General features: G+C 44.9%; 4 protein-coding genes across 4 annotated transcripts in view; 3 read left to right on the top strand and 1 right to left on the bottom strand.

Annotated features, from left to right (window-relative positions):
- The first annotated feature begins 25,423 nt into the window (after nucleotides 1–25,423).
- Nucleotides 25,424–99,139, top strand: PROM1 (prominin 1). Its single transcript, XM_023765014.1, has 26 exons — nucleotides 25,424–25,834; nucleotides 41,362–41,417; nucleotides 47,228–47,433; nucleotides 53,795–53,915; nucleotides 56,764–56,827; nucleotides 57,617–57,706; nucleotides 61,965–62,182; nucleotides 63,935–64,009; nucleotides 65,382–65,445; nucleotides 68,614–68,773; nucleotides 71,459–71,611; nucleotides 72,625–72,748; nucleotides 74,192–74,295; nucleotides 76,286–76,370; nucleotides 78,150–78,293; nucleotides 78,973–79,044; nucleotides 80,451–80,543; nucleotides 81,977–82,030; nucleotides 83,669–83,749; nucleotides 84,137–84,205; nucleotides 88,488–88,580; nucleotides 90,581–90,696; nucleotides 91,210–91,233; nucleotides 96,949–97,004; nucleotides 97,919–98,007; nucleotides 98,828–99,139. Exons 1-26 carry the CDS (start codon nucleotides 25,612–25,614, stop codon nucleotides 99,137–99,139), a joined length of 2,946 nt encoding a protein of 981 aa, XP_023620782.1. The 5' UTR covers nucleotides 25,424–25,611.
- A 1,489-nt stretch (nucleotides 99,140–100,628) lies between these two features.
- On the top strand, nucleotides 100,629–103,481 carry FGFBP1 (fibroblast growth factor binding protein 1). Its single transcript, XM_023765015.1, has 2 exons — nucleotides 100,629–100,754; nucleotides 102,387–103,481. The coding sequence occupies exon 2, from the start codon at nucleotides 102,407–102,409 to the stop codon at nucleotides 103,136–103,138; it is 732 nt and encodes a 243-aa protein (XP_023620783.1). The 5' UTR covers nucleotides 100,629–100,754; nucleotides 102,387–102,406; the 3' UTR covers nucleotides 103,139–103,481.
- A 15,777-nt stretch (nucleotides 103,482–119,258) lies between these two features.
- Nucleotides 119,259–120,629, top strand: LOC102435164 (translational activator of cytochrome c oxidase 1-like). Its single transcript, XM_014466927.2, is given in 2 exon segments — nucleotides 119,259–119,568; nucleotides 119,571–120,629. Coding segments are annotated over 2 exon segments (891 nt in total). The 5' UTR covers nucleotides 119,259–119,405; the 3' UTR covers nucleotides 120,299–120,629.
- An 18,476-nt stretch (nucleotides 120,630–139,105) lies between these two features.
- CD38 (CD38 molecule) overlaps nucleotides 139,106–144,179 on the bottom strand; it is a 33,104-nt gene continuing 28,030 nt past the window's right edge. The window contains exons 5-8 of the mRNA XM_006101511.3: nucleotides 141,939–142,012; nucleotides 140,127–140,219; nucleotides 139,692–139,778; nucleotides 139,106–139,169 (exon numbers count right to left, since the gene is read on the bottom strand). Coding sequence (XP_006101573.1) covers nucleotides 139,106–139,169; nucleotides 139,692–139,778; nucleotides 140,127–140,219; nucleotides 141,939–142,012 — 318 coding nt within the window. The remainder of the gene's footprint in view (nucleotides 139,170–139,691; nucleotides 139,779–140,126; nucleotides 140,220–141,938; nucleotides 142,013–144,179) is intronic.

The following is a 144,179-nucleotide window of genomic DNA, read 5'->3' as shown; positions in this document are numbered from 1 at the left end:
CCTACAAACAGCGTTCCTTACCGTTCTTGTAACTCTATAGAGCGACACAGAGGGTCGTGTGTGAATCTCAGCTCTGCCACTAACCAGTGGGATGACTCTGGTCCTCTGCTTCCTGGAGCTTGGGTTTTCTTGGCTGTAAAAGGAGGAAATAAGAGAAGCCCCCCTCTCACCCCCACCCCCCTACCCCCGAGGCAGAGAGAGGCTGGATGGGTGGACAGATGAAGCCACCAGGCCCCTTGGAGGGGTCAGTCAACCCAGAGCCAAGTTGTTTGTAATGACACCAGAATGGGAAAGGGGGCAGCCACGGAGACCCAAGCATTCTCACTTAGACAAATTTGCTGTGGCCGACACATTTATTTTCCCAGGGTTAAGCTCCCTGGGCTTAAAGAGCCGGAACCTCCCAACAAGTCTTTTGCTGACTTTGTGTTTTTTGTTGTTGTTAACCCTCACCTGAGGCTGTTCTTTCCATTGATTTTTAGAGAGAGTGGAAGGGAGGGGGAGAGACAGAGCAAGAGAAACATCGATGTGAGAGAGACACATTGATTGGTTGCCTCCTGCAGGCACCCTAGACCTGAGGTGGGGGATGGAACCTGCAACCAAAGTATGTACCCTTGACTGGAATCGAACCAGCGACCCTTCAGTCCTTGGGCTGATGCGATAACCACTGAGCAACCGGCCAGGGCCTTTTGCTGCCTTTGGGATGTAAATAAGAAAATGTGCTCCTGGGCCTTTCTTCCTCCTGGCGGCAGGAATCAGGTGAGAGAAGGACAAGGAGGAACTCTGCCCACGTGTGGACCCGGGGGGTTAATTGGCATGGTTACTACCTAACCGCAGAAGGGCAGCGGGTGGTCATAATTACTGGTACACATGGAACCTTCCCCCTTACAGCTCCAGGATGCAGCCTGTTCCGGGTGTGGGGAAATCCCAGAGCCCCTGACCCCCCCCCCCCCCCACCCACTGCCCTGGGAGAGGCAGTTTGGTGCAGTGGGAACAGGCCTGGCAGCCAAAATCTCTTCCTCTTAGTGGAAATGAGGGACCCCGAGCCTCAGTTTCCTCACATGGGGCCTTGATTAGTTTGTGAGAGCTGCTCTAACAAAGTACCATGCACCAGGTGGCTTCGATGACAGAAATTTATTGTCTCAGTTCTGGAGGCTCAAAGTCCAAAACTGAGGTATGGTTAGGGTTGGTTTCTTCCCAGGACTGTGAGGGAAGGACCCACCCAAGGCCTCTCTCCTTGGCTTGTAGATGGCTGCTTCTCCCTGTGCCTTTTACATTATCTTCCTCTGTGTGTCTGTCTCTGTGTCCAATTGTCCCCTTTCTATAAGACACCGGTCATACTGGATTAGGGCCCACCTTAATGACCTCACCTTATCTAATTTCCTCTGTAAAGATCTATCTCCACATAAGGTACATTATTGGAGGTTAGGACTTCAATGTGAATTTTCGGGGAGGGGACACAATTCAATCTATAACAAGGTGGCTGTGATGGCAACAGGAGATCAGGGTGAGGAAATGTTCATGAACACATTCCCTTTATTCTCCTGGAAGGGAGAGGAGCCTTCCTCTTGGGGACATTTCTATTGTCCTCATCTTCATTGAGCAGTAGAAGCAACTTTTTAAAAAAATATATATATATGTTTTTCGCCCTGACCGGTTTGGCTGAGTGGATAGAGCGTTGGCCTGCAGACTGAAGGGTTCTGAGTTCAATTATGGTCAGGGGCATGTTCCTTGGTTGTGGGCACATCCCCAGTGGGGGGCGTGCAGGAGGCAGCTGATCGATGTTTCTCTCTCATTGATGTTTCTGACTCTCTGTCCCTCTCCCTGCCTCTCTGTAAAAAATCAATAAAATGTATTTAAAAAATATATATGTTTTTATTGATTTCAGAGAAGAAGGGATAGGGATAGAAACATTGATGAGAGAGAAACATTCATTGTCTGTCTCCTGCATGCCCCCTACTGGGATCGAGCCCATAACCCAGGCATGTGTCCTGACTGGGAATCGAACTGGCAACCTCCTGGTACATGAGATGATGCTCAACCAACTGAGCCACACCGGCCGGGCTAGAAGCCACACTTGTAGGACTCTTATTGAGTGGGTCCCCAGCATATTCCAGACAATTGCACCATACACTTGTGATGGACATGGGCCAAGAGCTAGCATAAAATGTCACAGTGGCTCAGTGAGTTCTTCCAGACCTGTTTTTTCTTCCTCAAGCTTTAGGCCTCTTCACTTGACAAGCTGCCTTGTGTGGTATCCAAACTCCCAGGCCCAGAGTCAGGCCAATCCACCTTCTAATGTCCCACCCCATCCTTCATCTATAACACTTTGCCAAAGCCTGCTAACCTTGGGAATCAAGAAAATCACATTCTTTGTGTCTGGGATGTAATATAATCTTGAATCATCTCTATCAGGTTTAGATACATTCTCTATCTGTCCTCTGCCATATAGCATGTCCTCTCCCAGTCTCTGTCTTCCTGGCTGTGCTTCTTTTGTGTCCCTTTTGAATTTGGCTGACTGCTCTGCACCATTTGCTTTAATATCTATTTTGTAAACAGGGTAAGAGTTCCTTAGCCCAAGGCATGATGTATAAAGGAGCTCTGTCCCCATCTTGAGACTAGTAGGTCTCCAGGACCTCCCCAGTGAGCCCACTGTGCCCCTTGAGCTAAAGACCAGCTTCTGCCCTGGCAGGGCTCAGTAGGAGGGCAGCATCCAGGACAGGAAGCAGCATTGCCAGGCTCCCAGCCCTGGTGCTGCCACTGGTGAGCAGGGATGAGCTTCAGGGCCAGGGATAGACCTAGTCCAGGTACAGCAGGTGGGGCCGTGAGGAACCCCCCACAGCAGGATCTGTGACCTCTGAAGGACATTGAGAGGACAGTGCTCTAACATGACTAAGTGGGGACTCCAATGACCAGGATGCTGGGCAGAGACTCCCACAAGAGTGGACATTCCCAATGTCAATCAGGCAGGAAGAGGAGGATAGGTGGATGCTGGGACAGGAAGTAGTTTGGAAGGCGGGCCCTAAACCGGTAAGGAGTTGCCACCTTCTTCTCTGTGGGCCCCTCTGTGGGACCTGGACCCCGGGTGTAGGAAGGAGGGTATCAGGTCTTATGGGGCAGTGGCCACTGCCCAGAAGGAAACTGAGCCAGGCAGAGGGCACTCTCGAGTGGCCTTGAAGGTTCTGAACGCAGCCACGTAGGTGGCAGTTGTAAGTTATTCTGTTTAAGAACACAGGCCCCCTCCCTCAGTCCAGCCCGGATTGAGGGAGGGGGCCTGTGTTCAGGGGTAGGCCAGGGAACATAAAGAACAGGTAGGGCCCTAGCCGGTTTCGCTCAGTGGATAGAGCGTCAGCCTGCAGACTGAAGGGTCCCGGGTTCAATTTCCGGTCAAGGGCACATGCCTGGGTTGCAGGCTCAATTCCCAGTAGTGGGCGTGCAGGAGGCAGCTGATCAATGATTCTCATCATTAATCTTTCTATCTCTCCCCTTTTCCCCCCTCTCTGAAATCAATAAAAATATATTTAAAAAACAAAAAAAGAACAAGTAAGGCTTGGTGAGCCAGAGGGGTGAGGGCACAGGGAGACCTGCCTCTATCCAGGAGAATGAATATTCTTTTTCCTGGAAACCCAGAGCCCTGCTCCCAGGGTGGAGAATTCTAGAAGATGACACAGTTGGATATAAATAGGCCTGGCTTTGTAAACCTGATTCAAAAATGCCAAAGGGTACATTAAAATAGTGTGTCTTTTCTCCGCAAGGATGAGAATAACTTAACGTCATCTTTTTGTCTGGGGAGTCTCTGAATGCCATAGACAGCTGCCTGCAATGAATCACAACCATTGGCCACAATGAGATGCTATAAATCAGTGATGCCCGATTAACATGTTTTTGGGAGGCCAGAAAGACAAGTGTGGCTTACATAGGATTTAAAAGGGCAAGAGAAGGATTTATAACAACAATAACAGCTGATTGCAAGTCTTTGTATGCCAACTGAATTTATTCTAGGAAATCTTAAAATTACCGAGTTCAGTAGCTTGTCAGCTGAAGCTGCTGTTTAAAATTTATATTTTTAAAGCCTCCATTGGAGCTAAGAATAGAAAAATAAGAGCATTGACCTGGGTTTGTATCTTGGGGAAAATTTAGCTCAGTTCCTGAAGAAAAATAACTTTACAACAGTTTAAATGAAATAAAAAACACAACTATCCATAAAAAGCATCTTCCCAAATAACACTGCTATTTAAGGGACTTACCAGAACGTGAAAATTGTTCGTTAAAGCATCTACATGAACTCCTTAAATGCATTCTTAAACTTTCACGTTTTATTCCAGAAAAGTTGGTTAGCAAAATGCATTACCTACAAACCTAAACAATGAAAAAACCTAACACACACACACACACACACACACACACACACACACAAATGGGTTGGCTAGAGATACCTTTATATATAATTACAGTGATTTTTTTTCCTTCAAAGAAAGTTTTCTTCTTTTAATGATAAAGTAGCAAATGCTTTTTTAAAAAAATATATATATCTGGAATTGCAGAAAATTTTAAAAAGAACAGAAAAGTAAAAGACTTTCGCCGCCTCGTTGCTCCCAGAGACAATCGTGGCTAACATGATGGGGTGTTTCCTTTGGTTTTGTTGTGCCTTTCTAAGCTTGCTTTCTATTGTTTCTGCGTTTGCTCTTAGTTTTCTGCCCCTGGTTTTGCTCTAAACAGTTCTCAGTGACCTGGCAAATGGAGGTCAAAGGAGGGCCAGGCGGCTGAGCTAGGTCCAAGCTGAGATCTGAGATCGCTGTGACCCTAGGTGAGTTATTTCTCATCTGCACGCCCAATGTTTACATAGGTAGGTTGTTGACACAGGTCAGTTCTGAGAATCTGGGGGAAAAAAGGCAACAAATCCTCTGTCCAAAATTGCACAGAGACCCCCACCTCTCTGCATACAAGTTCAGCATCCATGTCCCAACCCTTAACCTGCCTGGAACCTCAGGTTCAAGGCCCTGGAGTCAGGTGGTTTTATAGACTCTTGGCAGCTTACACCTCTTCCTGCTCAGGGAGGCTTTTGCCAGGCCCTGGGAGTTCTGAGGAAGAGGGAAGGAGGACAGAGCCTTCCCAGCACACCCCCTGCAACCTGCTTCCTTTGCGAATCTCACAGGCAGGCTGTAGGCAGAGGGAGGTCAGCAGGCTTTCTGCACGATCCTGTGTCCTTTCTGCTGGGGACACTCAGATAAAACAGCCTACAGCAAGCATGTCAAACTCGCGGCTGGCGGGCCGCATGCATGCTTGGCCTACAGCCATATGCCGCAGAATGACGTTTGGTCAGTGACAGACCACATATATGAGAATGGTCCCGTAAGATCATGAAGGAGCTGAGTTTCCTGTAAGAAATGGAAGGAGCTCTGGCCAGTGTAGCTCAGTTAGTTAGAGCATTGTCCCATGCACTGAAGGGTCGTGGGTTTGAGATTGATCCCCCTTCAGGCACGTATGGAAGGCAATCAATCAATGTTTCTCTCACATAGATGTCTCTCTCTCTCTCTCTCTCTCTCTCTCTCTTTCTCTCTCCCCTTCTCCCTCTCTTCTCCCTCCCCTTCCCTCTCCCTCTCCCATCCTCTCTCTAGAATCAATGAAAACCGTATCTGGGGTGAGAATTAAAAAAAGAGAGAGAGAAGGATGTGTGGTTCAGGAAGATTTTTTTCTCTGATGGGAACAATATCTGTGGGGCTTGGAGCTAGATCCCCTCTCACAGCATCTGTTTTGAGAGCACAGGTTACGTCCCAGTCAGTCAGCTGCTGGCCTGTTTCTGCACAGAGGAGCATGGCCCCAGCGCTCCACATTCAGAGGGTGTCAGAGCCCCCCCTCCTGCCCCCGATCCCGCTCAGGGTCCTCAGAGCACATGGCTGTAGGTTCTATTTGAGGGCCCAAGGTCCTGTGTAAGGACACAGGTCCACAGGGGTCACCTTACTGAGTATCAAGGGCCATGTTAGTGAAAGCTTTCTGCGGTCACGTGGAGCCAGTCTATCCCTGTAGTTGGGAATGTTCTCAGGTTGTAATGATGTAAAGCAGGGGTCCTCAAACTACGGCCCGCGGGCCACATGCGGCCCGCCAAAAACATTTATCTGGCCCGAGGGGTGTTTTTGCCGCCGCTGCCTGTCCTGCTTAGCAGCCGACTCATCCTGGGCCCGCAGTGTGCATGTGTGGAATGTCTGAGGGACAGTGAACTGGCCCCTGTTTAAAAAGTTTGAGGACCTCTGATGTAAAGCATAAATAAGTTTACTTCTTCCTCAATTCAATGCCAGGGCCCTCTGTGCTAGACAAGGCCAACAAAAACAAAAGCCAATCTCCAAAGTCAAAATACAGTCCTCATAGTTTCACACTCATTCCATGTTAAGCACCCTCTTTTGTTTTTTAATGAATTTCACAAAGCTCCTTAACCTGACACTGCTCAACATGCAGTAGCCAAAACCATGTTGCCATGACAAATCCTATGTCCTTTTACCTTTCCATCTTGATTTCTAATTCTACTGACCCCCAGGCCACCTTTCACTCCCGCCTGATAGTCACTGTGATGGCGATTCATGCCTCACTCAGCTGGTTTCTCCTGGGTTTTCCCAGTCAATCCAGCCCTCATCCCTGTTCATGAAGTAGCATTAATAGCTTCCATGCTCTAGTTCTGACGCTGTCCGAGGAAGCAGAGGGAGGCTTGTGGGACAGTGTTTGTAAAGTCACAATAGTGTCCAGTGTCTCCTACGCCTTCACACTCACTCACTGCTCACTCCCTGACTCACCCAGAGCACCATCCAGTCCTGCGAGCTCTGTTCATGGTAAGTGCCCTGCACAGGTGCACCGTTCTTATGTTTTCTAGCGCATTGTTACTGTAGCTTTTCTATGTGTAGATGAATACTTACCATTGGGTTACTGTTACCTACTGTATTCCGTGCAGTAGCCTGCCATAAAGTCCTGTGGCCTAGGAGCAACAGGCTCTACCATATGGCCTAGGTGTGCAGTAGGTTTGTGTAAGTTCACTCTGTGATGTTCACACAGTGACAAAATCGTCCAATGACACATTTCCCAGAGGGTATGCCTGTCATTAAGCAGCATGTGACTGTGTTTGTGTCAGGGTCAGGAGAAAAGAAGCCGTGGGTTAAGGCTTAAGGAAGGGCCTTGTTTTTCTGCTCCTAAAATATGGTCCTGATTCATTACATGGCCTGGCATCCATTCGGCACCACCTGGGCGTGAAGGCCACACCCAGGCCCTGTGACCACACAGGGTCCAGGGGCAGTAGGACAGTGACTAGATCCAAGGCTTGCTGACCTCCTCAGCCACAATGTATGGGGGCTGTGGCACACCCCGTCTCCTCGGGGGATACAGCCAATCCAGCTCCGTGGCAGCTCAGAACAGAAAGGCCAGATGGTTTCAGAGAGGAAGTGAGAGGTAGAGAGAGATGGAAACATCAATGATGAGAATCATTGATCAGCTGCCTCCTGCATGCCTCATACTGGGGATTGAGCCTGCAACCTGGGCATGTGCCCTTTATTGGAATCGAACCCAGTACCCTTCAGTCCACAGGCTGAAGCTCTATTCACTGAGCCAAACCAGCTAGGGCCCATCTTCTATTGAATGTGATGCATTGGCGTTTTATTGTTATGGGGAAATTTGGCTATGAGTGACATAAAACTTAAAACAGCAGTAGCTTAAACCTCATGGAGGTTTATTTGTCATTCGTGATCACAGTGGCAGGAGGAAGCCACAGGATGAGATGAAGAGGAGACACTTTGACACTTGACAAGTTCACTTTGAGGAAATTAACTCGTTAGTGGTTATATCCCTCTATCAGAGGGTGTCACCAAGGCGAAAGAGAGACTTCCACAGCTCTGAACCCCTCAGGGACCCACATGGAACAGAGGGAGATTGGGGAAAGGTGGAGAATGAAAAGCTGGGATGGAGACAGGAGAAAGCAGGTGGGGTAGAGATCCCGAGTGTAACACGGAGAAGCAGCCTCGGAGAAGAGGGTCGGAGGGAATATTCAGGAGCACTAATGGTGTCCATTCATAACATCCTCACAACTGTAAAGCAAGCGCTGTTATTCCCATTTTGTCGATGGCAAAACTGAAAGCCTGAGAGATCAGACAACGTGCCCAGACCAACGCTGTAGACGTGGGGTGTGCACGGAAGTCTGTTTGGCCACAAAGCCCACATTCTTCCTCCCATACCGGCTACACCAGCGGTTCTCAACCTGTGGGTCGCGACCCCTTTGGCGGTCGAACGACCCTTTCACAGGGGTCGCCTAAGACCATCCTGCATATCAGATATTTACATTACGATTCATAACAGTAGCAACATTACAGTTATGAAGTAGCAATGAAAATAATTTTATGGTTGGGTCAGAACATGAGGAACTGTATTTAAAGGGCCAGAAGGTTGAGAACCACTGGACTACACCTTCACCTGGAGCTGACCCTGCAGGGAACACATTTGTCATATTTTTTTAAAAAAGGCTTCTGGAACCACCACTGCAGAGCAATGCCTCCTGGATTCACGATTATTGCAAAGGCCTCTGAGACACCATGTGTGGTGTGGGCTGTTCCGAGGGGCATCCCGAGGGCTGGCGCAGAATCAGAGCTGACTCAGGAAGCAGGGAGGCGGGGAGCTTACCCTAAGCTCTCATGAGCCTCTTAATGACAGCCAGACATTAACAGTGAGTGACAGCACCGGGCCTTCGTGTGAGACTCAGCATGGACTGGCTCCCAGAGCTGCCCAACGGCATGGCAGTGTGTCTGTTAACAAGTAACTTAACAGTTGTTTCCTAGAGTAAAATATTAAGGTCCCTGTGAATCACAGACTTGCTCAGACACAGCTGACCTCAGGGGATTAAAACAAATCACAGCCTGTGAGGCGACAGGAAGACTCTTAGAGATCCCACTCTTTGGTCAGGAAACTGGGCCCAGAGGTATGAGCTGGCTCCCTAAGCCCATGTATCTGGTAGAAGGCAGAGTCAGTTCTAAAACATCCAGCTCTTGACCCCAGTTGGCACTTAGCATTGGTCCACAGGCCCAGAGCAAAAGAGATGTCCACTTACATTAACATGGGGACACGACCTCAGAAACACCACCTCTCACCTCCCTGGTCATTTCCTTTTCTCAGTTTGTAGTTCTCAGCACCACCGGGAGCGATCTGCTCAGTTGACTTGTTTTCAAGTTTTTCTGTTGATCTCCCAAACTAGCCGGTAAGCTTTGCCTTCCCGCCATGGTCCCTGCTGTGTGTGACCTGAACACTTGAGGTGACACCTGGCACAAGAAGAGGCACTCAATAAATATTTGTAGAAGAAAGGGTGGGAGAAAGAGAGAGAAGAAAGAAGGAAGAGGAAATTAGCACCTACTAGGTATCAAGACCTCTGTACATGATCACATTTCATTTTCTTTGTGTATTAATTTATACCTCACTTTCTTTCTAAAACCCCTGGAGGCAGCTATAGGCACAGTAAGGCCCATTTCCCATGAGGAAACAGGTCCAGAGAGACAAAGTGATGAGTCTAAAGTGACTCAGCCAACAAGTAGCAAAGCAGGATTTGAACACAGATGAGGGTGCTTATATCACACTAGAGGCCTGGTGCACAAAATTCGTGCATGGGTAGGGTCACTAGGCCTGGCCAGCGATCAGGGCCAATCAGGTTCCCCGCCTCCCGGCCTCCCTGCCTCCTCTTTCCCTCGCTCCCTCAGTGCCCCGCCGCTGCCACTGGTCACCCACCATGTTCCATGCCGCCCCCTGGTGGTCAGCGCATGTCATAGTGAGCGATCGAACCCCCGGTCTCCCAGTCAAACTCCTGAGGGGACAATTTGCATATTAGCCTTTTATTATATAGTATTATTCCCTCAGTGTGTATTGATTGAGTGCCTGCTCTGTGCCAGGGGTATTGTAATGAACAAAGCAGATAAAGACCCCGCCCTTGCAGAACTTACAGTTTGTGGGAATCTAAAATTTCAGTGACGTGTAATAGAGGAAGGGGCATAGAGCCCTTCTGAGGTTGCCATCTGGGGCTGAGCCGTGTACTGTCTCTGTGTCTGTCTCATTTCATCACATGGAGCAGGGAGCTGGGGTCTTGAGGATGATGGAGGAGGAGGCATGGAGCCTCTTCCCTGGCTGCCTCCACGAGAGGTTTCAGGGTTTGAGTCCTTTAGATCAGAGGGGATTATCTTCAATCATAAATGAAATATTTAGAGTGATGGTGGCCTTGATGAATGGTAACTGTTAGTCTTCTTATGAGACTAATAAAGATCAGCCTGGGTCTGTGAAACTCAGTTTCCTTTTCTGGAAAATGGGGTAACAGTATTCCCTCAGGAGGGTTCAATTTAATAAGAGAGTGTGTGGCAAGCACTCGGCTCATAGCTTGACAGATAGTAGACAGCCAAGGCATGACAGCAGCAAGCACCCTGCACTGCCCTGGGCACACTTCATCTTTCAGCACTCTCCTGCTGCTAGCACATTTATTTGTCTTCTTCTAAACTTACAGTTTCATTTTATTCCCCTGTTTTCTTCGGAGATTTATGGAAGCCCTCTTATGTGCCAGGTACTTTCTCATGAGGCCATGGGAAATAGAACTGCCAGTCCCTCGATTCTGTTTTCTGAATGCTTCTGTGCTCAAGCATAGCCAAGTGCTAGGCTCGACTCAGAGCAAGCCCCCAGCACAGGATGCCTGTGAATGTCCCACTGGAGGAACACAGGGAGGTGAGCTCCTTTCCTGAAATGACTCATTTTGCAATTCTTCCAGGAAAGCTGTCATTGGGGGTGACGTGGAATCAATGTGGGGACAGGTAGACAACATAAGAGGTCAGTTGGCTTAGATGCACCGGTGTGCTTCAGATCTTGACCACAGTCCTCAGCCTTTGCCAAAACTGACCCTAGGGACGCCTCTTTAATATATCTGATAACATACGCCCAAACTCAGTAATGTCTCCTGTGACTTAAAAGAAAAAAAAATCAAACTCTAGATTTTCAATATTTTCAAAATATTTTGAATATTTTCAATTTGGGAGGGGGTGCTGCTTACATCTGGTGGGTAGAAGTCGGGGATGCTATCGAACATCCTACAAGGCACCCCACAAAGAATTATCCAGTCCAAAACATCAAGAGTGCTAAGGCTAAAATTCCCTGGTCTGGAACAATTGTAATTTTCTTTCCTCCCATAATGAAAACCAGTTTGGAAATCTCCTTCGGATTTACCCAGATAATGGGAAGGAAGAGATTAGTCAGCCTCTCTGTTTTATTCACCTCCAAGCACAATTCACGCACAAATACTCCACCCGCCAACCCTTCCTCCATGATTCTCCCTCCCCATCCTTCCTGGGTGAGGTCGTTCCTCATAAATTGAGAATCACACCTTGTAAACATTTGAGTCTACATCCCAGCCACTATGCTTGATCATTATGACCCTTAACACTGTTAATTAAAAAGAACAAACTACTGTGTGTTCTCAGCAATCAAAGGCCATTGTGACCTAACTTTTGAATGATCTGCCTTTGTCCCTGGCAGTTCCTTAGAGCCTCTAGTCCCAGATTGTTCTGAGTGGGGAGGGGATTGGAAGAAAAGTTAACAGGAACCTTTGGGGTGAGGCTTACAGAATCTCAGTCCAGTGACAGGCAGGCTTAGAGGTAACTATGCATTTCCTACTTCTAGCACTTACTTGCATTTTAATTTAAAAAATAATGTTTAAAATTTGCTGTTGCCTTTCTAGAGATCATAAGCTCCACTAGGGCTTCTACATTATAATTTTCAATCACTGAAAACATGATTCCCATGCAAATATATAGTGAAAACATGTCAAAGATTTTACTCAATTCATTAGTTAATGAAGGAACCAGTAAGATGTTATGATTGGTTCAAATGATCCTTTGAAGAACAAACATTTATATAGGCACTCAGGAATTTTTAAAAAATTTCTGACATGATTTTTTTAAAATTGATTTCAGAGAAAGGAAGGGAGGAGAGAAAAACTCGATCAGCTGCCTCCTGTACACCCCCTACTTGGAACTGAGCCCAAAACTTGGGCATGTCCCCTGATCAGGAATCAAACCAGTGACCTCTTGGTCCATGGGATAATGCCCAACCAACTGAGCCACACTGGCCAGGCATGAAGTTTTGCTAATAGTTGCAAAACTTGTCACTATCCTATAGGGCAACAAAATTTTATGCTTGGGATCATCTTTGGCCCAGTGATAGAAATGAAATGATCACTACTAGAGAACATTCATTTTAAAAAACTTTTACATATAAAGTAACAGTTGAGAAAAGTTCGCAGAAAAGATAATATATTTTTTTAATATTAAAATCTTTATTGTTGAAGGTATTACATAAGTCCCCCCCTTTTCCCCATTGACCCCCTTCTAGCCTGCCTCCCTCCTCCTCACTTTCATCACACTGTTGTGTGTGTCCATGAGTTATGCATACAAGTTCTTTGGTTGATCTCTTCCCACCTACCAACCCACCCCTGCCTTACCTCTGAGATTTGACAGTCTATTCCATGCTTCTATGTCTCTGGATCTATTTTGTTCATCAGGTTATTTTGTTCATTAGATTCTATATATGAGTGAGACAGTGGCATACTTGTCTTTCTTTGACTGGCTTATTTCACTTAGCATAATATTCTCCTTCCATACTGTCTCAAAGGGTAAGAGATGCTTCTTTTTACTGCTGCATAGTATTCCATGGTGTAAATGTACCACAGCTTTTGTATCCACTCATCTACTGATGGGCACTTGGGCTGTTTCCAGATCAGAGTGATTGTAAATTGCACTGCTATGAACATAGGGGTGCATGTATTCTTTCTAATTGGTGTTTCGGGTTTCTTAGGATATATTCTTAGAAATGGGATCACTGGGTCAAATGGCATTTCCATATTTAATTTTTTGAGGAAAGAGGTAAAATCTTATTGCTTTTATATCTATAGGAAAAGATGTTCAATCTTGCTATAAGAGAAATGCAAATTAGATTTAGGCAATAGTATTTTTACTTCTCATATTGTCAAACATCAAAGAATTTGATGACATAATATGTGTATGAGGATGTAGGAAAGCAGGAATTCTAATATATTGCAGATAGAAGTATAAAGTAGAGGATCCCTTAAAATTATGACAATAGCTGTCAAAAATTACAAATGCACATGCTTTGTAGTTCTGCATTCTTTTTTTAAAATCATTTTTTTCTATTACAGTTTATATACAATATCATATTAGTTTCAGGTGTACACCCCAGTAATTAGACATCATATAACTTACTCAGTGATAGTCCCAATATATCTCATACCCATCTGACACCATACATGAGCTACAAAGCAATCTGCAGATGGCTGCTGCTTGTGCTGGGCATGGAGGTACCCAGGAGAGGCCAAGCTGTGAACCAAGGCTGGCTGCCACTAGTGCAAGGCCTAGGGCCACGTAGCAAGAGGTATGGGCCATGCTAAGTCCAGATGCTGCTTTTTTGAAAGGTCTTAGGAAAGTCTGAAGTATGAGCCAAGACAAGCTGTTTGTATGGAAAAGCCACTGAAATAGTTTGGATGGGCCCACAAGTTGAGTGGTATGGGGTCTCAGGGAATCAGCAGGGTGGGGCTAATAGTGTTAGCCAGGTTGATGGAGACTCAGATATGGTGCCTGCCTGCCAGCTCTGTGGAGGGAGGGCTTAGAAAAGGAACAATGCCCTATGCCAGTGCACTTCTGACCCCAGGCCAGATCTGGTTCGAAAGCCTCCCTTTTAGCCCTCATCCTGATGCTAGACAATTCAGTTCCTCCCCATATATCCCTGGTGCCCTTCAAACTGCTGCCCCAGCATTGTAAGGTCAGAGGATATGAGTCTGAGTAAGTCTGTGTGTAATCCTTTAAGAGGAATGCTTGGGACTCTTGCAGCTCTCCTTCTCCCTCAGCCTCAATTCCCACTGGCCTTTACAGGCAGCAGTTGTGGGGACTTTTCTTCCTGGCACTGGAACCAGTGCTGGGACTCTGAATCCTTAGGGGGAACCCCACAGCCAAGATATCCTTCCCAATTTGTGTCCACCATATGTGGCTATGGGCCCCGTTCTTCCAAGTCTCTGCACCTCCTACCAGTCTCCATGTGGCTTCTTTAAATCTGTATTTGTAGGACTTTCATTCAGCTAGATTTCAGATGGTTCTGAAGGATCGTTGTTCTGTAGTTTACTCGTAATTTTGCTCTGGTTGTGGGAGGATGAGGGTACCGCATTTACCTACTGCCATCTTGACTGGATGTCGCCCAATCCTGTTTTTCTAAAGGGTCATAAACTGCTATTTTTGTTGGTCATTTTTTTTAACATAGTTGTTTGTGGTAGGAATTGTCAGATCAACTAGAGTAATATACTTCTAACCTATTTTGTTTTAGTCTTAGTGACTCAGATAAAAATACCCAAAGTCCTTCATAAGAAACATCTTGTCAAAGACGTAGTTCGGATTGTTGAATGACTAAGTGTTGGGTAATCTGACAATAATTCATCTCAATCAACATCTCATTTCCAATGTCACAGAACCCTGATAACTTCGTTGAAACTCAATCTTCTTATCCCTGTGGTAGTGTAATTTTCCTTTACTATGGAAAATTACAAGTCTACTACCCAGCAGACTTGTCCGTGATGACAGAGACGTCCTCTATCTACACTGTCCTAATGGTAGCCTCCAGCCCCAGGTGGTCATTGAGCCGGGGCTCCTGGTCCAGTGAGGAAAGTGAAGGCCTGGGGGTTGTAACACTGGCAGTTAGCGATGGAACTGGAGTGAATCTCCTGCCTCTAGCTGGGATGCCATGGTGCCTCATGCTTAGATTTCATTTGGGCAGGAAAAATGAGGAGCAGTTTCAGAAAGGGAGACCTAATTTTTGCATCTAATGACTGCGTGTGTGTATGGACATAACATCATCCCCTTTTATCCTTGCATAGAACAGATGGCATAGAAATTCAGATGCACTAAAAATGCAGGACTGTAGGGTTAGGGCCCTAAGCCAAACTGGGACCGAACGAATCATGAGGCCCGGTCACTGCCTGCCCAAGACTGCTCAGACAAGATCTTCATATTGTGCCCTGTGTTTATTATTTGTTCATTCACCGATTGAACACCTATGATGGCCTAGGTAGGCTAGGTTTGGGGGTAATGAAAATGGATAAAAATGGCTGGAGCATACTGTCTACTGGGGAGCACAGGTCTCAAGGGTTTCACCTATCATTGGATGTCTCGTGTGTTAGGGCTCTGGAGGCCAGATCTGGGTTCAAAATTAGTGCTTCACTTACCAGCTCTGGGACTTTGGACAAACGACTGAGAGGATTTTACTAGTAGCCTTCTCTTTAAGATGGAGAGAGTGTGCTGCCGCTGTTGCTAAGATCACATAAAATAATGCACTTAAAGCACTTAGCACATTGCCTCCTTCATAGCGAACACCCACTAAGCCTTAGCGCTCACCACTACTACTACTGTTGTGGGTATGGTTATTATGAGCCTGGCTCATTCCTATTTTCTTCATTTTTCAGATGAGGAAACAGTGAGATAAAGCAGCCAAAGTCACAGTGGTGAAAAGGGTCAGGACCAAAATTTGAGGCAGGTCAGTCAGAGCTGGCTGCTCTCCGGAGGGAGAATTCACCTCTGGGCCCCACCCTGAGAGGCTGCTTCTGAGCAGAGGTGCTGGGGCCTCTGAGCAGGGATGCTGGGGCCTCTGAGCAGAGGTGCTGGGGCCTCTGACCAGCGGGGGCCTCAGAAGGGGACCACCTACCCTGCCATGCCTGTGGTGTAACTTTCAGAAGTTTCCTGAAGTAGTAGTAGTTGTCCTGGAAAGATGCACTTTCAGGATGAGTTTAAACTTTAAATCAAATTTGCCAGCACCTGGTGTGTGTGTGTGTGTGTGTGTGTGTGTGTGTGTGTGTGTTTAAATCCTCATTCAAGGATATTTTTTCCATGGAGTTTTAGAGAGAGTGGAAGGGAGGAAGGAAAGGAATGAGAGAGAGAGAGAGAGAGAGAGAGAGAGAGAGAGAGAGAGAGAGAGAGAGAGATGAAAGCGACACATGGATTGGTCCCCCCTCTCCCCCATCTCCCCTCCCTGGCTCCCTGGGCCAGACATCAGCCTGCCACCCTTCTATGCGCTGGCCAACTCTTTAACCACTTAGGCACACCGGCCAGGCACCAGAACTTGTTTTGGTGGATTCTGGAGAAAGTAAAAGTGCCCTAAGTTAATGTTCCTGACCATCATTCAGTGGTCTGTCTGTCCATCCATCTATCTATCCATGTTACAAACGTTAAACACCTACAGTGAACTAGCCACTTCTTGAAAGCGCTTTCCTTCATGCTTCTCATGTTTCCTCTTAGAATTCTCAATTCAAGATAGGGAGCGGGGAGTGAGAACCTCCTGGGGGAAGGTGCCCCAGGCGCAGCCAGGCAGCGGTGAAGGCTGTGGGGATGGCCGGCAGCTCACAGCCCAGAGAGAGGAGCATGAAGTGATTGATTAAGGCGCGGTGTGTTTCCCGGTCAGCGATGCCTGTATGCCCGCATGGGGGAATGAGGCTTTATGCCAGTGGTTCTCAACCTTGGCTGCATATTAGAATCACCTGGGAATTGTTTTAAAATCCTGATTTCTGGGCCTCATTCTCCGGAAATTCTGTTTCTTTGTTATGGGGTGGGATCACAACATTAGTATCAAAGAAACAGAATTTCCGGAGGATGAGGCCCAGAAATCAGGATTTTAAAACGATTCCCAGGTGATTCTAATATGCAGCCAAGGTTGAGAACCACTGCTTTATGCTGTTTTATGGCTCAGGCTGCTAGCACTGTGATTGGTACATACTAAGGGACCCAAGGATTTGGGTGTTGTTTTGTTTTGGTAAATCGTTTGTTAAAAGCCTGCGGCGGTGGAGGGAGTCCACCTGGCAGAGTTGGAGCCAGACAGAGGCGGAGTCTGGAGAAGGGCTGTGGCACCCGGAGCCCAGCCGAGGGCTCTGCGGGTGGAGGAGGCTGGGTGCTGAGCGCAGGGCGGGCGGGGGAGCGGGACTCCCGCCTCAGGAAACCCATGCAGTCCACGTGCCGGGGGCCTCGTGCCCGGCTGGTCCAATGGGAGCGCGTCCCGAACCCCGGGCTTAGTATCTTTAAACCCCCCGCAGGGTCCCCACCAGGCACCTGGCCGCACGCGCTGTCCCGCGGCAGGTGAGAACCTTTAAGGAAACTGGGACTTAAAGGCGGACTTACGGGAGCAGGGCTGGCGGCAACAGGTCCCCAGACCCCACCCCCTCCGCCGGCCTCGCTAGCGGCCCCCGGAGCAGACGTCTTCCTGTCCTGCTGCCTCCTCCCTAGCCTCTCCGGAAACCTCCTCGGTGGTCCCCACATAAATCATTCCTGAGCCGGCTGGAGAGCAGGGCTGCCGGGGGAGGGCAGCGGGGGCTGTGCTGGCCGAAGCGGGAGCCGGACCGGGACGGGGCGCACGGTGAGTGGCCAAGTCCTTACCCCGAGCCTGGGAACCGTCTGCGGACCCCGGGGGATGGGGTGGGTGGGTGCGCGCATCCCCTTCTAGAAAACTGGAGCGGGGAATGGGGAACTGAGCAGCTCTTTCTGCGCCCCTCACCTCCCAGCTCCCCAAGACCCCGCGCCCCGGCACCTAGGCAGGTGGTGGGAACCCCAAAGCGGCCGGGGAGCCAGAGGGGCTACAAGGCGGGCGCGGTGGTCCTGGCACCCCGCCAGGGCGTGGACCGCACAAACTTTACAGGCTGCCTGGCGGGTCTTCTTTCCATCCCCTGGAGGCCAGCCTGCAGCTGTGGTCCCTGGTCCGGGCGCGAGCCGGGCGGTGGGAGCGCCAACAGAACCAGAACCCGGACACCCAAGGCCACAGGGGGGGATCTCGGGGAGGGCAGCAGGTCCCCGGGAGGCTCCTCAGGGGGTTGGGCGCTGTTCTGGGGGCGAGGGGGTGCTGGGGGGGATGTCAGGGGGGCGCGCGGGGCACTGATCCTGCCTGCGAGTACGGGAAGGGTCACCTCTCTCTGGTCTGGTTTGCCCCCTGGAATGCGCTGTGCAAGCGACCATAGCAGGGGGAGCTCTGGGGTGCAGTGGGACCCGTCTCCGACTCCGCGGGGAGCTCACTAACCCGGGACTTGCAGCCTTCCCCTGCCCTCTGGGGCTGCTCCGCGCTCGGGGGGACCCGCAGCGGTTTCGGGATGAGAACTAGGTGCTGGGGCGCCCCGGGCGGTGCGGCGCGGGGCCAGGACATCAAAGGGACGCGTGGACAGAGGAAGCGCCCGATGAGAGGATGAGAGTCGGAGAGTCGGGCTGAGGTCAGTTTCTCCGAAAGCCCACGTCCAGAGGGGCGAGGGATCCGATGCCTGGGTAGGGGGTACACCGCTCCGGGCCCCGTTCTTCTTGGGGACCCCGATCCGTGCCAACCCAGGCTGCGGAGCCGCGCGCTCGGGGCAGCCAAGTTACTCAGGCAACCCCCACCCCCAGGAGGCAGCGGATTCCTGGAGTAGCTTCCCCAACCCGCCCTGCAGTCCAGTCTTTTGTGTCCTGCAGTCCATTATTTTGAGGCCCCGCGGGAGGTGGGAGCGGGGCGAAGGGGGCCGGCCAGGCGGCATGGGAGGGGAGCGCGGGGCCCCAGGCTTCCTGCAGCATCTGGTTGCGCCTGCAGCAACTGGTTGCGCCTGCAGCCCCAGCGCTGCTGACCATTCTCTGCCCTCCCTGCCCGGCTCCTATAAGGTTTTCCGGGCTCCTGTGGGCGGTGGGTGCCCTGGTGAGGATCAGGTGTGCGGTTGGGGTCCTTAAACCTACCCCCGCCCTGTGCTGCAACAGAGCCCGTGGAGACTCAAACAACTGTGGTCATGCGTTAGGTTGAACTATATGAAACTGCATTTTGGTGTGTGTGTGTGGCCAGAAAACGGGAATATGGGCAACTTAATATTTATTTTTCTTTTCTCACTTACTTGGGAATTTTCTCTTTCAATATTCTTGGAGCTGCCCTGCCTTGTTAGGTGAGAGTATTGGTGCTGGCAGGAGCAGTACAGACCTACCATCGACTGCCAGCTGTGTGCCAGGTGCTGAGCCTGTTGTGTCTTTAACCCTCGCACCATTCGCAATCTTATTTCACAGAGGAGCAAAGGGAACGGTGGAGAGGGTAAGCGACCGTCACAGAGCTCATAAGGCAGACTCCAGCCTCCAGCCCCACTGTCTCCCCAGCAGTGCCCTTTAGTTTTGTTCTGTTTCCTTAATGCGTCTCATAATTTTTTTACGAGCTTCCTTATGATTCCACCCTGGACTGTTTTGTGAGTCTTGGGCAATGACGCAAACAAGTGCATCAGAGGGCAGGTTAAATAATAAAACTGTAAACCAAGCACTGTTTTGTTAACCGTGTAAAATATGGCGGAGATAGGTTTTGCTCCCTTGGAATTTACTTTGTTACAAATGATAGAAGCCACTCAGCCAGCATGGCTCAGTGGTTGGGCATCGACCTATGAACCAGGAGGTCAGGGTTCAATTCCCGGTCAGAACACATGCCCAGGTTGCAGGCTCGATCCCTAGTGGGGGTGTGCAGGAGGCAGCCGATCAGTGATTCTCTCTCATTGTTGATGTTTCTATCTCTTTCTCCCTCTCTCTTCCTCTCTGATATCAATACAAATATATATATTTTTTAAAATGATAGGAGCCAACTCTGGATAATTGTATTGGGTGGCTCCGAGAAATGACAGGAAGAGCACCTGGTTGTTCTATGGCCGTGGCTCTCACCACGATGAGGCTCTGAAGGTGGCTGCTGAATGGGGTAGAAACAGTCTCTGCCTCCATGCGCTGCTCCATGTGTGCAAACCCAGGAGTAAGCATCTGATTGGCTGAGCCTGACTTACCCGGGTGCCAGTGCACAGTTTGGGGGCCTCAGCTGGCCTTGCAGTGAGAGACTGGCAAAGGTGGGCTCAGAAGTTGGGCAGCTCCCACCACACCCGTTCCTACCCCCAAAACCCAGATGGCAAACATCTATGCAGAGATCCTTTTAACAGACATCCCAGCAAAGGTTCCAGCAAAAGAAAAAATGAAGCTGGATGGTCACCATGTTTGCTTTCATTTCTTTTGTTTTGTTGTTGTTAATCCTCGCCTGAGGATGCTTTCCCATTGATTTTTAGGGAGAATGGAAGAGAGAGAAACATCTATGTGAGAGAAACATATCGATTGGTTGCCTCCTGCATGAGCCCTGACCAGATCCCAGGCCGGGGAGGAGCCTGCAACCAAGGTATGTGCCCTTGACTAGAATTGAACTTGGGACCCTTTGGTCCACAGGCTGACGCTCTATCCATTGAGCAAAACCAGTTAGGGCCATGTCTGCTTTTAAGCCAGGGTTTGTGGTAGTGCCCAACTCTGGATGCCAGGCTCATACTCATGGGAGGTGTTTGCTCGACATTCACATTCTTGGGCGCCTTCCCCAGTTTGCACTCAGTGCATTTGGAGTGAAAACCAGGAATCTACAGCCCATTTATTGGTCAGCCTAGTGCCTAGGCAAGGAGATGGCACCCCAGAGAGCAGTGTCCAAAGCCTATAAAGGTGAGGATCCCAGCAGGAAATATGGCCCCCAGGAGGGCAGACCAGTTCTCCCATTGGTAACGCCAGTGAGGACACCGTGGCTGCCTGTGCTGCAGGAAGTAGCCACAAGCAACCCAGCGCCTCCCTTCCAGAGGCCACAGGACTGCTCATAAGCAAGTGCTTGGCATGATTTCAAAATCGGTAAAATGATCATGTTGTGAGTCCATTTGATTTCAGCAGTCCTTATTGAGCACCTACTGTGTGCCTGACTCCATGCATGGGCACAGAGATAAGTAAGTCAGGCACCCCACACAGCAGCCGGTCAGTTCCATACACTATGGGCCGGGCGGTTGGGAGCTTTTGCCTTATTTCTGTTGTCCTGAGATTGCGTTTGGGACAGAGGCAGGAATGAGCCAGGCAGCTGTCAGAAACAGTGCTGGCTTTCAAACCTGAGATGTCTTAAGAATCATTCGCCAGGGGAGCTTGTTAAATATGCAGATCAGTGGCCCCGTCTCTAGAAATTAGTTCTGATCATCTGTGTTTTGAATAAACACCCCCTTTAAGCGGATGCAGCTGTTGGTCCATGAAGGTTTTCCTGGGTTTTCTGCGGGCAGTTCTGGGAGCTGCTCTCAGGCTACATGTGGTTTGATAGGCACGCACCCGGGGCCTCTTGACACAGCTGTGACACCCCGATTAAAACGGGGGTGGAAACGTTTCCTTTTGCACTTGGCTTTTATCAGTTGTCTAGTGTTTCAGGCGTAGTGAGATTTTAATTTTTTTTCTTTCAAATGTATTCTAAACTTTAAGAGGAACCTCCACTTTGGAGCAAGGAGTAAAGACACCCACCGACACTCCTATAGGGTGTCCCAAAATTCACGCAAGAAGTAATTTTGATAGAAAACACAGGTTTATAATTAAAAATTGTAAATTTTTTATTGATTCATAAAGTATACAGTATAGGGTTATGTATGGAATAGCACATCGGGTAAATGGCCTCCACTGCTTTGCTGGTACATACGCAAAGCCGTGGTCTTCATTGGTCTTCATTGTCCCTGCTCCTGGGCCATAATTGGTACTTGGTAATGCTTATCAAATTGAAGGGATTGAAATCAAAGGCAACAGATATTAGAATCTGATTCAATAAACCAAGTAAAATTAGGCTTTTATTTGTTGTTGTTAATGCTCACGCAAAATTCAAATCTTGAGTGAATTTTGGGACACCCTATACCTCCCCAGCAACGAGAAGCAGCATCTCCTTTGACACCTCCCTTTCTTGTGTTTCATGGAGGGAGCCTGCAAGTCTGCTTATTCCTGGCTCTCCCACCGGCCCCCTGCCACTTCTCTCCTGCTGTGTCTCTCCCTGGCGGAGGCTTGGTGGCATTACCAGGAAGCCAGCCTTTCTTAGCAGCTGATCCCTTAATCCTTCCAGCTGCTCCGCTCCCTGCCTGTCCTTTAGCAGAAAATAAGATTTGATTGTGGGTATGTGTGTGTGGTGTGTGTATTGTGTGGTATGTGTCCATATGTGTACATGTGTTAGTGTGTGGTGTGTGTATGCTATGTTAGTATGTGTAGGGTGTGTATATATAGGGTGTCAATGTGTGGTGCATATGTATGTGGTGTGTGTTAGTGTGTGTACATGTGTGGTGTGTGTATTGTGTGTGTCCATATCTGTATAGGGTAGGGCAAAAGTATGTTTACAGTTGTTTGTATGGAAAATAGTACAATAATCCTATATAATAAAAGGCTAATATGCAAATGAACAGAACAGCAGAACAACCGGTCGCTATGACGTGTACTGACCACCAGGGGAAAGACGCTCAACGCGGGAACTGCCCCCTGGTGGTCAATGTGCTCCCACAGCTAACCTCCTGCAGCCAGCCAACCTCCCTTGGCCCATGGTCCCTCAGCTGTGACCTTGCCTGATTGAGACTGGGAGAGATGGCCCCGATTGGCCAGGAGGGACCCCACCCATGCATGAATTCATGCACTGGGCCTCTAGTTAATAAATAATAATATAAGAATACTCTGTTTTATGTATTCACAACTGGAAACCTACTCTTGTCCACCCTGTATTTACGGGTGGTGGTGTGTTCTGTGTGTACAGGTAGTGTATCAGTGTGTGGTTTATGTGTACATGGTATGTGTATGTGCAGTGTGTGTGGTGTGTGTGCACACACCTGCCTGCCTGCTTAGAGTAGCCTTTTCATGTCTGAATAACTGCACACATCCCTTGTTTCATACTTTCTCCTGTCCTGTGCAACCTGGAGTTTCCCAGACGAAAGGACTTGCAAAGGCTGCCACTCTGTTTTCTTCTTCATTCTCTCTAGAAAGGGTTTGAGGGCCAAGCAGAGCCCTGGTTCCTGTTAGAAGCAGTGCAGGCTGGGACACTGCAGAGCCTGAGGACAAGGGTTTGCAATGGCTGTGCCTGGCAGGGAGATTGCCTTTGGGAAGCAGTTACCAGGTCCTGGTGTATCTGTGGTGAAATGGGGAGCAGATATGGAGCTTGGGGTTAACGAGGCTGGCACCAGAGCCACTGAGGATCTAGCAGCATTGAGTTGATAAAGGCAGAGTTTAGGGTCATTAAATCGGTGGCTCTTTGCAGAGTAATTGGAGGGGGACAGGACTTAGGCAATATCTAAGGGGATTCCTTAGGAATTCACATCTTCATTCAAATAGCTCACGAATTCCTACCTCCTCCTCTGACTTGGTGGAATGTAGGTAATGGGGCCACTGTTCCCTTGTACAGTGTGTCACTTCCTTGATGGGTGCTCTCATAGTGTGTGTTTCAAGAGCACCTGTGTGTGTCAACTGAAATGTTAAAGTCAGTGATGTGTGGGCAGGCTAAAGAGCCATCTCAGATGGTGGAAAAAGAAACATTGAATTTATTTAAAGAAAAGGAGGTGGGGGATGGGGGATATCTAAAGGGAAGGGCTACACAGAACTGAGCCAAAGGGTATTGGGTCCATGATGGCAGCAAAAACATACTTAGGACAGTGAAATAAGGCAGGGGAGCCTAGGCCAGCTGCTTTGGCTCACTGAGAAGCCAGAGAAAAGGGGGCCTTGGAGACAGGTTCAGGGCAAGGACAAGCTGCCGCTGCCTGTTGGTCCCCTGGTTGCAAGTCGTGTGGGGGGTCCCTTAGAGCAGTGGTTCTCAACCTTCTGGCCCTTTAAATACAGTTCCTCATGTTGTGGTGACCCCCAAGCATAACATTATTTTCGTTGCTACTTCATAACTGTCATGTTGCTACTGTTATGAATCGTAATGTAAATATCTGATATGCATGATGGTCTTAGGCGACCCCTGTGAAAGGGTCGTTCGACTGCCAGAGGGGTCGCGACCCACAGGTTGAGAACCGCTGCCTTAGAGGGAAGAAGAAGGAAGGGAATGGCGCTGGCGTGCTCTCCTAGGGGAGAGCGCACACTGGGTCCTTTGTCCTAAACATATTTATCTCTCTCTTGCAGGTAGAAATCTTAAGGGAGCTCTCAGGGGAGAGTCTTAATAGAATATTCATCAGCTTCCCAGGGTCACAGTCTCCACTGATTGGTCAGTGCCAGGGCAGGGGGTCATTAGTCAATGCAGCTGGTCCTGAGGCAGCCATGTGTCACTTGTCCTCACTTCTCTGGTTTTGCTGCTTTCCTGAGCCTGGAGCTGAAATATAACTGAGGCCTAGATGTTATCTTTAGGGAGGAGAAGGTCAGGGGGTCTGATATGCTAGGGGAGGATTGGTTACCCTGAGGACAAGGTTCTTGTTTTCCCAGTTTTGCCCCTTGGTAGGCTCTCTGCCCTGGTGAGTTTCTGTACCTGGCCCATCGTCCTTGCTCTGCTCCTGCCTATCTAACATCTTCTATATAAATAAAATCCGGGGTTCCTGACGCCATCCCAGTTCACCTGGTGGGTTCTGTTTTAGCTCACTAGCCTCATGCAATGATACAAGCAAGTCAGCTGTTCTGGCTTATTTATTTTATATCCAGCAGCACTTCCAGAGCCCCTACTGTGTGCCCTGCCTTGTGTTCAGTTCTGGGGATGGAAACACAAGGAGAACAGGGGCCACACTAAGCATTCTCAGTAGGCAATGGGTTGGTAGCAGCTTTTAGGATCCCTGTTTCTTTCTCCCTCTCCCAGGGGTGGGCAGGAGTCCCCTTCTGCCTTGCCTCTTATCACCTGGACCCCTAGTTGATCAGGTGGTGACTTGGGGGCAAAGATTTCCATCAAGACTACCTGGTGAGCCTTTGAGACAGATAAATTCCAATGTCACCCAGCCTTGAAGAGTTTGGCCCCTTGCCTTGAGACCCTGCTTTTTCAGTTTGGATTGTAGGTGGATAGAGGGAGGATGTTTGAACTGAGATCAGTGAGCAAATAAGCAGAATAAAAGGCAGAGTAAGATTTGTCTCCAGAGACCAGGAAATCAACACAGACTCTGAGAAAAAAGAAAGCATCCAGTCTGTTGCTGGGGCCGCAGCGTCTGGCTGGAGCCTGAGAGGGAGGGCTCTGTAGCGAGAACCTCGGAGTCTAGCCCCTTGGGCTCAGCTGTTCCCTCAGGCAAGTCACCAAGGAAATCCTCAGTCAGTTTCCTTATCTGTAAAATGGGCTAATGCCTTAAGCAAGATCCTACCTCTAAAGCAAGGACAACAGTGTCTGGAATGTAGTAAGTGCTCAATAAATGTTAGTTTCTAAAGCCATACAGCCTTCTCTACACTACCTGGTATGTGGCCCTTTGTGGAGGAGGGTCCTGCATGGAACTTTCAAGTCCCATGGCCCTGAGGCAGCCTCTGAGCCCCGCCCCCACACAGATTAGGCAGATGGGCTTGCTAAAGCCTCACAGCCTCCTCCTGGGCAGCTCCTGGTGCAGGCCCGCCGCCGCTGCCACCGCCGCGTTAGTGACCGATGCCTCTTCTCCCTCTTCCAGGGATGCTGCCTTGAGTGACTGACCCCACTGGAGATCGTGCATGCCATCCAGGCTAGTCCTCCCCTCCTTGCGCCTCTTCTACACAGAAACGCACACTCTTGGCTTATCCGTGCTCCTGGCTTACCCACGGCTCCCAGAACCTCTGAGGCGGGAGGCCCCCACTTCTACCTCATGCGTGGAGCACCTTGCTAGCCATGACCCTGACACTCGGCGTCCTGCTGCTGCTGGGGCTCTGCCAGAGAACCATTTCAGAGGAGCCCTCGTCCTCCCCAAACAGTCCCGATGATCTGAAGTTTCAGTTGCCCACGCCGACCTATGAGACCAAAGACTATTATTACACACCTAGGTCCATCGGCAATCTCTTTAAAATGGTGCACGTCTTCCTCTACGTGGTGCAGCCCAACTTTTTCCCAAAGGGTAAGTGACCACTGTGGGAAAGGTGGGATTGGTCTCCACACAGTGGGGTGTACACACTCAACATTGTTTATTAATGACAAGACGACCAATACAGACTATAGTCATTTTCTATTTCTTTTCTTTTTGGCTGGATCAATGAGTTATTCTCAAGTACATACCAAAGGTAAAAATTAGGGTAAAAATGCAAATTCTCTGTCATCAACTGAGAAGTTAATAATTTCCTCATGGCTTAAACATTTAACTCTTCTCTGCCCACCACAGAATGCAATTTTGGCCCTAGCCGATTCGGCTCAGTGGATAGAGCATAGGCCTGCAGACTGAAGGGTCCCAGGTTTGATTCAGGTCAAGGGCAGGTATCTTGGTTGCAAGCTCCTCCCTGGATCCGGCCCTAGTTGGGGTACATGCAGGAGGCAACGAATTGATGCGTTTCTCTCACATTTATGTTTCTCTCTGTCTTTCCCTCTCTCTTCCACTCTCTCTAAAATCCATGGAAAAATATCCTCGGGTGAGGATTAACAAAAAACAAAAAAAATGCAATTTTGATATTGCTTCAGGCAAGGAAAGGCCTGACCAAACCTTTGTACCTGACAAAGTGTGTGTCAGTTCTAAGAGTTTGTGAGGAAAGGAGGGATGGCGCTTGTTGGGACGCTCATGGTATATGGTGCTATTATTCTTTGTATATGTGACTGCTTGGCCTTCTTACGACTGTTTACCCTCCTCGGCTATCCTCAAAGTCTTCGGGGTTTGTGTTTTCATACAAGATTATGAAAATTAAAATAGTCTGTGGAAAGAATCTGTTACTAGGGTTTGGCAGTCTAAATTGTTATTGGCTTAATGTTAGATCTATCCTAAGCTTGTTCTTTAAACTACAAAGATGTGAACACTATCATGATTACTAAAATTATAAAATTTGTAGTAATCTTTATCATCTTCTTTAGCTAGTCATCTATTGTTTAAAAGAGATGAGAGAGAGGGAGCGAGGGAGAGAGAGATAGAGAGAGAGAATGCATTTAGTAAACTTCAGCACTTGTTTATATTATGGGCAGTTTTTAGATTTTCATTGTTATGCCCAGATTTCAGGATCCCCAAGAAGCCACACCAGGGAGCCAGCCGAGTCCCATGCAAAAGCATTAGAGTCTTTATTCGAGCTAGCTCGGGCTCCCCATCTACCACACTCGCCGACGCAGCGGCAAGAGGCAGAGAGCGAGACAGCTCTGTGGGGAAAGGGGTTTTATAGTAAGGGGAGGAGAGAGGCTTGTGGGCCCTGCCGATTGGCCAGGCGCAAGTCGGTGTCTTGTTACACAGGATGTGGTTGTATCTATGGCATGCACTTCCCTTGATTATCATTGGTTAGTTTAAAGAAATCCTAGGCGTGGCTAGCAGAGGCTTGGGCTTCCGGGAAGAAGCTCCTTGCTAAGGCAATAAAAAAGGAAAAAAGTTTATCATCAGGACTGCAGCTATGTCATTCCTGCCCTCATTAAAAAGGGATCTGCTGCCAGGGACTGGACTTCACGCTCTCTGGACTCTCTGCCCCCCCCCAACCTGGCTCCTTGCTGCATGCAGCCACTTCATTCCTCCTCCCCCTACCACACCTCTAGGCTCCCCCACTCCTTCAGGCTCAGGTGGAGAACCAGATTGCCCACAGAAGTTTCAGGCCAGCTTCCTGGAGAGTGGCTGGGCATTTTTTTTTCTCTGGCAGTACTAGTTCCCACTTCCAGTCCTTCCTGAGCCAGCCACCAGCCACGGGCCCACTGAGCGCCTGTGGCCAACGTCACAACTCCGGGGCCTGACACTGAGAACCACGGGCCCACTGAGTACCTGTGGCCAAAGTCACAACTCCACATGGCATCACAGAGGGAGGCGGTTCCCAGGAAAGGATGGCCCCGCCCCACAGCCCAATAGGTGTGTCTATGCCAATATCCACATAGAATCAGCATGTTATATTATATCCAACACCTGTGTGTTCTTAATTCAGACAAAGCCAGCACTGTCCGCTAGATCATGTGACTCCTACTGGCAACTGGCCCGGCCATGTAAGGTCACCGGGGAAAGAACTAATATCTATCACTCCACCTCCCCAGGTCACTCATTATGCTGGGCAGGCCATAGTTGTCATCTCTTTTTATCCCACCAATTGCAACAGCTAACAGCTATGAAGTGCTTACATTCAGGGATCTGAACACCTTAGCCCTCTGTGAGGGAAGTACTGTTATTCCCATTTTACAGAAGAGGAAGTTCAGGCCGAGAGGCAGCTAACCGGACCCGGTCCGCTTGCTGTTCACTGGCAGAGGCGGAGATTAGAGGCCAGGCTCACAGCTGCCACTTTTATTTTGCTGAGATTCAGGGAGGTGAAGGGACTGTTCCAAAGTCACACATGCTGCTGGCTAAGCGGCTGAGCCAGGTGTGACGGAGGGTCCTGTGATGCCCACACGGCTCGTCCCCCAGCTCCACTCCATGTTGCCTCCCTGGAGACCTGCCCTACGGACGGCATTTACATGTCCCCAGGGACATTCTCTAAAATGAGGGACAATCTCAAATGTTCCTGAGGGGACCAGAGACCCATTGGCCAGGGACATTTTCTTTGCTTGTCCCATGACAATGGCTCTGATCTGGGCCACGATTTCTGCCATCACAGACGCATCCAACTGAAAAGGACATTGGTCATCACCCATGCACGTGATCTTCTGCAATGCACACTTTTCATGTGCAAAAAATTACTCTTTTTTTCACAGTGACCCACGCCCAGTTTACGAGCACTATGATCAAATAAAAGGGAAATAAATTATCCCCAAGGGAAGCTGGGGAACGTAGGAGAGACAGCTAGTCCTGGAGACGAGTTTCTCAGTCTGCCACTAGCCTATGAGGGAAGGGTGGCGTTGTCTGGGAGGGGACAGCGGTGTCTGCAGACTGTGACGGGGACTCCTCTGATCCTCCTTCCACACCTTCCGCCTCACAGTACAGCTGCTTCAGCTAAACTAAAACACTGGTCCTATCAGCTCATTCCCATCAGCTTGTCTGCAAGGTCCTGCTGAAGTGTGCTCCTGGCTTTTCCTTCGGTCAACAGGGCGGCAGGTGTGCCCTTCTGGGAAATGTGGGCCTGTCCCACAAAAGACACCAGGAGAAAAGCGTCCTGTTTTCGTGATCTCCAGCAATGTCCTTTCAGGACTTCAAATACCTGCAGGAAATGAGAGATTAGTGCAAATGCAAATAAAGAGAGGCTACCCAGCAGCAGCTGGGTGAAGTCCACATGGTATTAAGTTTTGCTTGTCCTCTGGGGTTGAGTGGAGAGAAGTCCTAAAATCTGCACCTGGAGAAGTAGCTAGAAAGTAGCTGCACAGGGCAGTTCTGGGTCAGAACCATAAAGGATGGACAGAACCAGGAGAGATGGCTCCAGGCAGGCCTGGTGCGCACCCTCTGCTTGGCTGGGGCTAGATTCGGAAGTGAGCCTAACACCGGGCAGTGGGGAAGAGCTGCCTGGGTTTGAATCCTGGCTCTGATGTTGCTAGCTCTGTGACCTTGGGCAAGTTACTTAAACTCTTAGTTTTCTCTCTCTAAACTGGAAATAATAATAATAATAATAGTATTTCTTTGGTCATCATAATATTTAAATAAATATTTTTATGGAAAAATTACAACAGCATCTGATATATACAAAGTGCTATATTAGTGTTTGTTAAATAAAATATGAATGAATACAATAGATATTCATTTAAAAGCCTCTAAATCAGTGGTTCTCAACCTTCTGGCCCTTTAAATATAGTTCCTCATGTTATGACCCAAGCATAAAATTACTTTTGTTGCTACTTCATAACTGTAATGTTGCTACTGTTATGAATCGTAATGTAAATATCTGATATGCAGGATGGTCTTAGGCGACCCCTGTGAAAGGGTCGTTCGACTGCCAAAGGGGTCGTGACCCACAGGTTGAGAACCACTGCTCTAAATTAACCTCAGGTCTTGGTGATCACATGGATTAAAGAAGAAGTATTACTTTGACTGCAGGCTCCATGCTCAGTGGTTAAAGCACTGGTCTTGTATTTGACCCTCCCTGTATTGTCTTCCTAGGGCTGCCATAACAAATGATCACAAACTGGGTGATCACAAACAAATGATCACAGTTCCAAGGGCCAGAGTCCAGGGTCAAGTTTATTGGAAGGGCCATGCTCCCTCTGAGGGCTCCTGGGGAGAATCCTTCCTTGCTTCTCCCAGCCTCCGGTGGCTCCAGGAGTTTTGGTCTCTGCCTGTCTTCACAGGGCCATCGTCTGCGTCCCTGGCTCACATCTCCCCCTGCCTTTCTCTTATAGGGACAGCCGTCATTGGGTTTAGGGTGTTCCCTCCATCCAGAATGATTTCAAGATCCTTCACTTAATTACATCTGCAAAGACCCCTTTTCCAAATCAGGTCACAGTCCCAGGTTCCCAGGCTCAGGACTTCGACACATCATTTTGGGAGTCACGATTCAGCCCACAAAACCATTCATTCATTCATTCATTCATTCATTCATAACAGGCCTAATCCTTTCACAATCATTTGCAAACATGTTTTCAAATATATTGAAACTCTTCAGAAAAAGTGGGATAGTTTGCATATTCTATAAGTTGAGTCTTTCACTTAACATGATATTGTGGGCATCTCTCCAAGTTGGTTCCCATAAGGATGTTGACCAAAAACAAGCAGGTTTTTAGCAAGGACGCTAAGGCATTCTTTCACCAATCTTTTGATGTAGGGCCAAGGGCTTAAAATTATTTTTATTATGAGTTAATTGTTTGAAGTTTTATGATTAATGTTTCTGATACAAACAGCACCCACCCAAAATGCATCCTCTCTAATTTTGGCTTGTTTGTTTTGCTTTCTTTGAAATGCGCGGAACACTTGGAGCTCAGTGTTCTAGATGTGTAGTCTGTTGCTTTCTCCCCGGGCTTTTACAGTTTACCCACATGTAATCTCATCCAATTGACTGGCTTTTATTAAGTCTTAATAGACCATTTGATGTCGTTTTTAATGCTCATTCTTTTTATGTTCTTATTTCTTCAGTTTATGTAAGATTTAATTACTTATTATACATAAAGAGGCAGGAAGAAGCCTGGGAGCAAACCCAGAGTTATGGGTTGAATTGTTCCTCTTCCCTCCCTGAAATTCTCATATTGAAATCCTAACCCCCAGTACCTTTGAACGCGACCATATTTGGAGATAGAATTGTTGCAAATTCAATTAGTTAAGATGAGATCATATTGGCGTAGGGTGGGCCCCTAATCTGATATGACTAGTGTCCTCTTAAAAGAGGGAATTTGGAGACAGCACCCACAGAATGCCATGGCAACAGTGGAGTTATGCTGCCACAAGCCAAGGAACTAAGAGAAGTTAGGAGAGACCCAGAACTGTTCCCTCCCTGGGGCCTTCAGCAGGAGCATGGCTCTGTCAACATGTCGATCTTGGCCTTCGTGCCCCCAGAATTATGAGACAATACATTTCTGTTGGTTAAGCCTCTCCATTTGTGGTACTCAGTTAGGGCAGATCCAGCAAGCGAATCCATCCATTAAGTGTACAATGAACAGAAAACACATATAGACGGCCAAGGGCACATCCCATTAGGGACTGTGTGCAGCCATGTCTTGTAGGGAAGGAACTGATGGCCAGGTAACCTGATCAGCTGGAAAGTAGAGTATCTGCTGTACATTTATATACCTGAGTCACGTCATCCATTGATTGAACTGATGGATTCAACTGCGTATGCTGAAGAATAAAAGAAACGAGAAAGAAATAATACAAATGATTTTTTTCCACCTTTCTACAATTGTATCATGTAGCCTTCACCTTCATCAACACTCAAAAGAAAAGTGTCACTGTTTGCTGGACACTAGCGATTTCAGGGGTTTGCATGGACAATTCCTGGTTTTTGTTCACTGCAGTCCCTGTCTGATGTGAGGACCTAAGTTTGCTCAAGACGAGACTCCTTGTTCTGTTGCCTCTTGTCCTTCACTCTCCTCCTGGCAAACTGTTATTTCTGAAAACTTTGCTCATGTGACACATACTTTGGAAGCCTGGTCCCTCATCTCATTGTTTTGTCTGTACCATTTCAGTTTCATTTATATAGTTGACTTCTGCATGCTTCACACTGCCTTGCAATAGTTTGCAGTCTCAGCTTATAAACTTACTGGTGCCAGCCGTGCCTGGCACATCCGAGATCCTTCGTAGTTGCTGGCTTTAGTTGTAGTATTTTTGAATTTTTATAGAGATTAACTCTCCCACTCCACCAAATTTCTCCCTCTATTCACTCAACAAAGGTTGAGTATTCGCTGTGTGTACTTTCCTGAAATACAGGCCTCACGATGCTACCACTGAGCTACCAAAATAGTAACACCCTCAGGGCCATTAGCCTTTCCAGAGGGTGTTGCTCTGCTTTTACATTTTCTTCTAAAACTTCCCTCACTGCAGGTTTGCAATTACTTTTAATTTCCCTGTTGTCAGCTGTCAGAGCATCTCTGCTTTCTTCAAATCCCAATGCTTCGTGTTACACCCTTCACTTTACATCTGGGGAGTTGCCATGGGCGGCTCCATTTCTCCCGTAGAATTAAAAGTGTATGGATTTTGTGATAGCTATTTATGTTTCCAAGACTTGAGACTTTATTTCCAAGATTGTTGATTTTTTTTTTACTTTCATGGAAAAATTCAAGCTTATAATATTTTAGCCAACAAGATTCCTGGACTCCACAGTAATGAAGTATCTGTGAGGGGCTCAGGGGCAGGAACAGCTGTGAGGTGAGGACCGTCTGGTGGGCTCACAGGAAGGGGGACCAGGGCTCCTGGGGATGCCTCAACTGAGAAGGACTAAGTGTTGAATTAAATTCAAATCATCTCAATAGTTATAAAGATAACTACGTTTTAAAATTTTTTAAAATATGAAAGCAATACATGTACATAAAAGGCAAATCACATTGAAACATTGAAAGGTAATGATTGCTAACAAGGTTTTCATGTAGCCATTTGTTCACTCATTCATTCAGTGGATGTTTAGCGTGTGCTTTCCAAGTGCCAGGCTCTGTTCTAGGTTCTGGGGAATGAACATCCACAAATGTTTTATACACACACACACACACACACACACACACACACACACACACTTCCCCCCCAAAAGGAATAATTTGACATGCTCTTCTGCCCCTTGCTTTTAAAACCTAACATATATGATAGATTATTCTTGACATCCATTTTATTTCTCTTTAGTTTCACAAAATGCAGAGAAGTACAGAGAAAAAAATACATCAACCACCCATAGTGTATTTATTCTCCCAGAATGAACATGTAGTGAGTTGCTTTAAATAAAAGAAAGAAAACCTTAGTGGCGAAATTGGAATCCCCATTCCCACGTTCCTGCTCCGGTTTCTCTCCTGTCTTCCCTCCATCCCTCCTTCCCTGATCCACAGAAGCTCGGGTTCTCTCATGCACGTTTTCATGTACTCACTATATAAAGAGAGAGCACTGTTTTGTGTCTGTTTTTGTTTTGTTTTGTTTTGTTTTTTAACTCACTGTTATGTTTTTGGTTTCTACCCATATTGAAACCCAGAGTTTCTAACCCATTCATTTTAACTGCTCTCTGATGTTCCTTTGTCTGAGTAAGCCCCATTGTGTTTATCCCCATTCCCTAGCAATGGCATTTTAGCTCTTTTCCCTCATCTTGGTTACTGCTAAGCATTGCTCCATTGATAAAACAATGCACTTCACTGGTATATTGGTGGGTATTTGGGTTTCCAGTTTTTTTGTGTTTTTTTTCCCCCAAACATTATTACAATGACCACTCTTGAATGCATAGCTTTGCATAGTTGGGCAAGTTCAACCAATAGGAGGGACCCTAGAAAAGGAATTACTGTGGCAAGTGGTGTGTGCCTGCAGAGTTTTGATTGATTTACAAAATTGCTGTCTGATTTGTGCACCAATTTGCAGTCCCAGTATTAAAGCATGAAATACTTGTTTTCCCACACTTTTTCCCAATGCTGGTGATTAAGAATTTTAGTGTTGACATGTCACAGGAAAAAAAATGTCATGTTTTAATTTGTGTGTCTTTAATCACAAGTGAGTCACACCCTTCTTCCATTTGGATTTCTTTCTTTTTTTTAAAGAAACTTCCTGTTCTTGTCTTCGCTTATTTTTCAGTTGAATTATTGGTATTTTCCACTTGGATTTGTTAAAGTAGCTCACCAAATTTAAAACACTTATTCCTTGAGGAGGTGCCATGCTTGCATCACTCAGAACTTAAAAGTACAGAATGGTATGCAGTGTGACACTCCGTTCCCTTCCTGACTCTCAGACACCCAACCACGGTTTTTAGGTTTCCTGTGTGCATTCGTGGGTCTGTGTCTCTTCAGACATATTTTCTACAAGCAAATATGTGTATGTGGTCTTTTCTCCACAAATGACAATATGTTGTCTATTTTATTTGACGCGTGACTTTCTTTTTAAACATACACGTTGGTCCTTATTTTATATTAGTACATAAAGAACTTCCTCGAGCTTTTATTTTTTTGTTGCTGCATAGTAGTTCATTACTTGTTAACTAGCATTCACCATTTTTCTGTCACGAGCACTGTTATAAGGAACTTCAGTAATGTCACACATTTGCAAGTCTGTATGTAGGATAAATTCGTAAAAATAGCATTGCCGGGTCAGTTTATAATTTTGTGAATTTGCACTTTTAACAGCTCTTGCCTCGTTGCACTCCATAGGGACTGAACCAGTTTAGTCCTACAATAGCAATGCACAGATATCTGAGTGTTGCCCAGTGTTTTGTGAGGTGGGCATCATCTCTGTATTATCTACATGGAAACGGAGGCTCAGAGAGGCGAGCTCCCTTAGCCAGGGCCACACAGCTTGCGTGGGCAGAGCAGGGATTTGAATTCAGACCTGTCTGATTTCAGCATCATTCTCCTGTCATGTATACTCCTTACACTAGGCTATTGCACAACGCCTTGTAGTGGGACTGGACAGTGCACCTCGTGGGACATGCTTTGTAAATTCTTCTACTTCCTAGGAGTCCAGGAAGAGAATCAAGTGGAAAGATTGGAAGCTTTTGATAGAAAGGTTTAGTCCAGGTGTTGCTCAGTGACTCTTAGACCATTTCCAAGGTGCCTTTCCAGACATTGTACTGCTTGTTTTATAAATAAGTTTTCCCCACGGGAACAGGAATGAGTTCCAGGATTAAGGGCTGGCCTTTACCGGCTGCTAACGTGCTTTTTAACGAAAACTTATGTTCATTTTGTTCAATCTATCTTTAGTAGTTCTTCCCTTCTAACCTGAAAGTCTATTTCATTTTCTTTTGTAACTTTTAGAGTTAAACATTTGATTACATCTCCCTCAATTTTTTATCATTAAGAGTTTGGCTTATAATTTATTGGTGGACTTCTCTTCCCAGGGCTTTTGTGAATTTAAGTCCCAGAATGTAATAAGAAAGAATTTTTGATGACAGATAGTATTTATCTCAGAAATATCAGGTGATTTCTATTTTTTATTTTATTTTGTATTGGTCAAGTATACAGTATAATTAGACAATCATATACTTTACGAAGTGTTCCCCCCAATATTTCCAGTACCCATTTTTATCTTCATTTCCTAATAAATGCATTTAAGTGTATAAAATTTCTTTTGAGAACAGTTTGGCTGTATCCTGTAGATTTTGAAATGTGGTGTTTTCTAATAGTTTATACTTTCTATTTTGTTTTACCCAGTTGGACTACTGTCAACTGAGTAAATGTTACCTTTTGGAAAGGATTGAATGACAAAGATTAAGCGTGAGCTGTTATAGTTCGTTTGTTTAACACTTCCCAGTCTCCAGCTGCATGGTCCGAATGCATCCTCTGGCTCTCTCCTCAGCTGGGAGCAGCACACCTGGGGTGATTCCCAAGGAGCCCACCTCCCCAGCCCTCCCCCTTGCTTTCTGGAATTGCAAAATGTTCCCTCAGCTACTGTTTTAGAATGTTGTTGAAACAGTTGTTGGTTATGTCTCAGAGTTTCCTTTTGGTGAGAGCACGTGGAAAAACCCTTGTTTCTAGTCTTGACATTTTTCCTGGGCCATCGGCCTGAGCAGTTAATTCTAAATGGCTTCCGGAAAATTTTAGAACCCTGGCTTCCCCTCTAAGCAGCGGGCACAGAATGGCCCCTTGCTTCCTGTGTTCTTTTGCTGCAAAAGCCAACACTGTGGGGATGGAGCCAAGGGCCAGGTAGTCCCTGCATGGAGCACAGGAGTTCCGTCTTCTGTCCGTGGGCTTGCTTCTCTTTTTTCTTTCTTCTTATCCATGTTATCTTAATTTTATACATATCCCTGTTAGCGTAGGTAGAATAGGAATAAAATTTAAGCCCGGCTGGCATGTCTCAGTGGTTGAGCATTGACCTATGAACCAGGAGGTCACGGTTCCAACCTGGTCAGGGCACATGCCCGGGTTACGGGCTCGATCCCCACTGTGGAGTGTGCAGGAGGCAGCCGATGATTCTCTCTCATCATTGATGTTTCTATCTCTCTCTCCCTCTCCCTTCCTCTCTGAAATCAATAAAAATACATTAAAACATATAAACATCCTAAAAGCCAAATTTGTATTGGGTGGGATTGGAAAAAGAACGAATTTAGAATGAGAGGAGGGGGAGGGAGAGGACTCCCAGGGCAGCAGTCCAGGGGAAAGAAGTCTCCGCAGCCTTGCAAGGACAGGAGGGGCGCCTGGTTTACAGAGAGCAGCTGCAGACACAGGCTTCTGTTTAGTAACTCTGTGGGGAACAAGCCTCTTAGTCAACACTCGAGCCAGAAGGTGGTGAAACAACTGTTTACTGGTGTGTGGCATTTCTTTACCATCTGTGGCCTCCTGTGGGAATCTATAAGTTCCTGGATTATCATTTTAACATATTTTAAATGGATGGCATCACTGATTCAATAGGACATGTTTATTAATTGAGACGAAGGCTCTCTCCAAACCTGATCAGAAGTAAATCGCCTTGAATCCCGGGGAGGAGGAGGTTGTATGTGTTTTAATACCCTCTTGGCAACTGGCTGACCCAGAAACTCAGCCTAATGAGATTTGGACAGCAGGCTTCCAAGAAGGAGATCGATTGTGGTGTGCTGTGCTTAATGCGGCCAAGTCTAGGGTGGTGCAAAATGAATGGATGCCCAGGATGCCTGCGTTGCAGGGAATTGCATTTCTGTAAAGAGCCATTGCACATATAACTGGTGTGACAGAAATAAAGCTGAGTGGAAAGGAACATCTACTCTGAAATTGAAGTTAATAGCGACTTCAGAAATGAGTGTCTCCCAGTATTGCATTGCAATGACAGGGAGCAGACCAGTCTTCTTAAAGACCACTTTGCTCGCAGGTAAATCCAGATGTTCTACCGGGAGGTGTCTATCAAATCTGCCCACTTCTCTCGGTCAGTACTGTCCTTAGCTGAGGCTGCCCATCACCTGGACCATTGCAGTGGCCCCTTAACTTTCACAGACGATGCGGAGGGGTATACATAGTAGTCTCCTAACAACCATAACAGTGACACCAGCTGGCCTCCCTGCTCTTCCTGGAACATGTCACATGATGTCCTGCCTCAGACCCTTAGCATGAACCCTTCTGCATGGCTTTTCATGTCATTTGACTCCTTTGCTCAAGTGTCATCTCAGAGAGAGCGTCTCTGGCCACACTGTCTAATTCAGGACCCCTGTCCCCACTCCCTTACCTTACTTCATTTTTTCTTTGTAGCACATCTTGTGGCATTATAGTAAATATTTGTCTTGCTTATTGGACTCTAAACATCTTGAAAGGTGGGGCTGTACTTTCTTGTCCTCCTCAATACCATGTCTCCAGAGCCTGGGACAGTGCAATGCTCACTCACTATTGTTGTGTACATTGGTGGATACTCTTGGGTACACTCCATGTGCTCACTGCGCTGCAGTCACAAGGCCTTTTAGCTCCTAGAATCTCTCGATGCTCCTTCCTGACCCTGGTGCCTTTGCACGTGCTGTGCCTTCCTTCTTTATGGTCTGCATCCTCTCAGTGGGCGGCTGGCTCCTTCGTATCTTCGAGTCTCTGCATAGGTTTCCTCCTCAGATGGAACAGCCTCCTAGCCTGTTCTTCTCCAACTCAGTGTCCCCGATCTCACTCACAGCACCCCCTCATCTTCACTCTGTCAGCACCCACAGTCTCTGTTATAAACATCGCCTTGCCCTCCTTTCTCACTGATTTTCTTCTGGCAAAATCCCAAACCTCCTTGCCCCATTTTCTCATTTCTATCTCGGAGCAACTGAACGCGCCTAGAAAAGATTGCTGTGGTGCCCACGGACTCGCTTTAGACGTGTATCCACAGATCCAGGACGCTCACGCTCCTGGCAGTTCTGACCTGTTTCTCAATCAATCTCCATTTCCACTTCTTTAAAAAAAAGTATTTCATTCTTTAAAAAAAATTTTTTTTTATTGATTTCAGAGAGGAAGGGAGAGGGAGATAGAAACATCAATGATGAAGAGAGAATCACTGATTGGCTGCCTCCTGCACATCCCCTACTGGGGATTGAGCCTGCAACCCGGGCATCTGTCCAGATGGGAATGAAACTGTGACCTCCTGGTTCATAGGTCAATGCTCAATCACTGAGCCACACTGGCCGGGTTGTTTCAACTTCTTACTTGCATTCTTTCTCTTCTCAAACTTCTACCCTGAACCCTCCTCCACCAGCCAGTGACCTCATAGTTCACCACGGAATAGATGGAATCACATGGAAACGGACTCATTGCTCCCTATTTTTATTTCCAGTTTCTCTGTAGGGCTAGTCATGCATTTAGAATTCTTTTCCCTGGGTAGAGTTATTAATCAAAAGATATGATTCTTCAACAAATGACAAATGCTAGCAAGGATGTGGAGAAAAGGGAACCCTAGTACACTGCTGGTGGGAATGCAACCATTATGGAAAACAGTATGGAGTTTCCTCAAAAAATTAAAAATGGAAATAAATACTTATTTCCATTTTATAAGTAGTATGTGTTAATGCAAAGTGCACAGAAACAAGTAAAAAAGGGTGTGTTCTCCACCCAAAGGTAACCTATGTTTACATTTTGCTCTACTGCTTTTTAGATTTTTTTCCCAAGGCCAAGTTATTTTTGGTGTTTTTTATTTAGTTAAAATCACATTATGTTCTCAGATAGAATCTAAACATAAAGACATAGCCTATAAGAAAAATAGAAGATACTTACCACTGGTCTATGTATGTAGATTATTTAAGACTGACTATGCTTGAGGGTTTAATTATTTTTTAAATGATGATAAATGAGACTTAAAAAAAATAAAAGTATGCCAACTTTAAAATCAGACTGAATTGAGGACTTAGAGCTATAAGAAAATCAGATTTTGTCGGATGTTTAATGTACCACTGGAAAGGCTAGGGCATCCCTGTTCTGCGGGGAACAATGCCAGCCTTGGTGGAGCGCTGGTGAGATCTCTGTCCACCTGGCCAGGCTGTAGTTCCCAACGAGTTAATGAAACTCTAATCCAGGTGTTGCTGTGGGAGTATTTTGTAGATGTGGCTGACACCTCTAATTAGTCGACTTGAAGTGAAGGACATTGCTTTTTATACTGAGTGGGCATCATCCAATCAGCTGAAGGTCTTAAGAGAAAAAACTGAGATTTCCGGCAGAAGGGGAAATTCGGCCTCAAGACTGTAGCATCAACTCCTGCCTGAGTTTCCAGCCGGCCAGCCTGCCCTAAAGATTTCATCCCCACAGCTCCTTAAAATAAAGCTTTCTATATGTATCTCTAGCTCTAGCTTATCTGTAGCTCTATCCTTGTCTCCATCTCTGTCTCTTACTGGTTCTGTTTCTTTACAGAGCCCCGACTGACACAATGATCCCAATGGTTGGAGATTAGGATGGGGAGGAGTGTTTAGTTAGAGAAAAGCCTAGCCCTCTCCCCATTCCTATCACTGAAGAATCAAATAAGCCAGGTCCCCTTGTACCTTGAGGGAGGCTCTATGATCACCCAGTGCTTTCTCTGAAATACCCATGCTGTGTGTAGGTGGTGTGACTTTGTCAGCGATGACACCATTTTCATCAACCTTAAGCTTGTGTCTTGGAGATGGGGTGGTTGGCCCAAGTCGGCCTTTAAATAACTGAGGAGCTTTCTTTTACCATAGATGCCATTTTAACTCACCTCTATTCTCAAAAAAGGACCCAAGCTTCTCTTCAAATGATGGAGATGTGTATTGATTGTTATGCCTTAAGTTAAAATAAAATGTCTAAGGCAGTGGTTCTCAACCTTCTGGCCCTTTAAATACAGTTCCTCATGTTGTGACCCAACCATAAAATTATTTTTGTTGCTACTTCATAACTGTCATGTTGCTACTGTTATGAATCGTAATGTAAATATCTGATATGCAGGATGGTCTTAGGCGACCCCTGTGAAAGGGTCATTCGACCGCCAAAGGGGTTGTGACCCACAGGTTGAGAACCGCTGGTCTAAGGCATGTTTCCCTGCTTTTTCTTTTTCAATTAACTTCTCAGCTATCAGAGCTGATCACACGTACTGGGCTGATTCGATCAGATTTAAACAGTTTCATGCAATGAGTTGGCTCCTTAAACATTTTTTTTGATAAAAGGTAAACTAAGTCAAATTATCCAAATAACCAGAAATTTCCAAATTTGTTTGACTTAGTGAAATATATTAGTAATTTCCCATTGATTTTCAGAGAGAGTGGAGAGGAGGGGACAAGCGGGAGGGAGAGAAAGAGAGGAGAGACACATCAATTGATTGCCTCCTGCACTTGCCCCATTGGCAGGGGACAAGGATGGAACCTGCAACTTAGGTACATGCCCTTGACCGGGAATCAATCCTGCGACCCTTCGGTGTACAGGCCAGCACTCTAACCACTGAGTCACACCAGCCAGGGCCAGTTGTGCATAATTACTAGATTGGTGAATTAGAAGAAGTGGCTCTTAACCTATGTGAGAATTTAGCCCAAATTGAACGTGCATGGAAAAGTCCAGTTTTGCGTAACTGAAATTTCCGGGGTCCTATGCAGTGTTTGGAGATGAGATGGGAAGGATGTCTCATGTGATTTGGAACTCTTGTGTGAGGTTCATGACAAGAAGCCTTTCATTTGTAAAATATTATATATATGAAATTATTAGAAAAGGAATTGCACTTGTGGTTCCAAATAATGAAGAATCTGTGTAACATTTTATCAGTGACTTTTAATAAAGTATTTGTGGTTTGCTGATAAATATTAAGGTGTGTTGTGAGAAACTGAAAACTCTTAAAAATAGCAGCTCTCTACTCTGCCACTGGCAAAGTAGTAAGTCAACTGTATGTGCCCTTCAGTCTTTGCTATGGTTAAGAGCCTCATCAGCTCAATTATTTACCTGCACTAAGAAATAGGAATAACATTCTAAGAATACACTAATATAGAGAGGTACAATAATTTGTGGATATATATAGACTTTTATTCTATAAATATACATTTTATACTTTTATTGAAAAATTAATCTTGCTACTGTTCTGTCTCTTCCCCTCCGCCCCCCCAGATATTGTAAGAGAAATACTACAAAAGAAGTTTGAACTCTCAATGGATTATGGGAAGGTAATTTTTATTGATGTATTTGTTATTAAAATAAGTATGAAAAAATTTTGACTGACTTGAAAAGTAAATCTTTAAGCAACTGGTTATGTAATCTGAATTTAGAAACCCTTTTTGATGAACTTTTGTGGAATATTGGGGCACCTTATAAATCTCATTTGAACTACAGCAAAAATGACAAAAGGAGCGTTGAAAGAAACCTTCACCTTTCAAATTGTATGTTATTTAAAAACTAAAATTTCCGTAAAGACAGTAGTAGGCTACTTCCTTAGCTAACCGAGGAGAAGTTCCTTGAGCAATGTGGGGGTTGGGGTGCCAATCCCCATGTAGTCAAAATTCGGGTATAGCTTTTGACTCCCTAAATCCTTAATTACCAATAGCTGTTGAAGAGACTCAAAAAGAGCCTGGAGGTTTTGCTAGAAATAAATGACAAAGATGTATTCATGGGTCTTAGAGTCTGCAGACTGAACACAGCTAGCAAACCCCAGAAGTGTTCCAAAGGAGAGAGCCACGGTCAGAGTTACAGGAGAGTCACGTTCTTGAGACTAACCCTGTGTCCTTGGCCTCTGGGTTGGTCTGAGGTCATGATCTTCTCCGTGACACGGTGGTCTGGATGCTGGATGTCAAGGGGTCTGGATACGTGGACATTCTCGCCTTAGCCCTTCAGGGGGTAGCCAGAGATTTGATGTACAGTCTAACCTCCTTTCTTGAATGTCTCCCATCTCAAACAATTCGGTTCTCAACCAAGTTGTTCACAGGAAAAAAAGTCTTGGTTGTTGACCAAAATTTCAGTTTTCAACCTGACAACCCTTCCATGCTGATAGCTCAGCATGACAAAAAGCGTCTTTCCTACAAACAAAGAAAGAATGCTTTTGTTGCTGGTGGTTAGCACAATTTTAAAACATAAAGAGGCCATCAAGAGTGCGAATGTTGTTAAGGGTGTGAAAGTGCTCACAAAAGCAGCAATCACAAAAACAAAACAAACAAAAAAACCAGCAATCACAGGCGATTGAATAGATAGAAAAACTGTTGTTGATTTGGATAAAGGAAAAGCAGTTAACTGGTGATAGCATTTAGGAGGTAGCGAGCGATATGTGAAAAATTTCTTTAAGGTTAGTAGGGAGTGGTTACATAAATTTAAGAAAAGAAGTGTTTATTGATAAGTTAGACATGTACTGTATATAAGAAAGGTTGAAACAGAATCATTTGAGGGTCTGGAACAGATTAAGTCAATTTACATTATTTCTAATGGGAAAAAAATGATTCTGTTTTTGAACAAATCGCTTCTCAAACAGCCTTCTGGAAGAGATTAAGTTCAAGAAATGAGGTTCCACTGTATATCTAGACATTGATACTGGGCTTGAAAGTTCAAACGTTTAAGTTCCCAGGCTACTTACAGCAAAAAAATAGCATCACTTCCTCATACCTCAACCTACTTGATTTCACAGCTCGACTATATGTACCTTCACTCTATTCCCCATAGCCCACTGTTGGCTTTACCGATAACATAAGCAATTGAGTAACACATGTTCTGTATGTTATATGTATTGTGTACTGTGTTCTTACAATAAAGGAAGCTAGAAAAAGTGTTATTAAAAAGTCATAGGGAAGAAAAAATATATTACAATACTTTGCATATTTATTGAAAAAATCTGGGTATGAGCAGACCTGTTCTGTTCAAACCCATGTTGTTTTCAGGAGCAACTTATAGCGTGATGATGCACTGCCTATAGGAACATGCTCTCCTTTCCAAATGAGGAAAGCATCTTCTAGGTATCGCAGAAGGCGGTGCAAGAATGGGTAGAAAGCTGTGCAGAGAAAGCCCTTGACCGGATCATCATCTGAGGCTCGCTGGAGCTCGGGCATGACAGCAATGCTGGTGTGCATTGATTACTACTTCTTATTGTTACTGATTGAGCATTACACTGACAGGCTCTGGTCTGTGCTCCATGTGACCTAACCCACTTAACGTGCACAAACTGGTACATGCAAAGCACTTAGAACAGAGTGATGCAGAAAGCATGTTGCTCCTCACTGTTTCTCAGGTTGTCTTTGCAGTAACCGTGTAAAATAGGAAAATGCAGACACGCAGTGGCAGGGCTGAGCTGCAAACCATGGCATCGCTATGATGATACCCTCGTACATGCATGACAACCAGCATGGCAGGGAGAAGGTGGAAAGGCACCCCACTCCCCAGTGGGGTTTGCTGGTGCCCCATCAGACATGACAGACAGGCTGACGTCGGGGGAGGGAGGGAATGAAATACGAACAATCAGCTGCCTGGTGTAGCTCATAGGCTGTGCTGCCTGTCTGCAGCCCAACATGGGCGCCAACAGCCGGTTTCCTACTCACAGCCACTACCAGGGCCATTTTAAAGGTTCCTGCTCTTCCCCGAATTTCCTGACACCCTCTTCAGGGGAGGAGCCTGAAGTCAGTGTTTAACATGCCCTGTGGGGTGCCCGTGGTAGTGAGTTTGGGAGGAATCAAGCCTGGGGGGAGGGCCCCCACCCAGGAAGCCAGGCTGAGGTCATTCAGCATGCCCCATGTGACCCTGGAGGCAAAGGTATCTGAACTGCCCAGGCCAACATTTTGGATATCTCATTTACAAGTTAATACCATCACATTCTTCTCTCCCACCTGTGGAAATCTGCCATCTAAAACAATAGTTTCTATACTTGGATTTCTTGGACCAGACAGTTTCAAAAAGTAATCTGGGGAATGACCTAGAGCCACCTAATTTCATTTTGCCACATAAGGACATTTATTAAGTCAACCATAATAACTTTTGTTTCCTTTTATACACATTTCGCCTCTTCCATCCCCCCCCCCCAAAAAAAGATAGTCTTATAAAGTGAGTGAATTTTGCTTTATGGGAAACTCATTACATCTTTATTTTTTGACTTCCCTGAGGGTTGGTCCACCTTCATCGCTGACCAGTCCCTGTCTCTGGGCCACCGTTTAGAAATCATTGGTCTTAGGCAGTGGCTCCTAGTCCCTCAACTCATCATTTATCTGATTCTGAACAGGCAACTCTTGTATGCCAGGTCCCGGGCTGGGCACTGGGGAGAGGATGGCAAGTGTGGCTGTCACTGTTCTCCATGCCCCCGAGCGTACAGCCAGTCACCCCAAGAGGAGTGAGTGCTGTGAAAGGGCAAGTAAAGGACTCCGAGGCAGCATGAAGGAGGATGGGCAGCAATCCCAGTCTATCTCGACGAGGAGGAGCATACAACAAAGGATGTTGAGTTTTGGGGGGAAGCATAATGGGAATGATATTCTGGACAAGGAGGCAACATGAGGGAGTTAGAGTGAGGAAGGGGAGAGAGCAGGTGCTTTCTGGAGACTGCAGCGGTCGGGGCGAATGGGGCCGTGAAGCCAGGGGTAACCCTATTGGGCCACCTTAAGAAGTCTGACTTAAACACGGTGAGGCCCATGGGATGCTATTAGGCGAGGCAATGATACCACCGGGTTTTTATTTTAGAAAGGATACTTTGGGAGGTGGTGCCCTTGGCTCCGGGGCTCTAGGCAGCTGCCACTTCTCTATTTCACGAAGGCCACATGGGTAGCGTGTTAAGCAATTGCATCTTTCCTTCCCAGCCCCCTCTCCATACCTGATCAGTGTACCTATTCAAAACCTTCCCAGAAATCCAAACGTGATTCAAATGTAAGTTCCAGAACTTGATTCTACCAAAGCACTCTGCCTCCAACAAGCACTCAAGGTTTCTATGTCTGCCTTGTGTTGGTCTTTCTCTCACCCGACTTTTCTCTGCGGCTGACCTCTCACGCAACTTTTTCTGTTTTCTTGATGCACGCTGCCTCCGCCTCCCACAAACTCCACTGCTGTGGCCTCCACAGCCAGAAAGCGTGGTGTTGACTCTGCAGGTAAAGTCCTCGTCTGCTCGTCCCCATTGCTCTGTCTAAAGCCAGCGAGTTGGGTCAATGTATTGCTTTTTCCAGAACTTCCTCTCCTTCACTGTCATGTCCACCGTAATGGTCTTTAGATGATTGGTTTCACTTTGGTCTCTGTCATCGTCTTTAATCGTCCTTCGGTTGTAGTAGTTCAGGGGAGAAAAGTGACCCATCTTGGCAAATTCAGATCCCGATCTTCCCTTCAAGGCAGTTCACAAAGCGCCCCAGAGATCCTGGTGTTTCAGCACGTCATCGAGGCCCATGAAATGACATCTGTCCTTATGCTGTCCGACCTAATATTTAGTAACATAGGAAAGCTTGTGTATCAAAGATAAAATTTGTGTTTGGAGCTAAGGAGAGGATATTTAAAACATGTCAATTCACTTTCTCCCCTGGGTTTGGGTTCAGTGTTTCTTAAGACTCAGAAAGGATTATAAATTCCTTGAAAAATAGTAAGTAATTTAGAATATTTGCTGAGAAACTATAGCAAAATGTATAAATAAGAGTTTAGGGTTGGTTTCTCAATTGGCCAATGATGCAAATCCTCAAGGGAGCCAATGAAGACTCCCTGTCATGGGCCTTAGTTTAATTAGGACCAGGTACTTGAAGAATGTGGCAAAATTTTGCCACTTTTTTTTTCTTTTAGCATCCTAACCTCAATATCTAAATAGATAATATTCGAGTGCCATGTGCCCCTGACTTAATAAATACTCTTAAGCATTTGCCCCCAGAGTTAACCAATAGGAGTTGAGTATTTGCTGCATGCTGGGCAGTTGGCTAGTTGTTTTCCGGTTAAACCATTAACTGTGTGTCCCTCACACTGTGCTATGGGGTCAGAGCTACTGTAACGCTTTCCAGTTCAGGGAACCAGACGCCCCTGCCAGGATTGAAGGCCCGTCTTCTGACTCCAAGCTCAGCCTTCTCTCTAAAAACATCACGTTAGCTCCTGGGACCAACACTTATGTTTCATTCACTTGGCTCAGCTTGGCTCTAGAATCTGTTGCTAAGTGGCTAGCTGGCCCCTTCGTTGCAAACTGCCAACCTATAATTTTCTGCCATTCTTCAAAAATGTCTTGTTTTATGGAAAACGTAACTGCATATGAGTTGGAATGAGATGAAGTTTCGTGATGCAGTTGCACAAATTTTTATGTCTCCTAGCATAAAATCAGGAGCGATTATGGAAACATAGTTTGGTCACATGCTTGTATCTAGAATTTGTGCCAGTTGCTAAGCATCTAGGCATCTAGTAACTGTCTGAGACCCAGGCAGCCGTGCCCAGGTTCACTGGCTCTCAGTGCCACTTAGTAGGTGTCCACCCCGTGCCTGGTACTGTACTTGGCACGTTATTGCTACTCCTACGTTACCCGCCATGGTCACAATGACCATACAAAGTATGTTATTCCCAGTGTGTGGGTGGGGAAACTGAGTGGCCACATCTGGCTCAGAAAGTCTGATCCTGTTTTCTAAATTTCAGTGTATTCCAGATTCTTTTGTAACTGACCATGAACTTGACATTAATTGATTCAATCCAACTGCATTGAATCCTCGATGACTTCCACTGGTCCTATTTTTCTGGTTAAAAAACACCCTATATGTCTTCATTACGCAAGCACTTCTGCCAACATTGGTACACCACTTAAAAACAATATGTCTGGGGTTGAAATAAAACCGTTTACAACTTGACCCTGTATTTGGACGTTTTCTCAGGAGTTGAAAGAGGATAGAAACGGCTGACCTCGTGTTCGCGTCGCTCAAATCTCTGCTGCCTCTGTTTCAAGAGGAGTTTCAAAGTGGGAATATGTGCTCAGAGTGTCAAACAGGTTAAAGAAAATGAATCGTGTTCTCGGGGGGGCTGTTCCCCTTGTTCTGGGTTCCGGCACATGCTGATTCTTCTGTTTGACTTGCAGGTTGTCCAGTATGAGATCGGGATTATTTTCTGGGCCGTCCTGGGACTGCTCTTTGTCATCCTCATGCCGCTGGCAGGGCTCTGCTTCGGTCTGTGCCGCTGCTTCAACAGATGCGGCGGAGAAATGCACCAGCGACAGATGAGGGACGGGCCCTTCCGGAGGAAATACTACGCCCTCACCCTCCTGGTCCTCTGTGTGCTTATGAGGCAAGTAGAATCTCTGGCCGCAGCTGCCTGGGTTTTGGGTGGAGGAGGACTGTCTCGTGTTTTACCTGTTAAGCCCGTGAGTTAGTTTAAAATGAAACGACAACAACAAAACCCTCCAAAAACAGAAGAGAGAGAACAAAAATGTTTGTCCAGGATGGCTCAGAAAGATGTCACTGTGACCAGCAGCTAGCCTTGTCATCAAGCTGCCCTAACCTACGTGCTCAGCCAGCCCTTCCATGTTTCTTCACTTTGAAGACATTCTAGTGAACCTTAGACTGCAGGAAGCATTTACCTCCTAGAAAGATGGCTCCCCCTCACACACCCTGTTCTCTTAAAACAACATTTTTATTGATTTCAGAGAGGAAGAGTGGAGGAGAGAGAGAGAGAGAAACATCAATGATGAGAGAGAATCATGGGTTGGCTGCCTCCTGCCCTGCACGCTTCCTACTGGGAATTGAGCCCATAAACCAGGCACGTGCCCTGACTGGGAATCGAACTGTGACCTCCTGGTTCTTAGGTCCATGCTCAACCACTGAGCCATCTCCCTTCTCTTAAATAGCTATTGGGGACGGGCAGCCTGCAGGACGGCAGAGCAAGTATTTGCTAGTTGATTTGTATGTCCAAGGAGATCTTAAAGGATGGGCACGGTGCCTGAGTTTTGCAATTGGAGAATATTGGAGAATGGAATGAACTTTCTAACACTATAGTTTCTTGAATTTGCAATTAAGCCTCTCCCCTCTCTTGAAGTCTGGAGCACACGTCCCAATTTAGGATGTTTTTTCTGTGGCTTGTACTGCTGAAAGTTTTCAAACTGACTAGCAGATCTGAAGTATCCTGCTTTTATTTTAGGATGGTGACATTTTGTTAAGAGTTTAAATCAGATTCCTCAACTGAGGAATGTGCTCTATGACACTGGCCCCTGCCTTCCCTGGTTGTGATATTCTTCATCTTTCCACATTTCCTCATTCATTCGACCAGACTGCCAGCCACAGAAATGAAGTACAATCAAACATCTCGAACAATTCGGTTCTCGACCAAGTTGTTCACAGAAAAAATGTCTTGGTTGTCAACCAAAACCTCAGCTTTCAACCTGACAACCCCTTCATGTTTGTTTAAAAACAAAGGAGAGAATGCTTTTTTTTTGCTAATCCATGATTAGCACAATTTTAAAACATAAAGAGGCCATCAAGAGTGCTAATGTTGCTAAGGGTATGAAAGTGCTCACAAAACAATAATTCCAGGCAATTGAATAGGTAGAAAAACTGTTGTTGATTGAATAAAAGAACAGCCGTTAGCAGGTGATAGTGTGATAGTATTTTGGAGACAGTGATATATGAAAAATTCAGTTAAGGCTAGTAGGGGGTGGTTCAATCAATTTCAGAAAAGAAGTATATATTTATAGCTTAAACAGTACATTAGTCATGTACTGTATATAAGAAAGGTTAAAACAGAGAGTCATTTGGGGGTCTGGAAAGGATTAATTCAATTTACATTATTTCTAATGGGGGGAAGAAATGATTCAGAGTTCAAACAAATTGCTTCTTGAACAGCCTTCTGGGACGAATTAAGTTTGAGAAACGAGATTCCAAGGAGCCCCAATTACTTGAGGCTATGTGACATTTTTAAAACTTTTATCTCACAGCACACATTGAATTTATATATGAATTATAAATAGAAAAGTAGTATTTGAGATAGGTTTGTTTAATAAAGTACAGACTGGAAGTGTAAACTTCTTTACCTTGAATGATTAAATCTAGAAAAAGCTATTTTGATGTCTTCCGTTTGAAAACCCCTATTCGTTTGCAAGTCTCTTCAACACCATGAGTTGAATAATAGCTATGTGTTAACCATAAGTAATCAAAGTTATCCCAGAAGTGCGGAGACCAGGGGAACACACAGCTTTCTGCATTGTGATTAGGTAGGAAGGGAGGAAAGTATGTTCCAACAGCAGAAGATGAGATAAGAGGGAAGGCAGGTAAACAAAAGCAGGAGGCAGAAAAGGACAGAGAAGCAGCTGTTAGCCGCAGGCCTACATGGCCTCAGAGAGACGGGTATTGCTGATAATTGATCTTTATATGTGATTTTTTTAAAAATTCAGAAACCACTTGCCTTTTATGAAGTTCAATTCTATTTGTGTCTCTATAGGAAGTGTCACAATTAAAAATGGAGTTGGTGTGTAAATTAGTCTTGAGTGCTCTAATTTTTCATCCACCCTTTTTTTTTTTTATTAAAAAAAATTCGGTATTTTTTTCTTTTTTAATTGAGAAAGGGATAGGTGTCAAGGAGAAGGCACCCCTAGTAATATGGACTATATGTGGTGAGCTTCTCCCTGTGTGTGGGTTTTCACCAAGGCAGCTGTGCATCTACAATTCCACACACACTGACATGTGTTTACGTCAGTCTGTGTGACCACCAGCCAGAGATGGAATTTCCACCTCTCACTGCAAACTGTTGAAGCAGATGTGCCTCGCGGCGGACAAAGCCAAGTTTCCCCTTCTTTCTTTCCCTTGTACTTGTCGCCACTGCATTTTTCCGAATTTCAAGAAAGGTTATAGACAACCAAAAGGAGCACCGAGGCCTGTATTTCTCCAGCACATGTCTAGGTTTCTGAGTGTGATAAGTCAGCTCTTGCCAATTACCCTGGTGAAAATGGAATCCCAGTCACTTTTCAGGAAGATGGCCATTTTCCAAAGTTCATTTTTCATATTTACTTTTAAGTGTATATGTGACAAAATCGGTCTGTCCATTACAAAATACAGAAGATATAATGCTAATTTGCCATAAAAGTAATATGTTTATCTTCTGTTAAACATTTCAAGAGATTTTATTGTACTGCATAAAAAGTACATGTTTTGATAGCTTTTGTGTTTAGATAGAAGTTTCAAATTAGAGATTACAAATGGAAACCAGTTGTTTTTCCTGGTATTTAAAGTTTCTTGTTTCTTTGAATAGTTGCTAATATTTAAAATGGGAGATTTTTACATAAGAATGCAGATTTCCAGATTTGGGGGAAGATCTGGCAGTACTGGTCTGCCATCTTGGGGGCACTTGCTAGGGCCACAGAGCATCTGCCCCACCCCCACCTTCCACCTTTAGCTCCCATAGGTCTCTGCCACACTCCTTGCCTTCCTGCTTCCTGCCTGCCCAGGTAGGCATCTGAATTTTCCATGCTTAATTTACAAATAAAATTTACAATGTGGCATGGGTCTAAAAATCAGCTTTGACAGTTGCTGAATTCTATTCCAGAATTCTGTTTAGTACAGTTTTTAAAAAATGACCAATGCTTTCATTTTAATTGGACCCATAATTGATCAGCAGAAATGTGGGTCTTTTGAAATACTGCATGCTGCATTAAAATTCAGTGTCATATTGCAACTCATTTTACTGATTGATGATCTTGTAAGTAAAGGCGTTTATTCAATAAAGGATCAAAGACAGTTTCTGACTTGGACACTCCAGACCTATGGCTAATCTTCTAAATGGACCAAATGAAACAAAGTCTCTAAAAGCACCTTCACAGAGAACCCACCACAGGTCAGAGGCCCCCGGGTTATGCAAAATTGACAAAGAAGCAGTTTTCATCTCTTTTTAGAGAAATTAAGCACAGGTAAAAAGAAAGACAAAATAGAGTATGAAGTGAGAAACAGACCATCAGAATTTCAGGAGAGCCCTCTGGGAGTTCCAGGTTCCATGGGGGTGGGGAGCCAGTGAAAGCCAAGAGGACTTGGACTTGCTGCTGTTTCTCAAGTCCACTTTGACTTCCTCTATGGCACGATGGGTCTGGAGCATGATGAATGACAAATAATTCGGACATGCTGGGGAGAGACAGCAAGGGCCCCAGTCGGAAACCATGTCGTGGGCAGGTGTATGTAGGTGACGACCCTGACTTGTCATGGATGCTTGGAATTTGGCACGATAAATAAAGCTCCAAATACATTGTTATGACTCAACTTGTTTTCCCCTTCTGACCACGCTGCTCCAAAGTCATTATTTTGGGTCATTTGACTATTTGACATGAGTGCACCACTTAACTATTATTGCTATGGTATGAAGTAGGCCTCATAAATACCAATGCAGACTTGAGATTGACAGCAATGGATTATAAGGTGGTCATTCCAAATGGCACCAAAGATAGATAGATAGATAGATAGATAGATAGATAGATAGATAGATGGATTACCATCAGCACAAACCCACACTTAAAAATAAAATTCATAGACATCCAGTACCCCTCTCCCCATGGCTTGACAAGTACTTCTCTAGTTTTCAATTTTGTGATACCAACTGAAGCTCACAGAAGGAGAGTGGCTTTCTCTAGCTCACACAGTACGAGTTACGGGTAATAATAGTGGCAAAATCTTGTGTTTCTACTCTAGTGCACATTCCACTGGGACTCGGTAAACCTGAGAAATATTGTTGAATATTGTGCATTACAGACTTTTTTTTTTGGAATAGTTTGGGAAACTAACTAATGTGATACTGCTATGGGGAAATGTTTTAAGTGAGACCGATGATGAACGGATGCTCCTTGGAATGAATGATGACTATAAACTGGGTGAATGACTGTCTCCATGTTCCCAAGACTGAGAGGTCCCTGGGGACACGGAACTTTCAATGCAAACACAGTCACCTGGCCTCCCTACCTGTGAATATATGAATGCATAAAGCCGGAGACTTTGCTTTTGGTGCAGACTCAGGGTATTGATATTCTGCATCAGGATTTTCTCCCCAAAGTTTGTCCATTATTTGCAAAACTTTGTTCTATCAAGACTTTGTTCTATTCTTACCTTCTATTTTGAATGGTTACAAACTTAACAGTTTTTTTTAAAAAACTATATTTTATTGATACAGAGAGGAAGGGAGAGGGATAGAGAGTTAGAAACATCGATGAGGGAGAAACATCGATCAGCTGCCTCCTGCACACTCCCCACTGGGGATGTGCCTGCAACCAAGGTACATGCCCTTGACCGGAATCGAACCTGGGACCCTTGAGTCCGCATGCCGATGCTCTATCCACTGAGCCAAACTGGTTAGGGCAAACTTAACAGTTTTGTTACTGACTTCTGTAGGTAAATTGGTCTGTTGTTATATTATAAAACCCCAGCAACTGACCAGCAGAATGACCAGAATGACCAGAACAACTGCTGCCCCTAGCTCTGGCCATCCCCGCCTCCGATAGGTCCTCATCACGGAGGGCCGGCTGAACCCCACCAGTACACAAATTTATGTACCAGGCCTCTAGTGTTCATATAATTCTTTACTGCCACCTAGTGGCTACGTTTAGCAAAGCCTTGGTAATTAGCCATTTTTAAATGTGACATTTTCATATTCTAACTAAGGCTTTGCCATAAAAACAAACTGATTGGTCAAGTTAATTTAAGTCAGGAGATTGTTAGTAACTAGTCAACATTAAAAGCCCCCAGAATGATTAAATGTAGACCTTTTTTGGCTTGAAAAATGTGTTGTATTTTCAGGTAGAGGAGCCTTTCAGATACTGTTTTTGAAATTCTTTATTGAAGTATGTTTTCCACCATGAAAAGAATCCCTGGCATAAATACATATTCATGAGTTTCTATGAAGTGGACACATCAATTACATCATTATCTACCTCTCCCCAAATATAACCACGACTTTAAGCAGCATCACCCTGTATGGTTCTGTGCTTTACGTAAAATGGGATGGTACAGCATGTACATTATTGTTCACAGCTTTCATATAGCATTTTACGGCTAAAGTGACTCATGTTTCTTTTCAACCCAGACAATACAACAACTAACAGAGATAATTAGAGAAACCACACTGATAGAAAGCCCAAAGCAGTCTTATCATTTTGGTATTTTGCTTGATAGTCTTCTTTGGGGGAGCAGAGGTGTGTGTGTGTGAGAGTGTGTGAGTGTGTGAGTGTGTGTGTGTGTGTGTGTGTGTGTGTGTATGCGCGCTGCACCGGAGGGTGCGTACCTGCAATCACATCTGTATGGAATGTGACTATTGCACAAGCTACTGCCTTGTACCCTTTGTCAGTTACTGTTTCCCTCACAGTGTATCATGAACATTGTCCCATTTATTCGATTCACTATTTACCAGAACAGTGCATTTTACGTGGCTCTGTGTCTTCCCTGAGCAGACGGGGTCCTGCTCTGCGGCCCACGTGGTGGTGGTGGTGGTGGTGGGTGCATCATGGGATCATGGCGGGAGGCTGCAGCAGTGGAGGGGGGGGGGTTGGGTGGGGAGCAGGGTCCTGTCCCTCTGGGGCCCTGCTCAGGGCCCTGCCCCTCCTCGTCAGCGTGCTGCCTGCACCTGGCCATCCGCCGAGGGCGGGCACCCGGGAAACGCTCTTCCTTCTCCCGTGCTTTCCCCGCAGCATTGGTATCATCTATGGTTTCATGGCAAACCACTACCTCAGGACTCACATCAGAAAGGCCCGGACACTGGCCGAAAGCAATTTCAGAGACCTGAGGACTCTCCAGAATGTGACTGTACCGGTAAGAGCCGTCTGTGTATCCCGCCGTGCGTAGCGTTTGGGGCCTTGCGGAGTTCCTGTGTCTATTTGAAATCTCATTCAGACCTTCTGGAAACCCACGCATCAATGCAGACAGGTTTTAATGTTGTAGATGAAGAAATAAACGCCCAGCACGTGATGTCTAAAACAGTTCAAAAGCATGACTTCAAAATGGATGTCATTTTATTTTATTAAGGTAACATAAAATATAGTACACATCATAGAAGTGCTTAACCATTCTAAGGGTCTCATGACTTTTTTTTTTTTATAGAAAAATATCTTTGGGTACCGTTATCCTTCACTTTTTGGCAGTGTAGTTAACTCTCCACTGTTTCGCATGAAGGTACCTTTGTCATGAAACCTCTGTTCTTTATAAACATCCACTTGCTAATATCTATGTAGATTGGGGAGTGGACCCCCATGTGCACCTGCACACACACACACACACACACACACACACACACACACGTTGTCTTTGGGGACTGGGATCATCATGCCCAAAGGCACCTTTTTTCTATGTCCCAGTAACACATGGTTGACTTGCCTATTCAGAACATAGATTTACAAAATGTCTGAGCAGACATTAGCCCTCAAATACGTGGCTGAGCTCCGGGTCCCAGCTGGAGAGAAGCGAGCGCACATTGGATTTGGTCATGGGAGCCTGCAGAACCCACTGTGTCCTCACACGGCAGGTGTTCCTCACCGCTAGTGCAGCCTGAAAAGTACTCACGTTAAATACTGTATCAGTTTTTAAATATGTGGTTGGACCTAAAAGGCATTTTTAAATATGGAGATTAGAGAAGCTAATTTTATCCATCACTTGACAGCATTACACAGAGGCAAGTGTTTCATTTCCCCAATCTGTGAACAAAAACTCATAACATTTTCACCTGTCACTCTAAAGACTACAAAGTGAACCCTTTCCCCCCCTAAAATGTTGGCAAAATTAAATACGTAGCAGTCGTGGCTGGTGCACGTTGGGGTTGCTTTCAGAAACTTGGGAGGGTAGTGGATTGTTATGACTTTTAGGGAAGTGTGTCTACTTCAAAAAACATGAAGAGCTTTAAAGAAGGCTTTAAAAAACAGAGCAGAAAATGTGTAGTCATTTTGCAGAGGAAACATGCGTGGCCCCGAACAGTGAGGTATTTACCCTTGCTCTAGCATCTGGAGGAATGAAAAGTTAAAAACTGACACATTTGCCCTAACGGGTTTGGCTCAGTGGTTAGAGTGTCGGCCTGCAGACTGAAGGGTCCCAGGTTCGATTGCCGTCAAGGGCATGTACCTTGGTTGCGGACACATCCCCAGTAGGGGGTGTGCAGGAGGCAGCTGATCAATGTTTCTCTCTCACTGATGTTTCTAACTCTCTATCCCTCTCTCTTCCTCTCTGTAAAAAATCAATAAAATATATTTTTTAAAAAACTGACATATTTTCACCGAGGAGGTTGGCAGCAGTTACTTAACACAGCAGCATAGGGTGAGGATGTGGGTGAGGGTGTGGGGGGAGACCGCCAGGACACCAAGATAGAGCAAGCAGCGCTCACAGGCAGCTCAGGACCAGCCCTGGATACAGGGGCCCTGGTGTGGCAGGTGCCCGGTGGCCCCAGATTCTCTCCCGTCCCTCCCTTCCAGAGGCGGGACTGTTCACACCCGTCGAACCCGGGCTGCCTCTGAGACTTGCTGTGACCAAAAGAACTCAGCAGACAGACAGACGTGACCTTGTGCTAGTGTCAGGCTTACGCTTCCCGCAGCCCCAAGCCTCCAGCCCTGTTCTCTCACTGCCCGGACCACAGTGAAAACGCCCAGGCTGAACGCTGGAGAAATGAGAGGCCACGTGGAGGGAGTAGCCCCTGTGTCCCAGCCACAGAACCACTGCCCAGCATCCCGAGAACTAAGGAGTCATGTTTCTTTCTTTCTTTCCCTCTTTCTTTCTTTCTTTCTTTCTTTCTTTCTTTCTTTCTTTCTTTCTTTCTTTCTTTCTTTCTTTCTTTCTTCCTTCCTTCCTTCCTTCCTTCCTTCCTTCCTTCCTTCCTTCCTTTCTCTCTCTCTCTCTCTCTCTCTCTCTCTCTCTCTCTCTCTCTCTCTTTCTTCCTTTTTAATTTAATATATTTTATTGATTTTTTTACAGAGAAGAAGGGAGAGGGATAGAGAGTTAGAAACATCGATGAGAGAGAAACATTGATCAGCTGCCTCCTGCACACCTCCTACTGGGGATGTGCCCGCAACCAAGGTACATGCCCTTGACCAGAATCGAACCTGGGACCCTTCAGTCCTTAGGCCGATGCTCTATCCACTGAGCCAAACCGGTCAGGGCGGAATCATGTTTCTTACGCTAACACGCGTTGGAGTGTCGTTAACAAGTCTGGGTGTCAGAAAATGTAAACATCTCCAAGAGCCTACTTTCTTTTTAAAAATGTTCTGGTTTGAGGTAATTTTTAAAAGTATTTTTGTTCATTTCAGAGAGGAAAGGAGAGGGAGAGAGAGATAGAAACATCCAGATGAGAGAGAATCATTGATTGGCTGCCTCCTGCATGCCCCACACTGGGGATGGAGCCCGAAACCTGGGCATGTGCCCTAACCGGGAATTGAACCTGTGACCTCCTGGTTTATAGGTTGATGCTCAACCACTGAGCCATGCCGGCCAGATTCAGGATAATTTTTGTATGTTAGAGCTCTTTTTTTAATTGTGGTTTTGGACTTTAGATGAGAAAGTTTCATGTTATTTTATTTATTTTTACTGAATTTATTGGGGTGGCCTTGGTTCATAAAAGTATAGAGGTTTCAGGTGTACAATTCTATAACACATCATCTGTATTTTATTTATTTTATTTTAGCAAATTAACTACGTGCTAGACCAGTACACCACCACAAAGAAAAAGGCCGTCTCAGATCTGGACAGTAAGTGACATTTCCAGTTGCCTCGAGTTTTTCGTGTGGGCTTGTTTTGGCTGGAGGTTGCGACAGCCACCTCCCATAAAACACAGACGCAGGTGAACTATGCTGTTTCTACAACTTCTGTGCGAAAGGAGGGGAAAACGGAAAAGTCCTTCCCTAGAGTTAGTGCCAGTTTGCAGTGTGCTGCTCAGGATGGAAACCGAGCCTTTAGGGTGAGAAGGCTGTTATTTCATTATAGTCACAAGGGCCCATCCTCCATGCCCCAGGGGTGGGAGGAGTGGGTCTCTGTCAGGTTCCTTGTTGAAGATAGAAACAGGCCCCAGAGAAGCTGGGGGCTTGGGGGGGGAGGGGGAGCCCGCTCCTCCCTGCATGCCCACAGGCAGCTCCCACGCAAGGCTGCAGCGGTTCTCAGCCTGGGGCTGTGTGCTCCTGGCTACGTTTGGCAACATCCAGGGACATTTCTGGTTGTCCAACTGGGTGAGGGGGGTCGGCAGGGGTACTGGCCTCTGTTGGTAGAGACCAAGGATGCACTACGAATCCCACAATGCACAGAACAAACAGCTGGCAGCCTCCTCGGCAAAGAACTACGCAGCCCCTCATGGCAATGGTGCCAAGGTTGAGGGACCCTGGTTCTTGGCCGGAGGCTTCAGGCCTCAGGGCCATTCGGGGGCGGGGGACGACAAAAGGTGACTCTCCAGGCGCCACACCCTGCATGGCCGAGAGCAGGAGTGGGACATGGGCAGGAAGGACACGGGGCGCCCCTCACACTCCCTTATGCCTGTTTGCATTTAGATATTAAGACCTTGCTAGGAGGCGACATTCAGGAACACGTAAAACTTAAAACGTTCCCCGTTCTTGATGACGTCGAGGCCATGGCAGAAGGTGAGTGCTGTGACAGGCCGAAGTGACGGAGGGAATGTTCCCCCAAAGGCTCGGGCTTCCCAGGCTCCCTCTCCCTCTCCTGGGTTTCCCTCCGGTCACCCGGGGCGACCGCCACCACCTGTGCTGTTCCAAAAAACAGGGCATACTAGTGGCAGATTGGGCATAATAATAGTGTTTAATTTTTTCCTCCTTTTTTTTCTTTTAAATCTTTGTTGTTGAAAGTATTACGTATGTCCACCCCCCCCTTTTTTTTTCATTGACCTCTTCTCCATATAATGCTTTTTTAAAGCTTGTGTCATGGTCATCGTACTGATGGCCTACAGGCCACTTGAAACAATAGTGGCAGATGGACAGGGACAGGCGCCTGTTTCTGTTGGTGACGTTATTGGGATGCGGGTGAGCTCACTGGTTTGGGCAACATCAGTGGCTGCATTCTCTCCAGGATGGCGGAGGTGGTTACTGCAGGGGCCCGGCGCCCACGGAGCATGGAAGATTTACTGTCTAACCTTCCCAGAAAAGCTAGTTGGCCGCTGCTATTGAAGATGAGTAGCCCATGGAATTTTAGGTTTTGGGGTCTATTGATTACTCCTTTTTAAAAAAAAACAAACAGTTTTTATTGATTTTTAGAGCGAGAGGAAGGAAGAAAGATAGGGAGATAGAAACATCATCAATCTGCTGCCTCCCGCAGCCCCCACCCCCCTCCACCGGGAATCAAGCCCAAAACCCAGGCATGTGCCCCGACTGGGAATCGAACCATGAACTTCTGGTTCATAGGCCAATGTTTAACCACTGAGCTACACCAGACCGGCTTGATTACTCTCTTTCCTTTGCCCCCGAAAGAACAAGTTCTGTAAAGTGAAATTATACATAATATATTCAAAGTCACCACAGTTGACAGTGTAAGTGAACAGATATACTGATTTTAATAAACTGCAACTTACAAAACAACCTCCCAGACCCTTCCAGACGTTGAGAAACTGTCTGTGCTATGTGCCAGGTGCTCACAACTCTGTGGGTGGGTGCTGTCACCTGCCTTTTACCCGCTCAGTACAGTAAGGCCCAGAGACGGTTTATCTAGTTCAAGGTTAGGGTGCTGGGAAGAGGTGGAGCTGGGACTCAGACCCCAGTCTGGTTATAAAGCCTGCGTTGCCCGGACCAGCCCAGATGGTGTTTGGGTCCACTCGGAGTGTGAAGATGTAGGGTTGTTTCAAGCTGTCCCAGGCCAAACCTCACAGTGTCATGGGAGGAAGAGATAGGAATGTGGAGTCAAGAACTGGTGTGGCCATGGGAGGACACCAGGCGTCCCTGTGCCCCACGCCCTTTGTGAGTTGTGCATTTGGAATATTTATCTGTCAAGATCTCTTCCAGCTCCCAAACTCTGAATGGCTCCATCGGCGTGGTTCAGTGGTTGAGCATCAACCTATGAATCAGGAGGTCACAGTTTGATTCCTGGTAGAGTGACCATCAGCGATGATTCTCCAGGTGCCACACCCTGAGTGGCCGAGAGCAGGAGTGGGACAAGGGCAGGAAGGACACAGGATGGATACCCCTCCTTGATATATCTGAAATCAATAATATATATATATTTTATATATAATATATATAATATAATATATAATATATATAATATAATATATATATATTTTAAAGTGGATGAACAATGCCATGTGGTTGGCGGGGAACCTGACTTTTGCCCCATGGTTTGGCCAAGTTTTAATATTTGAATTGTAATTCTCTTTGGATCAAAGGCAATTAAAACACATTCATTTTCCTCTCCAGTGCCTCATGCATTGGTATTAAAGTATTAAAGTCCTATTATTGTGTAGCCGGGCCAAATAAGTGAACCTTTAGCCTCGGGTGTTGCCTGGGCTGTTTAAAATGTGCTTAATAAACTGCTTCAGCAATATTTTTTCTAAACATTCGCCACAGCCTTATGCGTTTAGTAGCCTCTGGAGAGAGCAGGAACAGGCAAAGTTATTTGAGCAAATCATTTTGAGCTGCCCATCGGGATCTGTAAAGGCAGTGTGCTGTGAGCTGGCAAAATGTTAATGAACTAAAGTGGAGAACCTGAAATCTCTTTCACTCACTTCAGATACATGATGTGGGTGATCTTGGCAGGCCTGGCATGACTCCCAGAGTTGTAACCCACTGGATGTTTTACAGACATAAAAATGCCTCGAAACCCTGGAAAAAAATATGTATATTTATGCCTCAGTCCTCAAAATGGTTCCTATAACCCAGAATGTCTATGGATGGTGCCCAACCGAACACGTGTTCTCTGGGCCACCAGTTTATGTTACCATCCATCACTTTTTGTTGTTGTCATTTGTTTCTTACCTTAAAATAACTCTTCTTGAAGTCAAAGTGCGCAGGTAAACCGTGAGGGTTAATTAACCACACAACGTGAAGACGAGGTGTATGTGTGTGTGTGTGTGTGTTGTGTGATGTGAATGTGTTTGGGTGTGCTTGTGTGCTTTCTGTTGTGTGTTTCTAGTGGCAGCCGTGTTCTTTGTTTCTTGTTTTGCTACGGTAGCTGTTTATTGAGCCTCTAATGTGAGCGGGTACCAGTTCCATCCTTTGCTGACAATTCTGGGAGGGAGGTGGAAGACACGAGACACCGAGGCCCAGAGATGAGAAACGGATAGTCTTAAATATTGTGATGACCTCAAATGTTGTTCCGCTACACCGGGAGCACCATTCAAGAGAGAAGATTGTGTGGAACAGACTTTAAGGTTTGCTGTGCAGATGAGGAGATGGGACCCAGGGTCATACAGTCCCACCCTGGAAGCCTCCCAGGTCTCATCAAAGCTGAGGTTCCAACATGGAGACATGGGCAATGCCATCTCCTAAGGGCAAACCTGCTAGGGCACAGCGTAGAACGACAGACTCTCCTAGGGACCAGGAGATGACCCAACCAGCTTCCTCCATTACAGACGAGGAAACAGAGACCCCAGAGGTGGGGGAGTTTGCCAGGGGTGCTGTTACATGGTAGGAGCAGAACTGGGATCAGATGAGACCTCAAACTACTTTTGATTCTACCACACGGAAGCTTTAAAGTGTGTGTGTGTGTGTGTGTGTGTATGTGTGTGTGTGTGTGTTTGTTGTTGTTGTTGTTATTTTAGCACTCACGCTCATGTGGTAGCCCAGGAAAGTTGGAAAAACACATTTTCAAGGGCATTCCCCCTTTCCTAGCAACCCCCGCATGCGGCTCCGCTATGTGTTTTGTGAGCCTGGAAGACCTACTCGCTCAGAAGAAGAGCATGCCCTCTATTTAAATTCCCCACCTTGTCCTGCTGGGGCCGTCAGTCACTGTGAAAAGAGTTGTAATCTGCTACTTCCCTGGTGATGAGTGCGGAGCTCTGCGCACCAGAGAAATCAGGGTTGCAAACAAGTATTAGGGATTTCCACGTCTAAGGATGTGTTCCAGGCTGCGGGGCCCCTAAAATAAGACAGACGGTCTCCCTGCCATCGAGGAGGTTCAGTCGGGTCCTTCTGATCCCCACATTTCCTGATGAGCGTGGTGGCGGTGTCAGCATTTGAGGAAACTGCCGGCAAAATGTTCAGGATTCATCTTCTAGTTACACGGCCTGTGCATAGGGAAGCTCGGGTCTGCACCCAGACCTGCCTGAATCCAAAACCATACTCTTCCCTGTTCCTCTGCACTTTCTTCCAGCTCTTTGACTAGCCACAGCGTAAGATGGGTGAAAACTGCTCAGGGGTGGAGATGCTAGCTGGTCTGGGCTGGCCTCTTTAAAAAAAAAAAAAATTTTATTGGTTTCAGAGATAGGAAGGGAGAGGGAAAGTTAGAAACATCAATGATGAGAGAGAATCATGGATCGGCTGCCTCCTGCACACCCCACACTGGGAATCGAGCCTGCAATCCAGGCATGTGCCCTGACCGGGAATCAAACCGTGACCTCCTGGTTCATAAGTCGATACTTAACCACTGAGCCACGTCGGCTGGGGCTGGGCTGGCCTCCTCAAGGCCTGGTGATTCTGGGGCAGCAACACCTTTTCCTGAGGTTGCCACGCCCTGTCCAGTGGTTACTGCCACATCCAGATGTCCCCATCGAGTTCCCCAAGCGGGAAGGCTGAGCTGGTCACAGGGGCTGGCGGAGGAGCCAGCAGTGGCAGGCTCCCGGGGGGTGGGAGGGGATGGGGGGGCATTCCCAGGAGCACTTAGGAGGTTTGTAGATGGGACGTACTGCCGCAGCAGCCTGTGGGTGCCTCTGCCCTGAAGTGAGCTATGTTCCCACAGAGATCAGAGACACCAAAGTACTCCTGGTGTCCGTGAACAAAAACTTATGGGAGTTAAAGAAATCACCCGAAGAGATCTACAGAGGCCTGCAGGATGTGAAAAGAGACCTGGAGCAGTCCCTCAAGGACCCCGTGTGCTCCGTACCCGCCCAGCGTGCCAGGTGCGACTCCATCAGAATGTCTCTGGACCAGCTGGACAACAACACCTACCTGGGCCAGGTGAGGGGGCGACCTCGTCGCATGCGAGGCAGGGTCTTTGGGCATCTGGGCAGGGCTCCACGTGGGTGCCTGCCCCCATGCACAGCGCCTGGGCTCTGTCCATATTCCTGGCACCTGATCACCACTGGAATGGCCGCAGTGAGGGAAGAAGTAGTAGGAAGCCCCCCCTTGAGCCCACAGCCAATAAGGAGGGAATATGCAAATTGACGTGACAAAGATGGCAACGGCCAGGCCGGGACATTGCTATGATGATGACACAGGCATTCCGCACCACCCCAGCCGCTCTGGGCCTCTGGGAAGTGTGGGAAGGCCGAAAGGCGACTCCGGGCCAGAGCGAAGGCGATGCCGGCAGCCAGGGGAAGGAAGGCCTATTCTTGCATGAATCTTCATGCATCGGGCCTCTAGGATATGCATAAAATGATAGGCATTTTGTTCTCTTCTCAGTTGTTTGCAGGAAAGTTGCAGGCATTATGCCCTTTTACCCTAAATATTTCCTGACCTTACATAGCAAGTAATACCATTATCAACGTGAGGACATATACCATTGACCTAATCCTATCATCTAACCTACAGTGTATATTCAGATTTTGCCAATTTTTCTCAAAATGCTTTTTTTTTCCATTTCAGTCTAAGGTCCACTCCAGGATCACATGTGGTCTTTGGTTTTCACATTTCTTTAGTTTCTTCAATCTGAGACAGTGTCTGAGTCTATCTTTTTCTTATGACATTGACATTTTAAAAAATATATATTTTTATTGATTTCAGAGAGGAAGGGAGAAGGAGAGAGAGAGATAGAAACATCAATGATCAGAGAGATTCACTGATCAGTTTCCTCCTGCACGCCCCCTACTGGGGATCAAGCCCACAACCCAGTCATGTGCCCTTGACTGGAAGTGAAGCTGGGATCCTTTAGTCCGCAGGCCGACGCTCTATCCACTGAGCCAAACCAGCTAGGACTACATTGACATTTTTTAAGACTACAGGCATTTATTATACAGAATGACCTTCAATTTATATTTGTCTGATGTTCCCTCATGATTAGATTTAAAGTATGCACATTTGTCAGGATATCACAAAAGTGATACTGTGTCTTCGGTATACCGTGTCGGGAGGTACAGGATATTTGTCTTGGTATTGGTAAGAGATAGGACACTTTAAATCTATGCATGATGTAAAATGAAAAATTTATTCCAGATCATGCACCAAGAGAACCACGGACTGTATTACTTTTAAATGTGTTTTTGAAAAGATTGTTTATTCAACTAGTAGCCCTGCGCATGAATCCGTGCACCAGTAGCTTGCCAGTAGCTCGCTGCTGCCTTCCAGTAGCTCCCCCCGACCCCTTCATAGCTTGCTGCCCTGTCCCCTCCTGTAGCTCTCCACTGCCCACTTGTGTCTCGCTGCCCCACCCTCCTGCTGATCCGTGAGTCGGTCATTCCACGGTCGGTCGTTACACTTCACGGCGTAATGACCATTTGCGTATTACATCTTTATTATATAGGATATTCAGTACCTAAAATCTGAGGTCACACCTATTCAGTCTATGTTCAATTTCTCTCCCTCCTGAGGCAGGAGACCTCCCCCATCTAAAATTAGTGCTTGATACAGGCCATTCTGTGCTAAATGTGTTTTCCCCACACAATACTCTGTTGTTCCCAAAAATATAGATCATACCCTATGGAACTTGGATATAAGATGACAAGTGATTTGGGGGTAACCACCTTGCCTTATGTTTTGCCTTACACATTTCAGCTCAGATTGTTGGATAACGAAATTAATAACGTCAATGGTGTTCTTCAGACAAATCTATCCAGCCTGGTCCAAATGGTATGTTATCTGGGAAACATACAGTAGCTTATTTTAACGAGCAGACTAATGCGTACGAAAACAGGTAACAGAAGAAAAGTAGTGAGATTTAGTTGGGATGTTGTTTTATGTCATCGATGCTGCTAGGCTGCAGTAGCCCCTGGGGTACCGTAAACCTCACCAAGTTTACATCTTGGATTGCACTGCCATAAAACAGCATCATAGGCCGGGCGGCTGTTCGAGGCAGACATTTATTTCTCCCAGTTCTGGTGGCGGGACTTCTGCCATCAGAACACCGGCATGTCCGGGATCCGGTGAGAGACCCGTCCAGGTGGCAGGCGGTCATTTCTCACTGGGTCCTTGTCATCCGGTCCTTTTCCTCACCTGGCAGAGAGCTCCCTGGGGCTCCTGTATAAGGGCCCCAACCCGATTCAAGGGGATCCACTCTCCTGACTTCATCACCCCCAGAGGCCCACCTCCTAATACCATCACTCTGGGGGAGGGATTTCAACATTTGCATTTTAGGGGGGACACAGACCTTGCGTTCAGAACAGGTTACAGTCGCTGCAGTGCTCCCAGGCAGGGGGCGACACGCGCCAGCTGACACACAGAAACACAAGTTAAGGCCCTTCCAGGGAAGAGGCTGGATAGTTCCTTGAGTGACTTGGGGAAAGAAGGACATTTTCCTGCCCCGGATTTAGCCTCCAAGCAACCTGGCTGGGCAAGGCTGTCTTCGTTTTTGTTTTGGCCTCACTACAATGTGTATTCTCCAGAAGCTGGGCTTTAAGGACATTGTTTTCTGTGAGCCTAGACCCCCAATTTCACGTTGTGATTGCATTGGAAAAGAAGAGGCTATTTTAGAAATTCGCAGAAATGGGTTATCTGTGAATCTGCATCTGCACACGGTGCGTTGTATGGATCCGGGTTTCCTAACCTCAGCATACGGATGTGTGGGGCTGGGAAATTCCTTGCAGTGGGGGCTGTTCCTATGCATTGCAAGGTATTTCTGAGCACCCTCACCCCGCCCTGCACAATGCCAGCAGCTCCTCTCAGCTGTGACCACCAAAATGTCTCTACACATTGCCACATGTCTCCTGGGGGGACAGCATTGTCCCCATTTGAGAGACACTGGTATGGTGTAGATACATGTAAACTTAACATGAGTTAAAAGTGGAAAGTTAAAAACTTTTAGCATAATCTTCGATGGGTACAGCTGAAAGCAAGTCCCCTCTACGGTGAATCTTATGAGACTTTTAATGGCCACATAATGATAATTTCCACCTTAAGGTAAATGTTACATTTGTATTTTGCTTTTCTGCTCTGTGCTAAATGAGTACCGGTTCCTGGTGTTCTACTTGCTATGCATATCAATTTATTTTGAACTGTTTTTTAGAGCTATCAATCCATTAATAATATACCCGAGAGAGTGCAAAAACAAACCACGGAAATACCACCAGGTGAGTCACAGACTGAAATAATTTTGTATCTCTCCTCATTAAGCATTGGTGGTTAGCACAAAGAAATCTACTAAGAATTCCATTGTTCTCTTTCCCTCTTAAAAAATGTTCTCTCACCCTAACCGGTTTGGCTCAGTGGATAGAGCATCAGCCTGCGGACTCAAGGGTCCCAGGTTCGATTCCAGTCAAGGGCATGTACCTTGGTTGTGGGCACATCCCCAGTAGGGGGTGTGCAAAAGGCAGCTGATCAATGTTTCTCTCTCATCGATGTTTCTAACTCTCTATCCCTCTCCCTTCCTCTCTGTAAAAAAATAAATGAAATATATTTTGAAAAAAATGTTCTCTCACTAAGACCTAGAAAACTAAAGGAATATCAGAGTTTTTTGATGGTACCAAATTCCCAATTGACATTGATTTAAAAAATAATAATCCTCGTATGAGCACTAATTGACATTGCCCCCTGCTGGCGGGAAGCTGCCTGGCTGAGAGCCACACTGCAGTGATGAGCCCTCAGGGTGAGCTATCAGAGCAACCAGAAGCCAAAGCTTGGAGTCACATTCTGATTGTTATCACTGGGGCAAAAGCTGTAGATTATTATATTTCCTAAAAGAACTTAAAATTGATATTTTTAAAAAGAATACTATGTATAAGGATTTATTTTGTCTTTGAAGATGTTTATTTGTCTTCTGATGCTGACGTAGTGGTATTTAGATTCTGAAGGTCGCTCACAGTTTGGAGAGACAGACTGAGGTTGAGTGAATTCTACTGGTTGCGAATGATTGAATCACGTTATATTGAGGTTAGGGTAGGCATAAACCTGGGTTGTCTGCTAAGAGGAGACATCTCTGAAGCTGTGTAAGACTATCTTCTCTTTTATTTTTATTTTTAAATATATTTTTATTGATTTTAGAGAGAGGAAGGGAGAGGAATAGAGAGATAGAAACATCAGTGATGAGAGAGAATCATTGATCAGCTGCCTCCTGCCGCCCCCTATTGGGGATCGAGCCCACAGCAGCCTGGGCATGAGCCCTGACCAGGAATCTAACCTTGACCTCCTGGCTCAAGGGTCATTGCTCAACCACTGAGCCACACTGGGCAGGCCAACTATCTTCTCTTTTAAACAAATCATTTTCTCAGTGCTTCTTTTTATCTGTTGACCAAGTAGTTTGAAATATTGTGTTAGAGGTACTTGATTTTTTTTTTCTAATACTATTCTTTCAACCCATTAAGACTTGTGGTTTAAAAAATTTTTTCCCCCCACTATATAGTGCTTTAGATGCCCTGTGGGTTTTCTTTTTTTTGTTCAGTCTAATATTTCACCTAAAAATACTCCGATGTTAAAGACAAAGTCACGCTTTGCTATGCCAGCATCCTAAGGCTGACCAATGCCGTACCTCTGATAGCCACGTACTTACTGATCTCTGTTTGCTTTCTCTGCCTCCCCTTCCTAGACCTCTCCTGCCAATCCGTGCAGCTTCCCCTGTAAGTCTGGCAAAGCGCGGTGTGTGGAGTGCGTGAGCGAGGCCCATTGCACGCACCATCGTCGCCTAAACACAAGCCAGAATTTTCCCAGGTCCAGGCGAGCGCCACTTCGTCAGCTGGAGTATTCACTGCTCATCCAAAACAAATAGAAACCCTCAGCTCCCCTGGTTTGACCATTTGGTCCTGTCCTGCGCACACCGTTTAAGCGCCTACTGTGTGCCAGGTTTCTGCTGGGCCCTGAGATGGGAAGTGACTAAGGCCTGGCCACTGCTGCCCCTTCGGCTGGGCATGTGTACAGGTGCTGTTCATCACACTCTGGTGACATGTTGAGGTCCGTGGGGTGGGGCGAGGCTGATTGGAGGCTTCCTGGAGGAAGCGACTTCTGAGGCCTGAAGGAGGTATTTGCTAAGAGAGGGCACCGGAGCTCGCCAGGCTGGGGAGCTGTGAGAGTGACAGGGCAGGACAGCTTGGGAGGCAGGCAGGGGCCCACTTCTTAGTTTAGGGAACCATCCATAGGAGAGGGGGAGTCCATAGATCTCATCTGTCAGACTCCCAGAAATCCCAGAGGTAAAAAGAGGCCCATGGAGTCACCTCGCCGAGGATCCTGGGGCTTTTCGCACGCAAGCTGTTTGCAGGAGGCATTGAGCCACATGCAGTGATATTGTGAGCAACACACTTTGAAAAAGGTTCCCACCACTTTTACCATGCTCCCATCTACCCAGAATTCACCAGGAGACCCAGATGGCCTCGAGAGAACTGTGCACCTTGTCTTGGCTGCTGCGGAGATCGCAGGATCAGGATTTTAAGTGCCTTGTCTGTCCTCAGTACACCTTGTGAGAATGCCAGGCCAGGGGACACCCTGCACCCCCCGTGGCCTTTATTCTCGACCGGTCATTACCGACACTTTCCAGAAAGCTAGATCTTAACCTCCTCTCTGAAAGATTAGGGTGGAGATGAACGAGGACTGTTTGACCACTGGGGATATTCTTGCTTTTTGCATGTAGCAAACACAGATGTGCTTTGACAAGGCTCAGTTTGCATGAGCCACACAAAAATTTAACACAAATACCACCTGGAGTCCCTTGTTCACAACCTCAGCCCCAGAGAATTGGTGTGTTTCTGATGCCGACACATAGTGGAAGGAATTGTTAGGTTATGAAGTTGTTTTCCGGAAGTCACTTAACAGAAGCTGTAGAGTTAGATAAGCTCCATTTCCAGTGCTTTCTGAAAAAGACATATGGGCAAGTATTTAACATCTATGAGCCCCAGGGTCACTGGTATTAAATGGGAATAAGCATACCTATCTCAATAAATGAGTTAATATTGATAAAAGTGCCTGGCCTGGGGTAGGTACGCAGTACATTTTAATTATCTGACCCTTAAAAAAAAATAAGTTAAACAATAAATAAATAAATAAAATGGGTAAAATAAAATAAGTAGGAAGAAAACTCTGGCTTGATTTCAGCACCATATCCTCAAAGTCCATGCCCCTAGCCTGCTGTTTTGTTAAGTAATTGCTTTTTGATGGTCTTGGCTACATTCCCGCTTGGTGCAGAACTTTTCATACTTCAAGTGCATACATAACATGGGAAAAAGTGAAAGTGGTTCAAGTTTTTTCCATTTTGGTGCCCAAACAAAGCTTCTGTTTCCTCTAGGAATGCATGACTGAGGTGTTTTTGTTTCCAGCTGTCAAAAGGACCTTGAATTACATTGGTTTAAATATCAAAATGATAGCACAAAAGGTTCCCATTCAGGAAAAGCTGTCAGTTTTCTTGGATTCCATCGATAACTTTGAAAGTAACATCTACCGGGAATTGCCTAGGGTGGAAAAATATGAGTCATACAGGTGAGTGCCTCCTTTAAGCTGGTAAACTAGGAGTGTGAAGCTTGCTATGCGGTAAATTTGACTTTATAACCAAGATAATCTTAGGAGAGCAAGTTGTACAAAGAGACCATAACCCAATGTATTCACCCTAGTTGATGCTCACTCGAAAAGTTGAATTGTTCACTTCATTGGGGCATACACTACAATGGAAATTATATGATATTTCAAGGACCCCCTTTGTCCCATACATAGTTATTACAATATTATTGACTATATTCCCTATCTGTAATTTATATCTCTGTGACTATTCTGTGGCTACCAATTTGTACTTCTTAATCCCTTCATTGGGGGGGCCACTCAGTAAAGTATATGATTGTCTAACCACTATGTTATACATCTGAAACTGATACAGAATGATATTGAATGTAAACTATAATTGAAAAAAATCACAGCCTTGCTCAGGTTTGCTCAGTGATTAGAGAGTCAGCCCTCAGACTGAAGGATCTTGGGTTTGATTCCCGGTCAAGGGCATATACCTTGGTTGCAGGCTCGATCCCTGGCCCTGATCAGGGAGTATGCAGGAGGCAACCAATCGATGTGTCTCTCTCACATCGATGTTTTTCTCTCTCTCTCTCCCCTTCCTCCCTCCCTTCTACTGTCTCTTAAAAAAAAAAATCAATGGAAAAGTATCCTTGGGTGAGGATTTTAAAAAAAAGAAAAAAATCACAGATCATAAAACCTTATAAGTAAATTTATTATGGAAATAAAAAATAAAATACAATTGAAACTACATGAAGAACATGAGCATAGTTTCTGCAGAGCTGACCTTCAAATTCAGGATGCATTCCATATTTTATTTAACTTGAAGACTTGAAGTTCTTGAGCCAAATTTTTAATAAGTTGCACTTTTGATGTCATTAGTGACTTCTAGAATCGTAGTGATAATTATCTGAGGCATGTACCAGGATTTTAAAACTTTAATTAAGGACAAGGGCAGTTGGGTAATATTCTTTCCATCGTTGGTTTATAAAATAAATATGGAGAGGTCAGTGCTTGCAGAAAGTGCATCCCTAAACCCAGTCAGTTCTTCCAAGAGCTCAGGTAAGCAGCCATTTGCCCATTAGAAAGTGCTACTGACGGGGTTTGGCCCTGGCAGGTGCAGGCAGAATATCAGACCAAGGGCCGGGGAGGGAAGGACTTGGCGACTTGAGGGATTCAGAGGATCAGGTGAGCCGTTGAGAAGCACTTTCCCCTCTGAAAGGCTCAGCCCCATGACCCACCCTTGGAAGTGTTCTCACTGCCCAAACCCAAGGACACTCCAGAGACATTCATTCCTATTTGGGTTATTTGTTATGCAAGAGCATAAGATAAACCATAACAATAATCACTAGCCATTAGGGAACGGTTACAGCAGGCCCACCAGCACCGCACGCATGACTTGCTGTATAATATGCACAAACGTCCCCTGGGTTGTGTTCTATTTATAGCCTCGCTTTGTAGAAAACGGAGGCTCAGGGGAATGAAGTGACTCACTTAAGGCAGCAACAACATTGTCGGAGGTGCATTTTCAACCCCATCTGACTGTCTCTTCATTATTGCCCTGTGATCCAGAGACGGTTTTCCTACCGTGGGGCGAGGCCACCCCAGTGGGTATCAGGGCAAATGTAAGACAGACCCTTTCTCAGTGAACTTACAGTCTCGTTAAAGTTTCACAAATGGAAAGAAGGGTACAGTTATCTGTCCACCTGTCAGCTCCCCCTGCCCAGAGACCATCAGGTCATTTTTAAAAGAAATTTAACTAAGCCAATGAGGCATGCATTAACAGTAAAGGCTTTCTGAGGCCACATTCCATGGCTTATTGAATTATGTGTCCCTAGGATCTGGAACAAATGCCATAGAAGGAATGCAGGTGGCTATTATTATAATTATCAAGATTGCTTTTAATTGGATGAAAGGCTTTTGTCTCACAAGTAAATTCTTTTTTTAGTGTTTTAAAGGTTGGGAAACATTTTTAGCCTCAGCTGCCGGAAAAGCTTCGTGTACACTCTAGGACTGCCAGGAAGACCTAATTGAGGATCCATTATCCTCAAATGTCACACAGGACCATTACAAAATTGGTATTTGCCTTCTGTAGGCATTTGATTTAGGATGCTCGTAAAATTCTAAAATGCACTTACTGTGAGGAGAATTTCTGGTTCTGTGGAGGAGACAATGCCCATCAAACATCTGTACAGTCACAAAATATTTTAGAGAAATACCTGGGAAAAGAGCTCAATATTTCTTTGTCTGTTGACTATAATCTTGATCTGTTTACACCTCCTCATTATTCTAATAAGTACATCCAGGGTTAGGAACCCTGAAAGAATGTAAAAGTCTTAAGGCTCATTGTTACTTGTAGCCCTGGAGAAGTTGAGCAAACCCTGCTTATGAGCTCCACAGAAGTGAAGCAAAGGAAGAAAATAATCCTATGACCATGGAGCGAGAACACTTCAAAACCAAGATAAAAATTAATGTTTCTTATTGGTTGGGTTGGAAGACTAGCGGTGGGAAGGCATCATTTCACATCACCTTCTGAGGAATTAACAAGGGCTTCTAATATTTCATTGCCAAGTATTATACTCAATTATTTCTGCCCCGTATGGCAGCTTTTGTGTTATGAGGATGTCACCTCTTTCATGTGTAATAGCACTGTGCTTGTTTCACCAGGTGGCTGAGTTGCTTGATTATCTGCTGTTTTCTGACTCTCATCATGATTTTTTATTACCTGGGCTTGTTGTGTGGCGTGTTTGGCTATAAACGGAATGCCACCCCAACCACACGAGGCTGCGTCTCAAACACCGGAGGCACCTTCCTCATGGTGTGAGTGTTTGCTCTTCCTTGCCAGTGGAGGGGTGGAAACTCGGAGGAGAGTAGGTGACATGGTGGTCCTCTGGGCTGAGCACTGCGTTCCATCGGTGTGTTGGTTGATTATACTTTTATCAATTTGGGAAATTTCATCAAGAGTAAAAAAGTCAAAGAAAATTCTAAATTAGTTGCACTTTGATAGATAAGCTTAAACATGCTGTTTATGGTGGGCTCCTTTTTAAAGCAGCTATTATGAAAATTATGTCCAAGTTTGCTTTCTTTATTCCCATTGTTTTTTTCTATATTCATATCCATTCATCCAACCATCTATTTAGCCATGCATCCATCCATTTATCCATCCATCCATTCATCAATCCATCCATCCATCCATCCATCCATCATCCGTATATTCACCAGATACTTGGTAAAGATTGACCTGTTATCAGATACTGATCTATATGGTCATCTAGCTTCTTCCCTTTGAAACTCCAGAAACTTCATGCTCTGCCAAGAGTATTCTTCTTCAGAGAGAAGTTGCATTGTGTTTCTCTTGAACGTAAAGCCCCTCCCTTCCCTGGCACTACATCCCTACCTGCCTCTCAAGCTGCCATTCACCACACTCTGTGCTCTGGATGCAGAGCCATGTTGGCCCCCTTCAGACTCCCAAGGGCACATTTCCTGCTTTGGAACCTCCCCACTCACAGTGTCCTCTGCAGAAAGTCTTGGTTCACTCAAGTAACTCAGATCCCATGTCTGAACCATGGTACTGGCTCCAAGTGGACCAGGAATAAGCCTTAAGGGTTCCCTAAGTACATATTGTGCCCAGGACTGAAAGACCTCTGTGCTGACCACTTTCTGTCTTCACTCCTGGGTAAGCTGACTCATTTGACCTGTAAACAGCTGAAGATGCAGGTTCCTCTTCTGCATTGAGTATAGAGTCAGTAATTACTGATGGGTAATATTGAATAATGAATAATTCCTTATAGAATTCTTAACTTTATTTCTTTTCTTTCTTTTTTTTTTTGCAGTGGGGTTGGAGTTAGTTTCTTCTTTTGTTGGATATCGATGCTCTTTGTGGTTCTTACTTTTGTCATTGGTGTAAACATGGAAAAATTGGTCTGTGAACCTTACCAAAACAGGAAGTTATTCCAGGTAAATGAGGTTTTTGTTACCATTAAGGCAGAGCTTGAGCCAAAACTTTGGGTTTCTTCAAGAGCAGTGCAAAAAGATGAGTAGTTTGGTTTTTATTCAAAAAGTCGAGATTTCTTCTATTTGATATTCCTTCTACCAGAGCAAAAAAAATATATGTTATTATTATTATTTTTTGTAAGTGAAATCATACCAGGAATTAAAGCATGTGTATCAATGGGGACATTAATATTTGGGGAGAAGAAAATTTTGCTCAGCAGTAGTTCGCAAATGTGGCTGGAAATATCAGAAGGTAAATCCCCGGGTGCCTCCAAACCCCAGGAAGTTTCTGACATTTTAAAGACTTTCCCAGATGACAGTTGCCCACACAGATGGTTTGAGACCATATATTTGAAGTGAAGGGGATGATAAATTATATGCCTCCTGGCAAGATAGTTTGTTCTTGGCAGAATATGACGAGGCAGTTGGAAGTGGGTCTCAAGACTCATTTTCCCCCTCGAAACCCAACTTCTACGTAGTCTAGGGGGGCATGTCACATTTAGCTTCATTTAAGTAGAAGGACGTTTGGGTTTTCATGTTTGCCCTTTAAGTTTGGCTCTCCGATGTTTTTCTCCAGATTCTGATTTTTTAAACATATTTATGTTTCCCTGTTTTACTGTATATATTTTCCAATTCAGGATCTGCCACAAAATCAGGTGAATGGCTATTGAACTAATCAGTTGTTGTCATGGTGTTTTAATGATTTGATTGGTTGAGAAAAGCTAAATTGAGAGCATAGATTTGTCATATTATCCTCACATGGACTCTTGATAAAAAAAATAGTAACAACACATCAAACTAAACTTTATTATCTTCCATGTTGTGTTAAATCGTTAAAAATAATTCTTAAAAAGTAGGGGATATTTCTAAACCATTTCCACTCCTCAAGCACATACACAGCCATGCATGAATTAGCCCATGTTAAATATATATGACGTGAAGTCAGAGAATGTGTGAGTGCTAATTCATTTTGTCTAGAGAGAAGTAGTGAGGAGCTGGGTCAACCGCTTTGTGGCTTTCTATTATCTACTCTTAATAAAATGGTCTGTTCTTGTCATTTCTAATGTGTTTGTTTTACTAAAAAGTAGTGTTCTCCAAAGTAATTTCAATAATTTCTGCTGATGCTACCCAGTGGTGGTTTGATTTATTCCAACCACACTATTGTTTTATAGTTTTAAATTGAACATCAATGAGGAGCATCATGACATGAAAATCCCTAAAATATACTTAACATAACATTGTTTTTATTATATGTGTATATGTTAGTGTAAAACTGCCTTTTTTTAAAGTTTTGTTTTATTACTTAAAGTATTACAAAGAGTATTACATATGTCTCCCTTTTTCCCCCCCTTGACCTTCCCCCAGAAAACTGCCTTTCTTTTTAAAAAGTTTTAAAATTTGTTCTAGATTATGGACACACCATATTTACTAAATGAGAATTGGAAATACTATCTCTCTGGCAAGATACTTAACAATATGGATGTTAATCTCACTATTGAACAAGTTTACAGGTATAAGGTTTTTTTTGCTGGTTCAAATGTTGTTTATTTTCAGAATGATAATTTTATTTTCCAAGTGTCTTTAACTTTAATGATCAGACTTGCCAGTTTCAGAATTAAACTGTTCTCTAGTCTTACCAAAGAAATAGTAGAAATAAGACCAAGAAGTTGATCCTTCCCTTGAGAACCTTCTAGACCTTGGAATGGTGGTGCTTTAAGGTCCTCCTGTGCAGGGATCACTAGGACACACTGGTGAAAGTGACTTTAAAATGCATAGCATGACCCTGGGAAAACTCTTGTTCAAGGACCACCCTGCCCCAAATAAATGCCACGTAACACAAAGTCAGTGGGTGGGTCCAAACCACAGACGTGCAGATGGTGATGCAGCTCAAGGGCCAGTCTGTGGGGCGGGAGCTGCCTGGGCTCCCGTCCTGGCTCTGCCACCAGGCCTCTGTGATCGTAGACGGTACACTTCCTCGCTGTGCAATAGGAATGACATTTCAGTGTCTCTCAGATCCTCTAGCAGAGTCAGCAGGTGAGTGAGTGGCACATGTGTTCACCATCCTTTCACTTTGCCCTCCTGGCAGACATTGCTAATCAACTGTGGTCTTCTACTCAGCCCAGAGACCTCTCAGGATCTTTCTCAACAGCAGGTTCTAGGCCTGTGGTCGGCAAACGGCGGCTCTTTGGCCCCTTGAGTGTGGCTCTTCCTAAGCCTTAGGCGTACCCTAATTAAGTTAATAACAATGTACCTACCTATATAGTTTAAGTTTAAAAAATTTGGCTCTCAAAAGAAATTTTAATCATTGTACTGTTGATATTTGGCTCTGTTGACCAATGAGTTTGCCGACCACTGTTCTAGGCAGACATTATCAATCCATTGGTGTTTCTGTGCATGATTAAACCATCCCTATGTGGAGAGGACAAGACCACATTCTTTGTGATTCTGGCTCCTGTAGAACTCTAGTCTTCCTTCTGTTAGGACATCAAGCTTTCTGTTCCAGCAGCACCAGCCTACTTGGGGCTCTCTACGGAGGGCTATCACACCTCCTAGGGATGCGGAGTGTTTCTTCTCCAGGCACCTCTCAGGGCTCGAGGGCTCTGGCTGCAGCACAGGGAGGACACACCCACAGGAAGTGGCTGTGTGGGTGACAGAAATATGCATCAGATGAGGCTCAGGGGAGGTGGTTTTCTCATTTTAAGGAAGTGCAGAGAGGTGAGGCCAAGTCAGGTTTCTAGCCAAAGGATCCTGACCTGTCGGTAGCCCCCTGGGTGTCTCCATCCTGCCATTAGAATATGCCTCCAACCAGGTGTTTAGTGAGTGAAGCTCGGCCCTGGGGATACAGAGAGAGATGGACTGGCAGAGGTTTGACAGAACCTTTTAATAAAGCCCAAGATATGCCTTGTAACACCTACTTATAGCAAGTGTTGTTTTGTTTTTTGTTAAATTTAATTTTTTAATATTTTATTGATTTCAGAGGAAGGGAGAAGGAGAGAGAGAGAAACATCAATGATGAGAGAGAATCATTGATAAGCTGCCTCCTGCGTGCCCCCCACTGGGGATTGAGCTCCCAACCCGGGCATGTGCCCTGACCGGGCATCAAACCCTGACCTCCTGGTTCATAGGTCAGCACTCAACCACCCAGCCACACAGGCTGGGCTAGGGTGTTTTTAAATGAGAATTTATTTCTTTCCGATGTATAAATGTGTTATTCCTCATAGACCTGGAAAGAACACAGAGGAGACAGACAGAAGAACATATTTACCGATCCTACTGAATCTGTTTCCAAATGGGACATTTTGTAAAGTGGGGAACGAAGTCAGGAATGGTGGGCACCACGGGGGTCCAGGCCACCGCTGGTGACAGCCTGCTGCGTGGACCCCCAGCGGCCACTTTGTTCACAGATTAAACAGACTGTTACCCCTTCTTTTCCTCGTTGGCAGTGGACGGGGGGGCCACAGCTGCCTCTCTGGTTCATGGTCGCTCTGCTTATCCCCACAGCGACTGCAAAGACAACAAAGGCATCTACACTGCCCTGCGGCTGGAGAATGTCTACAATGTCAGTAAGCATCTCACCATTGAGGAGGTACGCACTCGGAACCAGCCAGGACATCCCGTGGCTCTTTCCCCAATCCACTTGTCTTTGCTGCTTCAAAAGGGGGTGAAATTCATATAAAATCAACCATTTTGGAGTGGCACTCCGTATGTTCTAATTCCAAAACACTTGCATCCCTCCCCACCAGTTGGTGTCTCTCTTGAGGCATGAGTACCTCCAATTGATTGTCCCCTAACAGGGCCTCCAAGGGAAAGATTCTGTCTCCCTGAGGGTTGGTGTTCCGAGAGGAGCAAGCCCCACTTGCTTCGCAGGGAGATTGGCTCCATAAGTCTGGCCACCGTTTTCTGCCAGGTCCCTGGAGAGGGGCTAGGCACCAAGAGCTATGGGCTCTCCTGAGCTCGGCTGGCCCTGGGCCCAGGACAGTGTAGGAGCAGGGATGGAAGGGGACAGGATGAAATGTCCCCTTCTGACCAGCAGAGGGAGCAGGAGAGTTTCAGCTGCCCAGGCTCAGGGTGCTGTCTCTCAAGGCCATCCCCACTCCCCTACACCTCCAGGCCCTCTGGGTTTCTCAGCTGTGTCTCAACCAATAGGCCTGTGTCTCCCTCTCCCTCTCCCTCCCTTTCTCCCTTCTGCTCTCTCTAAATATCCTTGGGTGAGGATTAACAAAACAAATTAAAAAATTTAAAAAGGGGGTTACAGTATACACATTTTGTATTGATTATATTCCCTAAATGTACCTTGCCTATATACATAAATAAAAATGTAATTTTGTAACCAAGCCTAAATAAATGCCCTCCACACATTTCCCCATCATGCCTGCCATTGGACCTTCTCTCTGTGTGCCAGGATGAGTAGCGGTGGGTGCGGAGGGCCCAGCATCTTCGGGCACCACACACCGCCGGCACTACCGGCTGGCTCTTAGGACGACCCCAGGCCATCCTCCCTGCTCCCATAAATGCATGCTCCCCAACCACCTGCGTCCAGTGCCTGTGCCTTCTGTCCCGGATGCAGCCTGCCTGCCCCCTTTCAGCATCTCTTTCGTTAAGACTCACTCAGAAGCCACCTCCTCTGTTTCGCCCTCCCTGCCTCCTCTCCTAGAAGGTTCTCCCCCATCCCTGGTGTCCTGGTGAAGGTCCTGTGCCTTTATTATGATATTGCCTCTGCCTTTTGAGGTCCTTGAGACTAAAGATATGCTGTTATTTTGCTTTGCACCCCCACCTCCTCACATAGCGCTCTGCATAGGGCATAAGGAAGAGGAGGGAAGAGTTAAGAAGAAATGCCAGTCAAGTGCCTGTGTATTTTTTTTGTCCTGTGTAATTTTTTTTCTAAATATATTTTTATTGATATCACATCAATGATGAGAGAGAATCATTGATTGGCTGCCTCCTGCACACCCCCTACTGGGGATGGAGCCGAAACCGGGGCATGTGTCCTGACGGGGAATTGAACTCTGACCTCCTGGTCTATAGGTCAATGCTCAACCACTGAACCATGCTGGTCGGGCTCCTGTAATTAAAAAAGAAAGAAAAGAAACAGATTTTTTTGAGAGAGAGGAAGGGAGAAGGAGAGAAACAATGATCGACTGTCTCCTGCATGTCCCCCCCCCTCCCCCCAGTAGGGGATGGAGCCCGCAACCTGGGCATGTGCCAAGACTGGGAATCAAACCAGCAACCTTTCACCTTTCAGTGGTAAAGGGATGACGCCCAACCAACTGAGCCACACTGGCCAGGGCTCTCTGGTGTAATTTCATTGCTCCTCTGTGACTTTTTTGGAGAAAAATGGACTTACTTATGACTTCTTATTGCACAGCACATTGAATACATGAACAATGAATTTGCAAAGATTAACGTGAACCTTGATGACATTATCCTCAAAGATGAAGGAAAAAGAAACCTTCTGGATTTCAGTGACTCAGGAGTGGAGCAAATCGATTATTACACTTACTTGACTGAGGTATGTGTGACCCATGTGTCCACAAGTGGTCTTTGGGGGGAAATTAGAACACAAGTCTTTTTTAGTCTGTTTTGATTTACTTTTTTATTAAGATGAAATTCACATAATAGAAAAGCAACTATTTTTAAGTGAACAATCGCTAGTGTTCAGGATAATCGCACTGGGACACAAGGCCCCACCTCTGTCCAGCACGAGAACACCTCCATTGCCCAAAAACAGAGCCCTGTGTCCCTTCAGCAGCTGCCCCACATCCCCGCTCCTGGCCCTTGGTCGCCACCAACCTGTGCTCCATTTCTATGCATCTACCTGTCCTGGGTAATTTGATATGAGTGGGATCTTGCAGGATGTGACCTTTGTGTTTAATGGCCTTCACTGACCCCTTCATGTAGCCCACCATTTTTGAGTCTGCAGACCGATGCTCTATCCACTGAGCCAAACTGGTCAGGGCTAAGGCCACCATTTTTGAGGTTCATCTGCGTGACAGCACGTGCCAATCAGTACTTCTGTTCTCCATGTGGTCGCATAGTATGGTCGCATGGGTCTAAAGACGAATGCAGACACTATGCATGAGTGTCTGCCCGACTTTATGGACCATGCTCCTTCTGTTGCCTATTAGACGTTATTAAGATTTTAAAAAACCATAGTCATGACATGGTTCTTTTTAATCTCTTTTTTTCAGACAGGTAAATCGTTAACCAAAGTGAATCTCTTAACATATGCAAGTGGTTTAAAAGAACACGCCGACAAGTTGGTGAGTCCCGAAGGCCCAGTTAAATTCTGAAATCCCTGTCAATATCCAATGCCAACACGGCTGTTAGGGGAGCTACTGAGCGATTCCTCACACCACAAGGAACCCCTTCTTTAAAAAAATATTTTAATTTATTTCAGAGAGGAAGGGAGAGGGAGGAAAGAGGGAAACATCAACAATGAGAGAGAATCATTGATCAGCTGCCTCCTGCATGTCCCACACTAGGGATCAAGCCCAAAACCTGGGCATGAGCCCTGACCGGGAATCAAACTGTGACTTCCTGGTTCATAGGTCAACTCTCAACCACTGAGCCACACTAGCCTGGCAGATAATCCCTTCTTGACAAACACTTCTTCAAGTTTCCATCAGCAGCCACAGCTGCGTGGCCCAAAAATCTGTGAGCGTGGGAAGGCTCCCATGGTGGCAGCTCTTCCCGAAGCCAGTGCTTGGTGCTGGTGCCCATAATGGATTTATCACTGGCTCTGTTTCTCCTCAGCAATCCCTCCTTTGCCAAACCCATTTGCATACGTGTTCCATGAAGCGCAGGGGATGGTAACTAAGGGCACGGGAGGAGATTCCGAGTGGTCCTCCATATCACTAATAAGACATGGCTGAGGGGTCCAGCTGGCGTGGTTCAGTGGTTGAGTGTCGACCTATGAACCAGTAGGTCACGGTTCAATTCCCAGTCAGGGCACATGCCCGTGTTGCAGGCTCAATCCCCAGTGAGGAGTGTGCAGGAGGCAGCCAATCAATGATTCTCTCTCATCGTTGATGTTTCTATCTTTTTCTCCGTCTCCCTTCTTCCCTGAAGTCAATAAAAATACATGGAGAAAAAAAAAGAAGTGTCCCCATCCGAGCCTCCTTCATCAGCATCCCTTTCATTGGCTGCTCTGCTGGCTGGAGACAAAATGGTCCCTTTCAAGAAGCAGCGGAGCATGGGCTGGCAGCAGGGGGGTGGGGGGAGCACCAGGGGTCTGGAGGAAGACCCAGATGAAATACTGACTCAGCCACTTCCTAACTGTGGGACCCTGGGCAAGACATTCCCCATCTGTGCCCTAATTTCCTCCCCTGGAGACGGGGGCAGGAGGACCTTTACCCCTTCATACAGTAAACCCTACTGCGGTGTGAGTTCAAGAACACGGGCTCAGTCAAGCCTTGGTTTTCTCATTGCAAAACAGGGACATGGGTACTATAAAGTGACTTATAGCTCTGTTACAGGAGGTGGGAGAGTGGGAACACAGCCCAAGGCGCTCAGGATGGCTAATGAATGTGGCTTAAAACTCATAGCTCGTGAGGCCCCTCCCGGCAGCTCCCAGGCCCACAGATACCATGGCACAAGGGCTGGGCATTCAAGTGCTCTGCCATCTGGAAAAATGGGGTTGATCTGTGTTTATTTCTTCCCTCTGTAGCCCCCCGGAGTCTTAAAAGAGTCCCTGACAAGGAACATAATCAAGATCAAAGACATTCACAATATCAAGGCCCTGCCTTTGGAACTGCAACTGGTAACAGTCAGCCTCTGGCATCTCCCTGCAAGCTGACCACGGCCCATTCCACTGGTGGGCTTTCCTGTGGCCCAAGGACACGTGTGCATGTCACAAGGGTCAAATTCGATTGGCCTCAGGCCGAGAAGCTGAGCTATTTGGAGAAGCATATTAGCTCACTTGACCTCAACTTCAGAAGCTACTAGAACTAGCCTCTCTTTTTCTTCTAACTTTTTAATTCATTAGCGTATCCCCAAAATCCTCTTACTGTGCTCATCACAATTTTCTGCCATACTTGTTTATGCCCAGCACAAATTTGTTCATAGGTGTGTGTGTGTGTGTGTGTGTGTGTGTGTGTGTGTGTGTATTGACTTCAGAGAGGAAGGGAGAGGGAGAGATAGAAACATCAATGATGAGGAGAATCATTGATTGGCTGCTTCCTGCATGCCCCACACTGGGGACTGAACGCACAACCTAGGCATGTGCCCTGACCGGGAATCAAACCATGACCTCCTTGTTCATAGGTCAATACTTAACCACTGAGCAACACTGGCTGGGCCAAATTTGTTCACATTAAAAGCTGGGTTTTGCATGTCCCTTAAATGCCTTCCTTCAAGCAGACTCAGGGCTCCATGGTCTTTTCAGAGCTGGAGCAACCTGTCTACAAATAGGCAAGTTATTCTGTAGTCATGACCCACAGTGTAAACCAGAAGTTAGCTAACTCTGGCCCTGAAAACCACAGCCTGTGGGCCAAAGCTTGCCTGTTGTCCTCTTTTACAAAAAATTTTTTAAAAATATATTTTATTGAATTTTTACAGAGAAGAAGGGAGAGGGATAGAGAGCTAGAAACATCGATGAGAGAGATCGATCAGCTGCCTCTTGCACAGCCCCCAGTAGGGATGTGCCCGCAACCAAGGTACATGCCCTTGACCGGAATCGAACCTGGGACCCTTGAGTCCGCAGGCCGACGCTCTATCCACTGAGCCAAACCAGTTCGGCAACAAAAATTTTATTGGGACTCAGCTGTGCTCCCTTATTCACAGATGATCTGTGGCTGCTCTTGGCTGCAAGAGCAGAGTAGAGTGGTTGGGATAGGGCATGGCCCGCAAAGCCTCAACTCTTTACTATCTGGTCCGAAACTGATAATGTTTGCCAGTCCCTGTTCTAAACCATATACGTTAAACCACTCGTGTTGGGCAGCTTTACTTTAAGTAACAGACTTGTATGCTATGCGCTGCCCTTTGCAGTTCTAGAATATGCATCCTGGTTTTCCAGTTCCCCACATAGAGGTGTGTGCGGCACACGGTTACTGGAGACTGGTGTTTTTGTTTTGTTTTTCAGAATGACACCCATTTCAGAGTAAAGTTGGATTTGGGTGAGGGGGGTGCAAAAGGTGTGTGATCTTGCTGCTTCGTGTCATAAGCTGGAAACTATTGCCTCTGTTTATTTACTAGAAAGAACTACACCGTCAAATTCAGGAGCTTCAACAAAGAGGCAGTGGATTGAAGGCAAGGATGTGTTTTCTTTTTCAGTCATGGGTCTTATTATAAAGCGCATACAGACTTTCAGAGATGTTGCTTTTTCAGGTACTTTACATTTTTAAAAAGTCTCAATGACTCACTTATTTTAAATGCCAAACTGGGTTTTCCTACCATGATTTTTTGGTAAGTACTTCTATCAGTACAAACCTCATTTTGGCACAAGGTTAGGCCCATGGGAAAGCTGCACTTGGATGTGTAGGATGCAGACTTAGAAGATGCACCAGTCACTTTCACCAAGATAATGCTGCCTAACAAACAGCCTTCAGGTCTCAGTGCCTTCTGACCACAGACTTTCACTGTTGGGTGGACTGTAGGCTTCTCCATACATTGCCTTCCCTAGAGACCAGCCTGGAGGAGCAGTTTCTGTCTGAGTTGCCTCACGTCCTCTGAGTGCAGAACAGGAATTTAGAGGATGAATGGGAACACAGGTTGCCCTTTAAGCCATTTCTTAGAACCAGCACATGGCCACTTCCTCTACGTCCATTGGCCAAAGCATGCCCCACGAACATGCCTGTCATCACCAGGCAGCCGTGACCAACTAATACAGTTCACCACAGGGGCTCTCTGAGTTGGAAACATTTCCACAACGGAAACTGAGCTCCCGGGCTGTGTTGCATTCAGCTGTAGCCACCATGTCAATGGGCAGCTCAGGAATATTCCTCATTTAATGCAATGGGCTGCCCTGAAGGTTTTGAAGGTTAGCCCCAACACAGAAAACTTCATGTCCTTCTCTGGGCTTTCCTCGGAGCTCCACATGTTTACCTTCATCATAGGGATTCTTGCCATATTTGACTGGGTCTCACCTGCCCACCCCACTGCTCCAGTAAACTGTGAGCTCCTTAGGTGGCCCTTGGTCTTCTCTCTGGGCAGCACTGAGCCTGCCTCTTTGTTGACGTACCAAAGTCTGACTTAGTTCCTCTGAAGCCTATTAGGTTTACTCTGCTCTGGACCGTCCCTGTACCTTTAGTCACGGTTACCATTTCATAAGTGTGTGTCCCATGCCAAGGGAATCTGAGACAGACTGGTGACCTTATATAGATCCTGTGCCACCCCAACACACTTCAGAATTAAGGGTGACAACAGGCAGCTATGCACTGACCTGCAAGAGGGGCAGGTGGGGGCAGAAATCCACTCTTGACTCACTGTCTAGGGCTATGTGCCCTGAGGTCTCTGGGCACCTCTAATTTGCACCAAGCTGCCCTGTGGGTAGGCAGTGGCATTGTTCTTATTTGTGTGACAGTGCAAAGCATGTGGACTTTGGAGTGAAAGTTCAAATTCCAGGTCTTAGGCTTCCCGGCTTGTTCACTGGGCAGAGTCAGCCCCCTCGCCTATGAAGGGGCATAACAATACCTTCCTTTCGTCCTTGTGAGTATTCAGTGATGTGATTCAGATAAAGGACCTAGCCCAGTATCTGCCTCAAATGCTTGCTACATATCCATGTCCTTCCCCCTGAACCACAGAGCGTTGAGCTGGTTCTATGGTCCCCTTGCCTTACAAGCTGTGGTGGTGTGGGATTGAATTAACAGCACTCACATCAATACTCAAACTGTCCGATGAAACCCTTTTATCACTTGATACCATGTTGATTGTTTCTGTGTTTTCCAGGTGAAAGTGACCAATATTCTTGACGCTTTGGATTCTTCTCAGAAATTCATCACAAACGATCTTCCATCTATTATTATTGAAGTAAGACTCTTAAAAAAATAGTTTTTCTTTCTTTTCCTTTTTTTTCTTTTTTTGTTAATCCTCACCCAAGGATATTTTTCCATTGATTTTTTTAGAGAGAGTAGAAGGGATGGGGGGAGACACAGAGAGAGAAACATTGATGTGAGAGAGACACATCGATTGGTTGCCTCCCGCAAACACACCAATCAGAACTGGGGATCGAGCCTGTAACCCAGGTACATGCCCTTGACTGGCTAAGGACTGACACTCTCATCACTGAGCCAAACTGGCTGGGGCCAAAAAAGACATAAAAAAATCAGTATGCCAATAAGTAGATATGTGACCATAACTACCTGACTCAGTAGAGTATCATCCTAACAGTTTTCCTACTCTTTGATTTCTTTCTAGGAAAGTAAGGAGTATGCAGATATAATCGTTTCATATTTTCAATATTATCTGAACTGGGCCAAGGTCGCTGTAAGTAGCTTCTCTTTTATGACCATACTGAAGTCATGTGTTAGAACAGTCATTTTCTAGGTTAAAATCAGAAGGAAATAAAAATCAAATTCCTGCCCTAACCGGTTTGGCTCAGTGGACAGCTCGAGCATCAGCTTGTGGACTCAAGGGTCTCAGGTTCGATTCCAGTCAAGGGCATGTACCTTGGTTGTGGGCACATCCCCAGTAGGGGGTGTGCGGGAGGCAGCTGATCGATGTTTCTCTCTCATCGATGTTTCTAACTCTCTATCCCTCTCCCTTCCTCTCTGTAAAAAATCAATAAAATATATTTTTAAACAAATAAAATTCCCAGTAATTTGGTGGGAGATAAAGAAAAAGACCTTGAATGCAGGGACCACAACTGGAGGCTCCATGAGACACAGTACAAATGCCATCCACACTGGGTGGCTCCTTGGGCCAACCACCAGGTTGGAGAATATTGCCCTCCTTGTCTCCCCCGGCAGCTTCCTGGGCTCACCTTCCTCACAGGGATCCTTGCCACACTTGACTGTGTCTCCCGAGTGAACCATGAGCTCCCTAAGATAGAGTCCATTTGGAGCTTGGTTTGTACACACCATGGGCAGCACTGAGCCTAGGACATTGTTGGGTAGTCAGCTAGGTGTGGTTTAAACAACAGAGATTTATCATATCACAATTCTGGAGACCAGAAGTCCAAGATCAAGGTGTTGGTAGGGTTAGTTCCTTCTGATGCCCCTCTTCTTGGATTGTAGATAGCAGTCTTCTTTTTGTGTCTTGGTCTTTCCTCTGTGAGTGTCTGTCCAAATTTTCTCTTCTTTTGTAAGGGCACACATCATGTTGGATTAAGGTCCACCCTAATGATCTCATTTCAACTGACTTGTCTCTTCAAAGACAGTATCTCCAAATATAGTTTTGAGGTACTGGGGTTAGGACTTCAACATGTGAACTTTTGGGGAATGCAATTCACTCCATAATCGTTATATCTCCATGAATATATCAGAAAAGTTGAAGAGCAAAGTTTCCAGGGGTTTTAAGGTAGCACATTGCTCCCAGCACCCAACTTTTGTGGAATATAGTGTCTTGAAAAATGCCTTTTGTCATCTTGAGCTCTGGGCTGGCTTCCCTCGAGGATTATTCCACTGGGGGAAGGTGGTGCTTGTAGCTGACTAACTCGGGTGGGTGCTGCCAGCCAAATGGGCTTGAAGAAGTTGAGCAACTCGGGAAAATTTGGGCTACCCCTGAGCAGCCCTGGGCTTCTCAAATCCTATCCCTGACCCTTCACCATATGAGCCAAAACTGCCTGGCCATCTTCTTCTTTTCTGCCCCACCCCACATTCCAGTCACACTCCACTGCTTGATTCCCTGAAACTTCCACATTTCTTTTTGTAAAATATATTTTTATTGATTTCAGAGAGGAAGGGAGAGGGAGAGATAGAAACATCAATGATGAGGGAGAATCATTGATCAGCTGCCTTCTGCGTGTGCACCCCCCCCCCCCACTGGAGATTGAGCCTTGACTGGGAATTGAACCATGACATATCATTCATAAGTTGATTGATACTCAACAGCTAAGCCATGCTGGCCAGGCAAATGTTCACATTTCTCCATGCGATTCCTTCTGCATGTCATATCCTCCTTGCCAATCCCTGCCTCTGGTACCCACTCTCCTGCAGTTGCTGGGCCATGCACCTGGTCCTCCTTTAAGAGCCAGCTTCTTGATGTGTGTGCTGACACCTCCTCCCATGCCCCAGGTGTGAGGGCCTCGGGATCTTCTCAGTGCCAGCATCCAAGTGAGTGGTGGTGGAGGAGATGCATTATCGTTATCACCACCATCGCCACTGCACATCTCCTCCACTAGACCAAGGGACCACATTTGGGTCACATTCATACCTGTAATACAAAGCAAACACTCTGGAACCAAAGCGAGTCTAGACAGGAATGGCTGTGTTATACACGAGCCACACTGTGGGAATATTAAGTGGCCATTTGTACAAAATGATCAGAGCCACACCACGAGACTTGGAGAGAAAAGCAAGCTGCAGAAAAACATACAGAATATAAGCCGTTACCCCACTTTCTGTAAAACTAACAGAAGCCTATACAGAGAGTGTGTAATGTTGTTTGAACTTGGAGAGACATAAGGTTATTAACATGGGTTGCCTTGTAAGGTCTATAGGTGAACCAACCAAAGATGGAAGAGAAATAAGACACTCTCTATTCTCTATATTCCAATGTTTTTTGAGTGAATGAATGAATGTAGCTCTTTTAAGTCAATGGGATTGGAGCATCTGTCTGGGATTCACTGAACTTATTTACTTTCACCTCATTAATGAGTACATTGTTTTCTGTCTTCTAGAACAAGGTCAGCAGGTACTGCTGTTTTTGTAAATGAAACTTTATTGGCACTCAGCCACACCCATGTCTGGATATTGTCTGTGGTTGCCTTTGCCATGGCAGAGTCGGCAGTCTCACCTGCAAAGTCTAAACTATTTACTCTCTGGCTCTTTATAGGAAAAGTTTGCTGGCCCTGGTTCTGAAATGTGCACTTATTAGTTAACCAGCTTTCCATTTTCTTCCCACATCCTTTGTCAGATTCCAAAGGGGTCAGGTAAGAATTCAGACTGAGTACACTTTGCTGGACAGGTGTACTTTTTTTTTTTTTTTTAACAGGAGGAAAATCAGAGTTTCGTACATGTGCATGGGGAATTCACGTAGACATGATACAACCATGAAAAGTCCAACATTGGGTATGCTGGGCATTTTGGACAAAGGAGAAAAGGGAGAGAATGGGGTATTAGATTTCAGAAGTGGCGATTCACAGGTAGTTGAGGAAGATCGGAACCCGCGTGGCAGGACAATTCTTGCTGGCTGACTCAGAAACAACAGGCACAGGGGCTACCGAGCTGACAGGCACCTGCCTGAACCCTCCTGTTGACCATGATTCATTAGGCTAAGGCAACATCCTAAGACCTCCTTCCGGAAGCAGGCTTCTCAGTCTGACTCTCAGGAGAGGGGGTGCAGAGGGTCAAAGGTTCTTTCTTAGTCTTTTGTTTCTTAATAAACAGCTTAAAATCAGTATCTGAAAAAGCAGCTTCAGGATGGCAGACTTTTGATTCCTTCCATCACCACGCAAGTCCCCGAGCAAATTCCTAGGGGTGTGAGCTAGAGGCCCAGGTTAATCAAGGGCAGCTTACACACGCGAGCTGTTCATTTTCTGCTGGTGGCTCACTGGTCCATGTGGGAAGGAAGGCCTGCAGTCCTATTCCCTTTTCTTTTCTTTTATGTTTTTTGGGTTTTTTTGTTTTAATGCTTAAAGTATTACAAAGAGTATTACATATGTCTCCTTCCCCCCCGCCCCTTGACATTCCCCTGGCCTTCCCTACCCCGCAGTGTCTTATGTCCATTGGTTATGCTTATATGCATGCATACAAGTCCTTTGGTTGATCTGTTACCCACCCCTGCCGCCCCCCAACCCTCCCCAGCCTTCCCGCTGTAGTTTGACAGTCTGTTCAGTGCTGCTCTGCCTCTGTATCTATTTTTGTTCATCAGTTTATAATGGTCTTTATTATCCATAAATGAGTGAGATCATGTGGTATTTTTTTTTCATTGACTGGCTTATTTCACTTAGCATAATGCTCTCCAGTTCCATCCATGCTGTTGCAAATGGTAAGAATTCTTTTTTTTTTACAGCAGCATAGTATTCCATTGTGTAGATGTACAACAGTTTTCTAATCCATTCATCTGTTGATGGGCACTTAGGCTGTTTCCAGATCTTCACTATGATAAATTGTGGTGCTATGAACATAGGGATGCATATATCCTTTCTGATTAGTGTTTCTGGTTTCTTGGGATATATTCCTAGAAGTGGGATCACTGGGTCAAATGGGAGTTCCATTTTTAACTTCTTGAGGAAACTCCATACTGTCTTCCATAGTGGCTGCACCAGTCTGCATTCCCACCAGCAGTGCACGAGTGTTCCCTTTTCTCTGCATCCTCTCCCAGGTGTACTTTTTTATTCTCTCAGGGGTCCAGTAGGATGGGTCCTGTTGTTCCAAATGACAAGTGAGGAAACTGGAAACTGAGGCTCAGAGAGATTCAGTGCCTTGCTTTCAAACACATACTTTTATATGTCTTCAAACTCACCCATAGAAACCAGCTCTCAGCTCCGACTCTCAGCTCTGAATCTTAGCGGACAGAGGAAACAGGCCAGAGGAACACGGCATGCCTGGCTCTCATGCATTCGTGGCTCTGGCTCAGAGTCTGCCTGTGTTTCTTTCCCCCTCAGATCATGGAGGAGATCGCAGCCTGCAAACCTGTGGCCACTGCTTTCAATTCTGCTTTTGACGTCTTTCTGTGCAACTACATTACCAAACCCATGGTGAGAATTTCATCTTTCAAAATAAGGACAGGCGACAACCTCATTATCTTTGATTCTCCTCCCCCCAGGATTGTACTACACACTGTAACATAAAATAGTTTTCTGCTCAGGTGTGTTACATTTAGACCTAAAATCTAAAACGGAAATGAATATGTTCTTGTACCTAATTCACTAGAAAAGTCCAAGACTTAGCTGTGATTCTTTGTTCCTTACTAGAACGGTGTTCACAGAAGGTAGGAGACCCTCGTGAAGAAAACTATTTGTCCAGAATAGTTGGAAAGGAATAGTCATTGGTGGCTTTGGGTGGTTGTCGTTTAACCCAAGCTGCCTTTGCCTCACGGTGGACTGGGGAGGACTGCTCTAGAGTTGCCTACAGGACTAGCCTAAGGCACAGGATGAATACTTGAACCTCTCCTGGGACCTGGCAGGTTGTAGATTCACAAAGCAGGACACATGTAAGACCCTGTCTGGGCACACACAGCATCATCTGATGGTGCAGCTGATTCGGTTCTGATTGCTGAGCAAGCTTAAACAACGTTGGCTGTCAAAGTCAGTGGTGTGGCCGTGGCAGACTGAGGCTGACACCCTCCAGAAGGAAGAACCAGCGCTCAGCCCCAGCCGATGCTGCCATGCGGGAGGAAGGGCTCGGTGTTATGAGACATGACTTCAGACTTTTCAAGAAAAGACATGAATCCAAATTTCTCTATGAAATCTGACTTGGGGATATTGGCAACTGTTTAAAAAAATACTTTAACATTGCTTTTTAGACAAAACAGGATTGAATCCAGCTTACCAGCTACCTTAAATATTGGTTCAATTAAACATGGGCCATTTGTTGCCCTGATGGAGTAGCTCAGTTGGTTACTAGTAGAGCATCATCCTGATACACCAAGGTTGTGGGTTCAGTCCTAGGTCAGGGCACATGCAAGAACCAACCAATATGTAGGTGGATAGTCCTAGCCGGTTTGGCTCAGCGGACAGAGCATCGGCCTGCAAAACAAAGGGGATGTACCAGTCAAAGGCACGTACCCGGACCAGATTGGGGGTGTGTACAGGAGGCACCTAATTGATGTGTTTCTCTCATATCAATATTTCTCTTTGTCTTTCCATCTCTCTCCCACTCTCTCTAAGAATCAATGGAAAAATACCTTTGGGTAAGGATTTAAAAAATGAAAAAATGTAGGTGGATAGGTGGAACAACACATCAATGTTTCTCCGCCCCCCCCCCCCCCCATCCCTTCCTCTTTCTCTCTAGAGCAGCCGTGGGCAAACTACGGCCCGCGGGCAGGATCCGGCCCGTTTGAAATGAATAAAACTAAAAAAAAAAAAAAAAGACCGTACCCTTTTATGTAATGATGTTTACTTTGAATTTATATTAGTTCACACAAACACTCCATCCATGCTTTTGTTCCGGCCCTCCGGTCCAGTTTAAGAACCCATTGTGGCCCTCGAGTCAAAAAGTTTGCCCACCCCTGCTCTAGAGTCATAAAAGTTAAAAAAAATAAACATGGACTGTTTGTTGAGAACCTAGTACACACTAAGCATTGCTACGTCTTCTTCACACAGTATTGTCATAGGGTGAGGATGCTGCTGTCCACGGTTCAGAGGCGGGACAAAGCCCAGAGAGGTTCTAGTCACTGTAACATCAGAACTCACCAAGGGGACTGGAGCGCCTGCCTGTGGCTGTCCATGCTGCATCCTTGGCAGCACAGGGGGCTGGCTCACAGCTATTTTGCATGTCCTAGAAGCCAACCTGGCTCCCTCACTTACCCTCTCTGTTACTTTTTCTTTAAGCTTTTTAAAAAGGGTTAATGAATTATAATAATTTGTAGCGTGTTACCCGGTGGCTGGCTCCTATCAAGTTCGCCAGTGGTTTCAATGAATGAAATTAGAACTCATTTCTAAAAACTGCAAAATAGAATTCTTTTCCCCAAGTAACTGTTGTTTCCCATTTCCCATCTTCATGCATGTAATCCTCCCGGTTTTCTCCTTTTCCCTAGAATTTGTTTTGGTTTGGCATAGGAAAAGCTACCATACTGCTACTTCCGGCTATAATTATTGCTGTGAAGCTAGCCAAGTACTATCGGAGGATGGACTCGGAGGATGTCTACGAAGAGTAAGTAGGAGCAGGCGACTTGCCGAGGCTGAGGGTCACTTCCTCTGCTGCTGCCCACACAGAGATTGCTAAAGACGAGCTCTGATGAGATGAAACTTGTTTCTTTTTCTTTTCTTTTCTTTTTTAATTACTGGGTCATCTCTGTTCAGATATTTTCTTTGTACCAACTTTCTCGGGCTTGATTTAACTATTTTTCCCCTGCTTGCTTACTCTCCTCAGCTTCCTTAACCAGCCTTCTTATTTCTTGTTTGCAGTTCTGTCTCGGGGACTTGGCACTTGACATTGTAGCTGTTTTCACTAGTTTGCATTTCGACCCTGTGGTCTGCCCTTCACTCTGAGTTCTGCGACCTTGTACACTTCATTTTCACATCACTCATCTCCTTCTCAACCTGTATTTCTCCTGAACTGGTTCTGTCCACATCATATTAGACTAAAAACGTGGGGCGGGGAGTACAGCTGTTGAGCTATGATAGTAATTTAAAAGAAATAATTGTATTTTTTTGTATTTTATAGTGATGAAAATATACCCATGAAAAAGTAAGCCTTTTCTTTTTTTAAACCATGTTCTTAAGATGGGACTGGGTGGGGGGGGGTCTTTATTATTATACAATGGACTTTTTAAGCTAAATTAATAATGTCTTAAAATTACATAACAACAATAGATATGTCCAGATAAAAATAAATGCCGATGGCTCTTAAAAATGAGGACTGGCATATGGATGCTGAAGAAATACTTGCTGAATTAATGAAAAGTGTATGTTAAATGCAAATATATAAAACGGTTGCTTTAATATTTTGTTCTTAAAGGGAGCACATTTGCCTTTGTAGATTTAACAAGTGGTCACATGACTGTTTATATGTTGTCTCTGTAATCCATGATGTCACTACTTCGTCTTAGAGATAATGCGGTGTTTGGGGGATGTTTGTTTGTGTTGCAGTATGTACAGGTCAGCCTCTAACCCTCTATGAGCAAAGCTGGTGAACAGATCCAACTGCACGGTTCTCGGTCTGCAGCGTCTCCAAGTATTGGAAGAGAAACCGCCCTGTAGGAGTTTACAGATTCGGTGGTAGCGTCCGAAACATGCCCTCATGGGCCCACGGCACAAAGTGTGCCCCTGCTTTCCACCTTTCGAAGTGGGGCTTTCGCCATCTGAGTCTTCCCTAAGAGTTTAAATGTGTAACACATTCATTCATTTTCAGTTTAGCCTTTGGAACCAGACATGAATTTTGTCACATTTCATTGCACAGAAAGTTAGACTTTAGTTGGAAGAAGTTCACAAATAGCAGATATGAGTGTGAACAATAAAAGAATGGTTTCCAAAATATGACTCCAATCTTCTTATTGAAAAAAAAACTTCTTATTTCAATATCTTCTTCTTGAAAAAATAGTTACCATTTAAGGCACTGTATTATTTTTTTAGGGTGGCTATAACAAAGTATATAAACTGAGTGGCTTAAAGCAACAGGAATGCATTCTTTCTTGGTTATGGAGATCTGAAGTCTGAAATCAACATGCGATCAGAGTTGGTTTCCCCTAGAGGGCCCGAGGGAATCCATGCCAGTCTCTGAGAGTCTGATGATTGCAGGCAGCCCATGGCGTTCCTTGGCTTGTGGACTTAGCACTCTGATTTCTGCCTCTCCCTTCACATTTGTTTCTTATGAAAGCCCTGTGCCTTTCACCTGCCCCCTCATATAATCCTCACCACATCTCTATGAGGTCAGTCAGTATTCCTATTGATAAACCAAGTGCCTGAAGCTGACAGAGGCGAGTGATCCAACATCACACAGCCCTTAAGTGTCCAGGTAAGAAGAGGATCCAGGTCCTCCATCCCACGGCTCCTGGTTCCTAGCACATGGACAGCAGAGGCTAGGGTGGGTTTGGCACAGACCATTTCCTAACGTTTCAATCTAAAACCACCAGATACGTATCCAGTGTTTTCTGATGATGAAATGCAGTGTGAATCAGCACTGTTCAAAGTGTGGCCTGAGGGCACAAAGAAACTGGATCATGTGGGGAGCTCTAGAAATACTAATTCTCGGATTCCAACCCAGACACACTGAGGGTGAGGCCCAGGAATGTGTATTTCTTAAAATATATTTTTATTGATTTCAGAGAGGAAGAAAGAGGGAGAGAGAGAGAAACATCAATGATGAGAATCATTGATTGGCTGCCTCCTGCAACCCCCACACTGGGTATCGAGCCATAACCTGGGCATGTGCCTGGACCGGGAATAGAACCATGACCTCCTGGTTCATGGTCAATGCTCAACCACTGAGCCACGCTGGCTGGGCAGGAATGTGTATTTTAATAAGCTTTTCAGATGAGTCCAAAACACAGTATACTTGGCCAAGCTATATTGCAAATCACCATAAAGGACAGGTCTTGGTCTATAGCCCAGGAAATGCGACTATGCCCCATCACAAACAATGGATTGCTGCAAAGCAGCCTGTCTATTTAACCCAGGGGTCCTCAAACTTTTTAAACAGGGGGCCAGTTCACTATCCCTCAGACCGTTGGAGGGCTGGACTATAGTTTAAAAAAAAACTATGAACAAATTCCTATGCACACTACACATATCTTACTTTGAAGTAAAAAAACAAAATGGGAACAAATACAATATTTGTATTTGCATGTGGCCCGCGGGCCGTAGTTTGAGGACCCCTGATTTAACCTCTGCAGGAGGGAAGGCAGAAGGTAGAGCCAGTCCTGAGAGTATGTCCAGGGCTAACCACCAGCCCCAAAGCTGACCATCAGTTTGAAACGTCCGTCTCCACTCCTCTCCTCCCATGTAGGGGCTCCTACAGGCCCTCCTGCCTTTCCTGAACTGCTGCCAGCACCCCCCTAGGTCTGATAAGTGATTTTCACATATCTATTCTAAATGAGCATTTATTGCATTGCTGTCTCCCAGCTAGATCGCTAACACTTGTGTACAAAGCTCCTGTCTTGATTTCCTTTGGTTCCCCACCATGTGTTAGAGGAAAAATGGACTTCCGTTCAATATGACTCTCCCTTGAGAAGCAACGTGAGCTCCCTTAGCCTCATCACCTCTTGTAAATGGGGCGAGGATTGCCCTCACCTCATTGGATGGGTGTGATGATCAGCATGATGCCTGGCACTGACGGACTCAAAGTGGAGCCCATGTCACTCACCAAGGTAGGCTTTCAATAAATAGCAGATCAAGTTTCCTTGTGAGGCAGTGAACTCCTTGTCAGTAGGTCTTCAAGCAAAGGCTAGTCAGCCTACATGTGTGATGTCCAGAGGGGGAGTCTCCATTTGGTTCCAAGAGAAAAGGAAAGGGAATAGGTAGAGTAGGAGCATCTCTGTCTGCCACTTGGACAAGAATGGCACTGACAGAATCTGTCTGAGGTAACTATTTTTGGAACTCTGGTGTCTAGTAAAGGCTTGCAAATTCCAGGGGAAGGCTTGCATGGTAAATGATTAACTTTGCTCAATTTCAACCCTTAGCTCTGCAGCTCCTACCCATCCCTGACCCTAGTCCATGTGTTTCCAGAGTAGCTTGCACACAGACTTTGAGTGCCAGGATGGGTGGTGAGGACCCTGTCGCTCACCTATGAGAGATGTGTGTTTGAATCACTGATTGCTGCTTCCCATCACAGAGGTGCACACACTAAAGTGGGCAGCCGCTGTTGCAGCCCCTCTGAGAACCAGCTGCTATAATGCTCACACATCTGGCTATGTAGATAGTTCACAACACTGCCCAAACGGTCTATCCAGAGATCAGACCAGCAACATGATCTATCCCAGTCACACTTTCAAAGTCCTCTCTACCTCTTGCTGATGTCATCAGCTGAGAATGAGAGGGAACATGAAATGTCTGTTGAAAGGCATGTTCATCAGCCCTTTGCCAGGGATGGTGTGATGTCATATGGCTGTAATTGACCCTGACAGCCAGAAATATGGCAGAGCTCAGTCTCAAGTGCTACTTTGGTGGGGCCCAAATCTGTCACACCTGCTACCCAGGCAAATTTGTTACAAACTGTGGTCAGTTTATACACAGAGCTCAATAACACCTAGATGAGGCACATATTATCTCCTGTCCCCAAATAGTCCAACTCAGTCTGGGCTTCCCTTTTTGGTCATGTGACTTTTCCTTTACTGTCTCAGGAATCAATATTTGAGCCTCAGTCCTTAGTACCCCCAAGAATTGACTTGGGTGGCTGACCCCAGATCTGCTCAGGACTCAACACCCCTGTTTTTATATGAGTCAGAATCTGCTCCTAAGCTGCTGTCCCCTGCTCTCCCTTGGAGCCTATTAGCAGATATCATCAGTGTAGTCACCACCTGGAAAGAAGGCTCATGCCACTACTTTTGCCATCCACTGGTGGCAAATGGGAGAATTCAGGACAGTGTTTGCAGGTCCAGGTGATCTTCCAGGCAAACTGATCTTTGATATTTTGTGCCAAAGAGATTGAGAAAAAAGTATTAGCCATGCCCAAAACAGAAAACTACCAAAATGTGTAAACAATTTAGCTACAGTCACAAAGTCTAGCAAGACTGGGATTATAGAGGCAACAACTGAATTTTGTTGGTGATATTCCACCGTGGAAACAACCATTTGGCTTTAGGTGAAGCAGAAATAACTTTCCAGCCCTAGCTGGTTTGGCTCAGTGTATAGAGCATCAGCCTGCAGACTCAAGGGTCCCAGATTCGATTCTGGTCAAGGGCACATGCCCAGGTTGCAGGCTCGGTCCCCAGTGGGGGGTGTGCAGGAGGCAGCCAATCAATGATCCCCTTTCCTCGTTGATGTTTTTTATCTCTCTCTTCCCTCCCTTCCTCTCTGAAATCAATTATATATATATATATATATATATATATATATATATATATATATATGAAATAACTATATATATTTCATATATATATATGAAATAACTTTTCAGTGTGTTCAACCCCTAAGTTGGAGCTTTTTTGTTATAGCAACTGGCATCACCCAGCTAATACATTCCACTACTTTAGAGGCTATAGGACCTAGTCAATGACATACCCTGTCTGAGCTCATGTAGGCACTCAGTCAATATTTGTCAAATTAATTGAATTTATACTTGTAAACTGATTACATTGAACTATACCATCATCCCTAATACATATCCTCATCTTACATTCAATGACCTAAAGATTATTTGAATGTTGGGCCAATTTGGGCACTGGGCCAATTACTGACCTTTTCAACAACCATCCCACTCCCAGCAGGAAGGATTTAAGAAATTCCTGAGAGATGCACCTGGCTTTATTAGATGACCCCACCTTGAGCACTGTAGCCTTTCCTCCCCATAGTCATTACCTGTATATTGTCATGGTTGACATCCTTGTCTTTCTCCCTGTTGTCTGCCTTCTCTTTGAGGGCAAGGATCATGTCTCCTTGGCTGCATTCCAGTCCATTACAGAAAGACCCTGGGACATGCTCATTGCTTCATGAGTGCTCTTTAAATGAATAGAAGAATGAATGAATGACAGCAGAATGAAAGATTGCATGCAGAATAAATGAGTCTGGTTAGAGGCCACCCCAGTTCCTCTGGTAGTCTTCTCCTGCCTCCCTCACTTCCCCTAAACAGCCCACAACCTGTGCTAGTCCTTTCCTCTCTGGGCCTGGTGCCATTTTCCCTGGATTCCCTCCCAGGCCTTTGTAGAGCTTGTTTCTGGTGCCTTTCATGTACTCATCTTCACCTCTTCATATGACAGAAGTAGCAAGTCACAAGCTGACGTGAGTGGTGACTTGCAACATTTACAGAGAAAAAGAACCACTTTTCCAACTTTCTAGGGTGGCAGCCAGCACTCTTGATAAAGAATGTAAGTTAGAGACTGAAAATTCCAAAAGGACACTCTTCAATGTTTTCTTCTGCCCCAAATATGGAGGTGGTGAGCATGCACATGTGTGATTTATGTAAGTGCATGTTTGTGTGTGTGTGTATAGAGGGGCATAGCCATCTGTGTGCTTCAGAATTTTATCCAAAAGGAGCAGATATCTTTAAATCATGTCTAACTTGTTTCACAATGATTTCCTTTTTAAAAGAGATATGAAAAACCTAGAGATGATCAATGAACTTACCTTGTATGATTCCAACCATATGGCATTCTGGAAGAGGCACAACTATGGAGACAGGAAAAAGATCAGTGATTACCAGGGGTTAGAAAGAGGGGACAAGCACAGATGATTTTTAGGACAGTGAAAATACTCTCGATGACACTATGATGGTGAGTATATGTCATTGTACATTTGTGACTATCCACAGATTGAACAACACCAAGAGTGAACTCTTGGAAGAAGCATGGACTTTGTGTAATTGTGGTATGTCAGGAAGGCTCATCCCCTGCTACAACTGTACCACTCTGGTGGATAATGGAGACAGGGTGGAAAGCAGTGTCAATGAGCAAAAGGGGATGGGAGTGGGGTGTACTTTCTTTACTTTCTGCTCAATTGCGCTGGAAACCAAAAACCATTCTTTTTTTTTTAATATATATTTTATTGATTTTTCACAGAGAGGAAAGGAGAGAGATAGAGAATTAGAAACATCGATGAGAGAGAAACATCGATCAGCTGCCTCCTGCACATCTCCCACTGGGGATGTGCCCGCAACCCAGTACATGCCCTTGACCGGAATCGAACCTGGGACCCCTCAGTCCGCAGGCCGACGCTCTATCCACTGAGCCAAACCGGTTTTGGCCAAAAACCATTCTTAAATATAAAGTTTAGAAATGATTTTTAAAAAACATTAGATAAAAAGTAAGGAAGTTTAAACAAAATATGGACTCGAGTAATAATTATCAACAGAGAGGTTACCAACAGGGAATCCTGGGTGAGATGTGGGGCAGCGTAACTACTAGTATCTTGAAAATATTTTGTAAAACCAATAATATATATATATAATGAATGAGAGGATGAGAAAGGAGAGAGAGGGAGGGAGAGAGAAGATTTATCCAAGAATGATCCTTACTTTTTAAAAAAATATATTTTATTGATTTTTTCAGAGAGGAAGGGAGAGGGATAGAGAGTTAGAAACATTGATGAGAGAGAAACATCGATCAGCTGCCTCCTGTACACTCCCTACTGGGGATGTGCCCGCAACCAAGGTACATGCCCTTGACCGGAATCGAACCTGGGACCCTTGAGTCCACAGGCCGACGCTCTATCCACTGAGCCAAACCGGTTAGGGCCTTATATTAGAAGGCCTTAAATTTAATTCTTCTTGAATTGTGTGTCAGGCATGTTCTTGGGTGACCTAAGCCTCAGCTCCACATCTGTACCACAAGGATCCAGGCTGGACTTTCCTTCACGGATTCTTGTGAACAAAGTGAGGCGCCTTTATGTAATCCATTGTCCATGAGCCAGTGATGCCCTGGATCCTGGGAGTATAGGGAGGTTGTAGGAACCTGCTGTGAACAGTCATTCTGGGGCTCCAAACCCTGTCCAGTTTTCCCAGTGCCCTGTAGTAAAAGTATAAAATTTTCTCAGTGTACCTAGATGTGAAATAGTACGGGGAAAACACATTAGCACAATGCCAGTGCGTTGTAAGCACTTACTCGAGTGACCGTCTATTTCTCTCCATGAACATCCATAAAAACGTGGAGGCATGGGCAAGATCAGGGGCCAATGACACTGATAGAAAGAATGTTGACTGTTTATGAAGTCACTGTTTGAGCTGGATCTTGAAGGATGAGCCAATGTGAGCCTAACAAAGTAAGACTGGAAAAGCATTCCAAGTATGGGGAACAGAGAAGCAAAGGCAGGAAGTGGGCAAGTGAACTGAGTATTCAGAAAGTGGTGGATGAGTATCCTAGTGTGGCCAGATTGTTGTTGTTGTTTATTTGTTTGTTGTTGTTGTTGTTGTGTGTGTGTGTGTGTGTGTGTGTGTGTGTGTGTAAATGAGTTTGGAATGACAGGTTGAGTCAACAGGGAAAGGTCTACATAGCTTGGCCTAATACTGTGCCCGCCTTACTTGAAATAGAAAGATCAAGGCAGAAGTTGGGATGGGATCACAGGAAGGCTGAATGTCCACAGAAAGCCAGAGGGGGAAGTCCCATGTTCCCTGTCAAAGCTTAGAGAAACATTCTCAGAAAAGATCCTGGAGTCCACGTGTTTCCTTTAAATACGCTTTGTGTTCTGACCTATAGTCTTCTTCCAGAAAAAAAAAAAAAAGCTGGCTGCGTCCTGAGGATCAAGATGAATTCCTCATTATTTCAGAGGCCACCTTGATCTATATCTCCCTGTGGAACAAAGCTGCTTTAACTTGTCTACGTCCAAATGACGTAGGAGTGGGAGTGGGCAACGCTGACTTCAGTGACATGCAGGTGGGGGTGTCTTTGGCCTGTGGCCAAAGTGTGGCGCTGTTTCCTAAAACACCACACTGTGAGTGCCTATTTGGGGAGTATGTGTTCTATAAGATGGTGGTCGGAACCATGGGGATGGATCTCTTCATGAGCTGATTTTATAAAAGGCATAGAGCTTGGGGAAATGGCCACCTCCGATGGCATTTATGTAAAGACCCTTTGAACCTCTGAGTAAACCAGTCAACATCCACAGCTTGAGTGGAATCCAACCACAATTAGGACTTTTGGTGTCTTTATTGTGGGCCAGGCCAGCACTTTTAGAAAATTTCAATTAGATGGCAGCTCAATTCCATATACTCTCATCTGGATATTGGGGCATTTCTTAAAAGTTCAAGAACTCTCCATTTGTTTCAAAAAATGTATATACAAAAACAATTATGACTTCTGAAAATACCAACCCCAATGCCACATGTTCTCAGCCAACTGGAGCTGAGTGCTGACCTTACTACCAGGACCTACCCGGATTGTCACAGTCCCCCCTGCTCTTTAGTGTCTCAGCCCCAAAGGCAGATTGGTTGCATTTATTGCCATTTGTGTACTATTGTTCTTCTTATGGCTGAGTTAAGAAGAAGAGTACAACTTCTTGTGCCCAGATATGAAAAGGGAGGTGGCAAAATATAATGAGGTCCACATCTTCTTTGGCAAGTGAGTCTCCTTCTCTATGTTTAACATCAAAATGAAATATGTCTGTTTTTAAGGAATACAGCTGGAGTCCCCATTATGAACCAAATCATCCTCATTTACATTATGCCCATAAATAATTTAGTAGGAAAACCTAAGGGAGGTACTGTGATTGTCCTCAATCTATAGATGCACACACACAGGTTCAGAGAGGTTATGTGACAGCTGTGACAAGGGTTAGGTGAATGCTCTGTCATTCTGGTATGAGACTGCCTATCAAAGGTTGACCAGAATGAAGATCCCATGTGTGACCTGAAGGTGAATTTCTTCAGCAGAAATCCCCAGATCAGGAACTCACTCCCTACCAGCCATTCGGAGGCCCTGGATTCCTCTGCCCAATAGTCACTTCAGGTGCCTCAGTGAAAACAGAGACTCAGACACTGAGATGTGTTTCCCAGCTCATCCACTCATCAACCCAACATTTACTGAGAATGGCAGGTAGGAAAATATCAGACAATGGATGCAGGGAGTCCCAGATTTAACTCTGGGCTCCTCATCCTTCTGGCTGTGTGACCTTGGACAAAACCTGAATATCTCATGCTTCAGTTTTCCATCTGTAAAATGGGGTGAATCACCGCTTCCCATATCATAGAATGGATGTGATGAGAACGAACGGAGAGATTTCGGTAAAATGGACCTAGCACAGTGCTTGGCAGCTATGGTTATTTTTGTTGTTTATAACTTTCCCCAGAGATATTGCTGCATCAAAGAGTCCCTCAAAGAGGGTCTCTGCGAGGCTGAGCTGTCCTCCCAAACTGGCTGCTGGGGGAAGAGGAAGGGCTTGGAGGGCGCGGTCTAATGTCCTGTGTGTAACCCTCCGCCCACTTTACACCAACCACTTTCCCTGCAGGCGCTGGCTCCCTCCGAAGGGGCGTGGCTGGGAGGAATGTGAAGACAGCTGCACAGGTGTGTGCCCTGTGAACACCCTGTCTGCCTGGGCTCCTATAAAAAGGGCCTCCCCTGCCTTGCACTGCAGATGAGACTTGCTCTGGCACCGGGAATTGCACTGCATCTTCATACTCAGAACAAGGTAAGAGCCTGCCCTTTAAGAGTGTGCTTGCCTGCCCCACTTTCAGCTTTCCCCAAAACCTCAAGTTCCTGAGGTCTGGATCCTAGCAGGGGTCCCATTGCCATGAGGAATGAGTGGGTCTTCATCTGGTATACCTAGCCTCACGCCCCACCTTCCTTTGGGACCCCACATGCCTATGACTGCCTTCCCCTTTCTCAATCCTAATAGCAGGTCAAAATGCCTAGGCTGGAAATGAGACCAGGGCCATTTCCTAGGCCAGCCTTTTTTTTTTTTTAATAAAATTCAGTATTTTCTTTTAAAACGGAGCACCAATAATATGAATCATCTTGCCATTGTGAATTAAGCCAAACCAAATCCTGAATTGTTCATGATTGCTCTTTTATTTCTTGCCAATATTTTTGAAAGGCAGAGGAAGGTGAAGGTGAGAAGGGTGGTATAAAGGACCAGAGAGATAAGTTCTGGCTGCCTGTCCCAGCTTTGTCACTTGCCCTTCATGGGATCTTGAACAATTTATTTGCCGGTCTGAGACTTAACTGCCCCATCTGTTACCTGGAGAGATTTATTATTACCTGCCAAGGAGTACTCTTGTGTGGATCAACAAGGTGAGACTCAGACGCTGGTCAAGTGCACAGAAATGCTATTTTTCTTCTCCTTTTCAGTGTAGTTTTGTTGCCCACCTGACATAATCCATGTAGGTTGGCATAGCATTTAAGGTCATCCTATTCATTCAATGATTTGGGGTTTTTTGTGTGTTTTTTTTTAAATAATTGATTAAGGGCATTCTGTATGCCCAGGATTGTGCTAAGCAGTCTAAATACTCTGGTGGAAATTCACTCCTATCTACCTCGGTTCACTTTGCCCAGTCAAATTGAATGATCTCCCCTTCTTTATGCCTTTTCTTGGGTTCTTACTTCATCCCAATTGCCCCTCCTCACAAACCCACCCATCTCAGAGTGTACAAACCTCGTGCATGTTTAACCTTGGGTCAAACATCACTTTGCAGGTCATTTCCTGTGTCCTTTCTCATAGTGTGGTCATCTGATTCCATGTAGAACTGTGATATAGAAATCCAGCACATCGGAGCTGGAGGAGTGGGCAGTTATCTCATGCAACACCTTGATTTCCAGATAAAATAACTGAGACCCAGAGGGAGAGAGTGACTTGCCCAAGATCAAGCTGGGGACACAATTGGGACAGACTCCTGATCAATACTATTTAGAATCCCCAAAGAGTTGCCTCTAAGTTTTTAAGATGTGAAACTTTCTTATTTACCTTGGTATATTCAACATATAGTCCGGTGTGTGGCATACAGTAGGTGCTCCATAAATGCCTGTTGAATGAGTGAATAAAAGCATGAGTGAAAGAGCAAATGAAGGCATAAGTGAGTGAATGAATGGGGCTCAGAGAGTGGTGAAGGAAGAAATGAAGGGTAGGAAATTTTCACATTCAAGACTCCAGTCAAGCAGAAATATGAATAAACAGACTGCTTGTCTAGTAATTTCAGAAATCAGAAGGATTCTTGAACTTACTCCTAGGCAGGCAGGCAAGTACCAGGGTGGAGGGAGGGTCAGCTTACAGCCTGTAGTGCGAAAATGCTGCCCAGCATGGACTCACCTGCCTTTTGTCAAACAGGTTCCCACCAAACTAAAGACATGAGGATTCACAGCCTCACCTTGCTGTCCTTCCTCCTTCTGGCCGCTCAGGTGTTCTTGGTGGAGGGCAAAAAGGAAGTAAAGAAAAGAGGTGGCAGCAAAGCCACCACAGAAAAAACACAGACGCTGGGCAAGCCCTTGAATGAGCAGAGAAACCAGCCACCCAAGCACCTAACCAAAGGCAAGTTTGTCACCCAAGACCAGGCCGACTGCAGATGGGTGGTGACTGAGAAGGAGGAGGGCATTGTCCTGAAGGTCGATTGCACCCGACAGGATAACAAGTTTTCCTGTTCCTTTACGGGCAATCCAACTTCGTGCCTGGAGTCGACCAAAAAGGGTGCCTATTGGAAGCAAATCGGCCGGAGCCTGCGCACTCAGAAAGTCATCTGTGGGGACTCAAAGAGCATCCTGAAGACCAGGGTGTGCAGAAAGAAGTTCCCAGAATCCAATCTGAAGTTGGTGAACTCTACTCTAATTGGGAAGAAACCCAGCCAGGAGACAATGGAGCCCTCTCCCAGGGAGCAGAGCATGACCAATGAGGCCTCCCTCATGGAGCCTAACAAGGTCAAAGAGAACACCCTCGCTGGCCCAGCAGAGTCCTCCATCAATCCCGAGTGTCTGGAGGACCCAGACATGATGAACCAGAAGAAGGCAGCCCTGGAATACTGTGGGGAGTCCTGGAGCTCTTTCTGCAAATTCTTCTTCACCATGGTGCAGAGTGAACCATGTTAAGGAGGTCAGAAGAGAACAGAGCTCCATTAGGTGCATGTCCAAGCCTTCAGGATGCTGTAAAGCTCTCCAAGTTCCCTGTAAAACGAACATTTCTATGAGCGCGCAGGAATTAAACAGAATTTGTAATTTTTTGTTTTTGGAATTTGCTTTATATTCATTTCCTTAGGTGTGATTTTCAGAGGTTGTTGACTGCAATGTTTCCATGGCCCACAAAGCTGTGTGCATCTGAGCAGTAATGACCACTCTTTGAGCTGAATGAGCCAGAGGGATGATTTCAGTGTGATGCACTTTTGCTTAATTAACAAAATTAATAAAGCTCTGTGCATTTTTCAAAAATTTTCAACCATTGTTTGTGTCTCTGCATCTAGTTCCAACACACTCATAAGCAGGCCTCCACGTGTCAGTGCAAAAAATATCTAAGGAACAATTTCCTGTTCCCCATTCATCCCAAGTCATCCCATAAGGTGACCCACTCCAAACTCCTATCTTTACACTTTCATGCCTTGCTCTGTGGTGTTTGATGCTCACTGTACTGATTTCAAGTGGGACACCTTGGGGATGAGTGAGACACCTGTCAGGGTCTCACAGATAGTAGGCAGGATTTGAACGTAGGAGGTCTCCAAGCCAAGTCCACATGCTGGATAAACACCCTATACTGGCAAAGTCAGAGCTGCCCATTGCCAGCCACCTTATGCAGGACCCCTGATCTTGAGTAGCTCATTTCTAGCCTGAGGGAGAGAGATCTGCATAAGAACAGTGCCCTGTGATAAAGGCTCCATGGAAAGGATGGAAAGGAAAAAAGCAGAAGAGGAAGAAGCTGCTGGAAGAACTCAGCTTGAGCTTCACGGAGGGGATGATACTGGAGCTGGAATTTGGAGAGAGTATCTTTAGGGAGGAAACAGGGTAGAATGGAGGCACTGTAGACAGATAACAGCATGTATAAAGGCAAAGACAGGAGAAAATTATAGAGGCTGGGAGAGGCCACATGGCTGGAATGTAGTGGGGTTCAGGGATGACACTGCTGTCAATAATTTACATGTTAGTATGAAGAATCTTAAAGTGTTTTAATGCTATAGCTGGGAAGAGAGAATTAACTGTCCCCAATGCCTTGTCACAATTCCACAAAGAACAAAAAGTGAGGAGTCGGAGTTGGTAAGAGCACTGTTCTTTAGAGCCTCTTTGGGATTGGTGGCAGGGAGGAATGGCCAGTGGCGTGGAAGAATCTCATTTTACCAGGACCTACACTGAGCATTGTCAGCCTCAGAGTTGACAGCCTCAGATTCAGTTGATTATCATCATCAACTTCATCAACTCGACATTTATCTCTCATTTTCTATGTCCAGGCACCATACTAACCTTTCCCCATGGAGTATACATGTATTTATTCATTTAATCACTCAATTAACACACAGTTTATTAAGCACAGACTATCAGACTCTTGTAGGAGCTCAGGATACAGCGATCTACAAGAGATGAATGCTCTGCCCCCATGGGGCTACCAGTGGGGAAACGAATGGTAAGCTCACAAATACACAAGCATCAAAGAGGAAAATTAAAGAAAGAGGAGGGGGTAGAAGTGATGGAAGACAACCTGTCTTAGATGAGATGGTTAGGGGAGGCCTATCTATGGAGGTGACTTTTGAGTCTAGATCTAAATTAAGTGAGGCATTAAATCAGGTGACGCTTTTGGGTAAGGATGTTCTAAATAGTGGGGACAGTGGGTACACGTGTTCTGACATTAATTAATAAGCTGTGGGCTCCTACTGTGTGCCAGGCATGGTTCTAGAGGAAGGAAATAATAGCAAACGAAAAAGAAAATTATCCTTCTTTTTATGGTGTTTATATTCCAATAGCTGGGTCATGCATGACATGTTCAGAAATATCAAACATTACAGACTCACTCTAGGACACAACTGACCTATAAACCTTATCCCCACACCCAAAAGTATGGACCCAACATCACAGGCCCTCCTCATGGTCCTCCTGGCCACACAACAGGAGCATTTCCCTTAAAGTCTACACAGATTGTCAGCCCTTTGCCCCCTGCCCACTCATACATATTAATTCTACATAGTCTTGAAATAGGAAAACATTTCCAGAGGTCATTAAACAATAACACTGCTCTGGTCTGGATGATGTAAACATTGGAAAACAGACCAGACCAGACCAAAGGGAAAGCCCTCTTAAGGTCCCTTTTAGCCCATAAAGCTAATGGTTCTTCTAAATCACTCATGGCTCTGGCCAATGGCAGAACTGGGAGGAGCCTTGTTTCTAACATAGTGGGGTCGGCAGGATCTGGGTTAGAGGTTTCTCTCTGCTGCTTCTCAACCAAGATCCCTGGGTCAATTATTTAAATCTTCTGAGCTCCAATGAGCTCATCTTAACAATGGGGATAATGAAACCATCTTTAATCCTTTTCGATCCAACGTGGAGGCTGACTCGACAGACCAGGCGCTAGGAGCAGGTCCAATGTCGAGGCTGAGGTTGACACCGAAAACCGGTTCAATATTCAATCCCGTCAATTAATTTGGACCATACTGTTTGAATTCCAAAAATAAAATTGGACCACAAAGGGTTAAGGGTTGTTGTAAGACACATATTGGTCAATACATCTTGAGCACCTAGAGTCGCACCTAGTGTTCACATAGTAGGTTTTCAACACAAATGATGGTCTTAAGTCCAAAGTGTAAGCCTGGTTTTGGAGGGAGGCCAAAAAATTATGTAAACTTTAAAAGTGTGAGGTTTTTTTATTTAATACAAAAAGCAACAAGGAACAGCCATTATTGATCATCTATTATGTGCCGGAGGCTTTGCCCATTTTCTTATTTAATCTCCCAACAATTCTGTCTCATAGATATTATCATCCTCATTTTCTAGATAAGAAAACTGAAGCTCAGAGAAGCTGAGCAACTTGCCGGGGTCACAAAGCCTATAAGAGGCACAGCCTGTACCTGGGAAACCTAGGTCTACAGGTCTCCAAGCCCATTCTGCCTTCACAGCTCACAATCTTCTTCCCTTGATGAGAGAAGAGTGGCATGTGTGGTCTTCAGGCAGGAGCCAAGCCATTAAGTAAACAGGGTGCATCAGTCCCTTTTATGTTCTTTTTTAAAAATATATTTTTATTGATTTCAGAGAGGAGGTGAGAGGGAAGGAGAGATAGAAACATCAATGCTAAGAGAGAATCATTGATCGGCTGCCTTCTGCACACCCCCTACTCGGGATCGAACCCAAAACCCAGTTGATGAAGCTCCTTAGGGATTCTAGCCCGTAGGTCAATGCTTGGTTATTTATCTTCATTATTTAGCAATGTGGCCAAAAATGAATTGACAGCTGGGACTGGCAGATGTGGAGAAGAGAGCAACATAAATTAAGGTAGGATCATCCCACTGTTAGAAAATTAGATTGCTGTTAAGTGTTTCTTATTATAAACAATGCTGTTAGGAACCATCCTTAAAGATAAATCTTTTTAACATTAGGATTTTTTCCTTTAGGGAAAATTCCTAGAAAGCAGACTGCAAGGCCCAACCCTGTGCTTCTGAAAGAAGCTTTTTATTATTTTAAAACTCAAACATTCATAAGTAAAGAGATGAATGTCGTACATGTCTAAGTACCCTTCACTCAGTTTAAACGACTATCCACTCATGGCCAATCTCACTTCACCTAGAAAAGGTCCCAATTATCCTCTCCCCTGGATTGTTTTGAAACAAATCCCAGACACACATCATTTCATTCGTAAATATTTCAACCTGTACCTCTAAGACAGAGGGCAAGAGCATGCACGTTTTCAAAGCTCTTGGCGCATATTGCCAAACTGCCTGCCAAAAAAAAAAGTTACAAAACTTATATTCCTGCCAACAGTATAAGAATGTGGCCCTGTCTCCTCATTTTTATCAACCTCAGGTGTACCAGTTCTGGTGGTGGGGGTGGGAATTAAATACACAAAGTTCAATAGTGGTGATTGCAGATAGGGAACCAATTATAATGATATTGGAAAAGCTAAAAGGGCTCAGTGAGGCAGCCTCAAGCCAGGGGCTTCCTACTCGTAGCCCAGTGCTAGAGAGACAAAGGAAGCAGGTGTGTGACTGATCCCAGGGCCAGGGCATGCAGCTGGAGCCAGGACACTGGAGGGAGGAACCCTCTGGGGGAACAAGAACCAAAGAGGCTAGAAATGCCACCAGACACACAGAGAGAAAATGTCCTGGCTTCCTCTCTCCCACTGTTCCACTGGCTAATCCTAACCTGAAGCCAACGACCTAGAGTCTGGGAAATGAGTTTGCATCAGCACCCCCAGCGCCACCCCACAAACGCAATGGCAGTGCAGGAGAGATGGGGCATGCTCTGAGGGCCAGCAGCCACTGGAAGCACCCTGAGCATCACCATTTTGTTCAGCTTTGTTCATTGATATGAGCTATTTAGAGCCCCCAAATGTCCGCAAGTCATGAGCGAAGGCATGAGATTGACAAATATAAAGCGTCGACTACAGAGCAAGAAGAACGCGTTGTTGAAGAGAAAGTAAATTAGTGCAACCCATTTTGAGGGAAACTTGTCAACATTTCTCAGAATTTACAATCTCAAGCCCTTCAGCCTATTCATTCCCCTTGTAGAGATTTATGTACATATATTCGCACATAACAAAGATGTGTTATTATGGTATTATTTATAGCAGCAAAACATTGGAAACAACAGGCATATACATAAGGACTGGTTGAAACCATGAAGGGGTTAGTTAGAATTATTCTAAGAAATGCGGCTAAAGAAATGTGTTTAAAAAAAGTGTGCATACCATGCTTCCATATGTTTATACATTAATATATGTATAAAATATGTCTCAAATTGTATAAAATTGTTTTTCAAATCACTGGCAGTAGCTATTGCCTTTGGGGAGAGAAAACAGAAGATTGAATGAAATAGGAGAGAGACCTATGTACCCTTTGTACTTTTAATATTTGTTCTCTATGCTTTGTGTTAGGGTGAACCATATAAAATTGTCAACACGGTATCACTTTTGATCCATAAAACAGTAATTTCATATGTTCTCAAATTAACATTGCTTTTTTCTTAATTTATGTCTTATTGTTGACAATATTACAGATGTCCCACATCCCCACACTTATGTTCCTCTCCCCTTAGCCCCTGCCCCACCTAACATTTATCAATGAAAGAAGTAACTAATTTTTAAAAGACCAACCAGGGCTCTATTTCATTGGGACATGAATTTGGAGTTGGTATTTTCAGTAAAGTAAGAAGGTGACCCATGATGTGTTCTCCCCTGAGTGTCAGGGTGATTTCATGTCTTCTCAGAATTAAATGAGAAAAGCTCATGAACTTGAATCTAGCAGGAGAGTTGACAAGAATGGCTCCTTGATTCTCAAGACAATATTGACTTTTTAAGAGGCTTCAAATGAATACAAGTTGGGAGGCAGCTTGGAGCTATGCATGCTTCTCCATCAGCTCCAAATGCTGCCTGAGGCACAAGGCAAACCAAACTAGGAAACAAATTATCCCCTTGCCAAGGTTTGAGGAGCCATGTAGCTACCTGTTCCCAGAGCCTCAGTACAGATTTCCTCACTTTGAAAGAGAAAAAGCTGCTTACGCAATCCTGACAGCTTCTTTGAAAAATATCCCAAAGCCCTTCACATTCAGAGCCTGCCAAGGACTGGAGGTCCTTGGATAGATGACTGGGCTTATTTTTGGGAGCGTACATCTCTTCGCTTGACCCATGCCGCAATTCTATAAAGTACGGACGTCTGTGTTTCAGAGAAGGAAACTGAGGCAGGATCAGGGTTTAAACCCAAGCCTCGGGTGAACAATCATAATGTCCCTTCTTCAGAACGTGTTCTGAAGTAAATGAGATAATGCCTATGGAATTACCTGGTGACAATCCATGCAAGGTGCTGAGTCAGATGTACCTACAAGGATGATGGTGCTTCTCATACATACACAGAAAATAATGATGCAACAATGTGTGAGAAGAGAAGGGTTGACAAAATGATCGCTGAATGTCTCTCATGTCAGCTAAGCTGTGAGCTCCGTGATTATCTCTGAATCCCTAGCACAGTCCCTTGCAGGTACATATTTGGTTATTATTTAGAAATCATTCTCAACCTACTGTTGCCAATTGAGCTACTGAATCCCTCCAAAGTTGGTGTTCTTCCTCTGCAAACACACCATGTCCTAGGCTCCTGACAACTAGAGAAAATGCTAGGTACTGGATGCAATGCCAGGTCCATAGGGTTACTCAGGAAACCCAACCATTCTCACGGGTAACTTGCTATTTGCAGTTGAATGCATTCACCCAGTGTTCATGAATGGGACAGCCTTCTGAGCTCCCCTATTTATTCCCCACATGCCAAATTAGGTCCAGTGATGTATCCCAGAGCCACTCACTCAATAAAAGACAGAACCAGGGCTGGGCCAAGCTCAGGGAAGGATGCAAGAGGCATGAGGCTGGTCAATGCCCTCTATGTCTAATATATTTAGGGAGATAAGCACTCGGCCGGAGAAACAGTTAAAAATGGGTGGCTAATTAAATGTCAGTGGCTGGTGGAATTCCAAGGTTGAGGGAAAGAATGTGAGCAGGAATGCATGCAGGAGAAGGCTGGTGCAAAAGCTGGGCTTTGAGAGTGGTAAGAGGAGGAGATGGCGAGGAATTTATAATTAGCAGTGAGGTCAAGTGTGGTCAATCCAGGGGCAAAGAGGAGAGCCAATCTGTGGGAAAGAGACAAGGTGAGCTGACCTATGTCGAGTCCCTCTTGACAGCCTGCCAGGGCTCTCCACCCTTCCCATATGCATATGAGACAGGCTGCTGTTGCCATTTTATTGATGGGGAAGTTGGGGGTCATTGGTATATGGCAAAGCTGGCATTTGAGCCAGGTCCGACAACAAAGATTTTGTGTTTTTCACTCTGTCTATGTCTTCCTGGAGGAGCCAAATGGGTCTACCCTGGTGATGAGGTCTCCCACTGGAACTGGGGAGACCTTGGTTCTACCCATGAAGAGCAGGGTAACTTGAGCAAGTGATTTGGCCTCTCAGCCTCCTTCCTTCCTTCCTTGGTCATATGAAGTGGTGATGGGAATAGCCACTTCTACCATGCACCTCTTTCAGATCAGCCCAGGGGTTTTCCTTCAGGGATGGGCTGACAAAGTAGTATCATTGTCACTTTACTCACAAAAAAGAAGGAGCATGGCAAACCAGGCATAGCTTTTTAAAGTTCCACCCAGTGACACTCATTCCCATTTCCTTTGCAAATGCAAATCCAGTCTCTGCACCCAAGCTTAAGGGGGGCAGAAAAATGCCCTCTTACTGTGCATATGTGAGTGGGAGAAAACTGGAAAGAGTAATGACTACGACAGGTGACTAATAACTGTATCCTTGTGAATGTTCTGCAAAAGCTTTTCACTAACCTGAGCTCTTTTCATCCTTAGAACTCCATGTGACTTTGAACCTCAGGATGAAGAATGTAGTCATGATTCTAGGCAGTGGGGAGCCCTTTACGGTTTTCAAGGTTTCCAAGGAGGGAAGAATGGAGGAGTTAAAGTTTGATAAGTCAATGCAAGCTACCACCAAAGTGGTGCTGGATCAATGACTATGGTGATTGAATGCAGGGTACATTTGCAATGGGAGAACCTGAAAAGATGGGGAGCCATGGAAAAGATACTGGGATAGTCCAGGTACAGTCTGGACTTAGGATGGCAGTGATGGATAGATGAGGCAAATCTGCAGAGATGCCTTTATGCAATAAACATTAATCAAGTACCCTCTCTGCGCTAAGCACGGTGCAAGACACTAGACTAGAGGCACTGAGATAGATAGGAACCACCTGCCTGTGGAGGCTTCCAGTCCTCGCAGGTGAGATGGATATGAACAACTCCTCCCCTTGAAAAACAAGTAGAATTAACAAACTTTGAACTTGGGTGTGGCCACTGGACTTTCTTTGGCCAAAGAAGTGGAAATGAGCATGTCGTTGGGCAGCCTCTGTTCTCACCCCTGTGCCCACCTCAGAGTAAGACTCAATACTTAGCTGTATCTCCCAAAAAGTCAACCTGCAACATCCCATTCACGAGGGTCTACATTTTACTGAGGATGTCATGGAGAGGGAGAGTCATGGCATCGCATACCACCCGGCAAAATGCATTCCCAGTCCACATTCAAGGATAGTTCCCTTCATCTCCCCTTCCTTGGACCATAGTCTGCTCACATCTTTGTTCTATGGCTCCAACCTGTCCCTGTCCCCCCCTTCATATTTCTAAATCTCTCTCTTTTTGCAAAGCATCTTAGTTCTCTCTCTTACCTCTCAGAATTGTAGTCTGGCACACAGCATGGTTTTAGGCAGATGATCATCCCCCCCCCTTTTAGAAATCACCCTCTTTCCAAGAGGAAGCAGGTGGTGAAAATAATCATCCGTGTTTTCTGTCTCAGTCCTGCTGCCTTTCCTGCCACTCTTCACAGAGCAGATAATTGTGGCTTCAGCCAATCCGTTACCTAACCTTCTCCCAGAGGACAAAGCAGGTCATTCACTTTGTGCTCCTCACACTCCTAGTCAGACATCCTCCACCCCGCTTCCTATTGGCGCTGCCCTGCCATTTAGAGCAGAGACACGCTTGCCTGTTCTCCCACATGGGCCAGCCCAGCCTCCCCAAGGGAGCATGGCATCTCTAGTGAACTTGCCCGCCTTGGGGATTTGTAACTTTCTCTACTTCTACACACCAGGTGCCCATGCTTCTGTCAGACTTGGCTACATATCAGAGGCTCCCATGACCCCTTCCTTGGGTCTATTAATTTGCTAGCATATGTCACAGAATTCACGGAAACACTAACTTACATTTGCCAGTTTATTAAAGGATATAATAAGGGACACAGAGGAACAGCCAGTTAAGGAGATACAGTGGGGCCTTGACTTACGAGTTTAATTCGTTCCAAGACCGAGCTCGTTAAGGAGCTCGTTAACTCAAATTACTCTATCAACTCAATGCAAAAAATCAGCCGAGAGACAGCTGGTATCTCAAAAAACTCGTTAGTCCGGACACTCATAAGTCAAGGCCCCACTGTACATAAGGCAAGGTCTGGGAAAGTCCCTAGTGTAGGAGGTTCTATCCCCATGAAGTTGGGGTGTGTCACCCCCCCCCACCCCATGTGGATGTGATCCCCCACCTGGAAATTCTCCAGACCCATATTTTTGGGATTTCATGGAAGCTTCCACACATAGCTTGATTGATCATTAACTCCATTCTCAGTCCCACTTCCCCTTCTGGAGAATAGGGAGGGTTTGAAAATTCCAAGTTTCTAATCCCGTCTTGGTTTTTCTGGTGACCGGCCCCCATCCAGGAGTTCACCTCATTAGAAGAAAAGACACTCCTATAACCCAGGAAATTCCAAGGGATTTAGGAGCCCTGTGACAGGAACTGGGGTAAAAAACAATATTAGAGCAAAAAATGCTCTTAATGCTTCTTTCACTTAAAAATTTACAAAGCTTAGGAGCTCTGAGCCAGGAACTGAGGGCAGAGACCAATATATTTTTCCTATTATTTCACAGGATATAATCTATGAAATTTGAATCCATTTGAATAAATGAATTTGAAAATAGATTATACATATCCCTGCTTTATTTGATTGATTGATTGATTGATTTGAGAGAGAAAGACCATCGATTTGTTGTTCCACTTATTTGTGCATTCATTGGTTGATTCTTGTATGTGCCCTGACCAGGGATCAAACCCCCAACCTTGGCATATTGGGATGATATTTAACCAATTGAGCTACCCAGACAGGGTCCTTGCTTTCTTAAGTAAAAATTCAAAGGGGACATGTGGGCCATAAACTAGGCAACCGAAATAAGAGCATTTAGGCTTTTAGTGAAGGCATGAAGCATGTCCTCATCTGCCAGTAGGACATATGAGCTTTAGTGTCCAGATAGTACTTTGGTGATTTAAGGGACATTTGTTTTATGTCTTTTCAGCTTTCTGGAAACTTACGGAGGGTGGGATCACCTCCGGCACAGAGGGCCTGGTGAGGACTGGCGGGTCCTGGCTTATTCACTCGGGGGGGGTGGGGGGGTGGGCAGTAGTGGGGGTAAGTGGTGAAGAGTGATCCCCCAGCCCACCAAGGAAAACCCCCAAGGTGGTTTAGAGAAGGGTTTTATGGGCCCCATTCTCTCTGCCCCCAGAACAATCTAGAGGGGGTGGGCTGTGAGGACACTTCCTAAATTTCTGACTTGCTGATTTAGTGACAAGGAATTAAAGAGAAGTGGCTTTGGGTAGAATGATCCAAAGTGGAGGTGGAGGTGGAGGTGGAAGTGGAGGTGGAGTTGGAGGTGGAGGTGTGTGTGGGCTCCCTTGTCACTACCTACAATGAGGGAAATTGGTTTCGGGTCCCTCAGCAAATCTTGGGTAGATGAGAAGATGCGTAAGAAACTGGATCTTAAAAAGTTCTCATCATTAGAAAACAATTGTAATTGTGTGTGGTGATGGATGTTAACTAGACTTATTGTGATCATTTCACAATATATACAAGTGTGAAATCATGTTGTATACCTGAAATTAATATATGTCAATTATATTTCAATTTTTAAAATGCTTTATTGATGGAAACTTATAGTTCTCTAAAAATATGTATATATAGTATAGTGGTTCTGTCCCTTTAGAGGCAATGTGCTGTGGGTTGGAAGTTTGATGTTGCCACTTTCTGGCTTATAGTGGGTGGGCAGTTCTTAGCCTCTCTGGTCCTCCATTTCTCATCTATAAAATGGGAATACAAACAGCCCCTAATTCTTAAAGCTGTTGTGAAGATGGGATAGGGGGTACAGGGTCAGGAAACCTTTATCATTCCTCAGTCAGGAAATGGTTATTCTTTCTAAATTCCCTTTCCCTCTCCAGCCTGGGGCTGACTTAGTCACCCACTTGGCATCAGCCTGGGCTTGGTGGTTCACATGCTTGCCTAAAGCACCAGGGGAAAGGAAGACCAGTCCTTCCTGCCCTTCCCATCCCAGGCCCCTTTCCACCGCCAGCCTGATGTTGCCCCATTTGCTTCAGCCAATCAGCAAAGTTGCTGCCCTCACCAGGTCTCTGGTTCTCACCTGCTCCATGGAGCTCAGCCCACTGTGGGATGCAGGAGGACGATCTTCCCGCTGCCACCTCTACCCTCACCCATCATCAGCCTTCAGTGACTCTTAACCCCCATCTTTGCCTTCATCTCACCCATCTCATTCCTTTTGAAACCCCCTCCCCTTAAAAGGAGGTACCTTAATTCCTATGGGGGGAAAGGGAGGAGAAGGGAGTCACTAGGCAAGAAGGCATGTGTAACAAGGTTGGCCTTGAGCCCAGCTTTTTTTTTGTTCCCTAAGTCAAACTGGCTTTTTCTCCTTTTGGCAAAGATTGTCATAGGGAGGCAACTGCACAGAGAGGAAATGGAAACCTGGGGGAAATTGCTGGTTTGGTGTGGAAACGGTGGAGGAGTATGTCCGGGCAAGGGCCTTCAGGGTGACTGCCAGGCCACCCCACCAATTCCACCATTGGCTTCCTTGGAGCCAGGAGCTCCATCTGACCTTGAGCCACAGAGGCAGGGAGCAAAGCTCTTGGTGTAACCACTCTGCTTTTCTGCTTCTCGTACTCCATAACAGATTGGTTGACATCAACTGAGAGTCAAATAGAACATTCTAGTTTCCTTGACAGAGGGCAAAACAGAATGAGGGAAAATACCCATTTTGATGATAACTGTGGAGCCTATTTTCTTTTTATAGCAGCTCATTAGAAAATCCCATGATTTTTTTATTCATTCATTCATTCATTCATTCATTCAAGAAACATGTGTTGAGTTCATCTATGAGTTGGCTGAGGATTAAAAAAAAGATCAAGACTCAGGCTTTATCCTTTGTTTCTCATGGAGGTGACATTCTAGTGGGTGGGGATGGGGGAGATAGGCAATGAATAATAAATGTAAGAAAATAACAATTTAATTATATAGTAAAATAAGTACTATGAGATAAAGTAGAGCATGATAAGGGGGATTGAGAGTGCAGAGAAGGTGAAAGCAGATTGCAACAATAATAGGATTTTCAGGTTAGGTCATTGAAAAGATAGCAAGGGTATTGTTATTGGGTTATTGGTGGAAGTAGGCTATCCTTTTCCCCACTGAGTGCTGGGGGTGGAGGCCTTATGATATCTCAAGAAAAAGAATTTTCTGAGAGTCACATGGGGGAATGAGTGATTTTTGTTTGCCCGGAATTACATCCCTGAGTTTCCAAAGTCCCATTTTCCTTAATCCAGTCTTGGAAGTAGTGTAATTGGGGTCTCAAAAGAGCTAAAAGCAAAACCAGTGTCCAGAGTTTCCATTCCATGTTGTAGCTGGGTCCAGTTCAGCATCAGACTAGTTACAGTCCATTAGTCCATTGTGGCAGTGGGCCATGTGGGTGAATGCAGGAAGCAGGAGCGTGAGAGTCCTGCAAGCCAGGAATCAACCAAGAGCACAAAAGCCCAAAAGCCAAAAGAGCTAACTTCTTTGTTTAGGGGATTAAATATATCAAATCATCATGCACTTTGAGTGGCCATGCCCATTCTGGCCAATGACCTGTTCCCAGATGTGGCTGAAGCAAGCAAGTTCCCTAATTCCCCCCAACTTTACTGGTCATCTGTTTATTGCCGTCCCTGGTCCATTCCCAGGGATCTGTGGGGCTCCTTGGGGAGTGTAAAGCTGCAGCTTCCTGGCAAAGCTGTCCAAATGACATGCCTCGAGTATTTGGCCTTCCCTTTGCTTACAACAGAATCAGTATGAGCTTGCAGTTCTTAGGAAAGAGTTTTCTAGGAAGAGGAAATGGCCAGTGCAATGGTTCTGAAGCTCGAGTGTACCTGGAGCAGCTAGGAAGCTGGTAGGCTGGAGAGAAGAGAAGGTGTAAGTGAAGTGGGAAGAATGACAAGATATGAGATCTGAAGGAGGGGAGTGGTGGGTCATGTTCTATAGGGTCTAATAGGTCATTATAAGGACTGACCTTCATACTGGGTGGCATGGGGAGCCATTGGAGGAGTGATCTGATGGGACTTCCATTTTATCAGGATTGCTCTACCCCCATGCTGAGATCAGCATGCAGGGGGTCATGGTGAAAGTGGAGGACCAGGTAAGAGGCATGCATGGCAATGTAGCTGACAGATATGGCGACTAAGGACCTGCATGAGAGCAGTGAAAGTAGGAAGAAGGAGTTGGATTTTGGATCTCTTTTGTAGAGTCAATAGGATTTGGTGATGACCTGGATATGGGTCATGAACAAGAGGAGTCAAAGGTGATTTGAAGGTTAAACTGAAAGAATGGAGTTGCCATTATCTGAGACTAAAAAGGAATATTGGTGGTGGGGATTAGGGGTTCACTTTTGTTTCTCCACAATGATGCAAAAAGAGATAAGGCACAACCGCATTTGCCATGGGGGTTTCCCGGTGTCCCAGAGCCCTGTTCTATTATGCTCCAGCTTCCTTTCTAGCACCACTGCCTGATGAATTTCTACTTACCTTTAAAATCTTAGGTAAATGGCACCTTTCTGTGAATCCTATGATGACACCAAGTACATAGTGTCAGGCTTCCCTCCTGTGAACAATTTTAGCCCCTATGACCCATATCTCCCAATGTGACATTGATTATACACTGTAACTTGTGGTTCACTACTTCCTTGAGGCTTGCTAGCTATTGATCTAAAAAGGTCAAAGCTTGCCCTGACTGGTGAGCTCAGTTGGTTGGAGCGTGATCTGGCACACTGAAAGATTGTGGGTTTGGTTCCTGGTCAGGGTGAGTGTGGGAGGTAACCTATTGATGTTTCATTCTCACATCGATGTTTCTCTCTCTCTTTGGATTTCTCTAAAATTAGTAAAAAGCATGTCCTCAGGTGAGGATTTAAAAAAAGGTCAAGCCACAGGCTTTATCCTCTGTAGCTCACAGGCACCTACCTAATACACGGAGCTTGGCTCTGAATGGGACTTCATCAGAGCTTGATGATTGAGTTGCTTTTACACACTGTGGTGAATGACCATTGTCATACCAGATGGGATTCACAGATTTGGGATCATGGAGTCAGTACTTCTCTAGTTCAAAGGACTTGTCATCAGTTGAGAAACTTGGGTCCCACAGAGGGGAAGTAACTGGTTCAAGGTCTTTTAGGGCATTAGAGAGGCAGGACTAGGACATAGTGGCTCTGATTTTTAGACTGGTGATCATTCCCCCACTCTCAAAAACTGGGCCTTGGGCATCTCCTAAAACAGACTCCAAATGAGACTCTAATTGCTTAAGAGTGAATACAAAAGAAGGTGTTTTGAAACAGGCATTCTCACACTCTCTTACTGGTATTATCATTGCTACAGCAATTTGGCAATATTTAATCAAACTGGTCAGTGAACAAACCCTTTAACCCCAAAAATCTATTTCTAGATATTCACCTTATAATAGACTCAGATGTGTGGGAAACAGCATTTATCCAAGATTAGTCATTACATCAACATAATGAATGATTGCTGTTGTAGTGAAATTTGGAAGCAACCTGAAAGGGAAGCGACAAGGTATATCATAGTCATCCACTCAAGGTGTGCATTGTGAAAAGGAATGCAATCATGTTGTGTGCTGATGTGAAATCAAGTCCAAGGGAGAAAGGTAACAGTGTGTGTGCAAGATGGTCTCATTTGCATAAGAAAAAATGGACATGTCTACATAAATATGTTTGTATATGCATAATATGTCTCTGGAAGGATACATAAGAAAAGGATAGCAGCAATTGTATCTGAGGCAGACAACAGAGGAGGGAGGATTATCTATGTATACATAGATTAATTTTTTCTATTACTTTTTTAAAATATATTTTATTGATTTTTTACAGAGAGGAAGGGAGAGGGATAGAGAGTTAGAAACATCGATGAAAGAGAAACATCGATCAGCTGCCTCCTGCACACTCCCAACTGGGGATGTGCCCACAACCAAGGTACATGCCCCTGACTGGAATCGAACCTGGGACCCTTGAGTCCGCAGGCCGACGCTCTATCCACTGAGCCAAACCGGTTAGGGCGACTTTTTTAAGGTCCTTAGTCGCCATCATCTGTCAGCTGCATTGCCATCTTGCAGATGACCTGGGTGAATAAGTCTGCTATGCCCCAAGGGAGGAAATTTTTCAGGGACCACTTCCCTGAGGAAGCGCACCCATTCAGACTGTTACTGCCGCGTGTTCATTCTTGCTGGTGACTGTGGACAAATTGGGAAATGACTCCACCACCTAGGTGTCCATGAGAGGCCAGACCTCAGAAGGAGATCAAGAAAATGAGCTTCCACCTGTTATCCCTCAACTGTTTCCTGAAGGGCTGGGTTCCAAACTTGGGCAAGTAAGTTTTTCTATGAAGAAAGAGGACAGGATATTTGAAAATGTTCATAACAAAACTTGAGTGATGGAGAATATGAAGATAGAAAGTGGATCCTGAGTGATCTGCTCCAGCAAATGCTGTAGATGGATTGGTCCATGTGTGATGTGTTTTGCAGGGTCTTCTATTCATGTGCCACTCACCTGTTCATTTCTCCATTTATATATCATCAAGCATGCATCAAGTGTCTCCTCTTTTTAGGTCCTGATTTAAGGCACAAGAGGTCACAGAGAGAGAACTCCTCTTGGGGGAAGGGAATGCTGGGGTTGAAATTTCCCACTGAGCTCTGAGCAATTGGCTAACCTGGAGTAAGGAACACCCATTTTTGAATGAAGCAAAAAGAGAACTTTACAATTTTGCCTTCCCTGGCAAAGGAGAAAGGAAAGGAATTAGAAAGAGCTCCTCACCCTTATCCCCACAACTGTGAAATGCAAAGTTGAGAAGTTGAACTTTGCCTCAATCCTAGTAGCATCAAGCAGGTCACTTGACCCAAAGGCCATCCGTCTGTCAGAGCTAGGAAAATATTTACTCTTCCACTCAACTAATGTTTCTTGAACTCCTACCATGTATCAGGAGCTGATCTAGATGCTATGGGTACACAGTGGTGAAAACCTGCCTTCATGGAATTTATATTCTTTGTGAGGATGGAGATGAGAAATAAACAAATGAAAAAGCGTCTATAAGAATGTCAGGGACTCCCGCTGCTCGGGCGAGGCGCGGGGTCCGTGGAGTTCCAGCTGCTCCCGGCGGGCCTAAGCCCTTGAGTCACCGGTGGCAGGTGAAGGCGACCGCAGGCTCCTGACCTGCTTGTTCCAGCAGTGACCAGACTGGCTGATGACTTTGGCCGCTGCCCTTTCTCTGTTCTTGCTGACCTTGGCCCAGGGTCGGAGCCAATGGCGGCTTGGGCCACCGTCTATCTGAGCAGGACCGCTGCACCATGCTTGCGGGCTCTAGGCCCTGGAGCCCAGGCGGCTCTTCCGTGCGTCTCCTCAGGCTCTCAGCCCCATCCCCGGGGCTGTAGCCCCGCTCCGGGCCGGACGCTGCACCTCACCACCGCAGCCCTGCTGGGCACAACGAGTGGTCCTAAGTCCGACATATCAAGGGTCCCAAGGACACTGAAAGGAGTCGCATCTTCTCCAAGCTTACTTTGAGCATCCGCCTAGCGGTTAAAGAAGGAGGCCCCAACCCTGAGCTCAACAGCAACCTGGCCCACATCTTAGAGGTGTGTCGCAACAAGCACATGCCCAAGTCAACGATTGAGGCAGCACTGAAAACGGAGAAAACCAAGGACATTTATTTGTTGTATGAGGGTCGAGGCCCTGGTGGCTCTTCTCTGCTCATTGAGGCATTATCTAACAGTGGCCCCAAGTGCCATTCAGACATCAAACATATCCTGAACAAGAATGGGGGAATGATGGCTGAAGGAGCTCGCCACTCCTTTGACAAAAAGGGGGTGATTGTGATTGGAATGAAGGACAAAGAGAAGAAAGAAGTGAACCTAGAGCGTGCCCTGGAGCTGGCGATTGAAGCAGGAGCTGAGGATGTTAACGAAACTGAAGACAAAGAGGAACAAAACATTTTTAAATTTATTTGTGATGCCTCTTCACTGCATCAAGTGAGGAAGAAGATGGACTCCCTGGGCTTGTGTCCTGTGTCCTGTGCACAAGAATTCATCCCCAACACAAAGGTGCGGCTGGCTGACCCGGACCTGGAGCAGGCCGCCCACCTCATCCAGGCTCTTGGCAACCATGAGGACGTGATCCAGGTCTATGACAACATTGAGTAACCAGACTGTATGTGCCCTCCAGCTCCTTCCTAGGCAACTGGCAGCTTGTTCTGGAGCACAGGCTTCTACACTGTCCTCTAGACTGAAGTAGGTCTGCAGCCTAGCAGGTTCAAAGGCATAAGATCTACAGCTTTGTGGGCACAGGAACCCCCATACTTCTCTGGGGCCTCTTTGTCAGCTCCGCTGGTGTCTCAGAGCCCTCCTGGATGAGTCTCTCCATTCCCTCCTGGATGCAGAGTGGGGCTAGTTAGCTGGTCAGACTGTGATCTTAGGAAATTGGCCCTTCTGGGGATGGTAGGTTCTGTGAGGGCCCATATACTCTTAAATAAGAGTGATGGATCTGTGTTGCTACAAAAAAAAAAAAAAGAATGTCAGGGAGTGTCCTGACCAGTGTGGTACAGTGGTCAGGGCATGTGCCAGAGGCAAACAAACAATGAGTCTCTCTCACATCTCTCTCTCTCTCTCTCTCTCTCTCTCTCTCTCTCTCTCTCTCTCTCTCTCTCTCCTCCTCCTCCTTCCCTTCCTCTCACCTTTTTCCTCCCTCCCTCCCTTCCTATCTCTCTAAAGAATAACTAAAGAGCCCTAGATGGCTTGGCTCCATGGATAGAGCATTGGCCTGAGGACTGAAGGGTCCCGTGTTTGATGGTTTGCTTCTGGTCGGGGGCACATGCTCGGGTTGCAGAATTGATCCCCAATGGGGGGCATGTAGGAGGCAGCCAATCGATGATTCTCTCTTATTATTGTTGTTTCTGTCTCTCTCTCCCTCTGCCTTCTTCTCTGAAATCAATATATATAAATATAAATAACCAAAGAACTTATATACATATAGGCATAAACCATGGACACAGACAATAGTACGGTGAAGGCCTGGGGGTGTGGTGCAGAGTGGAGGGGGTCAATGGGATACTGTAATAGTTTCAACAATAAAGATACATTTTAAACAATCAATGGAAAAAATATCCTTGGGTGAGAATTAGCAAAAAATAAAAATAACATAATTTAAAAAAGGAAAAAAAAGAATTTCAGGCAGTGATAATTGCTACAAAGACAAATAGAGTGAAGTGAAGGGGCTAGAGAGCGTGGTAGTCAGAATGGCCTCCTGTGATGTTAACCTTTGAGCAGAGACCAGGGTGATGTGAGGGAACACACCTGTGCACCTCTGATAAAGGAGAGCTTGAGCAGAGTTTCTGATGCAATGTGGCTGGAGGGGGAGGTGGCAGAGAAAGGCTGTGATATAATAATAATAGTACTACTACTAATAATAATAATTCAGTATTTGTCCTTGGTTCCTGGCACAGAGCTTATACATTTCTTGAAATTTCCATAGTGATAGAGGTAGGAATCTTTGTTATTCATAAGAAGTCCCTTTGCTCCATAACTGAGTTCGTGTTAATGAAGTGACTCTTGGAGGGTCCCTGAATCATCAGGATGGGGGCTGTTTGATGGGGAATTGGAGGGTGAAATGCTGAATGCTCTATAAGGTAAATAATTTTCCTTATTTTCCCTAAAAACCTCTCAGTAAAATCTAATGCAGTGTCTTCTTATGAATGTAAAAATATGCTGAGTTGTGCTTCAAAGCTGCTCCAGAGCAAACACAAAATCTGCAGTCAGAGACAGCCAATGTATGGGTGAGAAATGCCATTTCATTCAGACAATTATTGGACATCTAGTAGACCCAGGCACTGGCCCACACCTCAGGAAAGAATAGATAGGGAAGATGGGTTCCATCCATTTCACAGCTCATACTAGTAGAGAGAGACATAGTGGGGGTCAGTGGTCTCCCACAGGAAAAAAACAAGTATTTTGCTTGTTTTTATTTATTTATTTCCTTTTAAAAAATAATTTTTAGTAAGAAAATCATTTTACAATAATAGCATGTTCTTAAAACAACTATAATGAAAGTTTTACTAACAGATCATTTTCTCTCGACCAATCCTGATTGTTTTAAGTTGGAGAAATCAACCTGACAGCTCTGTCTGGGTCATAGATTCAAGGTTTCATCTTCATGTTTTAGTCCAACATCACTGGTATTGGTTGGCAACTACTTCAGAGAAGTGTTTCTAAAGTCTGGCTGATAGGTCCATCCATCAATACTTTTTAGTCTGGAGCCAATCACTGTTTATTTATTATTCAATAAGAATCACGGTGCTATGACATTTAAAGATGAATCAGAGGACCCATTGACAGCCCACTGTTCCATAGGTGATTCTTGGATTATGAGAGCTCCCCTATTTAAGAAATCTGAAGGGAGACATTAAGTGATCAAACTTGTGTTAACAATGTTCTAGCCTGAAGACAGCTGTGAGGACATCAAGCTCTCTGCCCACCAGATCATTAGGGCAGGATTGAAACAACTTCTCACTGAACCCAGTAGTGACTCATCTGTTTTCATCCTTTTCCTGTGGCCACTGAGTAACTGCTGTGATTAAGAGAATTCATCTGTACATTGGCCTGGAGCATCGTTCAATATCCTTTCAACACTGGATGTTCTGAATGAAGAATGTGCTGCTGTGCTTTCCAGAACTAACCCTTTGCCAGATGAGCAAAAGCAGACATAGGACATTATTTTTTTTAAATTTTTTATTAAAGTATAGTTGGCATACAATACTATATTATTGTCAAGCATTATTGTTGTTGTTGGTAAAAATCCCTCTTAGATAAATACCACCCCCCTCTTGGCTAAACACCATAGTCAAATCTGTTTGCTCCCATTCCAAAAATCTCTTAAAATTTTCAATTCTCTTTAAAAACTTGAAGATAATAAGAAACACCACAGGGAGCATGGCAACAATGGACTGGAACAGAGTATGGCTGCCCCCACTTCGCCACAGTCCCCACAGCCTGTGTCAGTCATTCATGTTGCCCACCCCTGCAGGCATCTGAAGGTGTGACAATGGGTCTGCTGCTTCAAGTACTCACAGATACCTGGGTTTTATCCCCTTTGCACTGCCCTCACCCTACGAGGCCACGTCATTTAGCCCAAATGGACCATGATGCCTGTAAAGTGGAGGTAATGCATACTCGGCTTACCTGAAGGCAGGGGACTAGACCCTATAATACCCTGCAGTCCTTTTCCAATGTGAAGACCTCTTATTCTTGCCTCCTTTCCACTTTTCCTCATGCAACACTAGACTGGAGGCTTTGGAGGAATGGGTCTAAGGATCTAACGCTTCCTTCCTTACCTCTGGCTGCCCTGTTCATGTAGAATAATCTGGGGGAGCACTCTTAAATTCCTGGGATCTGACACAAGCCCAAGTTCATCTCAGGTGGTCTATACGTAAGGTCTTCCTTTCATCCACCAAGTACATTTAGATGTTTCGGATCCAGAGGAGAAAGCTTGTTAGAATGTAGGAAAGCCCCAATGGTGGAAGCCATGTTGAAATGGTTTAAATCGCTGTTGCTTATTGAATACATACACTGGAACAGCACCAAGATGGGCATTTTACATAGGTTTCCTTATTTAACCCATGCAAAAACTTGATGAGATAGAAAATTTCATTCCCACTTTGCAGATGAGGAAATTGGCTGTGAGTGGCCCAAAGTTAAATAACTAGGATTCAAGGCTTTTTGATGTCCATCTTTCTAAATAGTTTTGGCTATTGAACAATGTCAGTGCCCTATCTACTCCAAGAGAGGAAATCCCATAACCCAAGAATAAACTAAATTTCAAAAATCAAAGAGAAGTCCTATCTCATTACCTATGTCATAACCCTGTATCATAAATGGAAATATCAAGAGTATTAGTATCTACTTCACAGAATCATTTTTAGGATCAAAAGAGATATAGAATGCACTTTCAGTACTACCTGGGCTGTAGCAAGCTGAACTGTGAGCACTATGACATAGTGAAAAGTACAAGTACATTGGAGATGAGTAGACTAGGATTCAATACTTACTACTAAGAGTACAGCTGATAACAAGAACAATTGACTTCATTTATCCACTCAACCAAGGCTTACTGAGCACTTACTATGTGCCCTGCCCTGTTCCAGAAGTTGGAGTACATTAGAGAACTAAACAGACAAGAGTCACATCACAGCCTTTGAAGAGCTTGCATCCTACTGTGAGCAGGGTGACAATAAATATCATAAAAAATAAATAAATTATACTGTCCTGAAAAATACATAAAGAAAAATAAAGCATTGAATACTTAGGTGAGGGAGATGAGGACTTGAGTTGCACTCCTAGAAAGAGTTATCAGGGTAGGCCTCAGTGGGAAGGCGACATTTTGGGGAAAACTTAAAAATGGAAGAAACTTGATTGGGGGGAAAGGATTTCAGGTAGAGGGAAGAGCTGGTGTCAAGGCCCTGAGGCAGGGCCTTGTGTACTAAGGACTAGTACACAGCTCAGTGAAACTCGTGAAGGGACAAGCATGAAGAAGGAGGAAACAAGGTCCAAAAGAACATTGGTGCCTTGAGACCCTCAGCAAGGCTTTCAGCTTTTATTTGAGAGAGATAGGAGTTATTGGAGTGTTTTGAGCCAAGGAGTGTCCTGTTCTGATTTATATTTTAAAAGGACATCATTGGCTATTTTGTGGAAGATACAGTACTATAAAGTAACAAGAGCAAAAGGGGGAGACCAGGTAGGAGATTGTTGCCAGAATCCAAATAAGGAATGAGAGTGTCTTGGATCATGGGGACAATAGGTAAAATGACAATATATATGCAAATTTTATATATATATATATATATATATATATATATATATATATATATTACAACTGATTGTACTGCCTGATATAGGGTGTGGTATGTAAAGAGAAAGCCAAAGGTTTGAGCCTGTCCCACTGGAAGGAGAAAGTTGCCAACAACTGAGGTAAAACCTGAGAATTAAGTTTTAGGGGACGTGGATAAGGATCAGTCCATTTGGAATACATCAAATTTTGAAATAGTTCTTCAATAGCCAAGTGGAGATTTCAAGAGATAGCTGCATATTTGAGCCTAAAGTTCAGGAAAGAGGTTTGGAAAGGAGAACTAATTGTGTGAATCATCAGTATATGGATGGTATCCAACCATGAGATTAGAGGCAAACAGGGGAGCAGATGGAGTCCAAGGACTGAGACCTGGGCCTCCAATGTGAAGAAGTCTGGGTGAAAGATAGGAAGCAGCAAAGGAGACAGAGTGGGCAATAAGGCAGGACATAAACCAGAGGAATATGGTGTCCTGGAAGACAAGTGAAGAAGGTGTATAACTGAGAACGCAATGATCAACTGTGTCAAATGCAAGGAAGGTAAAGGATCAGTGGATTTAGCAACATGGGGGTTATTAGGTCTTTGGCAAGAGCTCTCTCTTGGTGGAGAAATGGACCAAAAGGCAGATGGGATGAGTTCAAGAGAGAATAGGAGAAAAGGAATGGGAATCATTAAGTTTAGTCAACTCTTCCATGGAATATTGTTGCAAAGGGGAGTTAGGAAGTGAGGTCACCAATGCAAGAGTCTAGAAAAGAATTTTTCTGTTTATATGTCAGTCTTTGATTAAATGGAAGAATTGACTGAATGTTTGGGTGCTGATAAGAATAATCTGGCAAAAAGCAAAACAAACAAAAAATGATGTTATAGGGAATAGAGGGTTATTGTTTTGTTTTTTTTTTTGGGGGGGGGGTGTCCCTGAATAGGCTAGAGCAGCGGTTCTCAACCTGTGGGTCGCGACCCCTTTGGCGGTCGAACGACCCTTTCACAGGGGTTGCCTAAGACCATCCTGCATATCAGATATTTACATTACAATTCATAACAGTAGCAACATTACAGTTATGAAGTAGCAACGAAAATAATTTTATGGTTGGGTCAGAACATGAGGAACTGTATTTAATGGGCCAGAAGGTTGAGAACCACTGGTCTAGAGGAATAGGTTCTGGTGCACAAGTGAGTGGTTTTCGATATCATCTGTGGTGATAGTTGGGAAAGAACTGTGTGGGTACAGATGCAGGTAGATGGAAAACCTCTCTGGATTTCATTTTCTTTATTTGTAACTGGGGCTTGTAATGCTCATCTCACCCAGATTTTGTAAAGGCTAAATGAGTTAAGTGGGCAAGTGCTTAGTTCCCGATAGCACTCAAAAATGACAATCTCTGACTGGTCTCCTGTTCCCTAGTTACAATTTTCAGGCTGGAAACCTCTCTATTGTAAGGTTGCATTTCTAATAGATAAAATTTGAGAAGCTAGTGAAGTTATGTTTATCCATAAATACTCATCAGATTTTTAAAAACATTTTATTCTTTTCTTGTTGTTGTTAGTCCTCACCCGAGAATATTTTTCCATTAATTTTTAGAGAGAGTGGAAGGGAGGGGGGTGAGACAGAGAGAAACATCTATGTGAAAGAGACACATCAATTGATTGCCTCTCACATGCACCCAAACTGGGGCCAGGGATGAAGCCTGTAACTGAGGCATGTGTCCTTGACTGGAGTTGAACCCCCGACCCTTCAGTCCTTGGGCCGATACTCTATCCACTGAGCCAAACTGGCTAGGGCAACATTTTATTCTTAATAATAAAATGCCTCAGGTACTGCATGAAATGCCTCCTATTAAAATATTACAGCAAAGGCAATAACAAAATTTGTCACAGTAATATATTTCACATCTTTGTCATCTGTTTGGATAAAACAATTTTAACCTAAAGATTTATTTAAATGTTCCACAGCCTTTATCATGGAATTGAGGTACAGGGGCCATTTCAGGCTGTGGGTCAGTATCCATGAGAAACCATCTCCTTCCTCACTTGATTTCAGAGCACAGATCAGCCAAATGGATGAGCCAAAGGTTTGAAGTTGGCCAAGTTGATTGGTTCACTCCACTGAAACTGAGGTAAAGATCAATTCCCTAGAAATCAGCCCTGGGCTCTAACCCTGAAGTTAACCTGTCCTATTGGACTTGACCATTGGGAAGACCTTTAATTCTCTGAGCTTCTGTTTACTAACCTATAAAACAAAGGTTTGGACTTGATGACATCACTTCAGCTTTCAGGGCCTGTGATTCTGAGAGTTTGAGATCATGAAAAGCTTCATGGACAGTAGAAAGAGATTGGTTGGGGCCACCATTATCCTATTGTAGAATTTGGGCAAATTGTTCAACTTTTTCTAGTCTCGGTTTCCTCATCTTTCAGCTGTGTTGTGAAAACTGAGTACAGTCCTGTAGGAGAACCACTTTATTAAGGGTACTCAGCAATTCCAAGCTCAGGGGCTGAAGCAGTGACCTCCATCTAGGAGAGGGCAGGGAGTATCAGGATCAACCTGTGGAGTGTATTCAAAATAGTCACGTCTCCCCCAGCCCTCAGCAGGTGGGCCAGTGTGGGCAATAGGTTTCTTCTTTTTTTTCAAACTGTTAGATCAGCAATGATTGCCTACAGCCCTGACTTGAGAAGAATGATAAGGACGTGCATGGACTTCATTAGAAAGTTAGGGGTTGATTAGCACTGTCCATGATGGATACAGGATTAGTGACAGGTAGCTGTGGCTGTTTGCAATCCCAGGTTTAAATGTGCACAAGCCTGTCAGAATTGTTTTTCAGTTCCATTTCTTTTTCTTTCATTATCCCTTTTCTCCTTGTTAAGTCCCTGTCCTCTCCTTAGATAGCTTTGAGTTTCTTTAATTTTAAACTTTAACCCAGAGAGAAGACAGGCTGGTAGAGAAGTGTGGCAAAGGCTGACTTCCCACTGTGGTTTCTGTGGCAGATTGCCCGCAAAGATGATCTCTAGGTTCCCTCTTCCCATCAGGACAGGAGTCGGTTTCCCCAACCCTGAAACCAGGGCTGGCCTTGTGACTTGGTATGACCCATAGAATGCAGCCAGTCCAATGCTCTGGGACTTCTGGGCCTGGACCTAAGAAGCCACATAGATTCTTCTTGCACTCAGAGGGGAATCCAGCCGACCACGGAAAGAGGTCCAGGTGTTCTGTGTGGACAGAAAAGACCACCTGGAGGAAAATCTAGATTTCAGACATTTGAGTGATTCCAGTCGACACCACAGGGAGAGTGAGGTCCACTCACCCTAACAGTCCTCAGACATTCAATCCGTTCCAGCTAAGGACCAGGCGAGGCCATCTTGAATCTTGCAGGCCCTGCTGAGACCACATGGCGCCAGTGAGAAGCTGTTCCAGTGGCCCCTGCTCAGATCCCCAGCCCACAGAATCGTGCCCAATAAAATACTTATTTTTCTAAAGCACTAAATTTGGGGAAGAAAAATACATACAAAAAACAGGGTTAGGATGAGTTAATTACCTTCCCCAAGCTCACAAAAAGAGTGAAGGGCAGAGGTGAGATTAGAATACAATCCCAGGTTCTCCCAAATTGATAATAAAATTCTTATTCCTTCTCTTCATACTCCATTCTAGTTGCATATAGAACTTGAATTTCTAGATTTTATTTACAGACATGTAGACTTCAAATCATAGTCATGTTTAGTTAGTACCACGCAATTCAGCACACAATTATATACCAACTCTTACTCTGCTCCCTAATTACTTGACCAGACATATTTCAACTGATAATTTCTCAGAAGTCAGTAAAAGGAAACATGCTTCCTGAAAGAAGTAGACAATATATTCATTAACTTTATTATAAGTGGGCCTTACTGTTCACAATAGATCCCATCTTTTAAAGTTTTGTGTAAACAACACTTGTGTAAGTCAAATCCTATCTGAGCCAAATAGAAGTCTCCACTGTAAGAAAATCAGCAGTGAACTTTTATAGAGCTTAAATCATTTTTAAGATTATGAATCACTTCAGAGTCATTTTCTATCCCGGAGGCTGATATTTTTATGTTATATTTTCTTAAAATTTGGCACAACTTTAAAAGATGAAATTCTGTGCAGGGCGTAGAATAGTTCTTGACCCAAATTAAGTGCTGGGGTGGAGGGGAAGGTAACCATTACATGCATGCTATGGGTTGAACTGTGTTCCCTTCATAATGTTGAAATCAGAATCCCCAATACTTAAGAATGTGACCTTATTTGGAAACAGGGTCTTTGCAGATGTTATCAAATTAAGATGTCATTAGTGTGAGCCCTAATCCAATGTGCCTGATGGCCTTATAAGAAGAGGAAAATGCCGTGTGATGACAGAGACAGTGTTTGGAGTGCTGAAGCCAAGGACCGCCGAGAATCACAGCCATGACCAGGAACGGGGAAAAGGCAAGGAAGGTTCTACGCAGTGTCAGAGGGAGCATGTCTCTGCTGACACCTTGATTTTGCACTTCCGGCCTCCAGAACTGTGAGAGAACAGATTTCTGTTGTTTTCAGCCTCCCAGTTTATTGTAATTTGTTATAGGGCTCTTAAAAAAATGAGCAGAAGGAAATATATTAAATGTAGTCCTTGTTTGGTGAAATTATGGATGTTATTTTTTTTGTGCGCTTCTCTGAAGTTTCCAAATTTCCTCTATAAACATGTCTTAAGGCTTAAGGGCCTGAGAAATAGCACCCAAGTTGAGAATATTCAAAGAATTAAGGCAGATGAAGAATAAAATATCATTCTTATAATTGGTAAACACCGGGTTGCTCAAAAATCAGATTTCATCCTTTCTTAAGGCTGAGTAGCATTCCTCAGTGAGACTTCTCCTTTTGCCCAAATCTGATTCTTTTGTCTCCCTCCCAAAGTAGTGATCTTATCTCAGAGCACCCCAATAAACTTTCTGCTCTCAAATCACCTTTCCAAAGTCCATTTCCTAAGGAACCTAACCTACAGCACACATATGCCTTAGGTTGGTTCAAAGCAAAACATCTACCAACTTGTTTTAAGTCATGAAAGTATTTCCAAGGGCACTGTTTTGAAACAGAAAACTCATCTTGGCTTGCAATTTTGAGGTATATGTTAGCTCAATAGTTACAAAACAGTGCACATGCTATGATTGCAATTAAAAACACATTTATAAGTACATACATTTCATAATAATGAAGACTTGAGGACATAGTCAATGAACTAATACTTTGCATGTAACGACTTGCTTTTAGGCATTAAGTTCAACGTTACATAAAAAATATGAAAATGGCAATTAACTGTAAGTGATGGAATTAGAAGTGGTTATATTTTCTTCTTCCTCTTATTAGCACATTTTCCAAATTTTATTTTATTAATTCTCATCCAAAAATATTTCTCCATTGATTTTTAGAGCGAGTAGAAGGTGGGAGGGAGAAGGAGAGACAGAGGGAGAGAGAAATATCAATGTGAGATAGACACATTGATTGGTTGCCTCCTGCATACTCCCCAACCAGTGCCAAGGATGGAGCCTGCAACCCAGGTATGTGACTTTGATGTGAATCAAACCCAGGACCTTTCATTTTGGGGGTTGACCCTCTATCTACTGAGCCAAACAGGCTAGGGCTGTTCTGTGATTCTATATAAAGTTATAAAAATTATTTTATCAATAAATAGATGTTTATTTCACCAAGTATTTCAAAAAACATTTGCTATAATATTTATATTACATGTAACCTCGAATTTTTCTCTCCACTCTGCAAAGTCCAAGGCATTCAAAAATAAGATATATCAGTTCAACAGAAGTTTAAAGAGCAAGTTGTGAATTTCAAGATTTGGGATATGCAGAGTTGTTATTTAATTCTTTTGTACTGGGCAAAAAAAGATAGCTTGAGTGTTTTATGAATCATTTTCATTTTGAAACTGAGAAAAGGGAACTCTGAGGTACTTCTCACTGACCTCAGATAGATTACACAACAAAAGGAACTTAAAGATTTCCCCAAATTGAGTCTGACAAAATCACCATACACATCAAGAAATGCAGAGCCTGGACTTGAGAGTTTGGGACCAAATCCTGAGGTTTTATTTACTCCAATCTAGAATCTGTCATCCAAAAATTATATCCATTACTTTTTCTTTGCCACCTGTTTATTTAGAATTCATTCTTAATTGACTATACTTGGTCTTCAGTCTGGAGAGAAAAAGTCAACATATTGTCACTCTCAGGCTAAAAGGACAAATTATAGGCCAAATATTTTACAATATCATTCCTTCCTCCAAAACATATTTGTTTGGCTTTTTACTATATTGGCTCAAATAAATGTATTTAACTACCTCTCTCTGGCAAACACTTCTAACTGAACTCAAACAAGGGTACTTGAAAGTTAATTAAAATGTGGACATTTTAATGTAAACTTCTCCAGTTGCTAATAACTTTCTGCCAAGCCAAGATAAAGTATGAGATGTAAAGATAAATTGATGCCTTCCAAATTATGAGTCTGGCCATTGTGGTTCCATGCCAAATCACATCCAGAGTGGCACTGTCTGACCTAATTGAACATGGTGTAACTAAGGAGATGGGTCATGAGAAGCCAAGAGTTAACCCCTTTCAATGGTGTTTTCAACTTTCTCTGATCTTGGAACAAACAAAATCACAGCAAAGACTTCCGGGAAAATAGTGAATGTTCATCACTTTCAAAGAAATCATAGAGTATTCATTAGAAAATTGCTTAAGTTGGGCCTCCCTTATTAGGGAAGGTGGAAATTATTACCATGAATTGCTGGAAGCTAATTGGGTATCGGATAGCATGTGGTGGGGAAGGGGAGGCACTGGGTACTTTGGTCTCTTGGATTGTGGTCAAAACCAAGGTCACCTTCCTTGATCCTAAATGGCTTTCTACATTGTTTTCTCTTTTATGGGGTTTCCTAGATTCCTCAGACTATCCTACAAGCTGTTGCTATACTAATCTCCCTAAAACAGTATTGCTTTCCACACATGGATGATTTATAGACTCTATGGTTTAAGGAAGAGAGAGAAAGAGAGAGAGAGAGAGAGAGAGAGAGAGAGAGAGAGAGATCAGAATACAGCCAAGAGATTGTGTATATACATCCTATTGGTCTGTTTCTCTGGTGAATCCTGACTAATATGACTAATACAATTGATATGATTCATGACAAATCTCTGACATTTAACAGGTGCTCAATATATATTAGCACCATTCTCTCTTCCCCAGAGGCCACTTCATTCTACAGGTAAGAAGGTGTTGGCCCAAGAGATGTCCCAGGACTTGTCCACTATCCCAATGAAACCTTGAAAAGTTCTGAGAAGATAAACCAGACAATTGCATTTGAGCATCACAATTTAAGAGATCATTTTGTTTTCTACAACTAGTCTTTAAAGGGACGTCAGAGTTCATCTGATCTAAAAATCACAAGGTATTGGCTTGAGGGCCACGTACTGATATGTCATAATGTCATGTTTTCTTAATTTATGACTTGAGAAAAGTCACATAAGTCTGTATTTCTGGCTTCTCTTGAGGAGTTGCAAGATCAGATGACCTCAAGCCTACACACCTGCCTGGCAACATTGGGTCACTGCCACCACAGACAGGACACAAGTCATCAGGCCACTTTCCTCTTTTGTGTCACCCATGAACTCCTGTAGACATCTGAGTCTGTGCTTCTCTGTGTCGCCCAGCTCCTTTAGTTTATAAAAGAAGGAAGAGATGCAGAGAGCCTAGTGTGCTTGCACAAGGTTGTGCAACTGGGATGGGCAGAGGAGGGTCTCAAACCAGGTTTCTTGCCTCCCAGGCAACTTAGAATATGCTCTATGCCAAATGGCACAAATACCTTAATTGATAAATTAAGTGATTCCAGTGGGTATTCTTCCCCCAATAAGCTTATTTATTTCAGAAGTCAGATCTTGTTCAGCATCACAAATGAATGAGAGTGCTTTAAGATGGGGCTAAAAGGCTTTAATATTAACTTGTCTTATTGTGATTATAAGCACAATTCTGGGGTCAGACAAAACCCAGCTCTGCCATGACCTTGGGCAAGCTTCTCATTGCTTTGATAACAAGTGTACATGTCGCACAGTGCACAGGCGAGGATTAAGTAAAATAGCTCATCATGTGAAGTGCTCAGAACAGTGTCTGGAATATGGCAAGCATTCAACAAAGGTTGTTGAATTATGATGTCAGAGGAATTAAAATAAATACAGCAAAATAGCTAATGATTTTTGCGCCTGCAAATATGTATGAGTTCATAGCGATCCCACCAACTCGAAGCCAACACCACGGTATTTTTCTCACTGTCTCCCATTTTGTATACGTGTTCTATGTACTCATTTGGTCTAACCTAGAAAACATGAAAAATGTTAATACTTACTGTTAATTAAAGTTCAAGATTTATTTGTGATGGTTTTCGCCCTTAATGTTGCACAGTGGGTATTATGTTCAAATAAGACTTGAATTAATTCCCTGTGTCTGGATGGTTGAGTTATCAATATGACATACGGTTGGGTTAATTTTCTGCTGTTTGTATTGATTTTAGGATCTGCTTTATTTCAATCTTTCTGAGTTAGTTTTGTTTTTTAATCTGTTATACTCAAGTTTCAAACAATAAGCACTATGTATTGTAATTAAGTAATGAAAATAACAGAGGGTCTGTCTTCTAAAACAGCAGTTCTCAACCTGTGGGTCGCGACCCCTTTGGGGGTCGAATGACCCTTTCACAGGGGACGCCTAAGACCATCGGAAAACACATATATAATTACATATTGTTTTTGTGATTAATCACTATGCTTTAATTATGTTCAATTTGTAACAATGAAAATACATCCTGCATATCAGATATTTACATTATGATTCATAATAGTAGCAAAGTTACAGTTATGAAGTAGCAACGAAAATAATTTTATGGTTGGGGGTCACCACAACATGAAGAACTGTATTAAAGGGTCGAGGCATTAGGAAGGTTGAGAACCACTGTTCTAAAAGCTCAGAGACGAAGAAGAAGGAGACCATTACTATAAACTGTGTCTTGGAGGTGGGGACCAGGAACTAACAAAGTTCCTGCCCTCTTACAGCTTGCATTCCAGTAAGGGAGACAGAAAATAAATAAGTGAATACTGAAATTCTGTGTTCCACTGCGCTAAGTGCAATGAGAGGTAGCTGAGTAGACTGAGGAGTGGGGTTTATACAGCCAGACTCCATCAACATTCACTCTGGAACATTGGTCAAGCAACACACTTTTCTGTCCCTCTTCTATGAAATGCAAATAAAAATAATGCCTATCTCATATGGATTTTTTCAAGAAGTAAGCAAGATATTTTTAAAATACTCAGGATCATATCTAGCACACAGGAAGTATCATGAAAGTTTTAAATTAATTAATAGGAGAAAATTAATGCAGAGAAGGGGCAGAAGGCTGTAAGAAGAATGGAGGGGTACAACATATATGGGGTGGTCAAGGAGGGATTCATAGAAGAGGAGTAGTGGAGGTGACTGACTCTTGCTTAGTATTTATTATTTTCTTGTTCCTCTTGTTAAATAAACAGAATTCATCAACTCCCATTTTAAACTAGAAACCTGGTTTCCTGTCCACAGAATACATTCTCAGCTCTACAGTGGGGTCTGAGTGTGCATGATTCATGCAATTTCCTGTTATTCTTAAAGACAGAGACACTGCCCCAATTTTCCTTCCCTTTGCTAAACAACAGCCTAGAGATGCTACACCGTCTGTATTGTCAAATCCACTCTGGGGATGAGAAGAATGGGCTACTGTACCTGTGTCAGTATCTGCCTCCCTCTGCTGGCAGTTCTTATATTTGTTTACACACTGGCTATTCTTTGCTAGGTAATATTCTGGTATTTTACTGACCTTGAATATTTGCTATAGGTTTCCTTTACATACTCAGTTTTTATAAGGGCATTTTAAGTAGAGCCAGGTTTATGAAATTCTATTTTTGCCCCAAATTACAAGATGATAATTGAAAAAACTCATGTCATTGTCATCATCATCACCACCACATCAATAATTCACCTTTGTCCCATGCTTGTCCTAACATTTTCCCCCTGCATTTTCTCATTGGATCTCAGATCCTCTCAGTGAGGTAAGTAAAATGTCATTCCCATTTTATGTAAAAGAAAACTGAGGCTCAGAAAGGTGATGTGACTTGCTCACTGTAGGACTCAGGTAGAATGTTTTGTCATGAATCCTATCTTTTTTGTCATTTAGGAATATGCTCCATGTGACTAAGAACCTTGGATAACATGAAAAACAAGCTACTAGAGACCACCGTCACACTTTATATCCTAGGTAATGTTTTTCTAACCTTCCCTAATAATAAGGACTATTTAATGCCTTCTCACCCCACACTAGTCCCTGCACTGAACACAGTAAGTACACCAGGCCATTTAGTACCCCAACATCTCTAGGATGTAGCTGTCATTACCAACCCCATTTTACACGTGTGTTCTCTGAGCACTAGACAGGAAATGACTTGCCTATAGTCCCTGAAAACTTCAGCATATGCCAGAGCTGCGATTTGAACCTAATTCTAGAGTACACAGCATTTTCTACCCCCACTTCCACACAGCTTCCTCTTTCTGCCTGGACATCTGGGCCTACCTCCACCACGACCTCTACAGAGCATGACTCGGCACTTCTCTCTCTTTCTTCCCTTCAAGCAGGGTGTTATACAATCTCCTTCCATAAGTAAGTCTTCAACTTTTAGAACTTCAAATCCAGGTGAACATGACCTTTGGAAGCTTGAATTGACCCATAGGACTTTGTTTTTAGTGCCTACACTGTGTTCTGGCATGGAAGTGTTATAGCTGCCAGGTTGGCAGGTATGTGGGTAGGTACTGTCTTCTCTTTACAGGTGAGGATTCTGAAGCTCACATAACTTCTGGATGGGAAAATTTCCCTTGACTAAGCATCAGAATATGCATGTCTCCTTAAATTTTATGCCCTCAAAGACTCTTAAAGCACCCAAGTCCCAAAGCTGCTGAATATAAAAGATATAGATAAACACACTTTACTTGGTTCTGAAGTTTCATATTCAAGTTCACATTTCTGATTCAAAACATACAGGTGTGTACACAATGTTGTGACATCTCATGAATTTAATGTCTTACGTGAGTTAAATTAAAAGGAAACATCATGTTAACTTACATTTCAAACACTTTATAATAATCTATGCAATTTCCACCTAATTCTACCAACCCTTTTTATTCCCATACACAATTTATTCAGATAAAATGTATTTCCATCACATGTTGTTAAAACTACACATTGACCTTTCTCTTCAATTCAAAGATCAGACTTTATCCAGGAAAACGACCAACTAATATTGGTGATTGAATGAATAATCGGTAAGTCATTTTATAGTGAGGCTGAAGAGGCCAGCAAAGCCAAGTCCAGAGGAGGAAGCTGAGATGCAGAGGCAAGAATAAAACAGGGTGTCATGGAAACACATGCCTGGGGTGAAGGATAAAGTAATGAAGAAAACAGGTCAAGTCTGGGTGACCGTGACTCAGGATGGGGAAGGGACGAAGAAGTCTTCTCTATGACCAGTCAGATTTGCCATCCACAAGCTCTGGCTTCATCTTGAGGTCTCAGGCTGCTACTGGAGTTGCATTATTGTTCAGCAAAGGGAAGGGAAAGGGGAAAATCAGGGTAGTGTCTCTGTCTTTAAAAATAACCAAGCAATTGTATGAATCATGCATACTCACATCCCATTGGCCAGTCCGTACTATAGAGCTGAGAATGTATTCTGTGGGCTGGAAACCAGGTTTCTAGTTTACAATGGGGAGTTGATGATTACTGTTTATTTAACAAGAAGAACAAGAAAATAATAAATACCAAGCAAGAACCAGTCATCTCCACCTCTCCTGTTTGTGAGGTCTTAAGCTTTGTGATGTGAAAGAGTGACATCGAGTGAGGAAAATCTTGACTCTTAAGCTACTGCCAACCACTCAGCACCCACCCTCTAAGGACTCCCAGGAGAGAGATTCCGCTTCTTCACTTGCCAAGAGAAGAGGTTGAGTTACTGCTCTGTAGCAATAACGTTCTATAATTCTTTCATGATTCTGTAATAAATTATTACATAAATGTCTATTAATTTAACAAGAAAGTATTTGACATGTTAATGGTCATGGATGACACTTAAAAAACAACACATTTTTATTTTTATTTTTTTAATATATTTTATTGATTTTTTACAGAGAGAAAGGGAGAGGGATAGAGAGCTAGAAACATTGATGAGAGAGAAATATCAATCCAGCTGCTTCCTGTACACTCCCCACTGGGGATGTGTCCGCAACCAAGGTACATGCCCCTGACCAGAATCGAACCCGGGACCCTTCAGTCTGCAGGCCGACGCTCTATCCACTGAGCCAAACCAGTCAGGGCAAAAACAACACATTTTTAAAGCAATCCAGTCTGACAGCACTGACCCAATGACTCCTCCCATGTTCTAGAAGCTGAAAGCAGGAAGGACACCCATGACCACTTCCTCCTGCCTCACTGGTCCAAGCAATCTGTGCTTGGAGAAGCTCTGAGTTCTATGGGCCAAAGTCATTAATGCTGAGCAATCAAGAGTGATCTGAGACTTAGTGGCTCCAAAGGGGCCTCTCTTCTTCCAGCAGTCAACTTGGATCTGATTATTCTGCCACTTCAGGGAAATTCTCTGGAAGGCAACTCTGTGGAGACTGAACTGATTATTAAGTAGTATTCACAAAGGGAGATTTGTTCTTGTATCGAAGACTTGGGTTAGCTACCCCATTCCTTCTCAGTCTCACCCTTCCCCACTGATCTTTCAGTGCACTGATTACACTGGAGTGAAGTGGTACTTCCGACACATTGTGTCTTCTGATTTCATTCTACTAAGGGATATGCACACCTTTACTGTCACCAGAGTGGTGGGCCCTGGTCATCAAGCAGGGCTTAGATCGGCAATGCCAGGGGAAGTTGTTGAACTCATGGTGGCTACAGAATGACAATTACAAACATTAAATCCTTAGATTTGGTGGCAAGGGGTGGGGTGAGGGGCATCACCTCTTAATACCATTGTCAATGTTAATCTTGAGATGGGAGCCAGCTCTTAGTTAAAGATTTCAGGAGGATACCTTATTCAGTCCTCACAGGTGGGCAAGTTCTAACCATCCAAGACTATTCAAGCCTTTTGTGAGAGTGTGTCTGACCCTGCTGATTGTCAAGAGGGCAAAACCTTCCCATCTCCATTACTCCGAGGGCCTCCGCTTCTAAACAAGTAGGCTAGTCAAGGAATTTTCTCAGGAATAAAAACAGGTTCCAACATTTTTTTAAATTAAAAAACTAACTTTAACAGAGCTCTTCCTAATATCAAGTGCAATTCTGAGATTTATACTTCTAGCATCTTGCTCAAATGCTCAAGACAATCCAGAGGTCAGTACTGTCATCACCTCCATTTCACAGGTAGAAAAACTGAGCTCTGAACTCTGTTCTAAGCACTTTCCATGTTCCAGGTCCTTTGTGGCAGGTGGAACTGTGCAGCCATGGACCTGAGGCTGATGAGTCTGAGGTAGGGGCCATACTTCATGTCCCATCACCATGAACCATCTACTCTGGTTACTGCTATTCCCGGAAGCAGCAGTGGCCACATCTCACAGTGGCAAAGTGACAGCCGAGTGTCCTCAGGACAAGAACGACTTCTGTGCCTGACCAGTCTGTGGGGTAATTTTGAGTGTTCTTCTTGACTAAGAGGCTTCCAAACTGTTATTGCCCTCCTGAAGAACCTGGAAGCTCCTGATAGTCTTTGGGAAATGTTATTTCCAGACAGAGTCGTATTCTGTCCAACATATAAACAACATAAAAGCATCATATGAAAATTAAAATAACATAAAAATTTCATTTTTATTTTATATAATAATTAATCTTTTCTTGAATGTTAAAAGATCAAAATAAAAACTATGCCAATAACAAGCTATTTTAAGACTTTGGGGGGAAATGCTTCCATCTCTGGTATGACATGATGACAGAAGATCCTCCAAATCCTCAGCTTTCCATCAGCGTGTCTCCTGAGTCACACACAGCCATGTACACCACAAGGGCTCAAAGATTGTAAAGCACCGTGCCGATGGCTCATATTATAGAACTGCAAGACGAATGGTCAGGATTTTTCACACACTGAAGAAACTTGATAGGCCTGTGACAAGAGAGCAAAAAAAGAGATCTAGAGGCAGAGCAATACATCTACCACTCAATTCATCAAGGAAAGAAGCCCCTTTGTTAGCAACAAAGGTATGAGTTGATCACTTAGCATCCATACAAGTTCCTCTCCTCCGGCGACAACATGGAGAAAGCTCATGTTGAGGAGTGAGTGACTTAAAGTGGGGCCAGTTTAGCTTCATTTCACTTGTTAAGTCATAAAAATAGATACTGAGAAGGGATGTTCGATGATGATACGTGGAGGTGAAAATGAATGTTTGGCTCTGGCATGGCACAGACAAGGGCTATGAATGTCAGCTGATGATCAAGAAACAGCAAAAGCAGCAACCCGTTTTCTTCAGAAGGTCACTAGCTGGGGACACCTAAGGGCTAAGCAGGGGATGGAGAGAGGAAGGAAGAGATCACCATCGGTCACCATCCCAGATTGCCATCAAGGCCCGAGGGAAGATGCCTATAGATGGCAAGATGGCTATTTCTTCTTCAAGAACAAATCAATTACCTGTAGTCATCCTGGCAGGTAAATGAAATCTTCCTCTGGCTTAATATAAATTTCAAATCATTTATGAGAGGACTCGAGCATGAGTGACTGGGAAAGAAAGAAGAAAATGTTAAAATAACAAGATCTTGCAAACATCTCCTGAGTCATTTTCTTCTAGGTAGCAGGCCTTGCACAAAGCTCTGGGATAAAGAGGTGAAGCAGAGGTCAACTCTGAGAGTTCACAGGTCAGCAGGGGAGCCTAAGGTGCAAACTAGGTAGAAACCTATTATGGAGATAAAATTGAGAGGTTGTTGGGATGGGCTGAATGTAGAATAAGGCCCCATTCATTTCCTGAGCCAGCCTTTCCTCAATGCATTCTTGAGACTGTGGATTGTTTTGCTGATCGATTCCTAAAGTAAACCTGAGACTATATGGGTACAGAGTAGTAACATATACCTGCGAACTCCTCCAATGTCATGCATCACCCAGGCTTGTAGTCTAGAAACTTTCTCTGGATGCAAATTATGGATTTCCACACGTCCAAAAGTGCTAAGATAGAAGAGACAAAGAACATTGTTGACCCCAAACTGAATACTTCAGGCACCCCTAGCCCCTGTGAAAAGCCAGCAGGTAGGGTGCCATTGGTTAGAACCCACCCTCTGGGACTGATGCCACCTTTACTCTTTCAGCATGACCCCCAGTGGATAAGATTATCAAAATGAGATTCCTTATCTGGACATTGATGTTGATTCTTTAAGTACTTGCTTTCCCAAGACTGGACCTTAAACCAACACAATGACATCACCTGGGAGCTAGTTAAAATGGCAGAATCTCAGTCCACCACCCCTTGCTGGACCAGAATCTGCAGCTGGGCAATCCCCAGGCAATCCATATGCTCAGGTAAGTTGGAGCACAGCTTTGAAAGACACTGGCACCCTAGCTGGTTTGGCTTAGAGAATAGAGTGTTGGCCTGCAGACTGAAGGGTCCTGTATTTGATTCCAGTCAAGGGCACATGCCCAGGTTGCATGCAAAAGGCAACTGATCAATGATTCTCTCTCATCATTGATGTTTCTATCTCTCTTCTCCCTCTCCCTTCCTCTCTGAAATAAATCAAAATACATTAAAAGAAAGAAAGAAAGACCCTGATGTCCTGCTCTAACACCACTTCTAAACCCCTCCCCATTAGCCTCTGACACCTGCCACACCCATTGCAAGTACTTAGGTCGCTCATACCAGATTATAAAATTCTGGAATGTTAGCACTTTCATCCAAAAGCCCACAAGGTTGAGGTCAAAAGCAGAAGACAAAAGGACAAATCTTCTTCATAGAATTAAATATTAAAACAGGAGAGAAGGGAACTTAATTTGGGGCTCCTAGAGTGGTCCCTCCTCTCAATCCAGCCTTATCCCAGGAAAGATTGGAGAACGAAGACTGAAAAGGTAATCCAAGTGGTGAAAACTGTAAGAATGGGAGGCAGCAGAGGAGGAAGGTATTGATGTGTCAATGGTGTGGATTAAATGAGAGAATAATAGCTGATACTCATTGTGCACCTTCTCTCTGTCAGCACAGAGCTCATCATTTTTCACACACTGTCTCCGCTCATCTTCCTAGCACCACCACCTCTGCAGGTACACACTACAGGGGCTCAAAGAGGTTAAGTGCCTGCATAAAGTCCCCTAAGTAATACGTGATGGCCTCTTGGAGTCCCGCCTTTAACTGAGGTGCTGACGACAAGGAGATAGTGAAGGGCCAGAGCACAGCACGGCTCCTGATGTTCCCAATAGTTGTGGTGCTGGACTGGTACTGGACGTGTTCATGGAGGAAACAGGGGTAAGGGCAGATCTTCGTGGCTGGTGAGGATTCAAATAGGCAGAAGGACCAAGGGGGCAGGTCAGGTGGGGGAACAGCGTGAACAAAGGCAGGAAATGGGCAGCATGGAGTGTAATGGAGGAGAGAGCTGAGAACATTCCATCAGACTTCAAAAAGCCAAGAGGAGGAGCTGGACACAGCTCAAGGACAAAAAAATTTTTACTTAGAAAGAAAAATCTCTCCATAGAATATAAAAATTTTACCTTTTTTTTGGCCCAAAACTTCAGGACTAACCTTAAACTGGAAAAGTATATTTTCCTATAGACAAACTATCTAATAGGAGGCTGTGCTAACCCTTGCAAATAGAATGCAAAGAAATAAGTACCTGCTTTTTCCCCCATCACCATTTATCCTCCCTACACCCTCTTCCAGCTCCCATCACCCTCCTCCCCCAATACCTGTTTTTATCAAAGGTGTTACTGATGGACCCATTGAGCACCACCTGCACCACACCACAGGCATTTTCTGCAAACTTAAAGAGAAAAAGAAAACCCACAATTCCTCAGCATGTAAACGTAATCAGCAAGCCCCAGCAGTTGCACCCAAAACAGTTCTCAGCGCTGGTGGTTAAGGGGGGGAAGGTACCCTGGATGGCTCCAGCTCAGCATTCCCAGGTCTATGTGCTTTCAGCCCAATGACTGGAGGCTTATGCTACACGGAAGAGTTCTGGAAGCAGTTGCTCTCATCTGTGTTTGCACATGAAGTTCAACACCATTGTTACTAAATATGTAGGTGGCTCAGAGGTTCAGCTGAGTAAGAGGAACATTGCTGGAGGAGGAAGAGAAAAGTGCTTTCCTGGTGCCATAAACTGTAGACATTGTGCATTTCACTTAGGGAGCTGGGTGGCCGATCCAGGGGTAAGGGGAATGGGGACACCAAGAAAGGCGACACTGAGGCCCGCACAGGCACAAAGAGAAATGCGGAATGTATGAATGAATGAATGAATGAATGAATGAATATTATTAAGCAAAGAGTTTTGTTTCCTCATGCAACATTCAGCTGGACTCCTTGCTAGGAACTGGAGGAAATAATATGAACAAAACAAGCAATCTGTGTGTTTCCTCCAGGAAGCCCATCCCCTGGGACTGGCTCGTGGTGAGGATGAGCTTCCTGTAGGCTTGGCCACTGCTACTGAGAGCTCTTTGAGAGCTGCGAGCCTGGCTGTCTGCTTGCTGCTCAGCCCGGAAGCCTTGGAGCACTGTGGAAATATGTAGGGGGGGGAAAGAGGAAGGGAGAAGTCCAAACATGTAGGAGTGGGGTGGAAGGAGTCAATGGGGTGTGGGGGGTGTGGGGGAGAGAGACATCTGTAATACTTTCAACAATAAAGATAAAATTTTTTTAAAAAGTCCAAACACTGTGATGGAGATTAGGAAAGAAATATAAAAAACAAAAACAAAAAAACATAACATAGGGTGACAAAAGCTGAAGGATGAATAGGGTTTCCCCTGGCAAAGACTGAGGCAGCTGCGAACAGAAAGGCCGGTGGACTTGGGAGAACAGTGGTGTTTTGGGGGCAACTTCAGTGGATTTTGAAGTTGGATAGATAAGTTCCTTTATGGAAGGCTTTGCCAAGAAATCTGGCCTTTCATCTACTGGTAATAAAATACCACTATGCAATTTGAAATGGAACTGTGAAAACCCACTGTGGCTTCCATCTTTCTGTTGGGGGTGATGAGCAGAAGACAGAGGCCCAATTAATGTCAATCACAAGTGCTAACTCGACTGAGTGCTCACAGGGTTGATGCCAAACACTGACCTGCAATGCTATGCAATCCTCAGAGCCCTGGGAAGGAAGCGTTGAGTCCATTTACCCTAAGGTTACTTGGAAGCGAGAAAGTGGAATGGGGATTCAAACCCAAGAAGCACTGCCTCTTTTGTCAGAAAAAGAAAGGATCTACTCTAATAAAAGAAGGCTATGTACCTACATCTGTGAGCAAGCATTTGGCCAAGATAAAGGCGCAGTCCCAGGGTAGCTCACAATGGTAGGGTGCACCTCGATCCCCTTCACCACTCTGCTCCTAGCTCCAAGGACACTATGGGGAACACAAGCAGGCGTTTGCCACATACAACATGTGACTTGACTTTAAAAGTTTTTAGCAGCAGCACTGCCCCAAAACATGTCATAGAATGATAAAATAGACACTTTTCTCAGGAAAAGCAAGGAACTCCCCCCCCCCAAGAAAAACAACAAAACCTACACAGTGCCTCTGGTTTGTCACAGCACACAGTAGGTACTCAACAAATATGCATTAAAGGAATGCATTCTTAGTGAGAAGGATAGTAGCATCTTGTTTAAACATTGCAGTAACCCTATGGGGTAGGCATCAGTTTTATCTCCATTTCACAAATGAGGAATCTGAAGGTCAAACAGATGGTTAAAGGATCTGTGCACATTGACGTGGCCCCCTGACTTCAAATCCCAGGTTATCTCCTTGTCTCTACCAGGGTTTACCTGAATCTCCTTACTAGCCCATTGGCCTTGGGTGAGACACTAACCTCTGAGTCTCCATTTCCTCACCTGTAACCTTCCCTCAGCACCTACTGTGGGGACTAAATGGGATGACATAGGCAAGGCACCTGGCTCAGGACTTGTCATAAATATGCAATTAACAAGTGTGAGTTTCCACTGCCCCAGCTCC

The sequence above is a fragment of the Myotis lucifugus genome, unplaced genomic scaffold (assembly GCF_000147115.1).
Source record: "Myotis lucifugus unplaced genomic scaffold, Myoluc2.0 scaffold_367, whole genome shotgun sequence".
NCBI classification, from domain to species: Eukaryota; Metazoa; Chordata; class Mammalia; order Chiroptera; family Vespertilionidae; genus Myotis; species Myotis lucifugus.
The sequence above is the reverse complement of the archived record's forward strand: the minus strand, read 5'-3'. Positions and strand labels throughout refer to the sequence as shown.

Excerpts from the sequence above, each read along its gene's own strand:
- PROM1 (XM_023765014.1), top strand. The coding sequence starts at position 25,612 with ATGACCCTGACACTCGGCGTCCTGCTGCTGCTGGGGCTCTGCCAGAGA. Across the intron at positions 57,707-61,964 it reads CGTCGAGGCCATGGCAGAAG|AGATCAGAGACACCAAAGTA; the intron begins GTGAGTGCTGTG and ends ATGTTCCCACAG. Across the intron at positions 79,045-80,450 it reads AAGAACACGCCGACAAGTTG|CCCCCCGGAGTCTTAAAAGA; the intron begins GTGAGTCCCGAA and ends TTCCCTCTGTAG.
- FGFBP1 (XM_023765015.1), top strand. The coding sequence starts at position 102,407 with ATGAGGATTCACAGCCTCACCTTGCTGTCCTTCCTCCTTCTGGCCGCT.